General features: G+C 41.0%; 1 protein-coding gene and 1 long non-coding RNA gene across 2 annotated transcripts; one reads left to right on the top strand and one right to left on the bottom strand.

Moving 5' to 3' along the window:
* Positions 1-25262: 25262 nt before the first annotated feature.
* On the bottom strand, positions 25263-102678 carry LOC110532391 (adherens junction-associated protein 1). The gene is made up of 6 exons (XM_021616263.2): positions 101839-102678; positions 50218-50969; positions 31165-31252; positions 30765-31007; positions 29581-29712; positions 25263-28749 (listed from the first exon to the last, which is right to left on the bottom strand). Exons 2-5 carry the CDS (start codon positions 50963-50965, stop codon positions 29640-29642), a joined length of 1152 nt encoding a protein of 383 aa, XP_021471938.1. The 5' UTR covers positions 50966-50969; positions 101839-102678; the 3' UTR covers positions 25263-28749; positions 29581-29639.
* Positions 102679-131615: 28937 nt separating this feature from the next.
* LOC118966187 lies at positions 131616-140565 on the top strand. Its single transcript, XR_005053454.1, has 2 exons — positions 131616-131677; positions 140095-140565. It is a non-coding gene; the product is annotated as an uncharacterized LOC118966187 (long non-coding RNA).
* The last annotated feature ends 3614 nt before the right edge of the window (positions 140566-144179 follow it).

Raw genomic sequence — 144179 nt, 5'->3', positions numbered from 1 at the left:
ATTCATAATCAAGATGCACAGTAGCTGCCCTGTGATGAAGACAACTGCTAAACTGAATAATAACAACTCCAAAAGTACTCCAAAAATGATATCCATAAACCCCCAAATATTACAGCAGAGACCGGAGGTAAAAACAAAAGATGGAACATGTAAAGGAGAGAGAAATCGAGAAAAAGGATAATCGGAGGAGATTTTTGTGATTCATGGAAAGATTTCTGCCACCTGGAGTTTGCATCGGAGGACCACTTGTGGTGACGTGTTGTAAGAGTGTCAGGAAAGTGATGTATTGCCTTTCCAGGTTATTAGATGGGGACCCTGATAGGCAGTAAAATTAGTCTTTAGTGAGATGAAAGCAGACTTTAGCCACATTGTGTATTGGAACCCGGAGCTCTCTTGTGGCGTTGACTTACCAGGCTTGCTTTTTAGCGAGGTGGTAATAATCCACAGCTTTCAATTTCCCACTTAAATCAGCAGAAACCAAAGGCGGGCCGGCACAAAATGGAGGACGTGAGTCTTGTTGACACGATGAAGCCCAGCGGGGCCACAGCATTAATCTCATCACCTATCCATAAAAACCTCCATGAGCATCATTAATGTAGTGATATGGCTCCGGTGGGAATAGAGTCAGACACAGAAAAGTTTACTAGGCCTCAAGTATTTATTCATAAGGGCTCTGGGGAGAGTAAAGGACCAAGAAAGAATAAACATCATTACAAGTGTATTTGTTAACTCAATAGAGACCTACATGAAAATATACAGTGCATTCAAAAAGTATTCAGACTTATTCTAAAATGTATTAAATCTTTTTTTCCCTCATCAATCTACACACATTGTCCCATAATGACACAGTAAAAACAGGTTTTTAGAAATGTTTGTCTTCAATACTTTGTTGTACGTCTCCATAGCCTTGGTTTCCAGACCCAACAGAGAGTACAGTTGTCCCGGGGCAGAATCTCTTTGGCAGAGATTACAGCCTCATGTCTTCTTGGGTATGACGCTACAAGCTTGGCACACCTGTATTTGGGGAGTTTCTCCCATTCTTCTAAGAATATCAGGCTTTTTCAAGTTGGTTAGGGAGGATAGCTGCACAGCTATTTTTCAGGTCTCTCCAGAGATGTTCGATCTGGTTCAAGTCCGGTCTCTCGCTGGGTCACTCAAGGACTTGTCCCGAAGTCACTCCTGCGTTGTCTTGGCTGTGTGCTCAGGGTCGTTGTCCTGTTGGAAGGTGAACCTTTGCCCTAGTCTGAGGTCGGGAGCGCTCTGGAGCAGGACCGTGGTGCGGACAGCGTCAGACACGGACATCCTGTTATCTGGACACCCCCAGAACCTTGGGAGAGGTGAGTGCAGACAGGTGGAATCCAGTGTGCTGTAGCCCCGGGTATAGCTGTGATAAAAGTTGGTGAAACCCAGGAACCACTGCAGCTGTACTCTGGACATAGGCTGGGGCCAATCCACCACTGCTCTCAGCTTGGAGAACACGGTAGCCTCCTGGAGCGGTTCGAAGGCCAAGGAGATGAGAGGTAGTGGGTAGCGGTTCTTTGCCATGATGTCGTTGAGACCTCGGTAGTCGATGCACAGGAACAGGGTTTTGGCCTTCTTCTCCACAAAGAAGAACCCTGCACCGGCAGGGGAGGCAGAAGGACAGATGAGCAGCTAGGGAGTCCTCAATGTACGTCTCCATAGCCTTGGTTTCCAGACCCAACAGAGAGTACAGTTGTCCCGGGGCAGAGTGGTGCCTGGGAGAAGATCAATCCCGCAGTCATATGGTCGGTGCGGTGGCAGTGAAGTGACCCGGGCCTTACTGAACACCACCCGGAGGTCCTGGTACTCCTTGGGAATGTCGGGGAAGTCTGGAGCAACTCCCGAGGCCCCAGGAAGACATGCCAGGATAGGCTGACTTCAGGCAATGGGCGTGGCAGAACGGGTTCCAGACCATGATGGCACCAGCAGACTGTTTAATGAGGGGATTGTGTCACTGGAGCCAGGAGAATCCCAATACCACGGGAACCTGAGGAGACTTAACGAGCAGGAACTGGATGGTTCCCTGAGACATGTAGTTTGATGGGGGTGGAATTGTGGGGGACCCGGCCTATAGAGTGCCCGTCCAGTGCTCTAACGTCCATGGGAATGGAGAGTGAGGATATCGAGCTCGGAAGCCAGGCTAGTGTCCATCAAGCTTTCATTGTCACAGAGTCAATGAGGACCCAAAATGAGTTTGACTGGTTTCCCCACAGCAACATGGCATGAAAAGGGATGCGAGTACGGGGAGAGGAAAAGTTCTCCGTATGGCCCACCAGAGTACTCGCTCCTACCGGTGAGCCTAGTCTTTTAGTGGTCAGGTGGAGATAAAATGGCCAGTATTCCCGCACTACAGGCAGCTCTTAGTGTGACGCCTGTTCAGCTGGAGATGGCCTAGTAGCAATGTCTCGGTAAGAGGTGAATCCTCGTGCCTTCCAGTGGTGGCTCCTTGGGAGGAGAGGATGTTGAGGAGCTGGTCCGAGCAAGGGAACAAACGCTGGTAGGTTTCACAAACAAAATGAACTGGCAACAGACAAACAGAGGACAAAGGTATAAATACACAGGGGATAATGGGGAAGATGGGCGACACCTGGAGGGGGGGTAGAGACAATCACAAGACAGGTGAAACAGATAAGGTATTTCTGTTTTTTATGTTGTATAAATTTGCAAAGATTTGCAAAAACCTGTTTTTGCTTTGTCATTATGGTGTGTAGTTTGTTGAGGAAACCAATGCATGGTTTGTGAATTATTAAAATGTATTTACAAGATTCGATAAATTCAAAAACAAACCCGTCTGTCATATAAAAGTCTTAAAAGCGCCATAGTCATACAACTGACAGAGGGGTTTTCTTTCTCTGTAGAGATGACTGAAACAGTCACAGAAATTGATATAGTGATTAGGATGAAGATAATGAATTCAGACTGCGGTTCTCAATCCCCTTCAGGTACTTCAGTATGTTGATCATAAACGGGAAAGTCCCCTGAAAACAGCCAAAAGGTCAACCCAGCAGGGAAATGTCTGGAAAATCTTCAATCTGTGATTACAATCACAATGCTGCCTGTGGCCAATTATTAGCTGTGGATGTAGGAAGGCCTATGTGAGGAAAGGTTTAACTTCATTACAAAACATGATCCAAGGTTGAAATTCAATGCATTTTGCAATGTTTATTGCAGAAATGTTTGAGTTGTTGCATGTGGTTAAATATGTAGTAAGATTTGTGATGGCAGGAAATGACTTACACTTATTCTATTAGCATAGTGTGTTATTTTGGTTTGGTGGTTTGTTTTGAATCTCAAAAATCCCCATCATATGCTAATACATGTCTTTATGTATAGATTACCAAAAAACTATAATACTAATATTTGGCAATCGTCATCACTCTTGTCTATATCACTGTGTGTTTTCTGCAGTGAATATACCCACCAACACTTAAACATCACTAATACAATAATGTCAAAGATATGACCACATGAGACCAAAATAACTCCATTCCATGCATCCACCTGTGATCTGCAAACTTTCATTATTTTAACCCTACTTGACTCTTTTGTTTTGCGAAAAGCAAAAGTTACAAAGAGCAAAACTGACAGGAAAGCCTTTAGCTAATAGCAACCCGAATCTGCCATCCCTTGGTAGATAGAGGCTATGACTTAAATATTGAACTCTAAACCAGCTTTGCTCTCACTTTACCCCTCTGGTGTGATAGGGGGCGGGAAAGTGGTTTATACTGCTGGGTGACCTGAGCTGCCCTGGAAATTAAAAGTTCAAAAACAGAATTGCCATTAGCAGCACTGCTACATTTTTTGTGAGTTTTTGCTATGGCCATAAGCAGCAACTGACACGCTGCCACTGTTGGTGGATGCTGCCTGGTTGGACCAATAAAAATTATCCTCAAATCTCAACCTGAATGATGCCACCCACACTGTTGTGTTTGACTGTGCATGTCAAGATTACTTTTCCAAATTGCCTGCTCCTGAGCATTCTCACTATTTAGAAAAATGTAATATTGTAGGGCTTCCCTCATGCCCCTTTTCATGACGGTGCTAGCAGCCACGTGAATGAGTTAAGATAGCCAAGACCACCAACACAAACAATCGGAATATACAGCTACAAGTAGTGAGTGCCGTTACAAACCGGCTGTACTAAACAAGTAAAATGTCTTACCTGTGATGAAATGTTTTCCACACACATAGCTACATTTAGCCTACTTGGACACCGGGTCCCCACATTTCCCAAACTTCCATGCCAGATAGCCTGAAGCCACAGGGCTCTTCTCTTAGGATCAATTTCCCTACGTGTGAGTATTGCGAACCGTAGGTCGGGATTTTTTACCTGGTTACATGTACATTGAACAACACAGCAGCTTTTTGGGGTTTTTGGTATTTCTGCATAACAAAAAAATCAATGACGAAGTTGGCTCTTTTGCAATGGGGATTTAAATGTTATACAGATGCACCATGGAGAGCATTCTGACCGGTTGCATCACCTTCTGGAATGGCAACTTCTCGGCATCCGACAGACAGTAAGGCGCAATAGAGGGTAGTGCGTACAGCCCAGTATATCACTGGAATGTTGATGTAACTTGGTAAATCCACTTCAATCAGTGCAAATGAAGGGGAGGAGACAGGTTACAGAAGGATTTTTAAGCCTTTAATTATTGAGACATGGATTGTGTATGTGTGCCATTCAGAGGGTGAATGGGAAAGACAAAAGATTTAAGTGCCTTTGAATGGGGAATGGTAGTTAGTGCCAGGTACACTGATTTTTGTCAAGAACTGCAATGCTGCTGGGTTTTTAATGTTCAACAGTTTCGTGTGTGTATTAAGAATGGTCCACCACACAAAGGACATCCATTTATCTTGACACAGCTGTGTGTGTATACACAGCTAACTCAGTGTGTGTGTGAGATGTATATATATATGCACACACTCTCTATCCCCTTGCCCATTCTCTCGCTCTATCACTATTTTTCATTGTGAAATAAGGATACCCTACGGGGCTTCCTTCCTGGTTTACTGCAGCTCACTGATAACTCTTTTAATATACATTGACCGTCTACAGGGGAGAAATCAATACTTTGAGGAGGCTTTTTCCCAGCTGAAATGAGTTGCCTTACCTCTAACCATGCAAGAAATGTGGACAAACGTTTGACAGTCAGTGTACATTTCAACAATCAATGACATCAAATTTGATTAGGAGAAAGGCGGGATAGGTTCTGAGGGGGTGGAATGCCTTGGTCGCCCGTGCAAATATGGTGTGATAAAACTGTAGTGATAAAAACAATGTATCACTAGACGAGTTAGGAGTTTTATTTCTGCATCCATTCTGCAACTGTGCATGTTCTCCTATATACCCTTGGAAGCCCCATTTGCTGAAGATGGAATCAGTCTTTTGGCACTTGAAGAGGACTTAACTGCTTAGGGCAGAAAATGCAGTGAATCATGTACTTCCAGATGTACTTGCAGATATACTGTATATCTTATCATGTTATACTGAAGTATGAGATTCTGCCATGATAGTAAATTATTCATAAATGTTTGAACAACATTGTGTGAGCACGGTCATAACAATATGTTATTCCTGGCGTCTAGGTTGGAGATGATGTGGGCGTCAGATCAGAGTCAAGAGAGAGAGAAAGAAAGAAAAGAGAGAAAAACACACAGTACCAATGAACACACAATCAGACAAGCTACCACCCTATACCAAGTAATGTAATGGCGCTGTCTATGGCACCAAAGCTAAACAGCAGTAGTTAATTCACAGTGTTGCCAATGGTGCTTAGTGAAGTCATGTACATACATTTTTCCCCATTTCTCCCCATTAAGCAGCGAGTCGGAGTCTGAGGCCGAGCCTTCTCTTGTCTGTACTCCTCCTGTTACGGGGTCTGAGACGCCGAAGCTTCCCACCATTAGCTCTGATAAATTGAAATCCCTAGTCATTGGCGACTCCATTGCCTGCAGTATTAGACTTAAACCTAATCATCCAGTGATCATACACTGTTTACCAGGGGGCAGGGCTACCGACATTAAGGCTAATCTGAAGATGGTGCTGGCTAAAGCTAAAACTGGCGAGTGTAGAGAGTATAGAGATATTGTTATCCACGTCGGCACCAACGATGTTAGGATGAAACAGTCAGAGGTCACCAAGCGCAACATAGCTTCAGCGTGTAAATCAGCTAGAAAGATGTGTCGGCATCGAGTAATTGTCTCTAGCCCCCTCCCAGTTAGGGGGAGTGATAAGCTCTACAGCAGTCTCACAACTCAATCGCTGGTTGAAAACTGTTTTCTGCCCCTCCCAAAAGATAGAATTTGTAGATAATTGGCCCTCTTTCTGGGACTCACCCACAAACAGGACCAAGCCTGGCCTGCTGAGGAGTGACGGACTCCATCCTAGCTGGAGGGGTGCTCTCATCTTATCTACCAACACAGACAGGGCTCTAACTCCTCTAGCTCCACAATGAAATAGGGTGCAGGCCAGCTTAGTGGAGTCTGCCACTAGCACAGTCAGTGTAGTCAGCTCAGCTATCCCCATTGAGACCGTGTCTGTGCCTCGACCTAGGTTGGGAAAAACTAAACATGGCGGTGTTCGCCTTAGCAATCACACTAGGATAAAGACCTCCTCCTCTAACTTCAAAAAGTTATATTAGAAATATTTCAAACTAAGTATATAATCAATCTTTAGGATGTTTTTATCATAAATCTTCAATAACGTTCCAACCGGAGAATTCCATTGTCAGTAGAAAAGCAGGTCGCTATCATGTGAAATGCGTGTGGCCAGGACCTGGCTCTCTGCCAGACAACTGACTCAAAGAGCTCTCATCCAGCCCCACATCACAGTAGAAGCCTTATTCAAGTTTCTAAAGACTGTTGGCATCTAGTGGAAGCCTTAGGAAGTGCAACAAAACCAATATCCCACTGTGTATTCAATAGGGGCTGGTTTGAAAATCTACAGACCTCAGATTTCCCGCTTCCTGTTTGGATTTCTTCTCAGGTTTTTGCCTACCATATGAGTTCTGTTATACTCACAGACATAAGTCAAATAGTTTTAGAAACTTCAGTGTCTTTTCTATCCAATACTAATAATAATATGCATATATTAGCAACTGGGACTGAGGAGCAGGCCGTTTAGTCTGGGCACCTCTGGGCACCTTTCATCCAAGCAACTCAATACTGCCCCTGCAGCCATACGAAGTTAATTAATGTGATGATTTATTCATTGAGTCCACCAACTATATTTAATTGTTACCTGATTTAAATTAGTCTTGTAACAATTAACTCATTAGATATTTGGGGCTCTACCGTAGAAGTTTAATGAGTTACTATCTCCCAAATTAAACTCAAGACAATATATATATATGATATATGCATAACAGTAATTTATTAATCATTACTTCAATTCTTGAATCCACAAGAACCCCAGCCTTTTCTGATCAGTCAGTTCTACACAAATTGATTTAATTATTTATTTACTAGATAACTAAATAATAACACAAACTTACTACATGAGACAAAGGTCCCTAGCAGACTGACAGAATATGGCATTTTACCCAACAACATGGAGAGAGAGAAAAAGGGACACTTATCGTGGTGGGGGCGGCAGGGTAGCCTAGTGGTTAGAGCGTTGGACTAGTAACCGGAAGGTTGTGAGTTCAAACCCCCGAGCTGACAAGGTACAAATCTGTCGTTCTGCCCCTGAACAGGCAGTTAACCCACTGTTCCCAGGCCGTCATTGAAAATAAGAATTTGTTCTTAACTGACTTGCCTGGTTAAATAAAGGTAAAATAAAAATAAAAAAAGTGGTCACATTCTATAACTATTCTCACAGTCATATAGTTTGCACACAAACTGCCGTCCATTTGGAATAAGAAATCATGAATGTATTTGTGTGGGTGTCTTTGTCCGTTGTGTAGTCCTGAATAGAGCTTATTTGAGGTGATGAGAGTAGCGTACTATGGGGATTTGAGACTCGAAGTAGGATGGAATGGTTTGAAAAGTTTGAGATATTTGACTCAGCTAATCAGCTGTCAGTCATTGTCTGAGAGGGGAGTGTGTTGATTAATCAGAGTTCAGGATTCACACCACTATGGAAATTACTTGCAGCTCTTCGTCTCTCTGGTCTAAAGGAATGTCAGTTTATTTCTTCACCTCGTGTTGAGGTTAAAAGTTTCAACCATTTTAAACATTTAGTTAATGCCTCATGTTTCCTTGTCTCAAGGTTGATTTCTCTTCCAAGCCTTTATGCACTCTTGTCATGCTGACAAGCTCTCTGACCTCACTCGGGGTGTGGCTAGTTACAATGCAATGTATTATCAAAAATAATTATCTTATAGAAGACTAAAATCACATTACTATCTTACCAGAAATACTTTCATCATTTTCATATTATATGTACAACATATTTGATGAAAACTTCACAGATAAAGGGAATATACTTCTCAAGTTACAGTATTTCCATATACAGTTTTTAATGACATCACAAAATGAAAAACAATATTACATTGTTTTCCATAGTTCCGTCTCACCATTCCTCAATTTTTTATGTTAGAAATATTGTTCCGGTATTCACGTTTTGGACATTAGAGTTTTTGGGGGGCAAAAGTCTCTGGAGACAAAGTACATTCCTTTAGCCAATACTGGAGGGTAGAGAGAGAGACTCATCTCCTGCTTCATTTATGACAGGGTTTGGAGGTGTCAAAACCCCCACAGGAGTTCCCTCCTCCCCTCTAAGGGGTGAGAGAAGGTCTGATTATTGTCAGCCATTGCCAAGCTGATCTGACCTTTTGTGATCCTCAGTCATGTCAGTCCCCCTATGGTGGGTTCCATCTTGGAATGATTCTGCAAGTTGCAACCCACCATAAAAATGACCACGGGATGTCCTGTTTTGAGGATCATCGAAGCAGTCCCCCTCTGGTGGTTTACCCTGGTAGGATTTCTTCAAGCTGCATGCCACCAACAAGAATGGCCAGGGGATGTCCTGGTTGTGGATAGTCGTTCAGGACCCGTTGTCCGGTTGTCCAGGCTGGTGGATATAGGCTGTAACTTAGGCAGACATTAACAACGCACAACACCCAGGCAATACATCATTACATTTCTTCCCCAAATGAGCGGCGCTGTCAAAAGTTATACAAAATATAGTTACCACACCTTAATCGTCTAATTGGACTATATTATGTATACATCTACGGTCTTGGCATTTTGTCTAATGGCATATCTAGGGTGATCCTATTTAGCTGTGTATTGCACAGGGCACTATCCTAAGTTGAGAACTACATGATAAGTCTACAGCTGTAAGGCACTAGCTTCAGGCAGTCTACAGGGATGACCTATGGACCTCTGGGGAGAAACTGGTGATTAATGTAGCTGTAGAATGAAAGGGGCTTCAGAGTACATTTTCAACTTTACCAAGGCTAGTATTTTTCTCAGACCCTTAAGTGATCCTGGTATAAATCTTCATTAGATGTTCAGTTGTACATGTGCGCTTATTCTTACACAAGCACACATGCCAAAGGAAAGAAAACCAAGTGTCCTGGAAGGCTGCAACCTGTTCAGAATGAGTCTGACTTCATCAGATCATTTCCGTGTCATTGACAGTGTGTCAGTAAGAATTGGTGCCAAACTTAAGCCATATGCCAAGGGAAGCTGTAGTGGTTTTTTAACAAGTTAATGTGTCTTACACCATTACAATGGTGATAGGTATGAAGGAGTCTATTTCATAGCTATGTTATCCATGGAGGAGCTAACTTCATGACAGAAGTACTCTATAAGCACTGAAACAGTCGTACGCGGTGTGATCATGGTTCATGACTTCTAATAACTTTCCTCCTGAATGGAGGGTTCTATTTATTAGCGGTATGTGTGTTCCTCCTCTTTTTTTCGATTTTCGCCTAAAATGTAATGCACAAATCTAACTGCCTGTACCTCAGAACCTGAAGATTTTGCACCGAGGTTTTTCCAATGGGTACTTTTAACCGATACTCCTTGTGGATGACTGTGTTTGAAGCCAGCGTTAGGAGAATACAGAGTGGTAAGTGGGATGACACGGTTACCTGTGACCACAATTGGTCATTTTCCCAATTTCCCATTTTCCGTTTTTAACCAACATTTGGGTTCAAAGCCCTTTTGAGATCATTGAACAATGTTTGAGAGATGAGCGATATTGTCAAGCCTGAATCAAGTAGTGCATCACAGGACTGTTTTAAGGTATGGCCTCTTTAAGTTGCATTTTGTGGTCATATTCCCCACAAAGTGGAGTGATTGTTCGCAACGACATGATATGTAATTTATGTTCATGGTTAACACAGATCGACTCATCAAAGTTTGAGTGGAAAAAGGAACGCCTATGTGAGAATGCTATTTATTGACTGTAGCTCAGCGTTCAACACCATAGTGCCCTCAAAGTTCATCACTAAGCTAAGGACTCTGGGACTAAACACTTCCATCTGCAACTGGATCCTGGACTTCCTGACGGGCCGCCACCCATGTGGTAAGGGTAGGTAACAACAACAACTGATCCTCAACACGGGGGCCCCTCAGGGGTGCATGCTCAGCCCTCTCCTGTAATCCCTGTTCACTTATGACTGCACGGCCAGGCACGACTTCAACACCATCATTAAGTTTGCTGATGACACAACAGTGCTAAGCCTGATCACGACAATGATGAGACAGCCTATAGGGAGGAGGTCAGAGACCTGACCATCTGGTGCAAGGACAACAACCTCTCCCTCAACGTGATCAAGACAAAGGAGATGATTGTGGACTACAGGAAAAGGAGGACCGAGCATGCCCACATTATCATCGACGGTGCTGTAGTGGAGCAGGTTGAGAGCTTCAAGTAACTTGGCATCCACATCACCAACAAAATAACATGGTCCAAGCACACCAAGACAGTTGTGAAGAGGGCACGACAAAACCTATTCCCCCTCAGGAGACTGAAAAGACTTGGCATGGGTCCTCAGATCCTCAAAAGGTTTTACACCTGCCCCATCGAGAGCATCCTGGTGGATTGCATCACTGCCTGGTATGGCAACTGTTCGGCCTCTGACTGCAAGCTACTCCAGAGGATAGTGCGTACGGCCCAGTACATCACTGGGGCCAAGCTTCCTGCCACCCAGGACCTCTATACCAGGTGGTGTCAGAGGAAGGCCCTAAAAATTGTCAAAGACTCCAGCCACCCTAGTCATAGACTGTTCTCTCTGTGCCAAGTCTTGGTCCAAGAGGCTTCTAAACAGCTTATACCCCTAAGCCATAAGAAACCTGGACAGCGTATCAAATGGCTACCCAGACTATTTGCAACCCCCCCCCAAACCTACTGCTACTCTCTGCTATTATCTACGCATAGCCACTTTAATAACTCTACCTGCATGTACATAATTACCTCAATTACCTCGACACCGGTGACCCTGCACTTTGACACATTGACTCTGAACCGGTACGCCCTGTATATAGCCCCACTATTGTTATTTACGGCTGCTCCTTAATTATTTAATTTATCTTAAATCTTACTTTTGTGGGGGGGGTATTTTATTAAAATTGCAATGTTGGTTATGGGTTTGTAAGTAAGTATTACACTGTAAGGCCTTTTGTATTCGGCGCATGTGACAAATAAAATTTGATTTGATTTGATGTCAACGTTGTGAATAGAGTGCCCCATGATGGCTGTGGGGTTATGGTATGGGCAGGCATACACTACGGACAATGAACACAATTGCATTTTATTGATGTCAGTTTGAATGCACAGATACCGTGAAGAGATCCTGAAGCCCATTGTCATGCCATTCATCCGCTGTACACAATTCCTGGAAGTTGAAAATGTCCCAGTTCTTCCATGGCCTGCATACTCGCCAGACATGTGTTAGGGATGAATCAGAATTAGTTGGGTAATATAGATGAGATGTTTTATTTTTATAATATGCTTGTGAGATACTTGTCATTAGAATGTATCTCTTGGGACTACTGGGTTGGCAGTTTGCAGTTATGCCTTCTCAGCTAGGGCTCAGTTACTTGGGGCCCAGAGAGGGGAGTGGTCAGGCTTGTCTTATCTGTGAATGTGTCTGTAACTATTCCTAAACCATGTGAAGGGATGGCGTGATTAATGGGGAACCGGTTAGTTGGCTCCACAATGTCTGTACACCAGTCACTCCCTTCTTTTCCCATTTGGGGGAAGAGTATGGCAGTGTCTGGAACCATTGTATGTCCCCTCTGATGTTGCCCTTCTCTTCAAAACAAATCAAATCAAATGCATTTATATAGCCCTTCGTACATCAGCTGATATCTCAAAGTGCTGTACAGAAACCCAGCCTAAAACCCCAAACAGCAAGCAATGCAGGTGTAGAAGCACGGTGGCTAGAAAAAACTCCCTAGAAAGGCCAAACCTAGGAAGGAACCTAGAGAGAAAGAAACCTAGAGAGGAACCAGGCTAGGAACCAGGTGGCCAGTCCTCTTCTGACTGTGCCGGGTGGAGATTATAACAGAACATGGCCAAGATGTTCAAATGTTCATAAATGACCAGCATGGTCCAATAATCTTGACCTAGTATAAGACCTAGAGGCTCACTCTCCTCCATGAGCTTGTCCAGGAGGGGGAGTATTTGAGATGGGACGTCTAGAATTGACAATTGATATATGCCATTGGATGAGGTAATGTTTTGGTAATAGGTAGTACCAAGAACAAGAACTAGAACCTCGTCTTAGAGAGCAAACTGAACGAGATTTTATAGCTAATGCTGTCTGGCTATGGGATACTCCTCTCTCAAGTAAAAGTCTTTCTATGTGAACAGTTCCTAAGATCTGTGGTTTGTCATGTCGACTAGGGGTTGGATCTTTGCTATAAAAGATCTCAGTTGCCATTATTTTGACACTCAGAATTCATTTATAGACACTGAAAAACTGAGTTTAAATGTATTTGGCTATGGTGCATGTAAACTTCTGACTTCAACTATATCTCCAATATATTTTTATGATTTATTTCCCTGAGCCTCCTTGGGCCACTGAAATGCTCACTGTGATCGTGTGGGCGTTAGGAAACCAAATGTAATTTGAAATTAGATGTTAACATACACATTCTTTCCCCTTTCAGGGGAGGCTTCCATTATAGAACACCCTCTGTGTTTGTTAGACAGGTAACTCTTCATACACAATATAGCAGGGGGTGTAAAGACATAACACGTACTTTTTTCCAGCAGCAGATTATGATCGATAATGTCAAAAGCCGCACTAAAGTCTAACAAAACAGCCCCCACAATATTTTTATCATCAATTTCTCTCAGCCAAACATCAGTCATTTGTGTAAGTGCTGTGCTTGCTTCCCTTTAAGCATGCTGAAAGTCTGTTGTCAATTTGTTTACTGTAAACTAGCATTGTATCTGGTCATACACAATTCTTTCCAAAAGTTTACTAAGGTTTGGTTGATTGGTCGGCTAGTCGAGCCAGGAAAGGGGGCATTACTATTCTTAGGTAGCGGAATGACTTTTGCTTCCCTCCAAGCCTGGGAGCAGACACATAGTAGTAGTCTTAAATTGAAAATATGGCAAATAGGAGTGGCAATATCGTCTGCTATTATCCTCCGTAATTTTCCATCCAATTTGTCAGACCCCAGAGGCTTGTCATTGTTAATAGACAACAATACATTTTTCACCTCTTCCACACTCACTTTATGGAATTCAAAATTACAATGCTTGTCTTTCATAATTTGGTCAGATATACTTGGATGTGTAGTGTCAATGTTTGTTGCTGGCATGTCATGCCTAAGTTTGCTAATCTTGCCAATGAAAAAATAATTTAAACAGTTGGCAATATCAATTGGTTTTTTGATGAATGAGCCATCTGATTCAATGAATGATGGAGCTGAGTTGGCCTTTTTTTCCAAAATGTCATTTAAGATGCTCCAAAGCTTTTTACTATCATTCTTTATTTAATGTATCTTTGTTTCATTGTGTAGTTTATTCTTATTATTCAGTTTAGTCACATGATTCCTCAATTTGCAATACGTTTGCAATACGTTTGCCAATCGGTTGTGCAGCTAGACTTATTTGCCATTCCTTTTGCCCCATCCCTCTCAAACATACAATTTTTCAATTCCTCATCAATCCACAGGGATTTACCAGTTTTTACAGTCATGTTCTTAACTGGTGCATGCTTATTAGTAAGTGTAATAAGCAATTTCAGAAATGTGTCAAGTGCAGTGTCTGTTTGCACCCCATTACAGTCTATGCACCAACAAATATTATTTACATTAACAACATAGGACTCACTACAAAACGTATTGTATAACCTCTTATAAATTATATTAGGCCCAGCCATTGTAACTTTGGTTTTCCAAAGTATGGCTGTTATATTGTGATCACTACATCTGATGGATCTAGATACTGCTTTCAAGCTCATTTCTGCAGCATTAGTAAATATGGGATCATACATGTTGATGATTTTATTCCTGTGCTGTTTGTAACTACTCTGGAAGGTTGACTGATAACCTGAACCAAGTTGCAGGCACTGGTTACTGTTTAATGCTTTTTCTTGACTGGGCAGCTTGATGAAAGCCAGTCAATATTTAAACTACCGTTCAAAAGTTTGGGGACACCTAAAAATGTCCTTGTTTTTGAAAGAAAACATCAAATTGATCAGGAATAGAGTGTAGACATTGTTAAGGTTGTAAATGACTATTGTAGCTGGAAACAGATATTTTTTTACTGTAACTGGAAATGGCTGTTTTTTTAATGGAATATCTACATAGGCGTACCGAGGCCCATTATCAGCAACCATCACGCCTGTGTTCCAATGACACGTTGTGTTAACTAATCCAAGTTTATAATTTTAAAAGGCTAATTGATCATTAGAAAGCCCTTTGCAATTATGTTAGCACAGCTGACAACTTTTGTCCTGATTAAAGAAGCAATAAAACTGGCCTTCTTTAGACTAGTTGAGTATCTGGAGCATCAACATTTGTGGGTTTGATTACAGGCTCAAAATGGCCAGAAACAAAGACCTTTCTTCAGGAAATTGTCAGTCTATTCTTGTTCTGAGAAATGAGGCAATTCTATGCGAGAAATTTCCAAGAAATGTAAGATCTCGTACAACGCTGTGTACTACTCCCTTCACAGAACAGAGCAAACTAGCCCTAACCAGAATATAAAGAGGAGTGGGAGGCCACGGTGTACAACTGAGCAAGAGAACAAGTACATTAGAGTGTCTAGTTTGAGAAACAGACGCATCACAAGTCCTCAACTGGCAGCTTCATTAAATAGTAGCCGCAAAACACCAGTCTGTGTACAGTTGATGTCGGATGTTTACATACACCTAAGCCAAATACAGTTTTTCACCATTTCTGACATTTAATACTAGTAAAAAGTCGCTGTCTTAGGTCAGTTAGGATAACCACTTTATTTTAAGAATGTGAAATGTAAGAATAATAAGAGAGTGATTTATTTCACCTTTTATTTCTTTCATCACATTCCCAGTGGGGCCTGAAATTTAGATACACTCAATTAGTATTTGGTAGCATTGCCTATAACTTGTTTAACTTGGGTCAAACATTTCAGGTAGCCTTCCACAAGCTTCCCACAATGAGTTGGGTGAATGTTGACCCATTCTTCCTGACAAAGCGGGTGTAACTGAGTCAGGTTGGTAGGCCTCCTTGCTTGCATATGCTTTTTCAGTCATGCCCACAAATGTTCTATAGCTTTGTGATGGCCACTCCAGTACCCTGACTTTGTTGTCCTTAAGCCATTTTGCCACAACTTTGTAAGTATTCTTGGGGTTATTGTCCACTCGGAAGTCCCAATTGCGACCAAGCTTTAACTTCCTGACGAATGTCTTGAGATTTTGCTTCAATATATCCACATAATTCCCCTCCTCATGATGCCATCTATTTTGTTAAGTGCACCAGTCCTTCCTGCAGGAAAGCACCCCCACAACATGATGCTGCCGCCCCTGTGCTTCCCGGCTGGGATTGTGTTCTTCGGCTTGCAAGCCTCTCCCTTTTTCCTTCCTCTGAGCGCCTTTCGGGTTATGTCGATATAGGACTGGTTTTACTGTGGATATAGATAATTTTCTACCTGTTTATTCCATCATCTTCACAAGGTCATTTGCTGTTGTTCTGGGATTGATTTGCACTTTTCTCACCAAGGTATGTTCATCTCTAGGAGACAGAATGCGTCCCCTTCCTGAGCGGCATGGCGGCTGCTTGGTCCAGTGGTGTTTAAACTTGTGTACTATTGTTTGTACAGATGAACATGGTACCTTCAGACGTTTGGAAATTACTCCCAAGGATGAACCAGACTTGTGGGGGTCTACAATTTCAATAGGCCTTGAAATACATCCACAGGTACACCTCCAACTGACTCAAATGATGCTAATTAGCCTATCAGAAGCATCTAAAGCCATGACATAATCTTCTGGAATTTTCCAAGCTGGTTAAAGACACAGTCAACTTGCCTTTAGCCAATATGTTAACTTCTGACCCACTGGAATTGTGATACAGTGAATTAATTATAAGTGAAATAATATGTCTGTAAACAATTGTTGGAAAAATGACTTGTGTCATGCAGAAAGTAGATGCTCTAACCGACTTGCCAAAACTATTTTTTGTTAACAAGAAATGTGTGGAGTGGTTGAACCTAAACTTCCGACTTCCATAGCTCAGTGTTTATTATTTACTTTTACTGTATTTTTTGCTCATCTTTATCAAGGTTGACAATAATTTTGGAAATGACTGTATGTATGTATGTAAATATTGTCATTTGTTCACTTCTGAATGTTGTAATCCTCAACATTGAATCATAAAGATAAGGTGTGAAAGGGTAATGTACAATGTACATATTTGTTTACTTTTGTTCAGAGTTATCCTCAGATGTACCCGGTGGTTCCAGCAGCAATGAATCAGGTTTGTAATTTCAAATAATTTATTGTTTTAACCTCTTGAAACTCTTGGGGCAGTATTTCATTTTTGGATGAAAAACGTTCCCGTTTTAAACAAGATATTTTGTCACGAAAAGATGCTCGACTATGCATATAATTGACAGCTTTGGAAAGAAAACATTCTGACGTTTCCAAATCTGCAAAGATATTATCTGTGAGTGCCGCAGAACTGATGCTACAGGCGAAACCAAGATGACATTTCAAACAGGAAGTACCCCAGATTTTGGAGGCGCTGTGTTCCAATGTCTCCTTATATGGCTGTGAATGCGCAAGGAATGAGCCTACACTTTCTGTGTTTCCCCAAGGTGTTTGCAGCATTGTGACGTATTTGTAGGCATATCATTGGAAAATTGACCATAAGAGACTACATTTACCAGGTGTCCGCCTGGTGTCCTCCGTCGAAACTATTGCGTAATCTCCAGGTGCGTGCATGTTTCCATTTTGAAGAGAGGAGAAACTAAACTGCCACGAGTGACTTATCATTGAATAGATATGTGAAAAGCACCTTGAGGATTGATTCTAAACAACGTTTGCCATGTTTATGTCGATATTATGGAGTTAATTTGGAAAAAAGTTTTAATGACTGAATTTTCGGGGGGGGTTTTCTCAGCCAAACGTGATGAACAAAACGGAGGGATTTCTCCTACACAAATAATATTTTTGGAAAAACTGAACATTTGCTATCTAACTGAGAGTCTCCTCATTGAAAACATCCAAAGTTCTTCGAAGGTAAATGATTTTATTTGAATGCTTTTCTTGTTTTTGTGAAAATGTTGCCTGCTGAATGCTAGGCTTAATGCTATGCTAGCTATCAATACTCTTACACAAATGCTTGTTTTGCTATGGTTGAAAAGCATATTTTGAAAATCTGAGATGACAGTGTTGTTAACAAAAGGCTAAGCTTGAGAGCCAATATATTTATTTCATTTCATTTGCGATTTTCATGAATAGGTTGCGTTATGCTAATGAGCTTGAGGCTATACTTAAGATCCCGGATACGGGATTGCTCGTCGCAACACGTTAAGGGATACTTCAGGATTTTGGAAATGAAGCCGTCTATCTATTTCCCCAGAGTCAGATGAACCCATGGATACCATTTTTATTCATCTAGTATGATGGACGTTAGATGTAATTTCACGAGCATATGCTATTTAGCTTTAGCGCAATGACTGGAGTGTTTGGTTTCTACTAGAATGCTAGCACCTCGTCATCTCCCTCGTTCCCCTCGGACTCTCCCCGGTGACAGACATCCGTTAGTTGATCGCTCCAAAATGTTTGGTCACTTGCAGATTGGACTGTAAATATTTGAAGACCGCAATCTATCTTAATGCATCAGACTTGACTGAAATGACTTGATAGAAACAATAAACAATATTCACTTGTGCCAGTCCTTTGTGGATTGGCTGTTTGGGGCTGTTTGATCGAGAGATGTGGTCCTATATTAGAAACAAAGTGGCTCTGCACTCACTCACGTGCAAATGTCAGGCTAAGAAATATATGAATTGTAGTTAAGACTCTGGTTTCTATTCAATCTAAACTGTTTCCTCTGCTTTGAATTTAGTCTTACTTCGTTCGACACTTTAAATGTTATTTAGCATATTTACATTTTATTCTTGACTTATCCCAGAAACCAATTTTTTTTAACCCAGCCTTACCTTTATTCATGTCCAAGACCACATACTCTTCAATATTCACAGACTAAGCCTAAGCCAGTCACAGTCATCCCTACACATTTTCCCGTCTGGGGTATCAGCATTGTGCAACACTGGCTTCTCGCCATGCACTACATCATAGCCGCCAGTCAAAAGTGCAAAGTGTCTACACCGAGACAGCCACAAGCTAATCAACTCTGACTGGAGTGTCTGAGCTGGCAATGGAACCTCCTTTGATGGGCACAGGTTGCAGTGGGTACTTTTTCTCACCACACGAAAGTGTCTCTCTGGCAGCAGTTGGCATGTGCTGTCGACCTCATTGATCCAGGCGTCTGTGTAGGGCTGCATAATTCTGTTTAATGTATGAGGACTGAGGGGCTCAGAGACTGTCAGAGGGAGTAGAGACTGATCTTCCCTGTCTCATACTAATGGCGCCTGGCAGCCCTTCCCGAGGGGACCAGAGGGAGAGGATACCAGGGCAGGCAGCAGGAGGACTCACTCTGCCCATGCACATTCATCAAAGAGTGTCTGGAGAGGAGGCTTACGCCCTGGTGGTGGTAGACCATGTCTCCATGTGATACCCAATTTACAAAGGCCTTTTAAAAAACGAAAATAGAGTCAGACCATTGTATCAGGTGGTAGTTGAAGTGGTAGACCGTTGTTCAAACCATTATCCAGCATAACTTTTTGTTAAAATAATGACTGAAATGGAAATGTAGTTTGAACAAGCAGGAATACACCTAACTTTCTCTCGTGGAAAATATAGGAAATTCAGGTACAAGGTGATGACCGTACAAGTTACAGAATATGTTGGCAAAGTTGGCCACACGAGGCAGGTAAAAAAAACTGTAGTGGCTTTTCTCTTAAGGACATCATCTAGTGACAAATGTTGAAATCCCATCGACGGACAGTTTTCTATAATAAATTAATATTGAAAAAAATAATATAAAAAACATTGATAGAACCTGCCAAGCAATAATTAACTGTATTATTAACAGCTTGACTGATTTAGCTATCAAAAAACAAAGGTAGACATTATAGAAAAAGTTCATTACATTTGCATGCCTCACATGCTGTCTCCCTTACAGCCCTCTTAAACTTCTCAAGGATGGGGGCAGGATTGAGTAGGTTGGATGATTAAGGTGCCCAGCGTACACTGCCTGCTCCTCAGTCCCAGTTGCTAATATATGCATATTATTAGTATATTTGGATAGAAAACACTCTGAAGTTTCTAAAACTGTTTGAATGATGTCTGAGTATAACAGAACTCATATGGCAGGCAAAAACCTGAGAAAAAAACCAACCAGGAAGTGGGAAATCTAAGGTTGGTCGATTTTCAACTCAGCCCCTATTGAAGGTACTGTGGGATATTGGTCATCTTGCACTTCCTAAGGCTTCCACTAGATGTCAACCGTCTTTAGAAACTTGTTTGAGGCTTCTACTGTGAAGTGGGGCCGAATGAGAGGGGAATGAGTCAGAGCTCTGCCAGCAGTCAGGAGCTGGTCACGCGCATTCACATGAGAGGGAGCTTTTCTGAAGACAAAGGAATTCTCCGGTTGGAATATTATTGAAGTTTTACATTAAAAACATCCTAAAGATTGATTCTATACATTGTTTGACATGTTTCTACGGACTGTAACGGAACTTTTTGACATTTCGTCTGCAACTAGTGAACGTGCTTCGTGAGTTTTGATTTGTTTACCAAACTCGCTAACAAAAGAAGCTATTTGGACATAAATGATGGACATTATCGAACAAATCAAACATTTATTGTGGAACTGGGATTCCTGGGAGTGCATTCTGATGAAGATCATCAAAGGTAGGTTAATATTTATAATGCTATTTCTGACTTCTGTTGTCTGCACAATATGGCGGATATCTTTTTGGCTTGTTGGTTCTCTGAGCGCCATGCTCAGATTATTGCATGGTTTGCTTTTTCCGTAAAGCTTTTTTGAAATCGGTTGCATTAAGGAGAAGTTTATCTATATTTCCATGTATAACACTTGTATTTTCATCGACATTTATAATGAGTATTTCTGTAAATTGATGTGGCTCTCTGCAAAATCACTGGATGTTTTTGGAACTACTGAACATAACGCACCAATGTATACTGAGATTTTTTTATATAAATATGAACTTTATCAAACAAAACATACCTGTATTGTGAAACATGAAGTCCTATGAGTGTCATCTGATGAAGATCATCAAAGGTTAGTGATTAATTCTATTGTTGATTTTTGTGACTCCACTCTTTGGCTGGAAAAATGGCAGTGTTTTTCTGTGATATGCCTCTGACCTACCATAATCGTTTGTGGTGTTTTCGCTGTAAAGCAACCAGACACTGTGGTTGGATTAACGAGAATTTTAAATTTAAAATGGTGTAAAATACTTGTATGCTTGAGGAATTTTAATTATGAGATTTTTGTTGTTTTGAATTTGGCGCCCTGCACTTTCACTGGCTGTTGGCGGGGTGGGACATCCCACATATTCCAGAGAGGTTAAGTACTGAAGTGCATCTCCTCCTCATGGATAGCACCAGATTTGCCAGATCTTTGCTGTGAGATGTTACCCATCTCTGCCACCAAGGCACCTGCAAGTTCCCGGACGTTTCTGGGGGGAATGGCCCTAGCCCTCACCCTCCATTCCAACAGGTCCCAGACGTGCTCAATGGGATTGAGATCCGAGCTCTGCTGGCCATGGCAGGACACTGACATTCCTGTCTTGCAGGAAATCATGCACAGAACAAGCAGTATGGCTGGTGGCATTGTCATGCTGGAGGGTCATGTCAGGATGAGCCTGCAGGAAGGGTACCACATGAGGGAGGAGGATGTATTCCCTGTAATGCACAGCATTGAGATTGCCTGCAATGACAACAAGCTCAGTCCGATGATGCTGTGACACACCGCCCCAGACCATGATGGACCCTCCAACTCCAAATCGATCCCGCACCAGAGTACAGGCCTCGGTGTAACGCGCAGTCCTTCGACGATCAACACGAATCCAACCATCACCCGTGGTGAGACAAAACTGCATCTCGTCAGTGAAGAGCACCTTTTGCCATTCTTGTCTGGTCTGGTGACGGCGGGTTTGTGCCCATAGGGGATGTTGTTGCCGGTGATGTCTGGTGAGGACCTGCCTTACAACAGGCCTACAAGCCCTTTGTCCACTGATGGAGGGATTGTGCGTTCCTGGTGTAACTTGGGCAGTTGTTGTTGCCATCCTGTACCTGTCCCGCAGGTGTGATGTTTGGATGTACCGATCCAGTGCAGGTGTTGTTACACGTGGTCTGCCATTGCTAGGACGATCAGCTGTCCGTCCTGTCCCCCTGTAGCGCTGTCTTAGGCATCTCACAATACGGACATTACAATTTATTGCCCTGGCCACATCTGCAGTCCTCATACCTCCTTGCAGCATGCCTAAGGCATGTTCACGCAGATGAGCAGGGACCCTGGGCATCTTTCTTTTGGTGTTTTTCAGAGTCAGTCGAAAGGCCTTTTGGTGTCCTAAGTTTACAGGTGCATGTTCATTAATTGTTTATGGTTCATTGAGCAAGCATGGGAAACAGTGTTTAAACCCTTTACAATGAAGATCTGTGAAGTTATTTGGATTTTTACGAATTATCTTTGAAAGACAGGGTCATTTATTTTTTTGCTGCGTTTATTAATAATGAGTTATATAAATAATTAGATGAGTTATATGTACGTGTGATTTTTTTACATTCTCTTATTTTTTTGTTGCCTTTTACTGTGAATCAGGCAGTCAGTCAAGTAGTCAGGCATGCAGGCACAGCAAACTTCAGGGTAATTAGGGGGAGAGATAACCACCCCCTGGGTGCTTTGCTTAGACATTTTGTTTGAGAATGATATGGGAGGAAAGGAGCTCAAATGTATGTGGGTACTCCTCATATTCAAATAGTTTATTTGTGTTATTCGACAAACTCCCCAGCATGAATTTAGACAGACAGTCTGTTGTTTTACATTTTATTTATAGGAACATCAGAGTACTAAATGTACAGAGGACGAATCCGATGAGAATCGCATTTACAGTGCTTGCAAATACAGAGCTTAGAAGTACAATAGTAACCAAATCAAAATCACCTGTAAATTTAAACATTACCAATACCTACAAAAAGAGATGTGATCCATAAGACACAAAATAAAATGATACAACATTTAGCTGACACAGATATGGACTGTTTATACAGTCCTTCTGTGTGTGTTTGTGTGTACTACAGTCATAGATAGATCATATATAAAAGTAACAGATTTACTCATTGATATATTTAACACAAATATAAAAAGTTTAAGAGTCACAAAGTACAAATGTTTCATTTCTATGGCAACAACAAGACTTCAGTCAGGTTCTGTGTAGTAGTAGTAGTATGGATTATTGTGATTGTGTTGCTGAACAAACTGGTGTGTGCACCTGTGTGAAACACCAGAAAGAAAAAGATGTCATCTCAGTCAGACATATTTGTTTGTCTACCATTTAGCTTTGCAAATTATTTCAATACCTGAACAAACATCTTACCAATATCTCTCAGACATATATCGGTTTGGCTTCATCTGCTCTGAGAGAGTGACAAGGCAATGCTGAGGCAATGTCTCACTGTCCCGGCTGACTCTGTTCCAATCTGACGACCTGTCCAGTGATAACCATATATCGATTGAGCTGTGCTATCTCAAATATCAATGTTAAACCAGTCCAGATCAATATAGACTCCATGTTCAAGGCATCAAACTGAGTGTCAGTCTGAGGCCCTATTTTGTGCTGTGGCATATAGCTATGCTCATAGGCAAATGTGTTTAATGCAACCAGACTCTGCTTGACCCAAAATGGCCATATAGGAAATGGTGACGTCATTAAATCATAGTTCAAGTCATTAACACTGTTGACAAACACTGGTGATTATATCAGTACAATAGCTCTTTTGAATAGAAAAATAAAAACATGATCCGCAAGGAGAATTGGAGTCCTCCTCTTTAGACACAGTTTAAGCGCACAATATGTAAAGTCATAAAAACATGATGAGGAAAGCAGTTTGAGAATGAACGACCCTGTGTAAAGCAAAAATATGCACCCAAAAACAATCCAAACATCACGCATTTATCCCCTTTCTCTTAAGTATTTCAGAACAACAAGGAGTATCAGTATCCCCCTGTACCGTAATTAGCCTCTGGCCAGATTAATTCTAGTGCTATCAATCAGTCGTTGCTAGGCTACTCACAATGTTTATTATAATAATATGTTCCCTAACAATATAGTGCCATATTGAAATACCTTGAGCCTGAACCCCCTGGCCTGTGATTAGACTAAGACTCAAAACAGATTGATCATTCAAGTTCTGGATCCTATCTCATAGATTAAAAAAAGATTGGGCCAGTAAGATGTCAGGCAAACATGGAATTGACGTTCTGAATATGTCAAAAGGTCGGAATCAATATGACTGATTATTAACATGAAGCAAAATACAGCACAATATGTGTGACACCTTTCCTCTTGCTGGCACCGACTGCGTCCTTTCATTACTTGACAGTTTGTTTGTCTCATAGGTGACACATTGGGGACATGCTGTACTATAAGTGTCAAGGATCACTGAAGAGACAGCTAGAGGACATACAGTCTGTCTCTTATGTAGATATTTGTTTGCTCACAAAAGTTGTTCAGTCTCATATTTCTCTGATCTTACTGCAACTCCATTAGTCCTCTTCAACAGTCAATTGAACTGCCTCAACCACTATGGGCTAACTGAAAAATCAGCAGATATAATAAAGAATAGCTCTGTTACGTCCACATTACCTACAGAGAAGCATGGGTGCTGTTGTTGGCACTGATATTTCACACTGAGGGATGAACTGAACTGAGGGAACTGTGAGTTGCTTATGTCAAGTTACATTTACTTTACCATTTACTTTGCCATTCCTTCAAATTAGTGGTTTCAGCTATTTCAGCCACACTCGTTGTTGACAAAAATTATAAAAATCATCTGTCCTCGGTTGTAACACTCACTACGGAGTTCCAAAGTGCCTCTAGAAGCAACATCAGCACAATAACTGTTTGTCGGGAGCTTCATGAACTGGGTTTCCATGGCCGAGCAGCCGCACACAAGCCTAAGATCACCATGCGCAATGCCAAGCGTCGGCTGGAGTGGTGTAAAGCTCACCGCCATTGGACTGTGCAGCAGTAGAAATTCATTCTCTGGGGTGGTGAATCACGCTTCACCATCTGGCAGTCCGACAGACAAATCTTGATTTGGCGGATGCCAGGAGATTGCTACCTACGCCAAAGCATAGTGCCAACTGTAAAGTTTGGTGGATGAGGAATAATGCTACAGTATACAATGACATTCTAGACGATTCTGTGCTTACAACTTTGTGGCAACAGTTTGGGGAAGGCCCTTTCCTGTTTCAGCATGACAATGCCCCCATTCACAAAGCGAGGTCCATACGGAAATAGTTTGTCAAGATCGGTGTGGAATAACTTGACTGGCCTGCACAGAGCCCTGACCTCAACCCCATCGACCACCTTTGGGATGAATTGGAATGCCTACTGTGAGCCAGGCCTAATCGCCCAACCACAGTGCCTGACCTCACTAATGCTCTTGTGGCTGAATGGAAGGAAGTCCCCGCAGCAATGTTACAATATCTAGTGGAAACCATTCCCAGAAGAGTGGAGGCTGTTATAGCAGCAAAGGGGGGACCAACTCAATATTAATGCCAATGATTTTGGAATGAGATGTTCAATGAGCAGGTGTCCACATGCTTTTGGCCATGTAGTGTATTTCAAGACAACACTTTCATATGTAACAATTTGAAAGTATATTAGAAATTTAAGAAATGCGCATTGGGGACAATGCTTGGGAGGATATTCGAACATCTGAGGCTTGTAGACAGCACTCGAGGAAACCTTTCACATTAAAGAAATTGTGCCCCCTATATTCCTATGATGTTCCAAACTTCCTTTAAAATATTGAGGTAATAATGGTGTAGTATGCAGCTGGCTTTAAACAATCAGCGCTATCTAAAAATCTGATCATGAAGATGTTCATGAAAGTGGAGAATTTTGTAGCAAAACATTGGTGGTGTTTGTCATCATCATATGAAAGAAAGACATAATAAGTACATACCCGATACATTTCAGTACCAGCATAACCAAAACATAAAAATCCTTGTTCATGTACTTGTTCTCTGCAAATGCAAAGGGGAGTGAAATATTTACCCTAAAAACCCTGAACCCTTATTCTTTGTTCTCTTTACTACTGTACTTCTTTCTGATCATTTATCTGTGGTTTCAACTCATGCTAAATAGTACAAGGTCATTGGCCTAATAGTTTTCCCTGCCTTTAAAGAGAAAACTGACACATATGTCTTGGTCTCTAGAGTGGTTACATGTAGTTTTAAATATTACAGCAAAAATTAACCAAAAATTAACTCAGTCTAACTTTCTCTCATAACAATTATTCTTGGGTTTACATTACTTCCCCTTTTCACCATGACTAATCATATTTCCAGAAGCAAATAGATTTCATATGAAAATGGTTTGTCAGCATTTGATAATTGCGCATCTTCTACCAACCAAACCCCAAGCATCAGCACGCCGATCTCATCATAGTATACAATCAAAAGACCTTCTCTCCCTAGCTTTGTTACTTCTAACAACTTTTTCAGTATGTGAAATATTGCAGTGTCTATTTAAGTATTGTATTGATTAGCCAAATATATAATACAGGTACAGCTTGAAAGTGCAGGTAGGAAGCTTGGCACAAGGTTATTTTGTGTTGTGAAAGAAATACGGTAGTTCACATGTAAACAAAGACACTATCCCGACCTAGCCAAACCTTTCCCAAAAAGAGACAGGTCTTTAAAAATAGAACATACCTGTACACAAATAGAAGTAAATATATAGAAAATACATTTACACATGTATAATATACAGTTTAGTAACCCTCTGACTATCAAGATAACACTTTTTGTTCAAAAAATATATGTTGACGCAACTTGGTCTCAGCATACATGTTTGGATGAATTGGCATGGTCGTTCATGGTGTTTTGCTGTGAGAGTGGTGTACTTGGAGTCACAGTTGCACCACAGCCACAGATCCAAGGTCAGTTCTTTACCCCTCCAGTTACATAAGCTTGTGATTTAGGATCTGTACTATGGGTCCACCTCTACCTTGAGCTCTGGAAACAGAATAGCTGAAGGCTGAATCTTGTCCATCTCATTGAGTAAGTGCAGATATCAGCCCACATCCGGACAAGAATCCAGTCCATCTTTAAATATGTACATATTGCTGTCGACACCGAATAATTGCAATCTTTTTTGTGCTTTCTACCTACCCACTAGCGTAATGAAATGTTTTGTGTTATGTTCAAGTGTCCTGACTCACTAACAGTGGAATTGTATGAACTAATCAATTAATTAATGTATAACATGTGGCCCAGTCTTCTAGACTCTGATTGGCTGCTCCTAATCCCCCTAGTTCCACATCTCATTGATGATGCTGGAGGTTAAAACGAGGCTGATGTTCAACAAAACCGCATCTATGAGCAACCCTCAGGAACCAGGAAAGAACATGGTTGTTTTTCACTGTACTGCACTTGACATGAAAGAGAGATAGTGTATTCCTTCATATAAGTGAGCTTTAGGGAGGAACATTATTAAAAATAGTTGTGTCTGCATTCACAGCCCAAGATATACAGCTAATTTGGACCTAATTTGGAGGAATACTTTACCATTTTTATTCAGATGTCCTGTTCATTTCCATTTCTGAGATTATGGTATTGAAAATACTACTCCTGAATGTAAATACCTCTCGAACAGGGCACAATTTGTAAAGGTGTTTAATGATAATATTATAATTATAATTCCAATTAGGATGTGCTTGATAAATGCAACACAAAAAGGTATTGTGATTCCCCCAATAATACACACAAATCACACTTATTAGTGGCCTTAGGAGCATTGTTTGATAAATCTGACCCTTGGTTGTTTTAAGACTAATAAGACAAATATTTGCAATTAGACACTGGGAAACAGTGGTAAACACTGACTATTCATATAGTTCAGAGGAGATATTCAATATTTCTCACTTACTGTAATTGTTGAGTTAGAATAATTCTATTCTTACAAGTTAATTCTAAATTCCACCCTTGTGCGGTACCGCTCATATCCTACCACCACTCAAAATAACTCATCATGTCTTATCCCTTGTGAATAATGCTTGGGATGGAAAATGGAATGAAGACTTGTGTATTGGACACTGACCTGAGTCAGTACATAAGTAAACATACTGCTAATCCTCTCTGTTTGCTTTAGCTATTCAAATTCAGATAGAACTGAACACAACAGGACATAGGGTATGCAATGTTCCACAGCCATAGAGCCCTTTTTTTTATGTAGTTAGCACAATCCAAAACCTCTGACAAAAAGGACATAGCGAAAGGGAAAATAATCTGGGCTTGGATTCGATCACTGATTGGACTGTTAATGGCGTTCCGCTGTCCAAACATCATGTGGCATGGAATTCTACTGTTTGGTTTCTGACTGACTGACCTCTTTGCGTATATAAAAATAGACAGACTACTCTGGTTTTAAAATGGGACATAGTAACAATGCATTAAATGTAGGTGTTGACTAAAGCATTTACCGTTTTCTTTTCTTTCCCCCCTCAATGATTAGTGCTTCATATAATATATATTTTTTCGACTATTTCAGAAAACATATTCAAATACTTTAAACATATTTTTTTCTTCATTTTTCTTTAAAAAGAATATGTTTGATACAAGGTTAATATAGCACTGTCTTTAGTTGTCCATTAATTGTTGTTCTGTACAGATTATGGCACATAGTGGCGTAATTGGCACATTGTTCAGTAATACAGCTCAGCTTTTTCCACTGAGAGCAGATCCTCCAAGTCTCCTAGCTCTCCAAGAAACCTAGTCCCCTTCAAGGTGACGCTGACGTAGATGGTCTTCTCTGGCACATCCAGTAATGTAGTTATATATTAACTCTAACTAGATATCTAAATTAACACAGGTCTCTGGAAAATAGTATAGAGTGGCAGCGGTATGGCTGCTTGGTTTGTCATCATCTATAGAAAAATAAATATCTTCATCTGTGTCGTTTTTAGTCGCTTCTTTATCTTGGTTGGAAAAGTTTACCAAAGGATCCTGTGGAGAAAAATCTTGACATTAATAAATAAAATTGTCAGAAGAGCTGTAGAAAACCAATAGCAGTAGTTAAAGCAAAATAAGCATGTGTCAAACTCAACATTGAACACAGTAAATAACCTACAGTATGTTGCGTAACTGCCAGTTGTAAGTACCATGTCACAATGTGCATCTACATTGCAATAACATTGTTTATGCCCATCTAACTACAACGGCTCTCCATGGTCTTTAAGTCTGCAGTGCTGGGGCGTTTTAGTTCTTTCTCTGACCGAGACCAATGTCTGTACAGACAATGGTCTTGGACCTCTTCCTCCTGCTACTGTTCCTGCAGTCGTTCTATTCCTTTTCAAAGCTGGGTCAATAACAGAGGTGTGGCCCCCTGGGCTTTTAGCCACACACTAGCACAGTGCATGTGTTTAACTTTCACGCTTGGAATTTCAAATGGAGGCAGTCCAGCTTATCGGTGATGCATAAAAAATACAGGAAAGTCAAGGGAAAGTTCTCCTTTCCCATAACAAAACATTGAAACAATATTACACTGGCCGCCTGAATGAGGGCCGCAACCCCATAAATGCATAATATTTTTCATAAAGGCTAGGTTGTTGAAGGGCATGAATCAAACATAATTGGATTATAATTGCTAATGAATGACCTTTGTTGATCTTGCCATTAAATACAATTTTCCAGGGCAGTTTATGAAAAATCCATGCCGAAATAACAACCATATACCATTTCCCTTCTATTCCCAAACTGGGACACTAACACCACAGTGATCAAGGTTGGGGAGGCTCAGGAAAGGATTTGCGGAGGGGAAAGTGACATAGTTCTCACCAGAGCATAAATTCAGGAAGTTTGTTCCATCGACGTGATGTAAAAAAGGCTTCAGATAGTCAGCAGGAGATCTCGAACCACTTCTCTGACACAAAGGCCACAGGAATCAGCTGCCTTTCAGTGGGAGAAGGTCTGTAGGACAAAGGATTGAGACACAAAGATAATGAGAATCTGAGTCCAGGAGACACTGTATAGAGGTACTTTGCAAGGAAAACAATACCACTTACAAAAAGAGGATTTACACCATTTAGGGCAAGGACTTTTTCAGAAATATGTGATTATACCAGGTGAAACTCCTGTCCCGACTCATAATCAGTGTTGGGGGTAATGCGTTACATTAATACTATTACTTTTTGCGGTAACGAGTAATATAACGTAGTACTGTACCAATTTGAGAAACAATATTACAGTTATTGATCAAAGATACAGTAGGTATCCTATTCCTATTATAGTTATTATATGTGATGATTATTCTGTCGTCCTCTCACCAAGTTCCTGTTCACGCACGCATGCCCTACTACAGTACTGACCGTTTTAGTTGAAAAGTGGCATTTAAAACATTGTATCTCAGCATGGAAGTACTCCCATTATTTTGATTTGGTAGGATGACAAAATGACAAGAATATAACTGTAAAATGTAAACTGTGCCCAGGAGAGAAACACTTTTCCACTGCTAGAAACGCAACCTCCAATCTCTTGAAGCACCTTCAAAAGCAACACGCCAAGACGAAATTCATAGCGAAAGAAGCCCAAGGCCTGACCACTCCTGCTGAAGATGACTGTAGGCCTACCTCATCCAAACAATCAAGGCTTGTTTTGAGGAGGACAGGCTGTGAGAGCTAAATAAGCTTGTAGCTGGGTATGTAGCAGAAATACTGCCCTATACCCCTCTTTTTTGGGTTGCTCATTATTAGGCTACTTGTGTTGGTGTTTAGGGCCTACATTGTGTGAGGATGCGCAACATGTTGGGGGTAAGTTTTTACTTTTCCCAGGGAGTAATAAGTAAAGTAATTTGTTATTGTTGAAAGAAGTAACGAGTTACAGGTAATATATTTGCTTTTTTGAGTAACGACCCCAGCACTGCTCATAATAACCAACCCAAATGTGAGAAGGAAGCACTTACACAAACAGTGATCAAACTGACCCAGAAACATAGCACTGAGAGCGATTTAAAGCCGGTGTACCTATTTCCGTTATAGGTGGTCTTGTATATAGGGGTCTGCTGGATCATCTCGTCTGTGTAGACGGGCACGGCGGTGCGCACACACTCGTGCGAGCACTGCAGGCTGTCGTTGTAGGCGGTGAAGATGTCCACTTTGTTGGGCACGCGGGCAGGGGTGAAGTCGGTCAGGTTCTGACAGCTCTCCTCCTGCTGGTGGATCTTCCGCTGATGGCTACTGTGACGGCCATTCCCCGACTGTACACAACTACAAAAACACGTACCAAAGACAAGAAACAAACATAAAATCATACCTTGTACCACTGTGGATGAGTGGCTCTGGTAAAAGCTTAATTGAAACTTTCAAAAGCGATGTGTTGTGTGTGTGTCAGGAAGTAATTGCAAAGTAAAGGAATCTTTCCTACCAGTTTTTAAGGACAAGTGTAGTTATCAAGGCTGCAATGACCATAATGAGAGACACAGTGATTGTAATAATCTGGTGAACTGCCAGACCTGCAAAGAAAGAAGGACACAAAACACAAAGAAGAGTTTAGTCACGAATGGAACGGTTTTAAAGGCTGGTAGTAATTTGCCATGTTACAGAAAACTAGTAACATTTTAAGGATGATAACCATATGTGCTCCACATAACACCAAGGGCAATCTACTCAAGGTCAGAGGAAGATATCTGTGGAGGTATTGATCATTCTCTCTTCATTATTTAACAGATCTATAAAGTATTTAATCAAAGCCAACCACCTGCATATTAGATTAGTTATCTATTTTTGTACAACATTTTTACAACTTCTCCTGAACTGGTGGGAACCTTAAACCTCACTGAGTTTCTTAACTCTTCCCTGATTCAAAGTGAATTCAAAGCACTAATACTTTTCACTTGTCAAAACTTAATCTCAAAGTCTTTACCTCAAAATAACCAATAGTTCAGTTCAAATACAAATGTACATGTTATCCATGCCTAAGCTGTTTTTGATGAACCCAGACAGTTTTTAAGTTCATATTTTGGGTTAGCTATGTTCCAACTCAAAATTGGGGTCATCAACTTTCAAAGCAGCATTACTTTCCCGTTACTTTCTTCAATTAAATAAGTTTTTGTAAAAAATATAATAAGCCTAGGATCCTGTAACATATTTAGAATTTTGAAAAAACATCCGCCACAATATTAATTCATGTGTATCAAGGCGCTAATAAGAACAAACAAAAACATTTGCACATTTCTACAGGGCATATAACATGGTTCACAGTGGTGCCCCCTCTCTGCTTATTGTGCCACAAACCTCCAACCATGAGTCTCCATCCACCAATCGCAGCCTTGCTTTTGCACAACGCCGAAAAACAAATGCGGACTTCCAGATGTTTCGCTGGTTCGAATAATTCCGTATGACTGAACTACAAAACACTGTATTGTTTTACTTAAACCCTGGAGAACCCTGCAAGGTGCTGATCCCTCAGTTTTGGAGGACTAAGGTAATCTACAGTCACAGACACAGTACATATCAGCACCACAGATTTCTCTCTATGGCCGACATACAGTATGATGAGGTGTTGTGTGGTTGGGAAGGGGGGGGGGGGGGGGGACAATTCACCAGCAATGAGTGGGAAACATGCAGCAGAACGCCAGGTTGTTCATGATGAAAACGTCCTTGCGGGCCCATACATCCATACCCTCATCAGCCAGGTGATTGTCTGCTGATTCAATCTAGTTAGTCTTCGGGATAGCTCAAAAGGAGCGGCCACTCAGTCATTGTAAAATGCTAGCTCCCTCATTGTGCATATACATTCCCTTGGATAACAAACTTCTGTGGGCAGGGCACAAAGCAGCCAGGTCAACCTTGGATTAATGATTTCTGTGGCTGTCTCAGGAATGCCTCCCTTCCTTCGCCGTAATCAGTCCCTCTGCAGCAAAGACACATTAACTTATCTGGCAGTCATTTGCATCTTTCTCTCTTGCTCACTCCCATGCCTCCCTTCCTGGCTGACATCAAGGCTTAAGTTGAAAGTGTGGAGTAATAAATGAACACCTGTCCAAGTTCATGGATAATAGATCATGGATCGATAGTCCACGTCTCCATGGAGAATTGTTTCGTTTTACATTCATGTCGGCATGAAAGGCTTCTCTGGCAGAGATTTCCAGCTTATACCAAATTCATATCAGGCTGAAGCCCTGGCCATACAAATACAGTCTTAGGTCTCATTATAACCTACTTTTAGGGCAGTGCATTAACAAGACAAGATAATGTCAGATAATGATTCCACTGTCACAACCGGGAGACAGTCCAGATGATTCTCTATTCCTGTCCAGAACTGAAAAAATTGGTCCTGCTAGCTCAAACTCATTGTGCTCTAGCAGTAAGGCTGAAAAATCACCTTTAGCAGTCACCTTGCTTTAGAGGTGCTGGGTTAGGTTTTGTTTGGAAGAATCAGTGCCAGACAAAGAGAGGGGGTGTGAGAATGGGAAAGAGAGAGAATAGGAGATGGACAGCAAGAGCTACTGACCCCTGTGTCAGCAGAGTTTGGGGCACACCAAGGCTCCCGGAGAGAAATAAATTAGGTTTTCACCTTCATGGTCTTGACAGTTTGATGAACATGCCATTGACAAGCATGGCGTTTTAAGAAAATCTCACTCTCTGCCTTTATTAAAGACTACCTAGCCCAGCCCAGTAGGGGAACAATAGAATATAATATCAGCAACAGATGTAAATAGTTTATCAAACACATTGACCTTAACATACATATATACTGTACAGTACCTATGTGTATGCACATCCAGTTAATTAAACAGTAGTGGATAAAAGCCTGTGGTAAAACTCCACAGCCAGTTGATAAAAATCTAGCAGCACTATAGCTCTTAATTGACAACAACAACAAAAAACATACTGCCAACCTTGAAAACGAGATGGAACACTGACGTCAAGCTGAAAATGGTACCAGAAGCAAACAGTGCATCTAGTAATGAAGCCATCCACTTTTGAACCAGAAACTGTGTTCTCCCCTATAAATGGACATTGGCTTAGCTTCCCATCCCAGGGGACCCTTGACCCTTGCTCAATTTCATAGCCTGGCTATTTGAATTGCTTGTGGGCATTGATTTTAAACTGTTATCAGACCATTTGTGCGGGAACTGCTTTTGAGCGGGTTTGTCCTCCCAAAATGGCCTCAATAACAAAAGCATTGCAGAGCAAAGGAAAAATATGTGGAACTCAGTTTCTAAGCAAGGAGTTATTTGAAGCTATAAGGCAATCATTCTAAATGGCCATTGAGCATTAAGGCCCAATGCCTCCGTACAGCCCACATCCGCTAGCAGCAATAAAGCTCATGAAAAATGTGGGAATAGCCCTCATTTGTGAATGGATATGTTGTCGAGAGCAAGCCAGCCCTCCCTTCCTCCCACCCATTGCAAATGTACGGAATCTGTCCCTCATTTATAATGCATTAAACTTCCTGGAGAGTGTGAGGGTTGACATGCAGTGAGACTTAACCCCCCTATCCCCTCCGCTCTTCCCCGTGGCCCCTCGCCAATCCATCCTCCCAAACGTGGTACCTGAGCGGGGAGGAATGGGAGAGATGGGGCAGGGGAAACCTTCTGTCGAAGCCTGCTGATGGCTCACAATTGCCAATTAACGCTGGTGTCAAAGTGTCAATCTGACCTGATTTCCACTGAGTCACCGAGCAATCTAAAACACTTACAGAAGAAGAGAGGGTACTTCTGAAGAGAGAGAGACAGAGAGAGCGCAAGATCAGAGCCAATTATTCCACACACCTTTTCTCCCAATGTCAAAGGCAGCATTGCATAATTCAATCACTCTAGATAGCAAACTTTGATAGTCGAGGAGATTTGGTCAGACTCTTGCTCAAGTTCCGCTGATTTTGTTACTTACCAGTAAATGCAGTTGTCATTTATGCCTGTACTTCATTTGGGGACAGTTGGCTATGAAATACTTATTCTAGTGTTAAAGAGCCACTGAACACAACGATTGGCACGTGTGTCTTTCAGTTGCTCATTAGAAAAACAAGATTTCAGTCTTGGAGGTGTGTTTCCTGACCGATTCTACGCAGAATTAATATAAGATAACTCAAGAAATCTGTGGTTTGTTTTTATGGTTTTGCCAAGGATGTTTTAGTTGCGCAATTTGACATCTAATTAAGGTTTTGGTGCAGTATTTCTCAAGTAAAATAATTTTCAATGTTTTGTCTTATCTAAACAAAGTCGGAGCTGCTGGGCAGGTCTGTCTCACTCTCTATGCTATTGGATAGAGAGCAATCACTGCAGCTGTTCACCCCATGTTAGTTGGCAAATGAACATCGTCAAATTAACACCTAAACTTAATTTACATGTTGTGATGCACGGGTGCTTCAAACTTTAAGATGTGGCTGACTTTATGACCAAAATTATCCTACTTACACTTTGTGGTCAATTTTGACAGAACTATTTCTTCATTGAATCAATGCTTTGTATTGGCAGTCACTTTTTAAGTACAGAAAGGGGATTGCCACCAACAAGTGGGACTACATAACAGAGAGAAAGTTTTATGAGTGTGATGTATTCAACCGTAATCCCTGGCATATCCTCCCCACTCAATTATCTGACTTGATATTGATGTCTGAATTTGTGTAAAACAAACAAATGACGTTAGAGATTGCATTCTAAAATAGGTACACCAACACCTCATATTTCTAGTTGACATTGGGTAAAGGAACAATGTGCTATCTCCTGACCTGTTTGGATGAATAAGGTGTTGGAGTCTAGCTAGCCAATACAGAAACAACAAAAGGTTTTTAAAATGGTCGCTTGCCAATAGTGCACCTTTTCCTCTCAGAGGAGATGTCAGCCATGAAAGAGCTGTGCATTGGAAACATGAAGTAAAACAGCATCTGTTCATTCTGGCTACTCTTCATCTCTTCTTGGCCGAGTTTCTATAAATCAGAAGGCTCGACTCTGCATGGCTGTCACCGGGCATCAGCATTTAAGTCCAGATTTAACGCTCGGGAAGAAAATTCATTTTTACCCAGCTTATCGAGAGTAAATATAGAGTAATGGTGAGATTATTAGATTGCCATGGTAACCAGTGGGGAAAGTTTCTCTCTTTCTGCCTGAAGAGCCTCTCACTCTATTGTAGCCTACACCTCTACAAGGCTCTCAGAGGTCACAATGTAGCATTGGTGGCATGGCTTTTGCCAAATTTGCACACCTCTTTAAATATAGATACCTAACTGCAGCACTCGAGTACTGTACTTAACGTACATTTTATATGTGCTTCAGGGGGATTCTGGACTTGCTTATTTAACTGACTGTTCGTTTCACCTCACCTCTTCAGAGTGTGATAACAAGACCTGAATTAGCAGCTGCAGCAGGTTCTATACATTTTCAATGCATTCATCACATTTTTGGTGGGATTTCATTTTTACTTATTGACTCCACTGCCTCGTTTTACCTCTCGACTTCAGAACGCGATAAGGAGACTTGAGCGATCAGCCAGGAGGATGGACGGCAGTTTTAATCATCTCACTCATATCCATAATGAAGCTGACAGTTCCATCTGCGCGGCTTTGAGAGAGCTGAGCGGAGCTAGCACAACATCACCGGGAACAATCAGCCAGCATCTGGAGGCTTAAATCTACTTCACACAGTGGGCCACAGGATCACTAAAGAATAATGATCAGAAAAAGGCAAATACACAAATATTGTCAGAGCTTGTTGCTGGGCACCTAGGTGCTTCACTGATATTACATTTAATCTATTTAAATTATAATGGTTACGTACACTTACAGTTGAAGTAGGAAGTTTACATACACTTAGGTTGGAGTCATTTTGGCAAGTCGGTTAGGACATCTACTTTGTGCATGACACAAGTAACTTTTCCAACAATTGTTGACAGACAGATTATTTCACTTATAATTCACTGTATCACAACTCCAGTGGGTCAGAAGTTTACATCCACTAAGTTGACCGTGCCTTTAAACAGCTTGGAAATGTCCAGAAAATGATGTCATGGATTTAGAAGCTTCTGATAGGCTAATTGACATCATTTCAAGTCAATTGGAGGTGTACCTGTGGATGTTGTTCCAGACCTACCTTCAAGCAGTGCCTCTTTGCTTGACATCATGGGAAAATTGAAAGAAATCAGCTAAGACCTCAGAAAAACAATTGTAGACCTCCACAAGTCTGGTTCATCCTTGGGAGCAAATTCCAAACGCCTGAAGGTACCACGTTCATCTGTACAAACAATAGTACGCAAGTATAAACACCATGGAACCACGCAGCCGTCATACCGCTCAGGTAGGAGACGCGTTCTATCTCCTAGAGATGAACGTACTTTGGTGTGAAATGTGCAAATCAATCCCAGAACAACAGCAAATGACCTTGTGAAGATTCTGGAGGAAACAGGTACAAAAGTATCTATATCCACAGTAAAATGAGTCCTATATCGATATAACCTGAAAGGCCGCTCAGCAAGGAAGAAGCCAATGCTCCAAAACCGCCATAAAAAACAGACTACGGTTTGCAACTGCACATGGGGACAAAGATCGTACTTTTTGGAGTAATGTCCTCTGGTCTGATGAAACAAAATTATAACACTTTGTCCATAATGACAATCGTTATGTTTGGATGAAAAAAGGGGAGGCTTGCAAGCCGAAGAACATCATCCCAACCGTGAAGCACAGGGGGTGGCAGCATCATGTTGTGGGGGTGCTTTGCTGCAGGGGGGACTGGTGCACTTCACAAAATAGATGGCATCATGAGGACGGAAAATTATGTGCATATATTGAATCAATATCTCAAGACATCAGTCAGGAAGTTAAAGCTTGGTCGCAAATGGGTCTTCCAAATAGACAATGACCCCAAGCACACTTCCAAAGTTGTGGAAAAATGGCTTAAGGACAAAAAAGTCAAGGTATTGGAGTGGCCATCACAAAGCCCTGACCTCAATCCTATAGAAAATTTGTGGGCAGAACTGAAAAAGCGTGTGTGAGTAAGGAGGCCTACAAACCTGACTCCGTCACACCAGCTCTGTCAGGAGGAATGGGTCAAAATTCTTCCAACTTATTGTGGGAAGCTTGTGGAAGGCTACCTGAATTGTTTGACCCAAGTTTAACAATTTAAAGGCAATGCTACCAAATAGTAATTGAGTGTGTGTAAATTCTGACCCGCTGGGAATGCGATGAAATAAATTAAAGCTGAAATAAATCATTCTCTCTACTATTATTCTGACATTTCACATTCTTAAAATAAAGTGGTGATTCTAACTGATCTCAGACAGGGAATTCTAACTAGGATTAAATGTCAGGAATTGTGAAAAACTGAGTTTAAATGTATTTGGCCAAGGTGTTTGTAAACTCCCGACTTCAATGTTTTTGCGGGTGTAGCAAAATGCTTATTTTCCTAGCCCCATCAATGCAGTAATACCTAATAATACAAAACAATACATGCAAATCCCCAAAATAATGCGAAATATATAACTATTAGAATGAGCATTGTCAGAGCCTGGAATGTAAATATATACAGTGCATGTATATGATTGTGTGTATAGATATGGACAGTATATGAGCAGTAAAGGTGACTACAGGAGTAGTTACAGAGCCAGAATACAGTATATACATATGAAGTGGGAAAAACAATATGTAAACATTATTAAAGTGACCAGTGCCAATGACCTAAGGACTGGCTGATTTCCAACTTTTCACTGTGTAAAGCAGGGAGACGCACCCTTACCCGCTTTATTTCCACAACATGTTAATGATTTAGCCCTACAAATCAAACATGCTAAACTTGATGTTGAAGTTGCGGAAATATTCCATCTTGTTGTATGCTGCTGACATAGTTCTCCTTGCAGAGACCGAAGATGACCTCCAGAATATGTTGAATATTGTTAATTGATGGTGTAATAAATGGAGACTAGCGTTAAATCAAGAGAAGACCCAGATTGATCATTTCATAAAGAAAGGAGTTCAGAGAAGTGCACACAACTATTGTTTTGGCACAACCCCATTATTCTACATAGTGCTCTATAAATACCTTGGTTTCACTCTGGATAAACACATCTTGGAAGATGGCATTAGATCACTAGTAGATTCTGCAGGTAGAGCCTGCAGAATCTACCTATGTAAGGATCTTGGTTAATGTGCTTATTCTCAGCTGTATAAATCCTGTGTGTGTCCGGTGATGGACTACGCTGCTGGGAATGAGGATCTAAAGTGCGTTCTAATTGTAACAATGTTTGAAACCGAGCAATCTGCTGCCTTACTGGTGTGCACAAACTGACTCCAAACCTGGCCATCTGTGGAGATATGGGTTGGGAACCATGTGAGATTAGTCAAAAATGTGGAACATGCTGATAAATATAACAGAATCACAAAAAAAGGGACCTTAGTCGTAGCTATTCATGAGCCAGAAAATTGTTAGACATTTTTTGTGAAACTGATTTGCAGTATATATTCAGGAACAAATTACAGTGGATGCTCCACAAAAAGTTTTAAGATTATGCTGCGGGACTTGTGGTTTAGTACGGTACCCTGCGTCACTACTTCATTGCTCCAGACCAGCGCAAGGGGGAGATGGCGCTACTGGTCCCATGGCACTACTGTGTCTCTAACTGACAATGAATGGGTGACATATACCAAAATAGAAACGGATAATTGTGCACGACTTCAGTATTACTTACTAAAACTGTTTTTACACACGACTTCAGTATTACTTACTAAACTGTTGTTACACTAAGGTTTTTATTCTAAGAGAAACTTAGACTACAATTAGGGTGTGGAAATGTTAGGATTATTTTTGCTCTTACTGTAGTTCTGTAGCCTACTCCTGACCAGTCACGTTGTACAGTGCCTGAGTGCCGGTCTAAGACACTGCATCGCAGTGCAAGCTATGTTGCTACAGATGCTGGTTCAATATCTGTGCTGGCCTTGACTGGGAGACCCATGAGATGACTGTAGGTTTTTGGTTTCTCTCCCTCTAAAAACAAACTGTCTTTATTTAGAAATTAGTAGCAATGTCTCACCACATGTTCAAGAATGTCCTTTTTTCTTGCTAATGTTACGTTATTTGAAAACAAAATCATATCTAAAATATTGTTATTTGTTAAACAAAGCGATTATTATTATTGATTTAGAATTATAAACTCATCAAAAAAAGAAACGTCCCTTTTTCAGGACCCTGACTTTCAAAGATAATTCGTAAAAATTCAAATAACTTCACAGATTATCATTTTAAAGTGTTTAAACTTGGTTTCCTATGCGTGTTCAATGAACCAGAAACAATTAATTAACATGCAATGCTTGTTATGACACTAAAAGCTTACAGACGGTAGGCAATTAAGGGCACAGTTATGAAAACTTAGGGGACTAAAGAGGCCTTTCTACTGACTCTGAAAAACACCAAAAGAAAGATGCCCAGGGTCCCTGCTCATCTGCGTGGACATGCCTTAGGCATGCTGCAAGGAGGCATGAGGACTGCAGATGTGGCCAGGGAAATAAATTGTAATGTCTGTACTGTGAGAGCCTAAGACAGCGCTACAGGGAGACAAGACGGACAGCTGATCGTCCCCGCAGTGGCAGACCACATGTAACAACACCTGCACAGGATCAGTACAGCCGAACATCACACCTGCGGGACAGGTACAGGATGGCAACAACAACTGCCCAAGTTACACCAGGAACGCACAATCCCTCCATCGGTGCTCAGACTGTCTGCAATAGGCTGAGAGAAGCTTGATTGAGGGCTTGTAGGCCTGTTGTAAGGCAGGTCCTCACCAGACATCACCGGCAACAACGTTGCCTATGGGCACAAACCCACTGTCGCTAGACCAGACAGGACTGGGAAAAAGTGCTCTTCACTGACGAGTCGCGTTTTTGTCTCACCAGGGGTGATGGTTGGATTTGCATTTATCGTTGAAGGCATGAGCATTACACTGAGGCCTGTACTCTGGAGCGGGATCGATTTGGAGGTGGAGGGTTCGTCATGGTCTTGGGCGGTGTGTCACAGCATCATTGGACTGACAATGTTGTCATTGCAGGCAATCTCAACGCTGTGCGTTACAAGGAAGACATCCTCCTCCCTCACGTGGTACCCTTCCTGCAGGCTCATCCTTACATGACCCTCCAGCTTGACAATTCCACCAGCCATACTGCTCGTTCTGTGCGTGATTTCCTGCACGACAGGAATGTCAGTGTTCTGCCATGGCCAGCAAAAGAGCCCGGATCTCAATCCCATTGAGCACGTCTGGGACCTGTTGGATTGGAGGGTGAGTGCTAGGACCATTCCCTCCAGAAATGTCTGGGAACTTGCAGGTGCCTTGGTGGAAGAGTGGGGTAACATCTCACAGCTAGACCTGGCACATCTGGTGCAGTCCATGAGGAGGAGATGCACTGCAGTACTTAATGCTGCTGGTGGCCACACCAGATACTGACTTTTACTTTTGATTTTGACCCCCCTCCCCCTTTGCTCAGGGACACATAATTCCATTTCTGTTAGTCACATGTCTGTGGAACTTGTTTAGTTTTTGTCTCAGTTGTTGAATCTTGTTATGTTCATACAAATATTTACACATGTTAATTTTGCTGAAAATAAACTCATTTGACAGTGAGAGGACGTTTCTTTTTTTAATTTCACAACCGGCCGTGAATGGTTGCAATTTCAGTATAATCCACAGAAAAGACAAAACAAATAATACAACAAAAAGTATTATTATTATTATGTATCACATCCAACCGTGATTGGGAGTCCCATAGGGCGGTGCACAATTGGCCCAGCGTTTCTCTCTCTCTAAAAACAGAAATAAATGTTTTGGCCTTTACAAATATGATAATGTCCTTTATTCAGATTACAATCTCTCACTTTTGTTTTTTTGAAAACAAAATAACCTATGAAATATCGTTATATATTATCAAGTTGATGGCACAGTCATATAGCCCGGCACCTACATAAAGCTGAGTAACTCACTCATTCATGGCTTGGATCAAAATAAATAACTACCAACATTCTTTATGATATACTTTAATAAAGACATGTTTTGGTTATCTTGACCTGGACACCATGTACAGTATTATAATAGCCCTCCTGATTGGCGCAACGATCTAAGACACTGCATCGCAGTGCAAGATGCGTTGCTACAGATGTGATACCCGTGCCGGCCGCCACGGCGAGACCCATATGTAATTATTGGCGGTCACGTCATTGAACAAAAAATACTCTGATATACTGTAGGCCTACCGTAGGCGACATGAGTCTCACTAGAGTTCAGTAATGTGCTGTTAAAAGTGGTGTAGGTCTTATTTATTTAAAGAGCATATTGAAGTAATAGGATTTGAAGCAATTGCCTACTCACTGTGGTCAACTATTTTAGCACCTTTTCACGCTGCTCTGAGACAAGCATGGGGACTGGTCTTGATAAATCAATGCGATTTTTTATTTTCACTGAATCTCCGTTTGGGTATTGGTTAGACTACAATTAGGGTGTGGAAATGTTATGCTCTTAGTATTGTAGCCTCATCCTGTCATCCTAACGGAAACCCTGGGGGTTTTTCATTTTTCTTGGAATAGAAACAACAATATTAATCATATTAATTAAGCACAATTTCTTAAAATCAGTCCCATATACTATGTTCTTACAAAAAAAGCTCCTAAATTCTCTAGCACAGCCACTAATGAAGGCAATTAAATGCTTCTCAAAGATCCCCTCTGGTGGTCAAACTAGCTCTAACTAGCTTTAGTGGTTACAATAGCTGATTCTTAAATAACGTGCCATATAATTCTGCGGCACCATGCAAGCTGTGCTGCAGTAAGCTGCAACTTGTAAAGGACGAACCACAGTACTATGTGGTGTTAACCAAATCAAGGACACACTTTTTCTGATCCACCAGGAAAAATGGACAGTTGTTATTTGTTTTAAATCTAAACTTAGAACATACACTCTTCAATTATAAGGTACTTTTTTGAGCTCTCCTAGATTTGCCATTGAGTAACATAAGCATGCTGGTAGTCTTTTGTTTCGAACACAGCCCTGCATCCCCACCAACACACAATTACTGTTGTTGTTTACGTAATCCAAAAACATACCATTATAAATTGTAATATGGGTCAGGTGTGCATCATTTGAAAGCTTATTCTATTGCCTACATGGCTAGCTAAGTTATAAAATATGATCTTACAGTGTTAGACTTTCAAAAGGCACTTCAGAGAAACAGATTGTAACTTTGGTGCACATAGAATGGAGTCATGAGTGTGTGTTCTGCACAGTCTGAGAAAATCCAGCTGAGTAGGTCTGGATGGGGCTGGGTTCATATGAATTGAAACATCTGTACCACTGGGTCAAAGCTAAAAGTTAAGATATAGTCTACTGTAGAAGTATGGCAGTTTCCCATTTCACTATGCCATATAGTAGCCTTCAGAAAGTATTCACACCAATTAACGTTTTCAACATTTTGTTGTGTAACAGCCTGAATGTAAAATGGATTAAATTGAAATTGTGTGTTACTGGCCATAATGTCGAAGTGGAATTGTCTTTTGAGATGTTTTTGTTGTTGTTAAAAATGAAAAGCTAAAATGTCTTGAGTCAATAAGTATTCAACCCTTATGATATGGCACGCCTAGATAAGTTAATGAGTTTAAATGTGCATAATAAGTCACATACACTATTTATTTGCATGGACTCCCTCTTTATTTTTGAATGATTACCTCATCTCTGTACCCCACACATTCAATTATCTGTAAGGTCCCTCAGTGGAGCAGTGCATTTCAAACACAGATTCAACCACAAAGACCAGGGAGGTTTTCCAATGCCTGCAAGGAAATAACAAAAGCATACATTGAATATGTAATTACACTTTGGATGGAGTACCAGGATGCCAATGGTGACTTTAAAACAGTTAGAGTTTAATGGCTGTGATAGGAAAACACCAAGTGTTTAATAACCTAAATGACAGAGAGAAAAGAAGTAAGCCTGTACTGAATGAAAATATTCCAAAACATGCATCCTCTTTGCAATAAGGCACTAAATCAAAACTGCAAAAAATGTGGCAAACAAATTAACTTAATGTCCTGAATACAAAGCATTATGTTTGGGGCAAATCCAACACAACACATCACTAATTACCACTCTTCATATTTTTAAGCATGGTGGTGGCTGCATCATGTTATTGGTATGCTTGTCATCAGCAAGGATTAGGGAGTTTTTTAGGATATGTTAGCAGTTGAAGTCCAAAGCAAATCAGGGAGAGAAAAATAGATTTATCTGAGAAGGACAAATCATAGCTGTTATGCTGGGAGGTAGATGTTCAGCCTCCCCTGTCCTCAGCTTTTCTCCACAGAACAAAGGAACAGGATGCCATTTATAACCCCCCACCCTAGCCTTGGGTTGACCAATCAGAAGTCCTTGCAGTGCACCTGGGCCAATGGCCAAATAACATTAATAAGTATCCTGCTCCAGACTCAATGTACAGACCAATGAACACGTGGCACATGTAGTTCTGAGTCCAGGACTGACATTCCACAGATTCTAAACAGGTGTTAAACTGAAGACCAAGTATTTACATTGACAATTCCCTATTGACCATTAGTACTCTCGTCCTCTGCGTTGTGTATTTATCTTCAAAATATTCTTATAGATAAAACTAAACAGAATAGAGCTAAGCACAGGCAAAATCCTAGAGGAAAACATGGTTCACTCTGCATTCCAACAGACACTGGGAGACAAATTAATCTTTCAGCAGGACAATAATCTAAAACACAAAGCCAAATATACACTGGAGTTTCTTACCAAGATGACGTTGAATGTTCTTGAGTGGCCGAGTAACAGTTTTGACTTCAATCAGCTTGAAAATCGATAGCAAGACTTGAAAATGGATGTCTGGCAATAATCAACAACCAACTTGACAGAGCTTGAAGGATTTGAAACATAATAATGTGCAAATATTGTACAATCCAGGTGGTCAAAGCTCTTAGAGACTTACCCGGAAACACTCACAGCTGTAATTGCTGCCAAAGGTGATTCTAACATGTATTGACTCAGGGGTGTGAATACATATGTAAATTAGATGTGTATTTCCTTTTCAATAAATGTGCAAAAAATTCTAAAAACGTGTTCACTTTGTGATTATGGGGTATTCTGTGTAGATTGGTGAGAATTCAGAATTCATTCTGAATTCAGTCTGTAACACAACAAAATGTGGAACAAGTCAAGGGGTATGAATACTTTCTGAAGGCACTGTATGTTCAATGACATCATCCTACTGCATAGTTGTGTATTGGCATTTACCACATCTGGCCAAATGTCCATAGTCTACAATGTCTTGAGATGTTTTAACACTTGTACAGTTTAGTGGTCAATATATTTCAGCGGACCCTTTGGTTGCCCTCTGCAGTGGGAACGTGATTGTATGACATTCATGTAAATTTACCCAATGGGAAAAGTCAGTTAACATAGTGCTAGGTCATACATCATTAAACCTCACTCTGGTTTTACTGCCACCTGCATAGTCCATTAAAGAAGCAGAGCCTCTTCGTTGATTTCATTAAATGGTCAATCTAATGTGCATAGCCAGTCCACTTCATGTGTTCGCGGCATGGAGAGACTTGGAGAGACCATAAAATCACATATTACTTTGTACATCAAATGGACAGTAATCGGTAACAACATTTAATATGGGATCAATATCACGTCAAATGAATTCGCAAATGTAAATCACCAATCCACAAATATAAATTACTTTCCACAAATGTAAATCACTATCCACAAATGCAATTCACTATTAACAAACAAACACCATTTGATTTGTATATGTAAATCGAGGGCCTTAAGTAAAATGACTGGCATAAAGATTTGCACATAGGAGAGATATGCACAAACATGACAGATATGGCAAACCTCCAACTCCATATTTGGAAGCGCTTAGGTACCTGACCTTTGGCTGTGATTTTACGACTACAAATCGCTTTCTATCGTAATAACTTTTTTTCTTTGTGGGTAAACTTCTTGTCTTTTTCTTGTCGTCAAATCCCTGCCAAAAGTCAGGTGTAATGAGTTGCAGGTTTGCCATATCTGTCATGTTTGTGCATATCTCTCCTATTGTGCAAATCTTTATGGCATTAATTTTACTTAAGGCCCTCGGTTTTTCTTATTTTTTAAATATTTTCTACACTGTAGAAAAATAATGAAAACATCAAAACTATGAAATAACACATATGGAATCATGTAGTAACCATAAAAGTGTTAATCAAAACAAAATATTATTCAAAGTAGCCACCCTTTGCCTTGATGACAGTTTTGGCACACTCTTGGCATTCTATCAACCAGCTTCATGAGGTGAGAATGAATTTCAATTAACAGGTATGCCTTGTTCAAAGTTAATTTGTGGAATTTCTTTCTTTCTTAATGCGTTTGAGACAATTAGTTGTGTTGTGACATCTCAACATCAACTGTTCATAGGAAACCACGTGAATCAGGCCTTCATGGTCGCAATTGCTGCAAAGAAACCACCAGTAAAGGACACCAAAAATAAGAAGAGACTTGCTTGGGCCAAGAAACACAACAATGGGCATTAGACCGGTGGAAATCTGTCCTTTGGTCGGATGAGTCCAAATTTGAGATTTTTGGTTCCAACCGCCGTGTCTTTGTGAGGCGCAGAGTAGGTGAACAGATGATCTCTGTATGTGTGGTTCCCACCGTGAAACACGGAGATGGTGTGGGGTTGCTTTGCTGTGGACACTGTCAGTGATTTATTTAGAATTCAAGGCACCGTTAACAGCATGGCTATCACAGCATTCTGCCGCAATACACCATCCCATCTGGTTTGCGCTTAGTGGGACTATCATTTATTTTTCAACAGGACAATGACCCAACACACCTCCAGGCTGTGTAAGGGCTATTTAACCAAGAAGGAGAGTGATGTAGTGCTGTATCAGATGATCTGGCATCCACAATCACCCGATCTCAACCCAATTGAGATGGTTTGGGATGAGTTGGACCACAGAGTGAAGGAAAAGCAGCCAACAAGTGCTCAGCATATGTGGGAACTTCTTCAAGACTGTTGGAAAAGCATTCCTCATGAAGCTGGTTGAGAGAATGATAAGAGTGTGCAAAGCTGTCATCAAGGCAAAAAGTGGCTACTTTGAAGAATATAAAATATATTTTCATTTGTTTAACACTTACTACATGATTCCATATGTCTTATATCATAGTTTGATGTCTTCCCTATTATTCTACAACATAGAAAATAGTAAAAGTAAAGAAAAATCCTTGACTGGTACTGTATATTTAGTTATACCATGGTACCACAAGCATGTGGTAAGAACAATTTAACAATGCTCTATCTGCAAATCACAATATATTTAACACTTTCAAAACAGTAATACAATGCCCGTATAAACGAATAGACCTATAGTGCCTATCATAAGAAATCACCCCCCTTGGATTTCTTTCACATTTTGTTGCGTTACAAAGTGGGATTGAAATGGATTTAATTGTGATTAATTGTCACTGATCTACACAAAATACTCCATAATGTCAAAGTGAAATGGACATTCTATGAAAATACAAAATTAACAATAAATAAATAAATACAATGTATTGGTTTTTCTGTATCAGTATTCACCCCCATTGTTATGGCAAGGCTAGATAAGTTTGGGAGTAGAAATTTGCTTAACAAATCACATAATAAGTTGCATGGACTAATATAATATGAGTTACCCTTTTTTGGGTTAGGGGGCAGCATTTCACTTTTGGATGAATAGCGTGCCCAGAGTGAACTGCCTCCTACTCTGTCCCAGATGCTAATATATGCATATTATTATTAGTATTATATATAAAACACTCTGAAGTTTCTAAAACTATTTGAATGATGTCTGTGAGTATAACAGAACTCATATGGCAGGCAAAAACTTGAGAAGAAATCCAAACAGGAAGTGAGAAATCTGAGGTTGGTCGATTTTCAACCTAGTCCCTATTGAATTCACAGTGAGATATGGATGAAGTTGCACTTCCTAGGGCTTCCACTAGATGTCAACCGTCTTTAGAAAATGGTTTGAGGATTCTACTATAAAGGAGGGGCTCATGAGAGCTCTTTGAGTCAGTGGTTTGGCAGGGTGTCTCAGGCTTGTGACGCGCGCCCCCGACAGAGTTTGCTCTCGTTCTAGTGCTTTTCTTCAGACAATGAAATTCTCCGGTTGGAACCTTATTGATGATTTATCCTAAAGATTGATTCCATACATCGTTTGGCTTATACTGGGCTGAACATGCTAACAACAAGCGGCTAAATGATGGACTTTATGGAACAAATCAGTCATTTATTGTCGAACTGGGATTCCTGGGAGTGCCTTCTGATGAAGATCATCAAAGGTAAGTGAATATTTATAGTGTTTTTTCTTACGTCTGTTGACTCCAAAATGGTGGCTATTTCTTTGCTGGATTGGTCTCTGAGCACTGTTCTCAGATTATGCTTTTTCCGTAAAGTTTTTTTTAAATCTGACACAGCGGTTGCATTAAGGAGAAGTCTGTCTTTAATTCTGTGAATAACAGTTGAATCTTTTATCAATGTTTATTATGAGTATTTCTGCAAAATCACCAGATATTTTGGAATCAAAACATTACTGCACATTTGTGTAACATGATGTCCTATGAGTGTCATCTGATGAAGATCATCAAAGGTTAGTGATTAATTGTATCTATATTTCTGCTTTTTGTGACTCCTATCTTTGGCTGGAAAAATGGCTGTGTTTTTTTGACTTGGCTATGACCTAATGTTGTGCTTTCGCTGTAAAGCATTTTTGAAATCGGACACGATGGGTAGATTAACAAGATGTTTATCTTTCATTTGCTGTATTGGACTTGTTAATGTGTGAAAGTTACATAATTACATTTTTTTTAAATGAATTTTGCGCGCTGCCTTTTCACCAGAATGTTGTTGAGGGGTTGAACACCTGCCCTAGTAAGGTTAACATTATTTTTAATGTCCATCTCTGTACCCCACACATACACATACTGTAATTGTAAAGTCCCTCAGTCAAGTAGTGGATTGGATTTCAGGCACAGATTCAACCACAAAGACCAGGGAGGTTTTCCAGTGCCTCAAAAAGAAGGGCACCAATTGGTAGATTGGTAAAAAAAAAAAGAAAAAGCTGAATATCCCTTTGTGCATGGTGAAGTTATTAATTTGGCTTTGGGGGGTGTATCAATACACCCAGTCACTACAAAGATACTGGCATCCTTCCAAACTGAGTTGCATGAGGTCAATGGTGATTTTTAAAAAGTATGAGTTTAATGACTGTGATAGGATCAACAATATTGTAGTTACTCTACAATACTAATCTAATCCTGCACAGAATAAAAGTAGTTCTTAACATGCATCCTGTTTGCAACAAGACACTTAAGTTATACTGCAAAAAATGTGGCAAAGGAATTAACCTTTTGTCCTGAATACAAATTGTTATGTTTGGGGCAAATCCAACACCACATCACTCAGTACAATTCTCCATATTTTCAAGCATGGGGGTGGCTGCATCCTGTTATGGGTATGCTTGTCGTCATCAAGGACTGAGCAGTTTTTCAGGCAAAACTGTAAAGGAAATCCTGCTTCAGTCTGCTTTCCACCAGAGACTGGGAGATGATCTTATGACAAGACTTGAAAATGGCTGTCTACCAACCATCAACAACCAAGTTGACAAAGCTTGAAGAATTAAAAAAAAAATAACGTGCAAATATTGCACAATCCAGGTGTGCAAAGCTCAGAGACTTAACCAAATAGACTCACAGCTGAAATCGCTGCCAAAGTGTTTCTAGCATGTGTTGACTAATGGGTGTGAATACTCAAGATATATTTGTTTTTTATTTTTCATTTATTTTTTTTCCATTTAGAATTGTTCTAGCACTTTGACATTAAAGTATTTTGTGTAGATCGTTGACAAGAAAAGACAATTAAATCCATTTTAATCCCACAATAAAATGTTAAGAAATCTAAGGGGGTGAATACTTACGATAGGCAATGTAACTACAGAGGTATAAACATGGCATATGCCTATTCTGAAAACAAAAACTGCTGAATAAAACAAAACAGTTTGCTCTGAGTCACAGCTCCTTTAAATTCAGGGGAAAGATTAAGTGTCCTAAAATATTAATTGGCCGATGGTTAGGGAAGATGTGCTTTGAATAGTTGAACAATTTTGAGGGGTCCATTACTCTCAATACCCTAGATATGTCAAAATAAGAACACTTACATCACTGAATGATATTTCACTTATTTTACACAAATATTCAACACATTCTTTACTTATCTGTCCCAGACAACTGCAATTCATGCCAAAATCTTGCTTCAAACAGTTAGCAATGGGTGTATAATAACGTGATGCACTCCTGCTGTCTTCCTGACTAGCCTTGACATGCCAAATCCAGCTGCACTTAAAACAGGATAGAAATACAGATGAATGACTTTCGAAATTGCATGATAGAAAAAATAGGAAAGAAGTTTTACCTGGTGTGTCTCCATATGGCTTTGGTGGTTTGACAGTCTCCCCTAAACTGACGCTGGCCTTGGTGGTGCTCAGCATCCTAGGGTGTGGTGTGGTCACCACTGCGAACGTCCTCTGTGGACTCTTGGTGGTGGTAGTGGTGGTGGTGGCCACAGTAGTGGTCAAGGCCTTGGTGGACAGTGTGGAGTTGGCTGCCGTTTTCCCCTCACCATCGTCAAAGTTGTCCTCCGTCCCTGTGGGTCCCCAGTCGATATATCCGGCCACAGTCGTGGTCCTGCCATCTTGAGATTTGTCGTCGGCGTCCCATTTCAGCTGTCTCCGAGCCCTCCGTAACAACCTCACCACGTCTGTTTTGCTCCCCCTGGGAAGACCTACCGCTGCTGCCGAATCCCCCACCTCGGTGGATGTGTATTTCAACCGGCACTCCTTACATGGCTGTCCTTTGTGTGCCAGTCTCCTGTACTTTTGACCCCTGACCTTTGGCACTGGCCCTCCCCTGCTGTCTGGCAGTGGAACGGGGTTGAGGAGCCGGTGAGCCAGAGTGCTCACAGTCCTCCAATGGAGAATGTTGGGAGTTTCCCAGAGGGGCGCCGAGTGGGGCCGGGGGCGAGGCACAGGTTTGGGGATGAGCTTGATCCCCAGGCCCTGACTGAGGGGGCTACACAGGGAGAAATCCAGGGTGAGGTGGGTCATGGCCAGGAGGATCCACACCTGACGCCCTAGACAGCTCCCCGGCCGTAGAGCAGACATCGGACTGGGGAGAAAAGGAGAGGCCATTTTAGATATGGCGTCGGTGCACATTTTAAACCAAAAGGGATAGTAGTAGTTTTGAAGGGTTGGTTTCCCAGACATGCAATAAGCATAATCATAGACTAAAAAGCACTTTAGGCCTAATCTAGGACTAAAATCCAGACAGACCTGAATTTTCCTCTCAGGCAAAATTCTGCTCTCTGACTAACTAAACTCTGGCAAATTGAGCACCTGAAATGGCAAAGGTCCGACACTAAAAAAATAGTGTAATACATTTTCAAAGATTAAGGCTTTAAAATAATGCTCTGTGCTGTCAAATGCAGCAAGGATTTATCCTTGATTTTACAGGTTTAGTTCTTCAATCCAGTCATGATTAACTGTAAAAAAAAAAAAAGAAAAAAAATCAGGCCTAGTTTAGCTGATCATAATATTCAGCATAGAATGTCATCTTGATTCCCAAGGGGCAATTAGATTATTCTGCGAAATAGCACTGAAGGGTGTCATATAATATAAACTCAGAATTAGACATGGCTTGATGTGAGTATGATTTTGAATATGAAAACTTAAAGGTAGACTCAGAGACACGACATCAGCATGCACAGCGGGGCCACTTCCTGTTTATAAAATATCAACAACAACAGACTTCAAATCTGTCAAACCTGCCACCATTGGCATGTCTCAAAAGAGGGCTCAGTGTAGTATTGGCAGATTAAATGTTTTTGCTGTTATTGATATCTATAAACAGGACATCGCCCCAATACTACATTTAACATTGGAAGGAATACATTCTTTATCACTTTAGTCATCATTAACATCATCATTAAAACTCTCAAACAAACATTTAAACATGTTACCCAGTTTCCAAATCCTCCACTGATTGATATCTATAAACAGGACCCTGTCCCATAAGCACTAACATGTGAAGTTCATAAGAGTACATCAAATTTGGTGTCAAATGAAAGCTAAGCGTCTATACTTATAAGAAAAGGCATATATACATTTTTCAACCATTTTCCATCCTAAACAATTTAATAATTTAATTCTGATCAAACAGATGGAAAAGGGGTCTTAAAGTTTTAAAAGGTATTACAAATACATCAAAACACAATCATGTTGAAGTAAAGACCCCTGCCAACTAATATCAAGACTTATATTTCGTTTGGCAGTTATTATTCGATTTTGATTTGATTTATTAGGATCAAATCAAATTTCATTGGTCACATACACTTGCTTAGCAGATGCTATTGTGGGTGTAGCGAAATGCTTGTAAATCCCCATTAGCCCACGCCAATGGCAACAGCTATTCTTACCGAGGTCCGACACATAACGAAAAAGACATTACAGACAAAATAGTTTATAATTTACATATATTTAACAACATTAACATGTATTTAATGTGTGTGTGCATCTATCAGTTACACATACATGTCAGTACATACAACAAGTAGGTCACATGGGGGAGAGGCGTTGTGCCGTGAGGTGTTGCTTTATTTGTTTTTTTAAACCAGATTTGCTGTTCACTTGCGCTTTATAAAATGGAAGGGATTCATGCACTTGTGGCTCTGTATAATACTGTAGGTTTCCTTGAATTGGTTCTGGACCTGGGGACTGTGAAAAGACCCTTGGTGGCATGTCTGATGGTGCTATGTGTAAATTGACTATGCAAACAATTTGGAATTTCTAACACATTCATGTATCTTATAAAAACAAGGAGTGGCACAGTCAGTCTTTCCTCAACTAAAACCAAAAGAGAGACTGGCATGCATATTATTAATATTAGCCCACTGATTACAATGAAGAGCAAGACGTGTCGCTCTGTTCTGGGCCAGCAGCAGCTTTCTTTGCAGCACTTGACCATATGACTGTACAATATACAGTGCCTTGCGAAAGTATTCGGCCCCCTTGAACTTTGCGACCTTTTGCCACATTTCAGGCTTCAAACATAAAGATATAAAACTGTATTTTTTTGTGAAGAATCAACAACAAGTGGGACACAATCATGAAGTGGAACGACATTTATTGGATATTTCAAACTTTTTTAACAAATCAAAAACTGAAAAATTGGGCATGCAAAATTATTCAGCCCCCTTAAGTTAATACTTTGTAGCGCCACCTTTTGCTGCGATTACAGCTGTAAGTCGCTTGGGGTATGTCTCTATCAGTTTTGCACATCGAGAGACTGATTTTTTTTCCCATTCCTCCTTGCAAAACAGCTTGAGCTCAGTGAGGTTGGATGGAGAGCATTTGTGAACAGCCGTTTTCAGTTCTTTCCACAGATTCTTGATTGGATTCAGGTCTGGACTTTGACTTGGCCATTCTAACACCTGGATCTGTTTATTTTTGAACCATTCCATTGTAGATTTTGCTTTATGTTTTGGATCATTGTCTTGTTGGAAGACAAATCTCCGTCCCAGTCTCAGGTCTTTTGCAGACTCCATCAGGTTTTCTTCCAGAATGGTCCTGTATTTGGCTCCATCCATCTTCCAATCAATTTTAACCATCTTCCCTGTCCCTGCTGAAGAAAAGCAGGCCCAAACCATGATGCTGCCACCACCATGTTTGACAGTGGGGATGGTGTGTTCAGCTGTGTTGCTTTTACGCCAAACATAACGTTTTGCATTGTTGCCAAAAAGTTCAATTTTGGTTTCATCTGACCAGAGCACCTTCTTCCACATGTTTGGTGTGTCTCCCAGGTGGCTTGTGGCAAACTTTAAACAACACTTTTTATGGATATCTTTAAGAAATGGCTTTCTTCTTGCCACTCTTCCATAAAGGCCAGATTTGTGCAATATATGACTGATTGTTGTCCTATGGACAGAGTCTCCCACCTCAGCTGTAGCTCTCTGCAGTTCATCCAGAGTGATCATGGGCCTCTTGGCTGCATCTCTGATCAGTCTTCTCCTTGTATGAGCTGAAAGTTTAGAGGGACGGCCAGGTCTTGGTAGATTTGCAGTGGTCTGATACTCCTTCCATTTCAATATTATCGCTTGCACAGTGCTCCTTGGGATGTTTAAAGCTTGGGAAATCTTTTTGTATCCAAATCCGGCTTTAAACTTCTTCACAACAGTATCTCGGACCTGCCTGGTGTGTTCCTTGTTCTTCATGATGCTCTCTGCGCTTTTAACGGACCTCTGAGACTATCACAGTGCAGGTGCATTTATACGGAGACTTGATTACACACAGGTGGATTGTATTTATCATCATTAGTCATTTAGGTCAACATTGGATCATTCAGAGATCCTCACTGAACTTCTGGAGAGAGTTTGCTGCACTGAAAGTAAAGGGGCTGAATAATTTTGCACGCCCAATTTTTCAGTTTTTGATTTGTTAAAAAAGTTTGAAATATCCAATAAATGTCGTTCCACTTCATGATTGTGTCCCACTTGTTGTTGATTCTTCACAAAAAAATACAGTTTTATATCTTTATGTTTGAAGCCTGAAATGTGGCAAAAGGTCGCAAAGTTCAAGGGGGCCGAATACTTTCGCAAGGCACTGTATCAGATAAGATAAAACTAGAGCCTTCAGGACTTGCTTTGTGTAGTGTGCTGTCAAAAAAGCAGAGCATCTATTATTACGGACAGACCTCTCCCCATCTTTACAACCATTGAATCCATATGTTTTTACCATGACAATTTACAAACTAAGGTAACACCAAGTAATTTAGTCTCCTCGATATGTTCAACAGCCACACCAATCATTACCAGATTCAGGTCTAGAACATAGGGAATAATGTGTACCTAATACAATGCTCTTAGTTTTAGAGATGTTCAGGACCAGTGTATTACTGGCCACCCAATCCAAAACAGACTGCAACTTTTTGTTAAGGGTTTCAATGACTTCATTAGCTGTGGTTGCTGATGTGTATATGGTTGAATCATCAGCATACATGGACACACATGCTTGGTTAATGCCAGTGGTAGGACATTGGTAAACATAGAAAAGAGTAGCGGACCTAGAGATCTGTCGTGCGGTACACCACACTTTACAAGCCTTCTGTAAGTTTAGGAAATATGTGACTCATTTCAGGAAACTAGGCGTATTTCGCACGTCACGTCGCACGTCACTACTTCACAGGAGCAGCATTTGAACGTATACATTTATTTTTGAAGAAAATTGTTTTGGGCAGAAATGCCTTCTGGAACATGTGAATTTTCATGTGCTTTAATAACAAACTTGTATTCCATGAATACAATTGTTAAATTATGAGCCTAGTTGGTTTAGCCATGGAAAAAGCCAGCAACCTTCCCACTAGCCATGATTGGCTGAACTAATGTATGAGCTGGACATGCCAGGAGATGAGTTTGGATTGGTCTGCCATGTAGCACGCTTCTGTCTTTAACATGAGCTGTTCAGTATGTGTTGACAGTCCTGTCTACTGTGCGGTTTTTGAAAAGATATAATGATAGCCATCAAGAACTACAAAAGTTTTGCTACTTTCCTCAACAACATTAATACCCTGAATTTAGCGGGCGCTATTGTCAGATCAGTAGGAAAAAGTGATGGGCTACTTTCTGCACACACCACGGTCAGTGTGAACCGAAGTGACTTGACACAAAGCTGGCCAAACAAGATGTAGCTACAAACAAAATGGAGTTCAATGTTTCCAGTCTGCCATGAAGCGTTCATCCATGTAAAAGTCTAGCAAAATTTTCCAGATACGTTTTTAATTTTGTCAGAAAGTTTAGTTAGCTGTTAGTTAGCTACTGTTAGTTAGCTAGCAAACTTTAGCTTTCTGGCTTGCTAGCTAAGGTTACGTATATGATCTGTGTAGCAATATTATTCAAATCAGAAATCCATTTGGACTCGTAACCGAAAGGTTGCAAGTTCGAATCCCCGAGCTGACAAGGTACAAATCTGTCGTTCTGCCCCTGAACAGGCAGTTAACCCACTGTTCCCAGGCCGTCATTGAAAATAAGAATTTGTTCTTAACTGATTTGCCTAGTAAAATAAAGGTAAAATAAAAAAATATATATAAAAAAAAATTGCCATTGCTAGTTATAGCCTAATGTTAGCTAGTTAACATTGAACCGAGTTTCTTAGATTTCGCTACCTGCAGATTCATACTACAGCTATGACAATGTTTGTATTTGTAGTAGTATGAGTTCGGGTTATGCCAGTTCATTGTTTAGCTAGCTAGCTACCTAGCTATCTATGTGTCCAAACAAAAGACTCCACTTCGGGCGTAATATTACATAACCCATCAAAGGAACAGGTGTGTCTGGGGGTGGTTACGCCATTTGATTGTATTTCATGAGCATGTGTACATGTCTAGACAATAGTGACCCATCCACTTAGCTAGATGTGGGTGGAGTGGTTATAGCATTTCCTTCACATGACCCATCAATTTAGACAAGTGTGTCGGGTAAGCGTCATCTAATAATGATAAAATAATGATAAAATATTTTTATCTGGACACTTTCTATTTTTGATATTGCTACTATGCAAGTACTATCACTGTACCGTTTATGCCTTCTGTATCCTGTGCATGTGACAAATAAACTTAGACTTGTTTTACTAAAATAGACTTGTTTTACTAAAGCGTGTGTTTGCCACATGGCCTCATATGTGAATTCTTAAAGAGATGGGTGGGACTAAGGCTTAAGTGGGTGTGAACAGTGCTGAATGGATGTAGACAAAGAAGATCTCTCCAGTACAGTGGCTTGCGAAAGTATTCACACCCCATTGGCATTTTTCCTATTTTGTTGCCTTACAACCTGGAATTAAAGTATATTTTTGGGTGGGGGTTTGTATAATTTGATTTACACAACATGCCTACTACTTTGAAGATGCAAAATATTTTACATTGTGAAAAACAAGAAATAAGACAAAAACAGAAAACTTGAGAGTGCATAACTATTCACCCCCCAAAGTCAATACTTTGTAAAGCCACATTTTGCAGCAATTACAGCTGCAAGTATCTTGGGGTATGTCTCTATAAGCTTGGCTCATCTAGCCACTGGGGTTTTTGCCCATTCTTCAAGGCAAAACTGCTCCAGTTCCTTCAAGTTGGATGGGTTCTGCTGGTGTACAGCAATCTTTAAGTCATACCACAGATTCTCAATTGGATTGAGGTTAGGCCATTCCAAGACATTTAAATGTTTCCCCTTAAAGCACTCAAGTGTTGCTTTAGCAGTATGCTTAGGGTCATTGTCTTGTTAGAAGGTGAACCTCCATCCCAGTCTCAAATCTCTGGAAGACTGAAACAGGTTTCCCTCAAGAATTTCCCTGTATTTAGCGCCATCCATCATTCCTTCAGTTCTGACCAGTTTCCCAGTCCCTGCCGATGAAAAACAGCATGATGCTGCCACCACCATTCTTCACTGTGGGCATGGTGTCCTCGGGGTGATGAGAGGTGTTGGGTTTGCGCCAGACATTGCATTTTCCTTGATGGCCAAAAAGCTCAATTTTAGTCTCATCTGACAAGAGTACCTTCTTCAAAATGTTTGGGGAGTCTGTCACATGCCTTTTGGCGAACACCAAACATGTTTGCTTATTTTTTCCTGGACACTCTTCTGTAAAGCCCAGCTCTGTGGAGTGTACAGCTTAAAGTGGTCCTATGGACAGATACTCCAATCTCCGCTGTGGAGCTTTGCAGCTCCTTCGGGGTTGTCCATTACATAAAATCCATATAAAAATCAATTTAAATTACAGGTTGTAATGCAACAAAATAGGAAAAACGCAAAGGGGGATGAATACTTTTGCAAGGCACTGTAGGAGTATCAAAACATTCAAGTGCCATTTTCTCAAAAGTGGGTTTACTTTCAAAGCAGAATTACTTTCCCATTGTTCCTCAACTGCAGTGTATGATATACCATTTTCTAGCTCTGAATCTCTACTTTTATCCAATGTAAAAAACACTATTTCAAATTTTGCTACATAAGACAAATGAGGCAGTCAGTCACATAGTTTTATATTTAACTTGGCAAGTCAGATAAGAACCAATTCTTATTTACAATGACGGCCTAGGAACAGTGTGTTAACTGCCTTGTTCAAGGGCAGAACGACGGATTTTTACCTTGTCAGCTTGGGGATGCGATCTTGCAACCTTTCGGTTACTGGCCCAACAATCTAAACACTAGGCTACCTGCCACCCCATACTACCTAGTTGTTATTGCCAAAAACTCATATCTTTAATTAAGACACTTTATATTTTATAATACATGAGGGAGAATGATGATTGTTCAAATCAAAATCAAAGGTTATTGGTTGCGTACACAGTTTAAGCAGATGTTATAGCGGGTTAAGCGAAATGTTTATATTACTAGGGCCTAAGTGCAGTAAAATATCAAACAAGTACACAATAATCAAAAACGAATAAAAAATGAAATAAAGAAATGTCAGAACTAATCCAATTAACAAACCAAATAAGACTGTATCAGTAATCTAAATGCAATCTATGCATATAAACACTGAAAATATATACTAAAAATGATAGGTATGTTCAGCAGTAGGCATATTTTCTATGACAAGCATCCAGTATATAAATATGCGGTGTGTATAAACAGCGTCTTAAAATGTGATGTACAGTAGTAGATATATTAGAATGAGCTATGTCGAGAATACAGTATATAAATAAAGTGTGAATAACAGTATAAAAGAAACAGGAAGTGTTCAGTGTTTCATGTCTCTATATACTGTACATGGGACAGCAGCATTGGCTGTGTGTGTGTATGTGTGTGTGTGTGTGTGTGTGTTTGTGAGTATGGGTGTATGCACGTGTGTGAGTGTATACGTGAGTGCAAGAGTCTGCGTGTTTATGTTTTGTGTGAGTGTGTGGGAGTATGTGTGCACAAAAGTCTCTAAGCTGCAGGACTGAGTACCGGGCAGGAAGATGGCTAGTGATAGCTGTTCAATGGTCTGATGGCCTAGTGATGAAAGCTGTTTCCAAGCCTCTTGGTCAATGCTCCGTTGAACCTGTACCATCTGCCAGACGGTAGCAGAGTGAACAGTCTGTGGCCCGGGTGGCTTAGGTCCTTAATGATCTTCTTCTTAGCCTTCCTTCGACACCAAATGCTGTAAATGACCTGGAGGGCAGGCAGCGTGCCACTGATGGTGTGTTGGGCTGACCACACCACCCTCTGAAAAGCCATGCGGTTGAGGACGGTGTAGTTGCCGTGATGCAGCCCGACAGAATGCGCTCAATGGTGTAGCTGTAGAAGTTCATGAGGTTCTTAGGGGCCATGCTGAATTTCTTCAGCCGACTGATGTTAAAGAGGCGCTGTAGTGCCTTCTTCACCGCATTTTCGATGTGATGGGACCATTTCAGGTCCTCAGTGATTGGACACCGAGGGACTTGAAGCTTTTGACCGTCCTGACTATGGCCCAGTCGATGTGGATGGGAGCTTGCACTATGATCAGTCTCTTGTAGTCCACGATCAGCTCTTTGGTTTTGTTGACGTTGAGGGAGAGGTTATTGTCCTGACACCACTCCACCAGAGCTCTAACCTCCTCCATTTAGGCTGTCTCATCATTGTTGCTGATCAGGCCTACCACTGTTGTGTCGTCAGCAAACTTGATGATTGAGTGGGAGTCGTGCGTGGCCGTGCAGTCATGGGTGAATAGGGAGTACTGGAGGGGCTAAGCACACGTCCCTTGGGGGCCCCGGTGTTGACGGTCAGCATGGCAGAGGTGTTGTTACCAACCCTCACCATCTGGGGTCGGCCTGTCAGGAAGTCCAGGACCCAGTTGCACAGGGAGGAGTTCAGCAAGTTCATAGAGGTAGACCTACCAATTAGTTATAGGGTTTTTACTCTACTGATAACAGTTTGGTTTAAACATTTAAACATGTCATTCTGTTACCAAATTGTTAACAGAATGACCAAAAAATCTGTATCAGAATGACTGCAACTGAATTGGTTAATATTTACAATGGGAGTTCATAGTAGTCACAAACCACAGTTGGCTCAATGTTTTCTCTGTCTTTCTGTCGCATGGTGGTCAAAGCAAGAATGTTAAAACAATATGGACAACCTCTCTCTCTAATGTAATCTCTCCCGGCTCTTACGGACACCTACCCATGAGCCCCCTCTCTTTATATTTACTGTAACCAGCCCTCTCACGCACTGAGCACACACCAAAACCAGACGTACATGGATGTTGAAAAGTACTTCAAATTTGGTCATTACAAATCTGAACCCATCTGTTTCACAAGTTTGGACAGCACAGTACAGTACAGTAGAACACAGTACAGTGCAGTAAAGAAAAATAGAGTATAGTAGAGAAAATGTCAGTACAATACAGTACACTAGAGTAGAGTACACTAGAGTAGAGTATAATTTACTGTACTGTAAGATACTGTAACGTACTGTGCTGTGCTGTACTCTACTCTACTGAGCTCTATTGTGCTCTACTGTGATGTCCAAACTTGCATAAACTATGATTGGTAAAGATGTGGTCCTCATTAGAATAATAGCCAGTGTGTAGAATAATACCCAAACATGCAAACAAGGATATAACATTTTTCTCCATTTGTGTACCTATTCAGGATACATCACCATAATGAGAATGCCATTCATAATTACGCATTTCTGTATAGTACAGATCTGGGACCGATGATGTCGTTCTATTACCATCATTCTGTTCCCGGGTGTTTAATCCACTTCACTTTCAAACTCAAGGTGTCATATCATAGAGTTTTTGGAAAAAATGGTAACATAAAAAACTGAGGGAGATTGTACTGTCATTCTGTTACCCAACTTTACATCTGCAATGTTCTTCGAGTAAATGTGTTTTTGTCAAACAAAATCTGTGGAAATTATTAAAAGTAGTCCTTGTGCATAGGTATGGTTTGTTTAACTTTGCGATCAATGGTTTTTGCTTTGTCATACTTTTAAAGTGAACAATCGGAGTCTCAGCGTCATTTTGTTACCGTGGAATTGACCTTTCACGATCCTGACTAGAATATAGAGAAGACTTGATCTGCCGAGTGCAACCTTCTATGGCAACTATGTGACAAAGCAAAACGATTGATTTCAGAGGGAACAACCTCATCATGGGGTGTCACGCCTTGATCTGTTTCACCTGTTCCTGTGATTGTCTCCACCCCCTCCAGGTGTCACTTATTTTCCCCAGTGTATTTATCCCTGTGTTTCCGGTCTCTCTGTGCCAGTTTGTCTTGTATGTTAGTCAAGTCTACCAGCGGTTTTTTTCCTGTACTCCTTTTGTTATTCTCTTTTTGATAGTCTTCCTGGTTTTGACCCCTGCCTGACTCTGGACTACTTTCCGCCTGCCTGATCATCCTGTCTACCCTGACCTTGATTCTGCCTGCCCTTCAGTACCTTTTGGACTCTGAACTGGTTTTGACCTTTTTGCCTGTCCACGACCATTCTCTTGCCTTACCGTATTGGATTAATAAATATTGTAAGACTCCAACCATCTGCCTCCTGTGTCTGCATCTGGGTCTCACCTTGTGTCATGAAATGGGGTGTCTCTAATCTTTATTGTCCTTGGTCAATTTAAGCCAGCAAGTCATCTGGAGGAGTTGCTGAAAAAAAATAGCTATTGGAGTGAACAGTTATGCTGTCGTAAGAGGACATTGCATATTAAATCAAATCAAGCTTTTTTTAAACAGCACATTTCAGACATGGAATGCAACACAATGTGCTTTACAAGGGGAAAAATGAAATATTTTCTACACAACAAACATAAGAGGATAAACTAAAGAATAACAACTGAATGACTAAAAAGCACCCTAAGAAAAAGCAAAGCTAAAAAGGTATTTTAAGATTGTCAACAGTTTTGCCCGCATTCAGGTTATATGGCAGGCTATTTGAGAGGCTGGGGACAATAACTAAAGCAGGGTTCCCCAACTGGCGGTTTTATTCCCCCCCCCCAAAGGTTTCTGAGCAAAAAAACATGTTGTTTATGTGGAACTTTCATTGTTAAACAGACTGTAAAAACACCACAATCAGCTCCAAGTGATTTTAATTTAAGAAATCTGTTCCCAAGTATTCCCACACACAATAGAGAGACAAATTGTACACAAATCTAAGCAAGGTTCGAAATGATTGTTTTGGTCAAAAATATCTGTTTCGCTTCTTGCGGTCAAGTTGCAGTTGACGAATTATTTGTATTTGTGTTCCGGCCCCCCGACCATCGGCTCCAGAAAAAAAAATCGGCCAACGCCTGAATCTAGTTGATGATCCCTGAACTAAAGGCTGTCTCTCCATTCCTCTTGGTCCTAGGCTTTGGGATAGTTAAAAGGCCTGTGCCAGAGGACCTGAGGGACCTACTGGGTACATAACTTAAAACCTCTACAGGATCGGTGGGTCCCCCTAAGGATTGAGCTAACATAGGCTAATGTGATTAGCATGAGGTTGTAAGTAACAAGACAATTTCCCAGGACATAGATGTATCTGATATTGGCAGAAAGCTTAAATTCTTGTTAATCTAACTGCACTGTCCAATTTACAGTAGCTATTACAGTGAAGTAATACCATGATATTGTTTGAGGAGAGTGCACAATTATGAACTTCAAAATGTATTAATAAACATTTGGGACATGTGGGCAGTCTTGATACAAAATGTTGAACCCAAATGCAATGATTCATTGGATCAGTCTAAGACATTTCAAATACACTGCTGTCATCTAGTGAACAAATTTAAATTGCACCTGGGCTGGAATAATAAATGATGGCCCTTCTCTTGCATTTCAAAAATGATGGTAAAAAAAAGAATACAACAAAAACCTCATGTTTTTTTCTTTGTATTATCTTTTACCAGATCTAATGTTTTATATTGTCTTACATTAATTTCCCATTTCCACAACCGTCAAAGAGTTTCCTTTCAAATGGTATCAAGAACATGCATATCCTTGCTTCAGGTCCTGAGCTACAGGCATTAAGATTTGGCTATTTAATTTTAGGTGAAAATTTAAAAAAAGGGGCGGAACCTTAATTAAATCAATCCACAATTGTGCACCCCAATACATGTCAGACATGCTTCTAAAAATAGATTTTGGTCACATTCCTAATGTGTAATTCGAAATTTAGTTCGGAATATAAAATAACACCTACGTTTTTTACCTGTTATTTTATCTTCTTTGCCCGTGAATTAAAATGTGCGGCCAGATTCTCTTTCTGTGCTTTGGCTCCAACAGTACAGTAAGTACCTCAGTCTTGTCTTGATTTACAGTGCCTTGCGAAAGTATTCGGCCCCCTTGAACTTTGCGACCTTTTGCCACATTTCAGGCTTCAAACATAAAGATATAAAACTGTATTTTTTGTGAAGAATCAACAACAAGTGGGACACAATCATGAAGTGGAACGACATTTATTGGATATTTCAAACTTTTTTAACAAATCAAAATTGGGCGTGCAAAATTATTCAGCCACCTTAAGTTAATACTTTGTAGCGCCACCTTTTGCTGCAATTACAGCTGTAAGTCGCTTGGGGTATGTCTCTATCAGTTTTGCACATCGAGTGACTGAATTTTTTTCCCATTCCTCCTTGCAAAACAGCTCGAGCTCAGTGAGGTTGGATGGAGAGCATTTGTGAACAGCAGTTTTCAGTTCTTTCCACAGATTCTCTATTGGATTCAGGTCTGGATTTTGACTTGGCCATTCTAACACTTGGATATGTTTATTTTTGAACCATTCCATTGTAGATTTTGCTTTATGTTTTGGATCATTGTCTTGTTGGAAGACAAATCTCCGTCCCAGTCTCAGGTCTTTTGCAGACTACATCAGGTTTTCTTCCAGAATGGTCCTGTATTTGGCTCCATCCATCTTCCCATCAATTTTAACCATCTTTCCTGTCCCTGCTGAAGAAAAGCAGGCCCAAACCATGATGCTGCCACCACCATGTTTGACAGTGGGGATGGTGTGTTCAGGGTGATGGGCTGTGTTGCTTTTACGCCAAACATAACGTTTTGCATTGTTGCCAAAAAGTTCAATTTTGGTTTCATCTGACCAGAGCACCTTCTTCCACATGTTTGGTGTGTCTCCCAGGTGGCTTGTGGCAAACTTTAAACGACACTTTCTATGGATATCTTTAAGAAATGGCTTTCTTCTTGCCACTCTTCCATAAAGGCCAGATTTGTGCAATATATGACTGATTGTTGTCCTATGGACAGAGTCTCCCACCTCAGCTGTAGATCTCTGCAGTTCATCCAGAGTGATCATGGGCCTCTTGGCTGCATCTCTGATCAGTCTTCTCCTTGTATGAGCTGAAAGTTTAGAGGGACGGCCAGGTCTTGGTAGATTTGCAGTGGTCTGATACTCCTTCCATTTCAATATTATCGCTTGCACAGTGCTCCTTGGGATGTTTAAAGCTTGGGAAATCTTTTTGTATCCAAATCCTGCTTTAAACTTCTTCACAACAGTATCTCGGACCTGCCTGGTGTGTTCCTTGTTCTTCATGATGCTCTCTGCGCTTTTAACGGACCTGTGAGACTATCACAGGGCAGGTGCATTTATACGGAGACTTGACTACACACAGGTGGATTGTATTTATCATCATTAGTCATTTAGGTCAACATTGGATCATTCAGAGATCCTCTGGAGGATCAAATCAAAGTTGCCTCCCTCCCTCAGTTCCTCAGATCGCCTAAAACGAAGGCCGTTAAAACCTACGTGAGTGATGATGGTGTCAATACTGTAGTGATGGAATCCGATGAGGAAACGACCTGCTGAACTGTGGTGGCCATGGGGGAGTGTGCCACTGGGCAGCCGCCGGCTGTTGGTATGCACCCAGAATCCTTGCTCACTCCCGGGACTCGTAAATCTGTCTCAAGCAGGGCAAAGCTGTTTGATAGCCGGATTGGATCTTCTCAGATAAATGGTGGTCCAGACTGCCTCCCCGATCTCCTGTGCCTTGTGAGGGTCCAGTCTCCCATGGGTCGCAGAGTTGAGCTTAACATCTGTCCGTTAGATTGGGAAAGATTAACGCTACCCGACTCATCAACAGCTTTGCTATATGAGGCATTCAAAACTGAGATTCGGGTTTGCCTGGGTTACAGCAAGGTTGTTGTACTTAGAAAGCAGGTTTTCCTCTTCTCGCAGCCGAGATAACAGCCAGATCTCTTCCCTAAGATGCTTGATGGTGGTGCATTTAGGGCAGACTGTCCACCTTATCCTCTTGATCCTCTTGAGCACCTGGAAATGCAAATGCGCTACGCTAAATGCTAAATGTACTCGTTAAAACTCAAACGTATATTAAAATACACATGCAGGGTATTGAATTAAAGCTACACTCGTTGTGAATCTAGCCAACAAGTCAGATTTTTAAAATGCTTTTCGGCGAAAGCATGAGAAGCTATTATCTGATAGCATGCAACACCCCAAAATGCCTGAAGGGGACGTAAACAAAAGAATTAGCGTAGCCGGCGCTACACAAAAATGCAGAAATAAAATATAAAACATTCATTACCTTTGATATTCTTTGTTGGCACTCCTATATGTCCCATAAACATCAGAAATTGTTCTTTTTTTTTTTTTTTTTTGTAACCCAACTTTAGGTATTTGTAAACGTTAATAAGCGATCAAATTGATCACTGGGCGATCTGTATTCAATAGTAGCTACTCAAGAAAACAATGTCCATTTTTCAATCTTCCAAAATCGATTGTTGTAGGCTGGATGGAATGACGGATCTATTGGTAATGTCTCAAAGGATTTTTGTCAATGAAAATGACGTTTTTGGCGACATCGTGTGGAAGCTGTAGGAATTACTTCCGTGTCCATATTAAATTTGGTGTCCTTTAAACAATACATGAAAGGGGCGCATGGATACTTATTTCAGCTTTCAGTGACCAGTTTTTCTTGCGCTTTTCGATGAAACACACGCTCTGTTATAGTCACAGCCGTGGTTTAGAAACTTCAGAGTGTTTTCTATCCACACATACTAATCATATGCATATACTATATTCCTGGCATGAGTAGCAGGACGCTGAAATGTTGCGCGATTTTTAACAGAATGTTCGAAAAAGGAGGGGGTAGGATGAAGAGGTTATCTGCATCTTGTGATTGTGTGGAAATCATCTCACACCTGAAGCATTTGTGTCCAGCCGTGCTCCATTTTCATGATGGCTAGCAGCTAACTACTATTTAACAGGAATCCGGGACACAAACTTGCGGTCCCACCCTTAAACTCTTACCGCGTCGCAAAATCAGTAGCAATACCAACTTTAGCTTTGAAAAACGACTGAATGAAAACAATTTCATTAAAACAATCACATTTTATTGGTCGCGTCCCTCGATTATGTTTTTGCGGGTGCAGCAAAATGCTTGAGTTTCTAGCTCCAACAGAGCAGTAATACCTAGCAGAAAACAAACAAAAAAATACACACCTAAAACATTTCAAGACAAGTTACCAGCTCATGTCGACTGTGACTTTTTAAAAGATATAGCAGTCTCAGTCAGTCTCAGTCAGTTTAATTTAAATTGCTTGAATTTTTTCAGTGAGCAAGTTAACAATTGAATAGCAAAACTCAACAAGGACTTAAACAATTTTGTTTAAACTACTGTATCCACTAAATGATTGAATTGAATTTGGACAATGGAAAGGTTTTCGGGGTCGGTAAACATAGTAAAAGTAGGATGGGACTGTGCATACTAAACATCAGTTGTTTTCCATGCATGGGAATCACAGTCATCATAAAACATCAAAAGGGCAAAAACTTGCACACTGCTGAGGGGCATGAAAAACCCACAAAGAAGGAGAAAGTCAACTGCCATATTATAAAAAATGCTGGTGTTCAAAAGCACAGTGCAGGAACAAAATTAACTTTAATACATTTAATACAATTATTAGTTATTTCAGTGTTTACTTTTTTGGTGGGTTGTTGATGTGTGCAAGGTTCTGGGAAAATACACCAAACGGTTCTCACATTTTTGACAGAGGGTGAAAGTTCACATGACTATAGCTTAAAAGATAAAATATGTTCTACTGTATTTTGTTACGTCTAGTGACTTGGATTGGTCCTGCTCTCAAACCAAGCTGTGTACTTTCTAAAAAGCACCATTTTAAAGTGACTACATTGTCACCTAAGATTGCTATATCTGAGGGTTCTGAAATTAATGTAGTCTCTGATAAGGGGAGTGGTTGTTACCCGTCCTGAATAATATTGATTCTAGTAGGTGATGGGGGATAACACCTCTGCCCTGTCAAGAAGTGCCAGGGGATGTTTAATGACCACCTTGGTTCAGCATCTATCCGACTGCTCTACTGGGTTCCATTACAGCCACATAGAAGACTGTCAGAGTGCCATACTGTTCTGTTGCAGCCCTATGTGAGTGTGAATTATCATGGGTAAAGAAAATAAAGTGTTGTTGTAGGTCTAATGGTTGCCAGATCCCATGGTACAGTGGTTCATATATGCCACCTACGATGCCGTAATCATGAACGTGTTGCTCTGTGAAAGCAGTAAGGTCCATTGTATGAGGGGATCGTAAACGTGATGACACATGTAGCATGATATATATCTCTGCATCACAAGCATTAGTGTCTGATTCGCTGCTGGCAAGGAAAGGGAGAAAGGCTATTGGCAGAAAGAACTGGAGTGGGAGTGGAAAATATTTTTGGTACCTCTGATTCTTCTGGCAATTTCCCCCCACTACTACCCCCATAATAAATATTACCATAATACATTCTGATGGTACTGTGCGATCATGGGAGGGGGAGTCATCATGGTTGGTGCAGCTTCATTGATCTTCATGCCCAGTAAAACAGGAGGAAGGACACAATTACTCAGAGAGGGAGCCCACATATCCACATGCATATGCACGTCTTAGTGCTGAGAGACTGGCAAAGGATACGTTGATTGTAAACAATATGCATCTTTCAGGCTCTCTTTAGACATCCGGCAGGCTCAGCTATCTGTGCCTGGATCTCAATATGCCAGGTCCATTCTGCAGCTGAAGTCATACAGGGAAGGGAATTACTTTGTGAAGCTGTAGAGCGCCCCATTAATTAGTGTGTCAGTTCGCCTGGAGACATGGGCTTGAAGGTCAGGTAAAGACTTCCCTGAATGGAGAAAACAGGCAACTAGAGAGAGAGCACGCACACACAGGCTCACATACAAGTGCAGGTACACACACACACCTTGTCGAAATATAACGTATGCATTCAGTGTATGTTTACTCAGTGAATGTTCTCTCTCCTTGTACCTATTGATCTTCCAAGTATGATGCTCAGAGCAGAGATGCAGCATGGGATCATGTTTCTGTTATGAGTCATTAGTCACTGTGGGGGCTCCCAGAACAGGGAGTGGCTTAAGGCATGATTTCAATCAAACCCACACTGCAGATTTCTCCACTCTGGAAGAATCCCATTCTTCATCCATGGAAAAATCTAAATTTTCATCAACAACAAAACCCATAAATATTGCCTAATAATAGTTAATTAACGGGTTGAATTTCAAATATGCTTTTGTTTGAGGCAGTAACAATATTATTTCTGTGGGTGTAAGAGAATAAAAACACAGCAGAGTTGAATGGCAGTGAGAAGCAGCAGTGTGTTAGCGATTATCTGCTGGGTGGAGACAAACAGTCGCGATTCAACATCTAGAATTGTCTGGAAACTAACTGAAATTGGCAACCAATATTTTGGTCAGCGATGATAGGATGGCCACCCTATCCACTGACATCCGTTGCTCTGGTGTGTTTCCTATTCTAAAGCAGTGAGGTTTTCATTGAATTCCATGTCACGTTGGTATGAATGATTTGGGAGATAGGTGCAGGAATGCGTAATAGGGTTTTTTATTACCCCAAATTACAGCGTACCATGCAAAGGCATGGGGACGAAGACCAAACAAACATGTATACAACACACAGGGTTGAAACCCAAACAAAAGAGCGAGGAGTACCTTGAATAAATTACACTAGCACACAATGATTATCACATGGGATGAGCCCCGTAATCATCTACACACTCCACAATGGCATGAAAGCCAAAACAACAAAGCACAGGTACTCACACGACCAATGGACATTGTAACAATAATCAACAGGACAATGGTAAACCAAGGGCACACTTACACAATTACTAATCACTGGGAATAGGGGCCAGATGCGCGTAATGAAAGTGCCGGAGGGATAAGGGACATTCCAGCTTTTGAACCCAGCTTTTGAATTCATAGGTTTTCACTTTAATAAAAATATCATTGGCATATGACTCAAGAGTTGATTTACACAGTTAAATTGCATTTTAGGGTAAGTCATTAAAAAATGATATTCTGTGATTATGTTTAAAGCAGGCCCATGGCCTAAAAAGCACTTTCCTAAAAGAGCATTCTTTCTCGTGAATTGACTCTTGAAAATCAGGCTGTGTGTACAAACTGGCACAGTAGAGATTTCACAAATGAGATTAAAGTATACTCTGAAAATGCATTCCGCAAAAAAATATATAATAAATTGTGTGAACTTTCAGTAACAGATAAAGCCTAAAGGTATAATAATACATTATGATGCAGTTATAATACATTCTAAAACATGTTATGGGCAAGAATGACCACCTTATAATATATTATAATCATCTCCTAATGATCCTGCCTAAATAAGACATTTCAAGTCAGTTGAAATGTTAATACTTAGAGAAACTGCATTTTATAAGCCTGATTGTAAGACATTATATTAAGGCTTGTGCAGCATTATACTTGCAAGCTTCATGTAAAGTGTTAACAAACTTTCAATACGAACATAGAGAAAACAAGAAACTGTGATCCATTAAAAAAAGGAAATGCATATTCATCAGAAATCCATTCTGCACAACTACTTAATGCCATTACTTGCAACAAAAAGCCATCCAAAAGCTAAATGAGCATATAATAGAATTACCTTCTTTTGATGTCAGTTCAACAAAGGATTTGGGAAATCATCCTGATTCGAATGTTAGGAGGAAATAAAAAAATATTTCATTCAATGTATTTATGGAATTACAGCTCGGATCTTGCTGTGGATAGAGGATGTGGCCTATATGCCTTTTCAGCTCATTGACATAGTGATGTAGTGAACTGTGCTGCATGTTTGCTGTGCTTTAAGTCTATAGCACTGGGCTCTCTGTGATCTATGCATTCTGAGAGAGGGCAACAACGGTTCGATGGTCCTCACGCTCAATGACAGGATGACTAAGACACTTGTAACAGAGAACCAGTGACATTTGACTCTACCCTGCCCACTGTTGGCAGTTCACAGACTGTCCCAGTCTCAGACACAGCCTTCAGGTCTCTACTCAGGGGCCACTGACGAACGCACAATGGGCCACTTGAGTTCAGAGTCTGCCCTGGGGGCTTTTGTCATCGAACATGGTTGGCCTGAAAGGTCGAGAGGCACACACCTGGAAGACCGGGAGAGATATCCATCTCTGTAATCAGAGAGTAATTGAATGGATGGTTAAGTTGTAACTCCCTGTTTGGGAACGGATTTATGAGCGCTTGTGCCTGGTGTTCAGATCTCAGGTGTGTAATGAGGCCAGGCTGGATAACATTCAGTGGTTATGAGAAAACAAAGGGCAAGGAGGACAGAGTGCAAAGCCTCATCTCACGCAGGAGGGTAGTGTCACTATGCAGTTGTGGTTACACTGGCAGCGATAGAGACTAACGATACCATCCAGGACAAGGCACACAGGGATGTGCAGTTTCATGCAGTTTCAGCACAGCTGCGAAGTATTCGTTTCAAGGACAATAACACCATGTACAAGTAACTGCCAAAATAATGGAAACACTTCAGAAATTAGTATATTGAATGCAGTTGCTTACACACAGGTGTTGTTCCTGGGTTAATTAAGTAATTAGCATTCCATCATGCTTAGGGCCACCATCAACAGGGCACGAGTGGTCACTGAATGTTTGGATGAGCATGAAAAATATATAAACCATATGTCATGGCTGTCTCAGTCACCAGATCTAACCCCAATTGAACACTTATGGGAGATTGTGGAGCGGCACCTTGGACAGAGTTGTCCACCACCATCAACAAAACACCAAATGATGGAATTTATTGTGGAAGAATGGTGTTGCACTAGAATCTATGCCAAGGTGCTTTGAAGCTGTTCTGGCTCGTGGTTGCCCAACACCCTATTAGACACTTTGTCGGTGCTTCTTTTGTTTTGGCAGATACCTGAAACTGGTAATGCACACCACTCCAACGAGAAAGGTTTAGGGAAAACACAATTTAAGTCATGCAAGTTACAGACAACACAAAGGATAAATGGCTGTTCCTTGCAATATGCACGTTGCTGTATACAAGGTCTGACCATAGTGCTCTCCTGTCAGTTTGTATTGATTGATTGAATGTGGACTAGAAAATAATAATGCAGTACTGTAGGTTTGTTCTATAGTCATTGTATCTCCAGCATACTCTAAATGCAGTCACGTACCCAGTAACATAGAAAAATATGCAGTCGGCAGTCATGTACCCAGTGACCATAAAAACACACAAAATACACAATATGCCTACAGTATAAACACAATATTTTTTTAAAGTGCTAAAGAAAAACATTGCCTATGTAACGAATCAGTTATTATCTCTTTAATGTTTGTCTTCTGGCTTGGCTAGCAAAGATCTGCCATGGTCACAGTATAGTAATCCTGTGTTTAATGTAGGTTGTAATTAGAACTCTTCCTGGGAGTCAGTTAGCAGCAGAAACAAGGCCTTTGGCAGATCCAGGTCCTTCACCAGAGGGAGGTGAGAAAGGCAGGCCTTTATATAATCTAGTTCACCCCCTGGCCCCTCCACTCAGCTCCCCTCTTTTTTATGTGATTTATAGCCCCCGAGACAGGTCTCGTGGTTTAAGCTTATGTTAAAATTTTCGGAGGCTTTACAGTAAGTGACGCTTTCTGTTGGGAAGTGTCTAGCAATTGATGGTGTGTTTATGCCAGCTATTGTTGTATCCCGCTCTCTCCCACACAAAGTATATAAAAATGGCCCTGAGGTCAAATCAATGGTGAAAAATTTGCAAGCTTCAGATAGCATGTGATTCATTTCTACAGTAGGTGGTACAGTTTGGATGGTCCATGTATACATCTGAGGGTTTAAATTAGCATTTTCAGGGGATGAAACTATCCTTGAAATCAGTTTTCCAGTTATTTTCAACAGCAATGCATTCCTTTTGCAGTCCTTAATCTCACCTTTGTTTCCATGTAACAAGAGTAGAGGCATTGGGGCAACTCATTGTTAATTGGGATAGGGGGCAGCATTTTCACTTTTGGATGAATAGCTTGCCCAGAGTGAACTGCCTCCTACTCTGTCCCAGATGCTAATATATGCATATTATTATTAGTATTGGATAGAAAACACTCTGAAATTTCTAAAACTGTTTGAATTATATCTGTGAGTATAACAGAACTCATATGGCAGGTGAAAACCAGAGAAAAATCAAACCAGGAAGTGGGAAATCTGAGGTTTTTCAACTCAACCCCCATTGAAGATACAGGGTGATATTAGTTATCTTTCACTTCCCAAGGCTTCCACTAGATGTCAACAGTATTTAGAACCTGTTTTGAGGATTCTACTCTGAAGGAGGGACTCATAAGTGTTCTTTGAGTGAGTGGTCTGGCAGAGTGCCTCGGTCTGGCGCGCTCATGTAAAAGGTAGCTACGTTCCACTTCATTTGTACAGACAAAGGAATTGTCCAGTTGGAACATTAACCTCTCCAGGGTAGGGGGCAGCATTCGGAATTTTGGATGAAAAGCATGCCCAAATTAAACGGGCTGCTACTTGGGCCCAGAAGATATGATATGCATATAACTGGTAGATTTGGATGGAAAACACTAAAGTTTCCAAAACTGTTAAAATAGTTTCTGTGAGTATAACAGAACTGATTTTGCAGGCGAAAACCTGAGAAAAAAATCCATTCAGGAAGTGGGTTTTGTAGTTTTCTATTCAATGCCTTTACAGTATCCATTGACTTAGGACTCCATTTGCAGTTCCTATGCCTTGTTTTCTTATAAATGAGGGAGTAAGACCAGTCTGAACGAGTGGACCCTAACGTGATGCAGAGTTTTTTCAGGCTTACCTTTTTATATTGACAACGTTATTTTCCGGTTGAAATATTATAGATCATTTAGGCTAAAAAACAATCTGAGGATTGAAAATAAACATCGTTTGACGTGTTCTATGAACTTTACGGATAGAATTTGGAATTTTTTGCCTGATTGTTTTGACTGAGTTTGAGCCTAAGGATTACGTTTTTTGGATATAAAAGAGACTTCATCGAACAAAAGGAACATTTATTGAGTAAATGAATGTCTTCTGATTGCCACCATATGAAGATCATCAAAGGTAAGGGATTAATTCTATCTCTATTTCTGAGTTTTGTAAAGCTTCTGCTTGGCTGGTTACTGTTTGTAATAATTTTTCTGGGCTAGGTATGCTTTCGCCGAAAAGCATTTTATAAATATGACACTGTGGTTGGTTTAACAAGAACTTAATCTTTAAACCTATGTAAAATATGTTTTGTTTTCAGAACTTTTATAATGAGCATTTCTGTAATTGAATTTGGCGCTTTGCAACCTCACTGTATGTTGGCCAGATGGGACGCTAGCGTCCCACAAACCCTAGAGAGGTTAATGAAGTGTAATGTTAAAACAATCCTAAAAATTGATTCCATACTTAGGTTGGCATGTTTCTACGGGCTGTAATGGAACTTTTCGCCCGACATTCGGTGCGACCTGAACACGCTTTTGGATTTGTTTACCAAACGCCCTAACAAAAGAAGATATTTGGACATAACTGATGGACATTATCGAACAAATCAAAACATTTATTGTGGAACTGGGATTCTTGGGAGTGCATTCTGATGAAGATCATCAAAGTAAGTGAGTATTTAAAAATGCTATTTCTGAGTGATGTTGACTACCCAATATGGCGGGTATCTTTTTGGCTGCTTTGTTGTCTAAAGGCTGTACTCAGATTATCGCATGGTTTGCTTTCTCCGTAAAGTTTTGTTGAAATCTGACACAGCGGTTGCATTAACTGTTTGTGACTAGGGGGCAGTATTTTCATTTTTGGATAAAAAACGTTCCCGTTTTAAACGGGATATTTTGTCACGACAAGATGCTCGACTATGCATATAATTGACAGCTTTGGATAGAAAACTGCAAAGTTATTGTCTGTGAGTACAACAGAACTGATGTTATAGGCGAAACCCAGATAAAAATCCAACCAGGAAGTGCCCCATATTTTGAAAGCCCTGCATGCCAATGACTCCTTATATGGCTGTGAATGGGCTACGAATGAGCTTACGCTTTCTACGTATTCCCCAAGGTGTCTACAGAATTGTGACGTCTTTTTACGCATTTATGTTGAAGAATAGCCGTAAAGGACCACATTGAGCAAGTGGTCACATGATGGCTCCCGCAGAAAATCTTGCGTAAAGTACTGAGGTAGCCATTATTCCAATCGCTTCTAATGAGAAACCAATTGTCCCGACGGATATATTATCGAATAGATATGTGAAAAACACCTTGAGGATTGATTCTAAACAACGTTTGCCATGTTTCTGTCGATATTATGGAGCTAATTTGGAAAAAAGTTTGCCGTTGTAGTGACCGCATTTTCCGGTCGATTTCTCAGCCAAACGTGAAGAACAAACGGGAGCTATTTCGCCTACAAAAATAATCTTTTTGGAAAAAAGGAACATTTGCTATCTAACTGGGAGTCTCCTGAGTGAAAACATCCGAAGTTCTTCAAAGGTAAATGATTTAATTTGATTGCTTTTCTTATTTTCGTGAAAATGTTGCCTGCTGCTAGCAGAGCCTAGAATAGCATTATGCCATGATAAACTTACACAAATGCTTGTCTAGCGATGGCTGTAAAGCATATTTTGAAAATCTGAGATGACAGTGTGATTAACAAAAGTCTAAGCTGTGTCTCAATATTTTTAATTTGTGATTTTCATGAATAGGAAGATTTATGTCCGCTGCGTTATGCTAATTAGTTTGAGGCGATGATTACGCTCCCGGATCCGGGTTTGAGAGTTGCAAGAAGTTTATCTAAAGTGCCATGTATAATAGTCATATCTTTATCAATGTTTATTATGAGTATTTCTGTAACCTGATGTGGCTCTCTGCAATATCACCGCATGTTTTAGAACTACTGAACGTAACGCACCAATGTAAACTCAGATTTTTTTTATATAAATATGACCTTTATCAAACAAAACACACATGTATTGTGTAACATGAAGTCCTATGAGTGTCATCTGATGAAGATCATCAAAGGTTAGTGATTCATTTTATCTCTATTTGTGCTTTTTGTGACTCCTCTCTTTGGCTGGAAAAAATGGCTGTGTTTTTCTGTGGCTTGGTGGTGACCTAACAATCTTTTGTGGTGCTTTCACTGTAAATCATTTTTGAAATCAGACACTCTGGCTGGATTAACAAGAATGTATCTTTAAAATGGTGTAAAATACTTGTAAGTATGAGATTTTTGTTGTTTTGAATTTGGCGCCCTGCACTTTCACTGGCTGTTGGGAGTGGAACCCCAGTCCTAGACAGGTTAATAATATTTCAATTATCGTGAGATTGGTTTACAAGACCAAAGGACTTTCATCTTTCATGTAGTCCTTCAGGGCAGCTGCCAAACATTCCAGCGCTTCATCTGTACTACAACTGTGGATATTGCTTGCCCGCTAACTCTAGCAGGCTTGTAACTGCGTGTGCATGTCGCACATGGCTAGTTGACCGCGGAACTCTTCATTGAGACAATGCCGAAACATTAATCTATGGGCGAGTCAGTGCCACATTTTCATTTGTGCTGATATCAAAATGAAAGAAAAGTTATCAAGAAAATTCAGCAGGCTATGGTGTGAAATAGTATAACGGTTTTCTTTAGGTGAAGGAGAGGCGGACCAAAATGCGGTGTGGTTATTCTGATACATGTTTAATAAAGAAGAAACACGAACAGTACAAAAACAACAAACGTAACAGGAACACCTATACAGCCTATCTGGTGCAAACTAACACAGAGACAGGAACAATCACCCACGAAACACTCAAAGAATATGGCTGCCTAAATATGGTTCCCAATCAAAGACAACGATAAACACCTGCCTCTGATTGAGAACCACTCCAGACAGCCATAGACTTTGCTAGAGAACCCCACTAAACCACAATCCCAATACCTACGAAAACCCCAAGACAAAACACACCACATAAATAAACCCATGTCACACCCTGGCCTGACCAAAATAATAAAGAAAACACAAAATACTAAGACCAGGGCGTGACAAATAGGCTTTTAGAAATGCAGTCTTTATTTTATTACTTATCGTTAATGTCATCTTTGGAGTGCTTTGGTGTGCTTATCAATGCACAAACTTTTATCCCAATTGAATCAATAAAATAATTGTATTAAATCATCAAATGAATTCTGTCATTACTAAATGTTTATTCTGATAGGTATTTTAACATTGCTATTTTTTAACACACAAATAAAAAGGTGTTAATAAAAGATTTAATCAATCTTTGTCAGAGGGAGGAATCTGATTTCATTGGTCCTGAACTCGCGGCTCAGACATTTAATTCAGGATAAATGGAGTTAACCTGTCTGGAGCAGGTTACTTCTGATTGATGTGTTGCTATAGAAATGTACCTGGCTAAAATGTGTTGCCCAAAGATACTCCTCAAACTTGATTCGTATTATAGAACTCTGGAGACTTTTGGGTATGTTGTGGTGGACTGTCATTACAATTACTTCATGGGAAACCTGGTAAAAGTAAGTTTGTATTGTTGCTAGCCACTGGATGGCTCTGAATTTTCTGTCAGCATGCAGTAAAGCTACTAACCACTTTTGGAGTTACTAGGGCTCTCAAATTGTATCTTGATGTCTACAGCACATGAGTTACAGTATATTCATAATATAGCTAACTTAGCTACAGTAGCAAACATATATTTGGAAAAAACATGTTTTATTAACTGGCTAGCTAGCATGCTACTGTTAGCAACATCTTCAATGACAGCTAGCAAACAATGTAACAATATCATTTTGGATTTGAAAGTCAGTACCACTGGTGCACTATTCAATTATTTAGCCATTTAGACTATTTATTTTTGATAAACTCTGTTTTTGCCATTGCCCTTATTGGCTTGCATGCATTTGAAACTTAAGCTTGCCTGAGGAATCAGAGTCAAGCTGGTTAACTGCTATTCACCGGCTTGCTGCGATTGGTTGCTCAACATTCTGCAGCGGGGCTTAGCAAAGGGTAAATTTCCAATACACATCCCTAACTGGCCATTAGCTAGCTATAAGATAGGAAAACATCCACAGTAAAAATACTGTTCTAAGCAGCTACAGTAGGCCTACTCCAAAATGGATGTGCAAAGTCAGCACAACATTTAACTGGTGACATGTTTAGTGGAGACCTTACACTTGCAGTGTTAACAAGGTTAACCTTAGGTGTGCTGGTAAACTGTTCACCATCTTCAGATATGCCTTATTGGTAACACTTTACTGCAGTCCTCCTGATGCATTTATAAAGCCTTTATAACAACAGTCATATACTGGATTAGAGGTCGGACGATTAATTAGGGCCGATTTAAAGTTTTCATAACAATCGGAAATAGATTTATTTATTTAAAAATGTTTTTTTTTACATATTTATTTAACTAGGCAAGTCAGTTAAGAACACATTCTTATTTTCAATGACGGCCTAGAAACCTAGGACAGATTTTTACCTTGTCAGCTCGGGGGATCCAGTCTTGCAACCTTACAGTTAACTAGTCCAACGCTCTAACCACCTGATTACGTTGCACTCCATGAGGAGCCTGCCTGTTACTCGAATGCAGTAGAAACCAAGGTAAGTCGCTAGCTAGCATTAAACTTATCTTATAAAAAACAATAAATCAACGACTATCGTTGCTCCAATGTGTACTTAACCATAAACATCGATGCCTTTCTTAAAATCAATACACAAGTATATATTTTTAAACCTGCATATTTAGCTAAAAGATATCCAGGTTAGCAGGCAATATTAACCAGGTGAAATTATGTCACCTCTTGCGTTCATTGCACGCAAAGTCAGGGTATATGCAACAGTTTGGGCCGCCTGGCTCTTTGCGAACTAATTTGCCAGAATTTTACATAATTATGACATAACATTGAAGGTTGTGCAATGTAACAGGAATATTTAGACTCATGGATGCCACCCGTTAGATAAAATACGGAACGGAATAAACGTTTTGTTTTCGAGGTGATAGTTTCCGGATTTGACCTAAGTCTATGATTTGATATTTGATAGAGCAGTCTGACTGAGGAGTGATAGGCAGCAGCAGGCTTGTAATAGTAAAATGTATATGGTTTAGAGAGAAATAGTCGACGCGTTATAATTCCTGTAATAACTTGCGGTTGAACTTGAAAGGGGTTCTTTCACTATTTTACCGTTCATGTCTTCCATAGAGAATGTCTTGATCTACTTCAAATAAGGTCTGTGTTTCGTGCAGGCTTAAACCGCCTCGGCGTTTTGATACCCGTGTAAATCTCACTAGGATAAGGTAACATTTGTCAACAAATTGTCACGACTTCCGCCGAAGTTGGCTCCCCTGCCTGTTCGGGCGGTGCTCGGCGGTCGTCGTCACCGGCCTACTAGCCGACACCGATCCCTTTTTAGTTGTCTGTTTGTTTTGTCTTATTAGTTTCACCTGTGTCCTGTTGTATGTGCTTGATGGGCTTTATTTAAAGTACGTGTACCCGCCCTTGTACCCGTGTGTGCTCTAGGTAGAGGTGTTCGTGTTCTGGACCTGGCACCCTGTGTTTTGGGTGGTCCACATTATTATCCGTGCCCTGTGTTATGGGCTTGTTATTTTGTGCCGCATTAAAGTGCACCTTTTCCCTGTGGAACTCTCTGCGACTGATTCCTTCCTCACCCACCTAGTCCTGCGTGACACATATTTTCATAAATCCACTCTACAAAAAAATGTATCTTCACTTATATTTATCAAATATTGATCAGAGTTACCTTGTCCTGTGGATATCTACACAGTTATAAAATTGGCAAAGTGAATCTAAAAATATCCTATGGAATAAATGAATGGAACCGCTTTTCAGATTTTGCTAGAAGGTGTCATGGGAATTATGACTCGCACTTTGGTAGTCAATTCTTACCATGCCCATTATTAAAATAGGATTTCCTGCATATAGAATTTGTTTTTGTTTTCAACATTCATCACAGGTAACTTAAACTCTATTTTTATTCAAACAGTTGTAAGGGATCTCGTCCTCCTCTTCTGAGGAGGAGTAGCGAGAAGGATCGGAGGACCAATTTGCAGCGTAGTAAGTGTTCATGATGATTTTTAATTCAAACTCAGAACACTAAACAATAAAGGACAATGTGAATTTACAAAACCGAAACAGTACCGTGTGGCCCAAACATTCACACGGAAACAAACATCCACAAAACAAAAGTGAAACCCAGGCTACCTAAGTATGATTCTCAATCAGGGACAACAATTGACAGCTGCATCTGATTGAGAACCATACTAGGCCGAACTCAAAAACCAACATAGAAAAACAAGCAGACTTCCCACCCCAACTCATGCCCTGACCATACTAAAACACAGACAAAAACAAAGGAACTAAGGTCTAAACGTGACAACAGTTGAGAGTATTTGTCTCCTAAGCAGACAGCATCATTGTCACTTCAGAGCTGTGTGTGTGTTCTAAAACTTCTTAACTGGGAATAATGAAGACCCATGAAAGCTGGTGGTTTGTTTTAACATATGTTCTCATGTTATTTGAGACTAAATTGATTTTATTTATGTATTATATTAAGTTAAAATAAAAGTGTTCATTGTTCATTCAGTATTGTTGCAATTGTCATTATTATATTGTGTGTATATATATATATATATATATATATATGTATTTAAATAAATACAAATTTAAAATCGTCCGATTAATCTGCTTTTTTGTCCTAATCATAATCGGTCGACCTCTTCTCTGGATAAGAGCATCTGCTATTAAAATGACCTAAATGTAAATGTCACATTATGAACAATGGTGTAATGTATTACAAAGCTTGTCATAATGGGTGCCTTAATTAATAAATAATTACATATTTCACAACTCTGGAGAAGAGTATGGTGATTTACATAACAGGATCCATTTCCAGTTGGCTGAAAGGGAATGGGAATTATATGACCTCTTTCATTTTATGCCTGTGTGTATTCTGACATAAGACTTATTTTTAGGCAAGTTGTCTAAAAAGGCTGCTATTTATTCTTTATTTCTCACTGCAAAGACACAGCATTGTCAAGGCTTTCCAACACCTTGAGGGGACGTGGGAGTGGGGTACGACATACTTAAACCACACAGTTTGAGTCATGACACTAAGAACCAGGTCTATCTCTGCATGAAGAGCATTGAAAGTTATCTGACACTTTAGCTGAATATCAGCAGGAGCTCATACAATGTGAATCCATTCATTCTACCTCCCCTCTCCTGAAACTGGCAGCCCAGAGCACCTGCCCCTTAGGGGTAATGATATAAGAGTGGGGGGGGATGCATTACCTTGAGAGGAGCTCTTGAACAGTTGCACAGTGGTGTGGTAGTCCTGCCCCACTGGGGGGAAACTATGTGATTGTATACAGGCCATGGAACAAGGACCCATCCCTTTCATCTGACTCACAGGGGCAGTACAGACAGAGTCAGAGATTGGGAGATCACTGTCAGCAGGGCAAATTTGACCGCTTCATTAAACTACAACAATGGTCCCATGAATGCAGTTAAGAGGAAAGCGGAGAAGAGCTGAGGCCCATGGTTTAATGAATAGCTTCAAGCATGCAGGGAGAAGGATGAGGGGACCGGGGCTCTGCTATTGTTTTTGGTGCAGCAGCTGAATGTGGTATTACAGGCGGACTTCATTTTGGTGCATAACCCAAACAACAATGTGTCAGTGGACTTCAACAGTGATTCTGGATGGGAAAAAGCATGCTGGTCTTGTTCCAATGAATGCTGCTATAGCTATGTCATAAAAGGTTTCATCGACAGAAACTAATGAACATGCTTCCATGCAACCATTCATTGTTGTTTCAGAACAATGAAGTTCAACTTGATGGGAATAGGAAAACATGTTTTTCATATTGAAAGACTATGTTGAGCATTTCATATTAGCATCACGATTAACATCAGAAGGAGAGGAAAAGTAAATCCCCCCCCGAAGTCTAGATTGGCGCACAAAACACACACAAGCACCATAGGATGGCCATTACCCCATAATTAATTACATTAGAAGTGTAAAATTACCAAAATAGTAAGTGGTTGTGTCTCGATGATTCATATGCAGCATATATTTATTTTTTTACATTTATTTATTTTGCTTTCTATATTGCTTTAGACATCACTGGGAGATTAGTTTGACCCTAAGTAGATAAGGAAGAAAGCGGGTCATGCGGTTTCTTTGTACCTCTATTTAAGGGTATGGCAAAGTAAGGGCATAAGAACAGTGTTTCACTGCGCTTCCCACTTCCAGTAATACGAACGTTGCAGCTTTAAGGGAGACTGACCCAGAATAATCACTGTTTTCAAGTCGAGGTCAGTGGAAATGGACTTTAAACCCTAGATAGCTAAGCAGCCTTGCTTCAAACGACTGAACTGAACGACTGGACTGGCCCCTATCAATATTATTTTTTAAACGAGGATATTACGGAGAGATTTCAAAAAGCCCAATTTCTGTCCCCCTTATGACAACTTTTCACATTGCACAGACATGAATGAGCTGTGTTAAATCAGCCTTGGAGACAGACTCCCTTTAGCTCTACATAAGAACCTTGAAACAGCCAAGATATTAAAACAAATAAGCCTGTGGTTTCATACAGTTTTTTCTTTTTTTGAAGGGCTGGTGGGTTTGCTTGCTCAAAAAGCACTTTTATGGCTAGGTAGGTTTGAGAGTTGAAATAGGGGGGCAGATGATGTGGTCCTTCCTTGCCAATTAGGTGAAGCACTCACGTCAACAGAGGAGATACAATCTCCACAGCATTCTTTCCCAATACCTCCATCACCAGTCTCACATTACAATTCAGATATCATTAGGAAAAGGAGAGATATATTACAGTACTGACTGGCACTTTTAAATGGTTGGGCTGGAATTATTAGAGATGTACTTATGAAGATTTACAACACTGATCTCTCTTAATGACTTTATTCTCAATCACCCTAGTCAGGAATGGTTAACATAGCTATCAAGGGAAATTCTGATTCTGCAGATGGATGAATCACTGACCAATTGTTATTCTACAGATAGTTTGAGTGAGACTAACACTTAGTCCACTGCAGAGAAAGGGGAGAACGTTCATTGACAATGGCATCCTCTTTCTCTGAATTAAGCTTAATGCACTGTAATGCAAGTGTCTCTCAAGAGCTAACGTCTGAAATTATGTTCATCTCTAACGTACAATTGAGCTAATCAATCCGTGATGTCGGGAAAACACCAGCTATCATTTGCTGGAGGTATGTAGACATTTACAATGGCCGGACTTCACCGAAAATTGTCTTATTCAACTGAAAAATATGGCAGCCCTGCTTTCCAGTCCAATAAACTCAATGAATTACTAACGATAAGGTAAATTGAATACGTCCGAATGTATACAAAATACTGAGAGGGATTCGGAGGGACGGATGAATGCAGCCGCATTAGAAATGTATGAATGATGAGGATACATGGCTGCTTCCATTATTACATTTTAATTTTAATTTTACGTATCCAGCTCCAGCCCGGCAGTCCTCCAGACTTTGGGAAAAACCAAATATCTGACATGAGTAGAAGAGAAAAAGTGTAATCTATTTTCAAGTTCGTTATTCTTTCATACAGTCAAGTCATCATGGAAAAAAAGCTAGGCCTATTCTATCTCACTTTAAGACATGCACAGTCACAGACAATAAGTAAATGCGGTGCGGTCAGGATACAGAATTAGGAAATACAAGATATAAAGTGCCTCATTCCATATTACTGTAGCTTGCATTCTATCCAAAACTACCGTTGGCACTGAATCTGCTTCCTTATTATCAAAGCCTGGAAAATATGAAGTGTTTATTTGAGACATCAATGCATTAGTTATGTCACATAATCCCCTGAGTAAATGTCACATTGTGGCAGTGCTTCAAACTAGGGCCATTAGCAATTTTGTCTATAGTTCTTTTAATCCTTTATTACCCATGTTTTTTCCCTTTTTCCAATAAAGGTCTTAATATGCTCTGTCGTTTCATTAAGTTAATTGAAGATAGAAAGGGCTAAGTCTTGGCCTCCTAAAGAGTATCAGTGTTGTGGAGGGGGCATACAGGGGGAAAGGTGGGTGACTAGGGACAGTCTGGAGAAGAGATAAGCATCGTACTCTGGCAGGCTTTGGATAACAGTGGCTAAATGGTTGGGATAATCAGCCCACATAGGCTAATTGTTGACATGATTTTTGGAAGTGGGGATAGAATTGATTTAATTTGATAATTGGCACCTCCAGGACACCTACACCACCAGATGTCACAGGAAGGCCATAAAGATGATCAAGGACAACACCATCCGAGCCACTGCCTGTTCACCCAGCTATCATCCGGAAGGCGAGGTCAGTACAGGTGCATCAAAGCAGGGACCGAGAGACTGAAAAACAGCTTCTATCTCAAGGCCATTAAACAGCCACCACTAACATTGAGTGGCTGCTGCTAACACACTGACTCAACTCCAGCCACTTTAATAATATAAATTGATATAAATTAAAATTAATGAAAACTGTATCACTAGCCACTTTAAAGAATGCCACTTCATATAATGTTTACATACCCTACATTACTCATCTCATATGTATATACTGTACTCGATACCATCTACTGCATCTTGCCATAATACATGTATCACTAGCCACTTTAAACAATGCCACTTTTCTATGTTTACATACCCTACATTACTGTACTCGATACCATCTACTGCATCTTGCATATGCCGTTCTGTACCATCACTCATTCATATATTTTCATAAACATATTCTTCATTCCTTTACACTTGTGTATAAAGTAATTGTTGTGAAATTGTTAGGTTAGATTACTCGTTGGTTATTACTGCATTGTTGGAACTAGAAGCACAAGCATTTCGCTACACTCGCATTAACATCTGCTAACCATGTGTATGTGACAAATATTTTTTGGGATTTGATTATATTCCCTAAGCTTCTATTTTGACATTTAAGAGTTCATATGCAAAACCTAAACCCTATATTTATGGAGACTATATTGAGCATACTGGTGATATTGTCAATTTAAGTCTGCAAAAGGTAGTAATGCTTTCGTACAACTGTAAGGTCTGGTGGCTTGTGCTTGCTCAAGAGATCCCATTTTGTGAATATTGTTAGTTGTCTGTGTGGTTTCGGTAAGTCAGTTTAAAGTCACAAGTCTTAGGAAAGTTTAAAAGTCTGAGAGCCCATTGAGCCTCCATTTGGAGCCTGTTGAATTTACGAGGTTGCCTTTGTTGGGGTGGGAGAGGCCTGTGTGCTTAAGCTCTTAGATTAAGCGATAGGACAAACACAGCCCAGCATGTCCTCACACATACTGTAGCTCTGTGGAAACGCCACCTGCCAGGAGATAGGAGGCACAGAGGATACACATACTACACTCCTGGTTTACAAGGACTATCTCATCCAAGTATCCATACAGTATTTTCTAGCTTTTCCAGAGGCAGGAATTATGAAAGTGGGAAATGTTTAAGAGGACAGTAATATAAGCATTAACTTCATGTTTCTCTCTTGGTAAATGCTCTATTTTTTTGACACCACAATCCAAAACGTTCTGCAGGCTGTAGTTTTGTCTTGATTATTGTCCAGTCGTGATGTCGAGTGCTGCAAGGAAAGACCTATTTAAGCTGCAGCTGGCCCATAACAGAGCGGAACGTCTTGCTCTTCCTTGTATATCAGAGCTGATACAAATACTATGCATGCCATTCTCTCTTGGCTAGGAGTTGAGGAGAGACTGACTGCGTCACTTCTTATTTTTATAAGAAACATTCATGTGTTGAAAATCCCAAATGGTTTGTATAGTCAACTTACACACAGCTCTGACACACACACTTACCCCACCAGACATGCCACCAGTGGTCTTTTCACAGTCCCCAAATCTAGAACAAATTCAAGAAAGTCTACAGTATTATATAGAGCCATTATTGCATAGAACTCCATTCCATCTCATATTGCTCAAATAAACAGCAAACCTGGTTTCAAAAAACAGATAAAGCAACACCTCGCGGCACAACACCTCTCCCCTATTTGACCTAGACGGTTTGTGTGTATGTATTGATATGTAGTCTACGTGTCCCTTTACATTTTTTTATGTAGTTCTGTCCTTGAGCTGTTCTTGTCTATTCATTTTATGTATTGGGTCATGTTTCATGTTTTGTGTGGACCCCAGGAAGAGTAGCTGCTACATTCGCAACAGCTAATGGGGATCCTAATAATGATTATATCTCCCCTTCAACCTTTTACCTTAGGGACAAGGAGGTGCACCACAATATGAAGTACCTCCATGTATCTCCTAGTGTTTCACAAGAGAATCATATCTCCAGACATTTTCAAATAATAAATCAAACAGTGTTATTTTCAATATTTGTACAGACTGGAACATTACTTGGAGTGTGCAGTTTCCAGTTTCTGGTCAGTGCGTGGTTGAATGGCTTTGAAAAGCAGACTGAGATGTAGCAGTTATTGAGGGAACTAGCACAGCCTCATGGTTTCTCAGCAGAAATCCACTATTTCAGAGTAAATTACCACAGCCAGCTCTAGCGAAGGTTCTGCAGCTTTATGGATTGCCTCAGTACAGGCCTCTGGGTGGTAAATATTGTACTTAATCTTTCAAGTGTTTCAATAACGTGCTTAAGGTGCTCACATGAAAAGCTGTAAAAAGTCAACCATATCACACACAAACACCATGCCTGTAAGGCCGAGCAGGCAGCAGCTGCTACTACGGGTGGATGAAGCAATGTTGTGTCACCACTAGCTGAGGGAATCTACGCCTGGCAAAACAAAAAGTGTGGAAGATCCAAGATGCAACAGCCAAGAGCGCTGTAGCGTTCAACTAATTAATCCCTCAGCACAACGCCTTCCACTACTGTGTACATGGCCCACATGCTGAAAAAGAGGCTGCAAGCTTCCTGATAGGACTAACAGGACAATGTTCGATTCAACTCAGCCCTCATAGTCAAGGTTTTCGCCTCCCATCCTGCCATCTCTATAACAGTCTAAGTGGATGGAATGGGAAAAAGGGAAACTATTCCCATAAAATCCCTGTTGTTCATTTATGAAGTGTTTTCGGAATAGCGGGCCACTGAGAGGTGACCTCCATGCCTGGAGCAGGCTAGTTAGTGGAGGGGCCGTGACGGATAAATCTGATCCTTTGTAGAGGCTCTATTGATCCGACAAAAGCTCACTACATGAATCAAGTATGAGGTCAGCCGCTCCCTCTCCCAGGCTCGGCTCAGTGCGATGGATGTGCTTCAGTGAAATAATAGCACATATCCTCCGACACGTGCTCACACACTTGCAACTGTGGCAAGGCTCGGTTCCAGCAGTGGTCATTAAAACCACTCAATCAAGCTGTTCTCTACAGTTGGAATATAATGTTTCAATTGCATGAATGGTGTGGAATGGTGCTATATTTTGGATGGGATTGAGAATATTTGAAATTGACATCCCAAATGCATGCATGGTATTGAGTCTGAAAGATTCATTTTGATTCAAACCCTTTTTAGTAGAACTTTGTCATGTACATAACATGTACAATTTCTGCAGATATTAGGCATATTTGACCATAACACAAGAATATGTCTGAATAATATCTCCAGGCTAGTTATTTTGTGATGGGTCCGCACATACTGTACAGTGTCTTCAGAAAGTATCCATACCCCTTGACTTATTCCACAGCCTGTATTCAAAATGGATGAAATAAAAACAATGTTTACCCATCTACACACAATACCCCATAAGTGAAAATGAACTACAGAAAAATGTAATTTGCTTAAGTATTCAAACCCCTGAGTAAATACATGTTAGAAGCACATTTAGCAGCGATTACAACTGTGAGTATTTCTGTGTAAGTCTCTAAGAGCTTTGCACACCTGTAATGTACATTATTTGCACATTTTTATTAATAAAGATTTCAAGCTCTGTTAAATTGGTTAGACGGCAAGTCTTGACATAATGTTCAATGTCAAGACTAGGCCACTCGGGAACATTTAATTTCGTCTTGGTAAGAAACTCCATTGTATATTTGGCCTTGTGTTTTAGGTTACTGTCCTGCAGAAAGGTGAATTTGTCTCCCAGTGTCTGTTGGAAAGCAGACTGAACCAGGTTTTCCTCTAGGATTTTGCCTGTGCTTAGCTCTATTCCGTTTATTTTTATCCCCCCAAAATGTCATAGTCCTTGCTGATGACAAGCATACCCATAACATGATGCAACCACCACCATGCTAGGAAATATGAAGAGTGGTACGCAGTAATGTGTTGCGTTGGATTTTCCCTAAACATAACACTTTGTATTCAGGACATAAAGTTACTTTAGTGCCTTATTGCAAACAGGATGTATGTTTTGGAATATTTTTTATTCTGTATAGGCTTCCTTCTTTTCACTCAGTCATTCAACAATCATGTTAAACACTCTTATTGCACACAGAGTGAGTCCATGCAACTTATTATGTAACTTGATAAGCACATTTGTGAGTTACCACCTGGATTTCTTTCTTATGTAGCAAAATTTGAAATGGTGTATTTTTTACTTTCAATATAAGTAGAGACAGAGCTACACAATGGTATATCATACACTGCATTTGTGGAACAATGGGAAAGTAATTCTGCTTTGAAAGTTGATCAACTTTGAGAATATGGCCTTTGAATGTTTTGGTATCTAGTGAAGAGCTCCACCCATTCACCATTGATCACACCCTCTTAAGCATTAGCCCCACCCATCTCGTTTCGCTCTCGGAGCGCACACTTGATGCTCTGGTCGAGGATTTGTTAACCTATGGATAACATGAAAACAGCCTATCCAGCTCTGCTGGCAACAATTTCATTACGCTTTTTTGCAGACGTTTACTGACACAGGCCATATTCAACGGGTGTTGAAAGACGTTTAAGATCACACACGTCACGTAATGTTAGCGTAATGTTAGCTAGTTAAACAACAATGAACACAACACCATCATGTCGTTGCTACCCTGCATGAATACAGCTCTGGGATACAAATAATAACGTCACCTAGGGAGCCAGCCAGCTAACGTTAGCTACCTAGCACACTTTAGCTTGAAATGAAACCACTGTCAAATTAGAAACTTGTCATATCTGTCACGCCCTGACCATAGAGAGCATTTTTATTCTCTATTTTGGTTAGGTCGGGGTGTGACTAGGGTGGGTGATCTAATGTGTTTATTTCTATGTTGGCCTGGTATGGTTCCCAATCAGAGGCAGCTGTTTATCGTTGTCTCTGATTGGGGATCATATTTAGGCAGCCATTTCCCTACTGTGTTTTGTGGCATCTTGTTTTTGTGTTGCCTATGAGCACTCCAGTGTTTCATTGAATAAACATGTGGAACCCATATCGCGCTGCACTTTGGTCCGAGTATGCTTACGACGATCGTGACAATATCTGAAAATGTAGCTAGCTATCTTTCCTGTCTCCCTGTCAGGAATGCCATACCACAATTGTCCTTAGTTTGAATATGTCATCCGGAGACAGGTGTTTTCTCCATGTCTTCAGCTATCATTCTCTAATTCAGTCGTTCCCAAACTTTTTTACAGTCCAGTACCTCTTCAAACAGTCAACCTCCAGCTGCATACCCCCTCTAGCACCAGGGTCAGCGCACTCTCAAATGTTGTTTTTTGCCATCATTGTAAGCCTGCCACACACACACACTATACAAAACATTTATTAAACATAAGAATGAGTGTGAGTTTTTGTCACAACCTGGCTCGTGGGAAGTGACAAAGATCTCTTATAAGACCAGGGCACAAATAATAATATAAATATATTACAAATAAAACCTTATTTGTTCATCAAAAATTGTGAATAACTCACCACAGGTGAATGAGAAGGGTGTGCTTGAAAGGATGCACATAACTCTGCGATGTTGGGTTGTATTGGAGAGAATCTCAGTCTTAAATCATTTTCCACACACAGTCTGCGCCTGTATATAGTTTTCATGCTGGTGAGGGCCGAGAATCCACTCTCACATAGGTATGTGGTTGCAAAGGGCATCAGTGTCTTAACAGCACGACTTGCCATGGCAGGATACTCTGAGTGCAGCCCTATCCGATTTGGCAGTGGCTTCTAATTAAATTACATTTTCACAGAACCGCTTGTTGCAATTTTGATGAGGCACTCTTGTTCAGATATCGGTAACTGGACTAGAGGGATAATGATTCCAGTTGTTTGTGTCGTCCGTTTCAGGAAAATAGCTGCGTAATTGCACACCCAGCTCACTTAGGTGCTCGCTATATCACATTTGACATTGTCTGTAAGCTTGAGTTCATTTGCACACAAAAAAATCATACAATGATGGAAAGATCTGTGTGCTGTCCATGTTAATGCAGACAGAGAAGAGCTCCAACTTCTTAATCATAGCCTCAATTTTGTCCAGCACATTAAATATAGTTGAGAAGAGTCCTTGTAATCCTAGATTCAGATAATTCAGACGAGAAAAAACATCACCCAGATAGGTTTCTCACACAACTGGCCTATCATCACGCAAGTGGTCAGACAAGTGAAAATGATGGTCAGTAAAGAAAACTTTAAGCTCGTCTCTCAATTAAAAAAAAAATGTCAATACTTTGCCCCTTGACAACCAGCCAACTTCTGAATGTTGTGAAAGCGTTACATGATCGCTGCCCATATCATTGCATAATGCAGAAAATACACGAGTGTTCAGGGGACTTACTTTAACAAAGTTAACCATTTTCACTGTAATGTCCAAAACGTCTTCAACCTGTCAGGCATTCCCTTGGCAGCAAGAGCCTCTTAGTGGATGCTGCAGTGTCCCCAAGTAGCGTCGGGAGCAACTGCTTGCACGCACGTTACCACTTTGTGTCATCAGTACAGATACCAACACATCTTGACTACCAAAGTCCATTTGATGTCACAGAGATGTCCAGTACTTTAAAAATATCCTCTCCTGTTGTCCTAGTTTCTAGTTGTTCACAGAACAGAATGTCTTCCTTAATTGACTCAGTATAAATGTAACAAGCTGTGCCATCCAGTGACTCATCCAGCTGTAACGCATAGAATTCACTGGCTTGTATGCGAAGCAGTAATTGTTTCAAAACATATCCTGCCATGTCAATGATGCGTCGTGAAACAGTGTTGTTTGATGAAGGCATTTTCTGTATATTTTTTTTAGCTTTTCCCCCCAGCATTATCCACGGCAGCAGGAAGAATGAAGTCCTCTACAATAGTATGGGGCTTGACTGTCCTAGCCACTCGGTAGCTCACCATATAAGACGCTGCTAGACCCTTCTTATTAATGGTATCTATTGCTTTTATCAATGTCTTACTACTCAAAAGTCATCAGAATTCTCACAAAAAAAAACTCCCGTGGCTTATTTTTCAAGTTAATGTGATTGGATGTTAATTATTTGACTAGGCTACCTGTATTTGACATTGTGTTATTTCACTGAACACTAGATGGTTTCATTTTAGCTTTGGCAGTGAAACGAGGCTACTGAGGCGAGAAAAAAACATCACCCAAATGTATTGCCAAGTTGAAAAATCGAAATGGACTGTTTGAAACTGTGAATCACATTTTTATTTGGCATACCCCCGACGGCATTGCACGTACCCCAGTTTGGGAATAGCTGCTCTAATTCCACTGAGTTCGAAACTTGATCTTCCAGAAAGTGGAGAGCAACACTTATGCATCGCCACTACACAATACATTTTAAAGCCACGTTCGACAGTATTACCAACACAGACTGACAAGCTCAAATAGATAGAAGCCGCCGAACTCATCTCTCAGCATGTCCAGCCCACTCATTAACTCAGCCAATCATGGCTAGTGGGAAGGTTGATGTTTTTTTCTGTGGCTTAACGAACAAGGCTCACAATTAAACAATTTTATTTGTATTTACAGATGGCATACAAGTTTGTTATTAAGGCACATGTGTCATGGGATTCTTCTGTTGAAGGAGAGGCGGACCAAAACGCAGCGTGGTTATTTAGATACATCTTTAATAAAGATGAAAATAAAACAATATACAAAAACAAGAAACGTGAAAAACCGAAAACAGCCCTATCTGGTGTAACAAACACAAAGACAGGAACAATCACCCACAAAACCCAACACAAAACAGGCTACCTAAATATGGCTCCGAATCAGAGACAATGACTAACACCTGCCTCTGATTGAGAACCATATCAGGCCAAAACACAGAAACAGACAAACAAGACATCCAACATAGAATGCCCACTCAGATCACACCCTGACCAAACAAAACATAGAACATACAAAGCAAACTATGGTCAGGGTGTGACAACATGAAAGTTCACATATTTGAGAAGGCATTTCTTAAAAAAACAAAAAAAATTGCATTCAAATGACTCCTGTGAAGTCATGACTTGCCACATGCGCCTAGTTTCTTGAATCGGGTCACATTTTTACTCCTGAACTTATTTAGGCTTGCCATAACAAAGAGGTTGAATACTTACAGACTCAAGATTTCAGCTTTTCATTTTTAATTCTATAAATATCAAAAAACATAATTCCACTTTGACATTATGGGGTATTGTGTGTAGGCCAGTGACACAAAAACGAAATTTAATACATTTTACATTCAGGCTGTTAAACAACAAAATGTAGAAAAAGTTGAGAGGTGTGAATTCCTTCTGAAGGCACTGTATTTGGTACCTCAATTCATACACAGCGATGCAAAATCCTGCTTATAAATATCAACAAAATTAAAATCTGCCAATACTGCCGCTATTGGCTCTTCCCAACATGGGCATGCCTCAAGGGAGGTCGCAAATTAGTATCAGTCTTGAATCCTGCTGTTGCTGTTTCTGTAAGCAGGAAGTCACCCCCTGTGTATGCTGATGTAATAATGCTGAGTCTTCCTTTAACACCGTTCAGTGAATCACAATTCTGACCAGTGGAGGCTCCTCAGAGGAGGGAGAGGACCATCCTCTCAGTGCATTTAATTAAAATTAAAATAGTAAAACATTAAAGTTATCATTTTAAGATAAAACTAAATATAATCATGTCACCAAATAATTGATTAAAACACACTATTTGGCAATGAAGGTCTACAGTAGTCTCAACAGCACTCTGTATGGTAGCACCATGGTGTAGTCAGTGGGCAGCTTACGTCCTCCTCTGGGAACATTGACTTCAATAGACAACCTAGGAGGCTCATGGTTCTTACCTCCTTCCATAGACTTACTTACTTACACAATAATTATGACAACTTCCGGAGGACTTCCTCCAACCTATCAGAGCTCTTGCAGCATGAACTGATTGTTGTTCACCCAATGAAAGGATCAGAGAATGAATCTAGTACTGAAAGCATAAGCTTTCGCTTGCTAGCACTACAGTGCATACAATGTGGTGAGTAGTTGACTCAAAGAGAGAGAAAGACAATAGTTGAACAGTTTTGAACAAATTAATTTCTTCTAAAATTAATCAGATGCAAGAGAGAGAGAGAGATGTTTTAATTTTTTCCACTTTCAGTTTCACTTACTTGGCTAGCAAATGCAGCTAGCGAGTTTAGCCTACTCAAACACCCTGCTCAAACAGACGGATGCTATGTTAGCTAGTTGGCTATGACTATTCAATACAACACTGGAACTCTTCCAAGGTAAGCTTTCTCTTTACAAATGTATTGCCACCGGGGCCCGCCACTGTAAGTGTTAAACTGCATGATTGTAGCAGGTTTACTAACTCGTTAGTTCTATTATCTATGCTGACTATGACGTTACTTTAGCTAATATGGTGACAACGATGTAGGCTGTGTGTAGCAGTTATGGTTTGGCGTGTACATTTTTTCCCCCCTGGTCACATACACCTGTTGTGTTGTGCATTGAAGTCCACAAGTGAAGGTAAAAGGTGAGAGGAGGAGATGCATAGATGCAAGAAGGAATACCGTGGCTGCTATGAAAGTTAGTTGTGTTTACGCGTGATCAGGGTTGTATTCATTCTGCCGATTCTGTTGAAAAAACATTTTTAAACAGAAGCAAACGGAACAAAATGGTAATAAATACCAGAATTTGTCCAATCGAAACTCCCTTTTGCAACAGTTGGACTAATGATTACACAGGCAGGAGTGTGCAAGGCGGTATTGAATGTATCACTCACTGTTTGTCTGTGTCACTGTTACCTCAAATTTTCTCTCGACCAGTGTGCACCAACGTTGTAAACTTTCATTCATAGGCTAGGTTGTAGCAACCTCATGATGGGTATAGGGAAAATGTGAGTATCATGTAGTAACCTAAATGTATCGCTGTTACATTGAACTGGGTGATTGGAATATGAATAGCAGTCATCCAATATGCTGTAATATAAATAAAATAAATAAAAATTAACAGCACTGACCGCCACTGATTCTGACTGACATTAACAGACAGTGCTGTTCTACAGTACAAGGTCTGATCACCTCCAACACATACTGTGGCCATTCTATAACTCGCTAATCAAATTTAGAAGATCAGGTTGTGCAGCTTGGAGAAACTGAGATGTATTCAAAAGGGGACCATTGCGCTCTCCCAGAAGCTTGGCTGGCGCGTAACACCCGTGATTCAGACGTACCAAAGGTGTGATGGGTCAGTACTCAAAAATATATTTAATAAAGATTTCCTAATTTTGTGTTTTTTATTATTTGTTATTGCATCAGGGATAGTGTACATAGACATTTTGGCTTTGCAGCCTTCTTCAGTGTGTAGGTACAAATATTTTGAATTCAAAACAGCATTTGTAGGAAACACAGGTGAGCAAGTTGTAATGGCATCAAGTCTATTGCCAAACACTGGCATATAGTATCATCTGACTCCTCTATAAATTCTGCCTTCCAGAATCCACCTTTATTCACCTATAAATGATCAAGAAATCTATCAAACATATTGGTTAAATCAGATGTGGTCAGAGAGAGAAAAGAGGCATTCATAAAAGGATGTAGATCATATACCTCATGTAGCAAACAAAATAAGGAAATGTTAACTTTGTATGCCCTCAGACCTCTAGAACCTATGAGATAAAGCAATGTATAACTTGCACTACGAAATAACTTATTTCTATGTTAGTGTTCTTACAATAAGATTTATTTGGAAAAACATCCCGCGGCTTGAATGTGCCTATGAGAACATAAATCCACTTTCCGACATGAAGATATGACCTCGCCAGCTGCGAGACACTTTAGAGAACAAAATAATTATATTAATGAATTGCGTTTTGCCAGGATCGAAAAAGTTCATCCACCCCGCCGAGAGGAGATGATTACGACAACAAATTACTCCAAAGAGAAGTAGTGTGGATTTTTTTATTTTTTTATTTAACTAGGCAAGTCAGTTAAGAACAAATTCTTATTTACAATGACAGCCAAGGAACAGTGGGTTAACTTCCTTGTTCAGGTGCAGAACGACAGATTTTTACCTTGTGGATTTGATCTTAGCAACCTTTTGGTTACTGGCCCATCGCTCTAACCACTAGGCTGCCTGCTGCCCAAGGATACAGTGCCTTCAGAAAGTATTCAGACCCCTTGACTTTTTCCACATTTTGTTATGCTACAGCCTTATTCTAAAATGTTTCCTCGTCAATCTACACACAATACCACATAAAGCAAAAACGGGTTTTTAGATTTTTTTGCTAATTTACACTACCATTCAAAAGTTTGGGTCACTTAGAAATGTCCTTGTTTTTGATAGAAAAGCACATTTTTGTCCATTAAAAAAACATCAAATTGATTTGATTTGACATTTGCAAACACTTCTAAAAACTAGTTTTCACTTTGTCATTATGGGGTATTGTGTGCAGATTTGCTGAGAAAAAAAGTATCAATTTTATGCTGTAACGTAACAAAATGTGGAAAAAGTCAAGGGGTCTGACTAATTTCTAAAGAACTAAAGAACTGTATATAAATGTAATTCTGTATCCCCACACGGATTAAACAAATAACTATATTTCACCTCATTCCTTTTGGCCAAATTCAGACTGTTAGACGAGAACACTGTCCATATAAAATGTTGCATATCGTTTATGAGTTAGCCCTACATATTTATGAACGTCTGAGTCTAATGTCCTTTGTGGTAAGCTATCTCATGAATTGATATAATGTATCCAAGTGAGCAGACAACTACTGTAAGGCAACTGATTCATGAATGGTTCACTCCTGATGCCCTCAATTTCCCTTCGTGCTCACCTGTGTTCCCTACAAATGCTGTTTTTAATTAAAAAGATTTGTACCTACACACTGAAGAAGACTGCAGAACCTAAATGTCTGTGCACGCCATCCCTGATGCAGTGAAAATAATTGAAATCATTTTTAAAATGAAGTAAGCTTTTTGAAACATATTTTTGAGTGCAGACCCATCACACCTTTTGTCAAACTAAGATGTATACTGTTATGTCAGGTGTTAATAGTGTGGTCCGAGCTGGTGGTGCCAGTCAGTGTGTGATGAAAAGTAAGCATTTCACTGTTAGTCTACACCTGTTGTTTACAAAGCATGCGACAAATAACATTTGATTTGGATTTGATTTACTGTCACTGCTGTGTGTCACATGGACCAGTTCTGCTCCCCCCTCCTCATGGGTTTATCAGACTGCTGAGTGCAGGGTGTTAGTAATCACACACATATACACACACACACACACACACACACACACATAATCCTCCACAGAAGGGAAGCTCAGAGATGCAACACAGCCTTTTTCACAGCAAATGAGGTTAATCACGCTCCAGAGGCTCCAGTTAATAACCCCCATAAAGGCTATTAAGAATCTGAATATCAGATTGAGGTTTACTTCATAATGCACTACAGTAGTTGACACACAAGTAAAGGGAGGTAGGCTACTTGGTAAAATCACACATAGTAAGTAAATAGCCTTGTTTGAGCTAGAACGCCCCATAGGCCAGAAGCCCATCTCCTGTTTCTGTAGCGTAAGGCAGCTTGGTGTGCACCCTCTGGACATGACGCTAGTCTAGACTGCAGTTTTTTTATTTTTTTTATCTTACCTATATATCTCCTACCATTAGAATGCATTGACTTGATGTCTTACCAAGGTACATTTTCTTAGTGCGCTGGTAGATACTTTTGCTTATTTTAACCCCCCAAAAAGCTTGATACAAGTGGGGTAAGATAAATGACCTCATTTCAAGTTATTTGATCTTAATAAGACATCTTACCAAGACAAATTGTCTTAGTGCACTGGCAGATAATTGTTCTTACTTTAACCTAAAAAAGGCTTGAAACAAAACTTTTCTTGGTGAGCGGGATCAACTCACAAGTAATTTTAACTGAATTATCTCAATATAATAACATTTACATTCTTTGCAATGTATCATGAGGCCTAACCCTAATAATATGTTGTTTCATCATTTTCATTGAGGGCATATTGAAAAATAAGATTGCTTATGAACCATATATTGATATATTGCATAAGCCATGACATATGTAAAACTATGTGCACTGGGCTATTTTGCACACTCAAAAATAAGAGATGTCAGGAAATGGTTAGGAAAAAATATTTAAATTCAGGTCCATAGAAACCATCCATCATTAAAACAACCAGTTACATCCCTTGGCTCATAGAAAGTTGACAAAATCATAGCCATACATTTTCAATCTGTAGGATCCATTGATAATCTTTTTTGAAGACACACTAAAAAAAACACCAACCCTTCACCCCCTCCCAAAGGATCCGGGCAGCCCTGCCAAGTCCTCCCCTCCAGCGTCAGTAGCTGTCTGATCTACCTGACCACTGCCAGGGCTCACCGTAGGGAACGTCACATGTGTGACTAGGTTTGCAAAGATTCCGTTAATTTACTAAAGTTACCGGAATCTTCAGTAATTTTGATAATTAACAAAAAATCTATGGCAATCTATCGTAACTTAGGTTATTTATAGTTGAATAACTTCATATCTACTATTAATTTATTATATCTGTGTTCAAAACAGCATTTGTAGGGAACTATTATACTAGTATACTAATATGGTTCAAGAGAAAATAGCCAAATGAATGAAAAAAACATCTCATCAACAAGGGCATTATTTTTAATTAACTTTGCAACTCTTCCAACTATTAATTTTTTTCACAACTGCCACAAGTTTGATGGCAAAACATTGACAAAAAATATACACTATAAAGACAAAAGTATGTGGACACTCCTTCGAATTAGTGGATTCGGCCACACCCGTGGCTGACAGGTATATAAAATCGAGCTCACCCCCATGCAATCTCCATAGACAAACATTGGCAGTAGAATGGCCTTACTGAAAAGCTCATTGACTTTCAACTTGGCACCGTCATAGGATGCCTCCTTTCCAACAAGTCAGTTCGTCAAATTTCTGCCCTGCTAGAGGTGCCCTTGTTTACTGTAAGTGCTGTTATTGTGAAGTGGAAACGTCTAGGAGAAACAACAGCTCAGCCATGAAGTGGTAGACTACACAAGCTCACAGAACAAGACTGCCGAGTGCTGAAGCACGTAGCGTGTAAAAATAATCTGTCCTCGGTTGCAACACTCACTACTGAGTTCCAAACTAAGATCTAAGTCTGAGATCACAATGTGCAATGTCAAGTGTTGGCTGGAGTGATGTAAAGCTCGCCGCCATTGGACTCTGGAGCAGGGGAAACGCGTTCTTCGAAGTGATGAATCACACTTCACCATCTGGGAGTCCGACGGACTAATCTGGGTTTGGCGGATGCCTGGAGAACGCTACATAGTGCCAACTGTAAAGTTTGGTGTGGGAGGAATAATGGTCTGGGGCTATTTTTCATGGTTCGGGCTAAGCCCCTTAGTTCCAGTGAAGAAAAATCTTAACGCTACAGCATACAATGACATTCTAGATAATTCTGTGCTTTCAACTTTGTGTTAACAGTTTGGGGAATGCCATTTTCTGTTTCAGCATGACAATGCCCCCATGCACAAAGAAAGGTACATACAGAAATGGTTTGTCAAGATCGGTGTGGAAGAACTTGACTGGCCTGCACAGAGCCCTGACCTCAACCCCATCGACCACCTTTGGGATGAATTGGAACGCCGACTGCGAGCCAGGTCTAATCACCCAACATCAGTGCCCGACCTCACTAATGTTCTTGTGGCTGAATGGGAGAAAGTCCCCACAGTAATGCTCAAACATCTAGTGGAAAGCCTTCCCAGAAAAGTGGAGGCTATTATAGCAGCAAAGGGGTGACCAACTCCATATTAATGCCCATGATTTGGATTGAGTTGTTCGATGAGCAGGTGTCCACATACCTTTGTCGTGTAGTGTATATATTAAGATTATTTCATGTGGAAGACCTTATATTAAACACCATTGATGCCAAGAAGGAAGAGAGTGGGAGGAATCCCTATTGGTTAAGATGAGCCAAGCACACATACTTACTCTATTATCCTATACCATCACAGTGAGGAGAAATATAAGGAGGAGTATCTTTAAATAGAACAAACCATTTAGGGCCACTTTTAAGACTATAAAATCACCTGGGAGCATGAAGAGCAGTGTGCAGCGTTTTTGTTTTTCATTTTTAAAACTATCAATACCTTGGGGCACTCCCACATACTATGCTTTTAGATACCAGGAGAGAACCCTGGGGGTGATGGGATTCAAGGGAACAATGTCTACATCATTTGAAACTGTTCACAAAGAGTTAATAGCCTATTCCGTAGATAAATCATTTTCATTCAACTTTAGTAGTAGTAACTTTGGTCATATAAAAAGGCACAAATAGGTGACATGCTTTCCTACCACATTCTTGCTGTATAGACAACATGTAGGCACATCTCCCTGTAGGCAACATATTAGATTAGCATAATGAGCAATGCTTTCGTGCTTGGTTAGTCAATACTGTGTTGAGCGCTCAGGCGTTTCTAGCCAGCCATATTTCCAGCCCAATGGAGGAACTTCTGCAGCAGAAGGTGTAGGAATTTGCTGTTACATTTGTAAACACAGAAAGTCCTATTCAATAAAATCCTGTGCCTCTTTATTATTTAAAGCAAAACAAATATTCATTTAATCAGTGTCACTGTGTAAAGCTAAAAGAAAACTTTCAGCTGACGTTTGAAAAGGTCCAAAATGGCTCATTTCCAGTCTACAAACAACATAGATGAGCAGATTACTGTAGATACTACACTATTTATGTTTCCTGTTGCATTTAACATATAGCAACACATGGTGGTATTATTACACCTTCAGATGTTCAAATCAACTGCACCTCATGCACAATATACTCTCCTAAACACAGACACACATACACACACTGTAACACGCATAGTGATACAATCCAACATTAGAATTAGGAAGGCTAGTATCACGTTTCAAAACATAACCAGATTGAAAACACTGAATCTCAATATGGAACGCTGCATCTCAGAATTGTTTCAATGATATTTCAGCCTGATTAAACCAGTTTTTATATAAAGATAATGAATGGCATTTTAAAGCGGGGGCAGAGAACTGTTGTGGGTTGTGGGACTCGATCTCTAGCTCTCTACAGTAACTGTGATATCATTGACTTGACCAATCATTCTAAAGGCTTCTAATTTCTGCATCTTCAAAAGCAATGCTCTGTTCAAACGTATTATCATTCAACTGTGAAGTCAACCCTCAACATTATCCTTAATACCTAATTAACATTGTTTGTGGGAAATAAATAAATGTTTAGTGATTAGAGGCACAATTCAGCATGAAATGGTGTTCTAATTAGTAGGATCCCTCCCACTCTGTGTTCATTGAATCACCTGAAAGGCTGATTCACTCCCATACTATTATTTTTCTAATTAAAGATCCTTCTGAATAAAAATGAATAAAACGCACCTCTTCTGCCTCTCACAGAGGGGGACCTGTCTCAACTAAACAACCAGCCTCATTCTATCTGAACACTGCAGAATTCAGTATGAATCACTGGCTGTGAGGCTTTAATGAAGTGATGTTCAGTTGATGTTGAGTTTGTGAGAGGGAGTAGCTAGTTCGTTAGAGGCATTTAACCAGCTGTGTGCTCTGAGTAACAAGGTGGGGCACTGTGCCACGGTGGATGTCACTTGGCTTTTGATACTTTCCGCTGCTCTTGTAACCGCTGTCGTAAACATTAACAGTAAACATTAACATACTTGGCAAGATGGATGTGCTTACATTAGCTCTGCTCTAATGTGGCCAGCCACAGGAACAAACTTCAAAGAATCTAGTGGTGATGAATGGTGCTATCTCATAAAGACATATTAGCCAATTCATAAGACCAAGCATGTACTGTAGGCCTATGGCCACATAATGGTCATATACAAGTAAAATCGCCCATTGCAAGGGTTATTATAGCATTGTCTCTTTGAAACAGGGTTGACAGTTCTGGTACAACTAATGGCTTGTAATTCATACATCTTTTTCTTGTGTTAGGCAATGAGAAAGTGTGTGTGGGTGTGTCAGTGGCATAGCCAGAAATTCATGGTGGGTGGGTAGGCCTGCAGAAATTTGGGTTGGCCAAAAACAGCTGATAACTTTCGCCAATTTTCCACATGTTGCCATTGGAGCAAAGAGAACATTTAGCAATTGTATAGCTAATCTCATGCTATTCTACACTTTGTGCCATGAAACTGATGGAAAATGTTGCTGTTTTAAGGCAAATTTCCTGCAATTCTACACATTTTTCTATGGGGTAGAGAGGAAGATGTGCAGTTTTATAGCTCATCTCATGCTATTCCACACATTTTGCCATGAGGCTGAGAGAAAATATAGCATTTATAAAGCTAATTAAAGCTAAAATACAGATGTGTTTAGTTCGCTAAATTAACACATTAAATAGGCAGTGGCATGGAGAGAGCTTTGGACTATAAGGTTCTATCTGCATTTGTGTAAAAGAAAATTGGGGGATACAGTACTATATAGTCCTCTAAATAACCCAATTCATGTTGCAAGATAAAAATTTCCGACACCATTCAAACCAATAAGGGTTCAGAACATTTAAAGCCAATTACCTCAGAATCATCTTTTGCAGATCGAACGTTATAAGTCCCAAGCTCTCATTTTGGTGCATATAGGGATAGAAGCACAGTGACATATGCCTCAATGCGGTCATATTTGTGGCTTATTACGGGTGTGGCTTTCAGTTAGTTATTTTTTACATTCCAGCCCATCTGTTCTGTTATATTCAATCAAATCTGACTAACCCAGTGCACTGCTTGCATGTTTTGGTAAAAAGACAAATAACACCCCTTTTGGAACAATGACATGTAAAAGAGCTTATTTTTTCTCAATTTGATTGGGTAGTCCTGGCTTCCCAGTGGGTGTGCTTGGGCCCACCCGTGCTTACGCCGCCCCGGTCCCACCTGTGATTACGCCCCTGGTGTGTGTCAACCTATTTGCCAACAAGGGCTTGCAGTCATGTAGAGCAGCAGCATGTACCTTTGGCGACCCCCAGCGTACGGTAAGTGAAAGTTTTTCTCAATTTCTCATCATAAAGCTGGAAACAGTCTTCTGTTGAAGCTCACAAAATGAACTCACACATTCAACATATTGAATGCACAATGTAAAAAACATTGTGCCAATAAACACACTATAGACACAATATTTATGTTTCCTGTGAACCCTACAATCGATACAGTAGGCTAATATTCAATTCCAGAAGACGCTCATAACACTTGAAATGGCATAGATTATGAAGAGAGAGCGTTCGATATGGGCGTATGCAAATATGAAACAATAAAATTTTTAGATTAAATAACACCCAGAGACATGTTCCACTTACAGTGAAACTTATATAAAGCTAATTACATAAGGTAGAGACTAAATTCTTCTTACCTGCGTGCAATAGACCGTTTTATCCAAATTTTCTCAACAACAAGTCAGTTTTCCAGGTTTCCTCACATTTAGATGGTTTCCACAAAAGTCTATAGTGTCTAATACACTCAAGTGATGTACCTTACTCCAAATGTCATTAATGCAAACATTCTAAGGCTATATCCTTCAATATTGCGCACATAAAATTACTCCAGATATGATGTAAATCCTGCTATTACACCACCAAAGGCGAGACGATGCAAATATATTGGACTTTGCAATTATCTTTCCTTCAATTTGATAAGGACGCACCGAGCCCGTGGACAGGTGGTCCGTCCACTGTCCGATTACCAAAAGGTGCCCGCTGACCACTTGTGACGGTCAAACTTTGTCTTTATATAAATCATCGAATTTACTCCACTGGACAGTCAAAGGGCTGTGAAAAATTACACCGGAAAGGCAAGGTGATTCGTCGGCGGCATCTGTGGATTCGGCGCTGAAAATGACCACGCACTTTTCTAAATTGCTGAGAGGCAGAGCATCGCAAAACATCGGGATAGATAGCCTACCCAGTTTGGACGGTTATAACAGTCAACCCCGAAAAGATGCACCGATGAATTTCGACATGCAGACAGGTCACCTTTGGCTAAAATTGCACATTTCGTACATCTTTGAACAAATTAATGTAAGTAATAGGTTAAAAAAGAAAAAAGAAACAGGAGACCAAGTGAGAAGACGAGTTATTTTGGAAGAGTGAGTCTATGAGCGCGAGATGCTGCGCGCGGTATAGGGGAAAATAAGCACTTGTCATTTGAAGAGAGAGTGCAGTGTTATCACCCGGTGCTATATCTCCCTGCCTCTCCGTGCCTTTCACAGACTGACAATCTGCCAGTCCTGCTTCGGCTGACACCCCTCTGACGTCATTTTAAAGTAAAATATGTGATATTAGAGCCCACACTGCAAACTCAACCCGTTGCTCTGGTCTTGCCCTCGGCTATCTGCACACCTGTATTGCAAGATGTTGGAGGTAGGTAACCTCCCATCACATTAGACTCAACATACTGAGTATGACCACAGCCAGATAAGTGAAAACATTACATATGACAAGCTCAGCTCTTGCGTGACACAGAGAGAATGAGTGTGGTGGGCTTATTTTGCACCTTGGGGTGAATGTGTCAAACAGGTGCAGTCAGCTGTTGAAATCACACCTGCTATAGCCTACATGTATGTGATTTGGACACAGCAAACAATTTGTATTGTTTGAAGGTAAGCTATGAGTCATACTTGTATCATGAGTCTGAACATTTGCAGGCATGAATATAAATTCATGCAGATTTTCAAGAGTGAGAGAGCAGTTCAAATACCAATGGCTGTCTAGAAAGCCAAGTTCAGTGCATTAGAAGTTGCTCTCTCTCTCTCTGTGGACTATCATTGGCAGAAAACCAAACCTCTCTCTAATCAACAGTGCATCAAATGTATTGCAGATGTAATTTTAAAGTTGCAAGATGAGGACACCAGCATCACTTTTAATTGTATAAAATAGACTTGGTACAATACCCTTATTATTACGTTAGCGGGTACAGATGCACTGAACGGTGGATTTGTCTGAGTCAACGCCAGTGGCTCCCTAGCAGATGGTTGTCATTTCTCTCTCTCTCTCTCTCTCTCTCTCTCTCTCTCTCTCTCTCTTCTCTCTGTCTCACTCTACAAATGCTGGGTTAAAAGCAACCGAATTTGGGTTATAGCACAGAAATCATGCTGGGTTATTATAAATAAATACCGCTGTGAATAACCCAATGTGTTGGGTTACTGGGATTACCCCCCAAAATCTTATTTTGATCCATCAGTGGGTTGCTTTACTTTCTTGCTAGATTATTGTTCATACATCTTTTGACCCAGCAGTGGGTTATTTCTAGCTAGATTATTGTTCATACATCTTTTGACCCAGCAGTGGGTTATTTCTTGCTAGATTATTGTTCATACATCTTTTGACCCAGCAGTGGGTTATTTCTTGCTTGTTCGAGCTCTGAGTCGTAACTCTAATCCTATGAGTGACTGGGCTATCACTCCATCACATTTCTGCCGTTATTTCTCTCTCTTTATCTCTGGGATTTTATTTATTTTGATTTCTCTCTCCCCTCTCTTTCTCTCTAGTCCTCTCTAACACATACATGTATTACACACACACAGTGAGTATGTTTGAGTGTGTGTGTATGTCAGAAAGAGAAGGTGTTTGACAGAGAGAGAGAGAGTGGGAGAATGAGAAGAACGCTGTTGTTTTACCTCAGAGATAGTCACTGGTTGCTGTGCATCAGTCTGACTGTGGGTGGTTATGGTTCACATGGAAGAATCATAAACCCAAACGCTCCTGGTGAAACAGCTGTTGTGTAAGTCATTAACGCCCCGCAACGAGGACTAGAATTAAAGGGAGAGGGATTTTGGCAATGCAGCCTGTCTGCATAGCTCTTCAGTGCCTCAGAATGGAATTTCTGTGTTCCGTTTGTGCTTAATAAAAGTTGCTATCATTGGCCATGTCCCTGGAAGAGAATGGTATTTCATGAAATACAGAATATCGACTCTGAATTGCAACACCTGAGCAATATGATATTCCATCATTGCCTTTGGAGCTAGGGGATTTAGTTGTAAAACTTTATGCATTGTGTTAAATGTTCCATAACTTCTCTGGGGCACCTGTGCCAAGTAATAACCTTAGACCAGTGTGGATGAAAATGGATTTCCTTACTGTATGCTGCGATGTAAAACTAAAACTCAGAGTAAATTCCTTTAAAAATGAATAAATCTAAGAGTAGTTATTCAGTGGGAGTTTTTTTCCTCATTCACAATGATGACCTTTTTGATGTATCTACTCATGTATGCTTTTTTCTTTTCTATGGGACATTTTCCTGAATAATGACCACGTATGCATTGGTGTTATATTTCACAGCTTTCTCATTAGAAGGGGAAGACAGAGAGAGGAGCAACTTTACCCTGCTATGATGAATGGTTTAAATTGCACTTGTTTATACTGTGGGGAAATCCACTCTGCACAACTGCAAACAATGACATCAGAAACCTTGTATGTTTTTTGTGTGATAATTGCTGGGAATCTGGAATACAATGCATCTCCATTCACTCTTGGCACAGCTTGCCAAGTTTGTGCTTATAGCAACAAACGATGTTCAGCTAAGATTGTGTGTTCATCGGATTGAGGTCAGGGCTTTGTGATGGCCACTCCAATACCTTGACTTTGTTGTCCTTAAGCCATTTTGCCACAACTTTGGAAGTATACTTGGAGTCATTGTCCATTTGGAAGACCCATTTGCGACCAAGCTTTAACTTCCTGACTGATGTCTTGAGATGTTGCTTCAATATATCCACATAATTTTGTGATGCCATCTATTTTGTGAAGGGCACCAGTCCCTCCTGCAGCAAAGCACCCCCACAACATGATGCTGCCACCCCCGTGCTTCAAGGATGGGATGGTGTGCTTCACGGTTGGGATGGTGTTCTTCGGCTTGCAAGCCTCCCCCTTTTTCATCCAAACATAACGATGGTTATTATGGTCAAACAGTTCTATTTTTGTTTCATCAGACCAGAGGACATTTCTCTGAAAAGTACAATCTTTGTCCCCCATGTGCAGTTGCAAACCGTAGTCTTCCTTGCTGAGCACCTTTCAGGTTATGTCGATATAGGACTCGTTTTACTGTGTATATAGATACTTTTGTACCTGTTTCCTCCAGCATATTCACAAGGTCCTTTGCTGTTTTTTCTGGGATTGATTTGCACTTTTTGTACCAAAGTATGTTCGTTTCCTTCCTGAGCGGTATGGCGGCTGCGTGGTCCCATGGTGTATATACTTGCTTACTATTGTTTGTACAGATGAACGTGTGTCAAGTTCGTCGTATAGAGGAGACCAAGGCGCAGCGTGATATGAATCATTCTTCTTTTAATAAAAAAAGAACACTTAACAAACTAACGTGACGCTATATAGACCGAGTGCTGACATGCAACTACACATAGAGAATAAACCACAAAACCAAAATGGAAAATGGCAACCTAAATAGGATCCCCAATCAGAGACAACGATAAACAGCCACCTCTGATTGGGAACGAATTCAGGTCACCACAAAAACCCCATGGATATACAAAAACCCTAGACAGGACAAAAACACACATACCCACCCTCGTCACACCATGACCTGACCAAAATAATACATAAAACATAGATAACTAAGGTCAGGGCGTGACAACGTGGTACCTTCAGGCATTTGGAAATTGCTCCCAAGGATGAACCAGACTTGTGGAGGTCCTCAATTTTTTTTCTGGGGTATTGGCTGATTTTTTCATGATGTCAAGCAAAGAGGCACTGAGTTTGAAGGTAGGCCTTGAAATACATCCACAGGTAAACCTCCAGTCTTTCAAATGACGTCAATTAGCCTATCAGAAGCTTCTAAAGCCATGACATAATTTTCTGTAATTTTCCAAGCTTTTTAAAGGCACAGTCAACTTAGTGAATGTAAACTTCTGACCCACTGGAATTGCGATACAATTAATTATAAGTGAAATAATCTGTCTGTAAACAATTGTTCGATTCATTACTTTGGTCATACACAAAGTAGATGTCCTAACCGACTTGCCAAAACTATAGTTTATTAATTAACAAGAAATGTGTGGAGTGGTTGAAAAATGGGTTTTAATGGCTCCAACCTAAGTGTATGTAAACTTCCGACTTCAACTGTACATGATTTTTGTTAACTAGTAAATAGTAGCCTACAGCAAAGTTGGTTTAAATAATTTCTCTCTTGTTAACAATTTCTGCTAGTTAGTTTTTGCTGCCATGTGGGTTTTAGATTGCTTGAGCGTGCTAACTGAGGAGTGTTAATTCACCTGTTCCATTTAAACATGCATGTATATATCTTACAAAGGAGTTGTTTAATCTAACTGCTTAACTATTTATCTGTGCATGGAATTTTTCATTTTTTTTTACTCATTTTTCTAATCTTTACAGGAAAATGCCATGAGCACTATCTGATGCGTGGAAACATTTCACTGCAGCTAATGTAGAAGGAAAAGCTTTGTACATTTGCATATACTGTGCCAAATCATATGTGTAGAATGCAACAAAGTTTCAGAAACATCTGGCCAAGTGCATAAAGTTCCCTCGGCGCTCACAACAAGCAACCTCTGATAAAAGTCCCCCTACCTGTATTCGAGGTGAAAATGATGAATCGATAGCAACAGCTCATGGTCCTCCTGGAATCAGACGTTTTTTTGACTCAATGGAGGAACGTAGTCAGAGAAATGGTGATGAACGTCTTGCTCGAGCTGTGTATGCAACTGGTTCACCTCCGATGCTCACAGGCAATGTTTATTGGAAGAGATCTCGGAATGTTCTCCGCCCAGCATACACCCATCCAACCAGACATGCTTTAATTACTAATTTGCTGGATGCGAAGTTCAACAGAGTTCAAGTGAAGGTCAAGCAAATCATATAGAAAGCAGACTCTATTGCAATCATCTCTGATGGGTGGTTGAATCTGTTCCTCAAGGACATCATGACATTGAAAACAAGGGATACACTCTACAAGAGAGCCAAGGAAATTGTTCAGTATGTGAAGGGTCATAAAGTTATAGCAGCAATCTACCTCACCAAGCAAAGAGAAGAATAAGAGCACCACATTGAAGCTGCCCAGCAACACCCTTCGGGGTGGCGTTGTCATCATGTTTGACAGTCTCCTGGAGGGGAAGGAGTTTCACCAACATATGGCCATATCAGTCTGCCGATATGGACAGCCCTATCTAGAGGTTCCTCCTGGATGATGTATTTTGGCAGAGAGTGGTAAGCAGCCTGAAACTCCTGAAACCTATAGCAGTAGCCATTGCATGGATTGAGGGAGACGATGCCATCCTGTCTGATGTTCAGACTCTGCTTGCAGATGTAAGAGAAGAAATCCGTACTGCCCTTCACACTTCCATGTTGCTCCAAGCAGAGGAAACTGCAGTTCTGAAATACATCAAAAAGTGTAAAGACTTCTGCCTGAAGCCCATACACACCACAGCGTACATGTTGGACCCCAAGTATGCTGGCAAAAGCATCCTGTTTGGTGCAGAGATCAACAAGGCATATTGTGTCATCAACCGTGTCTCGCCACCTTGGCCTGGATGAGGGCAAGGTTCTTGGCAATCTGGAGAAGTACACTTCCACGCAAGGGCTTTGGGATGGAGATGCAATATGGCAGTCGTGCCAACATATCAGCCACCACCTGGTGGAAGGGACATTGTGGATCTAAGGCTCTGTCCCTTGTTGCCTCCATGATCCTCCAAATCCCACCACATCAGCCGCCTCAGAGCACCACTGGTCCTTGTTTGGGAACCTACACACTAAAGCACACAACAGGCTGACCAATACAAGGGTTGAAAACATTGTTGGCCATCCGGGCAAATTTGAGGCTTTTTGAGCCTGACAACGAGCCATCCTCAACAAGGTTGGAAAGTGACAGTGAAGATGAGGCCTCAGAGTCTGATGTTCAAGAGGTGGACCTTAAGGAGGTCCAGGGAGATGACATGGAAGCCTGAGAGGAAGACTACCAACGCTTTAGTCTGGAAACTATCATTTTACAGATGTTTGTTGAAAAGGTTTTTAGGAGATGCAATGGATCATTATTTTGTTGTTCAGTGAAATCATCCCATGTGAACTCATTTAATTAAAGTTCAATTCGTAACTAAATTATTATTTTTATTTCTATTAGAAGAATTTAATAATTTTCAATTCTGTCTACTTATGATAAGGTAAAAGGTTTATGTTTCTATCGCCATATGATATGGTAAATATATCCAATGCAAACATCTACATTTAAATGGTATTAATATTGATTTGCATATATTTTTGTTAAATCCCACGGAAAGTTTCCACCTTTGAATATTCCCCAAAATGTGCAACCCTGCCTATTCAACATTTTGTTGTGTTACAGCCTCAATTTAAAATAGATTAAATATATGTGCTTTCTCAGCCATCTACACACAACAATCCATAATGACAAATTGAAAACGTGTTAGAAATATTTGCACATTAATTGAAAAATATATACAGAAATATCTCGCTGTGTTGTAATGGATTTGTCCCGAACATGACCCTCTATGGTCCCACTTTAAATTATGTTCAGCTTATAAAGGCTTCATAATACCTTCATAAGCGCTACATAAATGTCTTACAAAGTATCTATAACCTTATGTCATGTTTTATAAAGTGTTCATAACTGTGTGACATAATCAACACTGTCAAATGTGGCATAACCAACTATGTCGAATATTATATAAACATATGCTTTAAAAAGGGTTGTGCTGAAGGATGGGATACGCTCTAAAGTGATGTCATGTTAGTCACATTACACCTAATCTCGTTCCCAGACACTTCCACCCAAATGCACTGAATGTTTGGTGGACCAACGCATCAAACTTGGCCTTCGTTAGTTATTAGGTTTAAAATCACATTTTAAGAAGATAAATTGTGAAAATCAGCAGGATTTAGCCATAGTTATGTCTTTGTGGATTTTTTAACTAGTTGACAACCAGGGGGGATGTTTTTGTTAGCAAAGGACATAGCCCGATGATAAATACTCTACTCAGGAAGGGCTCTCCCTTAGAATTCTATGGTCACTGCAACTAAGGCCAACTTTGAATAGTTGATATCCCAGGCTTATTTGTGCTGGGTGCGCAATAGCCTGGGCACGACTTTACACCAAGAAACACTTCCCTTGATGAAAGCCTCCAACATAAGAACATTGAAAGTGTCTTTCTTCTGGAACCAAGTTACAGTACATGTTCCTCAGTACACAAACACGCACACAACAATATAACAAGCAATATCGTGCGGTGCTGGGCCCAGTCAGGTCTTTGACACATTCATCCACTCCCTCGCTGAAAGATCAGCCACAAAATGTTGCCACCATTGTAACGGGTTCTATTTAAGCCCTGGTCTCCAGCAGTAGTCTCATGTTGGACTACTCCAAATCATCTTGGCTCTGACACACACGCACACAAATGCAAGCTTTGCAGGTTCCTCAAACTATTTAAATACCTCTCACACCCTACAATAACTTGTGAGAGAGAGAATCTTCATAAATCAGCAGTAATACTTAGTTTGAAGTGAAACACCTTCGGTCACTCATGACACATCCATAAAGATTCTGTATCGCATCATGCTATACTTACTTTAAAGTCAGACCCCTTTGGTCATTTATAACACATACTGTAAATGCCTTATATCATATGATGCTGTACTTACAATAAAGTCAGACACCTTTGGTCGTTCATAACACATACTAATGGCTTAATTATGTAAACACAATGTATTATCACTTAGGGAATTATCACTAACAGCTAAAACAAATGAACATTAAAGACATGTTTAAACCATACATTTCCTTTTATTTTTACATTTGAAAACAAGACAAATACCGTTTCAAAAAGTCCAGCACAGTGTAGCTTGTTTCTGAGCTAGTGGATGAATGGTTCTTGCCTTTCTACCTGCTGGAGGCACAGTTGGTTCCAACCGTAAAAGTAACAACAAATAAAGTTAGCAGGTCTGTTAGGAAATGCCTTTATCTCACCAACTGGATAAGGACATTTCTGTCCTGCGCCAGAAATACTCTAATTGGGGAGATGGGAAACTCCATTCAATTCGTATTATTATATTCCTCTTTCATATACAAACCTCATGACGTGACTATGAGACGTGGCTGTATCTACGGGGATTTTTATTTAGCTTGAGCCTACTACATTAGTTTGCTGAATCTCGACTAGCTAGCAATTGCTGTGAAGTTACCAAAATGATTTGAAATAATGATTGAGGTAGCTACTGTATGTAATCTAACTCAACACTTAACTACTACAAACAAATTTAAATTACAATAAATAAAGGTTAACTTGATCTTTTTTTGATTTGCAAACCTGTCAAATGTGCATTTATTGCACTACAGAAACAGAAACACAGCTAACCAAACAACAGTGCAGGGCATGTGCACTGAATTAGAGGGCCAATAGTTTCTTAGATTTTTCCCAGACCTGAAAAGTCATCCGTAATGTGGTTTAAGCACTGTTGTGAACAACGAAAATCCAATTTTGTTGCTTTTCTATAAAACAAATGGGGTACATTCATAACCTGGAAAAACAAAAAACAAAAAATTGACTTTCTCATTTTTTCCTAATTCTTGGGGGAGGTTTCAAACGAATTTTACAAGGCCCTGACAATGTTTTTTGCTGTGCATAACTGCACTTTAGGGTGTGTCATCCTGCAGCACAGCATTTTGGGGAAAGTTGACGTCAGGTCCAATATTGACTATGCATCCAAGAGGGAAAGAAGTTGGGTCATTCTAAAAATGTTTTAGAGTAAAATAATATATACAATTTTGCAGAAGCTTTTGTCCAAAGCGACTTACATTCATGCGTGAATATATCTTTATGTATGGGTGGTCCCGGGAATCGAACCCACTATCCTGGCATTTCAATGTTCTACAAAGATGCATAAACAGGGTTATAAATGCTTTGTGAAGCCTCACTTTAATATGATTTATAAAGACTTTATTAAGTGGTGCTTATGCCACCCTTTATAAAGCACAGATTTATCTCATATTTGACATAGTGGGTTATATCACATTTGACATTGGTGGTTACGTCTCACAGTTATGCCACATTTATGAACTCTTTATAAAGCATGACATACAGTTATAGATGATTTGTAATTAATGTATGTAGTGTTTATGGAGGCTTTATGAAGTCTTTATGAAGCCTTTATATGCTGCACATCATTTAAAGTGGGACCCACTTGGTCCTCAGGACAAAAAGTTAATTGTTGTGCTACATTTTTTGCGGTATTGCTTTAGTGCCTTTTTGCAGGATGCATGTTTTGGAATATTTTTTATTCTGTACCGGCTTACTTCTTTTCACTCTGTCAATTAGGTTAGTATTGTGGAGTAACTACAATGTTGTTGATCCATCCTCAATTTTCTCCTATCACAGCCAGTAAACTCTAACTGTTGTAAAGTCATCATTGGCATCATGGTGAAATCCCTGAGCGTTGTATTGATACACCATCCAAAGTGTAATTAATAACTTCACCATGCTCAAAGGGATATTCAATGTCTGCTTTCTTTACCCATTTACCAATAGGTGCTCTTCTTTGTCAGGCGTTGTAAAACCTCCCTGGTCATTGTGGATGAATCTGTGTTTGAAATTCACTGCTCGACTGAGGGACCTTACAGATAATTGTACAGTATGTGTGGGGTACAGAAATGAGGTAGTCATTCTAAAATCATGTTAAACACTATTATGTGACTTGTTAAGCACATTTTTACTCTTGAACTTAAGGCTTGCCATAACAAATGGGATGAATACTTACTCAAGACATTTCAGCTTTTAATTTTGTATTAATTGGTAAGCATTTCGAAAACCATAATTCCACTTTGACATTATGGGGTACTGGGTGTAGGTCTTTTTTTTCTGGCTGTAAGACAATGGTTATGAACACTTTCTGATGGCACTGTATCTGTGTGTAGCCCTCCATTGTTTCGGTAAAATGCTGAGGGATGGGGCTGGAAAAACTAAATCACTCTCAAATTCATAGACAGAGCTATGAATGCAAGGACTGACCATCCATGATATCAAAATTAGAAATGGCATTGACAAACTTATTGGCACCTCATATCCATTACTTATTTTCGCAGCTTTTGACCAAGATAACTGCCTGCCATCAATGAGATTGCTTCACCTTTCTACTGGCCATTTGGCCCACTCTTCAGCTGCAAACTGCTCAAATTCTTCAGTGTTTGACGGGGTGCCTTCCACCAACTGCTGTTGTCAGATCTCACCATATGTTTTCCATGTGATTCAGATCTGTCCCGTGTGTGTATCCAAATCCCAATCCCCACCCCTTACCCTAAACCGGGTTTGTGTCCAACCCTCCTCTCCCCATACACTGATACATCACTATTTCCCTTCTTTGAGCCCACCCCTCTCTTTATTCATGTTTTGTTAAGTCTGATGTATTGTTTTCTTTTTCTTTTTCATTTCTATAATTGTAAAGCAACTTTGGGTCCTTGAAAAGCGCTATATAAGTCCCATGTATTATTATTTTTACTATTATTATTATTATTATCCTATGACTAATCATCTCGGCTCACTTTGACACTACTGAGCCATCACACAGCTGCTAGTCAGTAACCGTGGCTGTATAAAGGCACTATATAAAATGCTACTTCTCCAGCATGTGTGTGTGTGTGCCTGGGCAGGGGGTCTTTTAAAGATTGTGAGGATGAACCGCCCCCATTGATCTCCTGCCATCCTAATCTGTACATCTCTGTGATACTAGACACTCCCGACTGAGGGCCTGGCAAATAGCTACATCTACTGTACCAACTCTCTTTCTCTCTCTCTTTCCCATGAGAGGTATATTCTTGAACTCCCACCCTCTCTCACATCCGCACTCACACAAACACACACTATCCTTGTGGGGACAAAACAATTGATTCACATTCAAAATCCTATTTTCCTTAACCCTAACCCTAAACCCAACCCCTAAACCTAACATAGCCTTTTTCCTTGTGTGGACCGATGAAATGTCTCTACAAGGATAGTAAAACCAACTACAGCGAGAGAGCCAACCTGTCAGCACATACTGGACCTGCGCCCACTGTGGCTCAACTATACTGAACAAAAATAGAAATGCAACAATTTTACTGAGTTATAGTTCATATACTAAGGAAATCTGTCAATTGAAAATAAATTCATTAGGCCCTAATCTATGGATTTCACATTTCGGGGTAGGGTCACAGCTAAGGGTCGGCCTGGGAGGGCATAGGCTCACCCACTTGGGAGACTGGCCCATCCACTGGGAAGCAAGGCCCAGCCATTCAGAATGAATGAAGGGCTTTATTACAGACAGAAATACTCCTCAGTTTCATCAGCTGTCCGGGTGGCTGGTCTCAAACGATCCCACTGGTGAAGAAGCTGGATGGGGAGATCCTGGGCTGGCGTGGTTACACTGTGGTTGTAAGGCCGGTTGAACGTACTGCGAAATTCTCTAAAACGATGTTGGAGGCAGCTTATGGTATAGAAATTAACATTCAATTATCTGGCAACAGCTCTGGTGGACATTCCTGCAGTCGGGATGACAAGGTGCACCTGTGTAATGGTCATGCTGGTTAATAAGCTTTGTAATACGCTACATCTGTAAGGTGGATGGATTACCTTGGCAAAGAAGAAATGTTCACTAACGGGAATGTGAACAAATTTGTGCATACAGTATGAAACATTTCAGGGATCTTTTATTTCAGCTCATGGGACAAACACTTTACTTATTGCGGTTATATTTTTGTTCAGTATATTTTCAGTTAAATGTCATATATTGTCAATACAGAGACAAACACTATACTTTTTCCAATAAAATTTCAACTTGAAAATATTTGGCCTAGAGGGAAAACAGGATGACATTGTTATTGTGCTGTGCCTGCAGCTGGTGCAGACTACACGATAGAGACTGCCTGTAAAACATAGATACAGTTGGGTATGTTATGCCAGAAAGAGAGGAAGTGATTGCCATAAAAGCTTTAGTATCGCTTCAGGTGAAAGAGTTGACTTAGAATGTATTTTTCTAGAATGGGTACTATTGTATGACCTTGATGGTCGTATAAACTGGGATTCTCCTGGCTCCAACTACACAATCCCATCATTAACTGGTCTACTGGTGTCATCATGGTCTGGAGCCCGTTCTGCGACACTCATTGCCTGAAGTCAGCACAACCTGTCCAGGGACATCTTCCTGGGGGCTCGGACGGTGCCCCGGACCTCTCTGCTATTCCCACGGGGTACCAAATCAAATTTCAAATCAAATTTATTTATATAGCCCTTCGTACATCAGCTGATATCTCAAAGTGCTGTACAGAAACCCAGCCTAAAACCCCAAACAGCAAGCAATGCAGGTGTAGAAGCAGGATCTCCGGGAGGTGTTCAGCAAGGTCCGGGTCATGTTGTGTCCACAGCACCGATCCTATGACTGCGGGATTGACCTTCTCCCTAGCACCATGCAGCCCGGGGATGTCTGTAGACCAATGCTATGGATACCTACATTGGGGACTCCCTGGCTGCTGAATTTATCCATCCCTTTTCCGCCAGCGCAGGCTTCTTCTTCGTGGAGAAAAAGGACAAGACCCTGCACCCGTGCATTGACTACCGGTGACTAACAACATTACGGTTAAGAACCAATACCTGCTACCACTTATCTCCTCGGCCTTCGAGCTGCTCCAAGGGGCCACTGTGTTTTCCAAGCTGGATCTATGGAACGCTTACCACCTGGCACGGATACGAGAGGGGGGTGAGTGGAAGACCACCTTCAACAAGACCAGTGTCCACTACGAGTATCTGGTCATGTACTTTGGCCTCACCAACGCCCCTGCTGTGTTCCAGGCTCTGGTGAATGATGTTCTCTGAGACATGTTGAACCAGTTCGTCTTCGCCTACATTGATGACATCCTCGTCTTCCCCCACTCCTCTCAAGAACACTTGCTCCACGTCTGACAGGTCCTTCAACGCCTTCTGGAGAATCAGCTGTTTGTGAAGGTGGAGAAGTGCGAGTTCCATTGCTCCACAATCCCCTTTCTGGGTTACATCAACTCTGCTTGGAGTTTCCAGATGGATCCTGGGAATGTGAGAGCTGTGATGGATTGGCCTCAGCCTAAGTCCAGGGTGCAGCTGCAACGTTTCCTGGGGTTCACCAATTTCTGTCGCAGCTTTATCTGGGGTTACAGCACTCTGGCTTCCCCCCTGTCAGCACTCGCCTCGCCCAAGGTCTCGTTCACGTGGTCCCGGGCGTTCTGGGATCTCAAACATCGCTTCACCAAATCTCCAATCCTGGTTCATCCGGACCCATCTCGTCAGTTCGTTGTGGAAGCCGATGCTTCAGCTTTTGGTGGCATACCATGGTCCTAGACATATCCGCATTTGTCACAGCTTTCACAGTTTGTGCACAGAACAAGACTCCTCGGCAGGCTTCGGTTGGTCTCCTCCAACCTCTGCCTGTCCCCCACCATCCCTGGTCCCACATGTTCCTGGACTTTGTCACGGTTCTTCCCCGTCTGATGGCAACACAGCCATCCTGACAGTGGTGGATCGGTTCTCCAATGCCGCCCACTTAATTTCTCTCCCCAAACTATCCATAGACTGCCCGTGGACATGGTCTCCGACCAGGGTCCTCAGTTCTCATCCCATCTAACAATTCACAACAATACACACACATCTAAAAGTAAAAGAATGGAATTAAAAAATATATCAATATTAGGACAAGCAATGTTGGAGTGGCATTGACTAAAATACAGTAGAATAGAATACAGTGTATACATGTGAAAACAGGAAAGCAGTATGTAAACTACAGGTCGACCGATTAAGGGCCGATTTCAAGTTTTCATAACAATCGGTAATTAGCATTTTTGGACACTGATCATGGCCGATTACATTGCACTCCACGAGGAGACTGCGTGGCAGGCTGACTACCTGTTATGCGAGTGCAGCAAGAAGCCAAGGTAAGGTGCTAGCTAGCATTAAACGTATCTTGTAAAAAACAATCAATCATAACATAATCACTAGTTAACTACACAGGCTCCCGCAGCGCGCCAACACCGGCCTCGAGGACGACCCGGGGGGCGAGGTGCACAGCGATCCGGAACGAGGCGATGGAACTCCCTCAGCATAGATGGATCCAATATGTCCCCCACCTGGACCCAGCACCTCTCCTCCGGCCCATACCCCTCCCAGTCCACAAGGTACTGCAGGCCCCTCACCCCTCAATGTCCAGAGGGGGCGGAGGGACCTCCGGAAACTCACCTTCCTGCAGGGGACCAGCTACCACCGGCCTGAGGAGAGACACATGAAATGAGGGGTTAATACAATAATACGAAGGAAGTAGTAATCGATAACACACCTCGTTTATTCTCCTCAGGACTTTGAATGGCCCCACACATGGCGGACCCAGCTTCCGGCATGGCAGGCAAAGGGGCAGGTTTCGGGTCGAGAGCCAGACCCTGTCCCCCGGTACGAAAACAGGGGCCTCACTGCGGTGACGGTCAGCGCTCCTCTTCTGCCATCCACTCGCCTGACGTAGTGATTCCTGGACGGCCCTCCAGGTCTCCTTAGAGCGCTGCTCCCACTACTCCACCGCAGGAGCCTCGGTCTGGCTCTGATGCCATCGTGCCAGGACCGGCTGGTACCCCAATATGCACTGAAACGGTGACATGTTGGTAGAAGAGTGCTGTAGTGAGATCTGGGCCATTTCAGCCCAGGGGACGTATCTCGCCCACTCCTCCGGCCGGTCTTGGCAATACGACCGCAGAAACCTACATTCACTCTCTCCACCTGCCCGTTACTCTCCGGGTGATACCCCAAGGTCAGGCTGACCGAGACCCCCAGACGTTCCATAAATGCCTTCCACACTCGGGATGTGAACTGGGGACCCCGATCAGAAACAATGTCCTCGGGCACCCCGTAGTGCCGGGATAAGATGGCAGGACTTAGAGAACCGATCCACAACGCCCAGGATCGTTGTATTCCCCTGAGACGGGGGAAGATCAGTGAGAAAGTCCACCGATAGATGGGACCACGTCCGTTGTGGAACGGGGAAGGGTTGTAACTTCCCTCGTGGCAAGTGCCTAGGAGCCTTGCTCTGGGCGCACACTGAACAGGAGGAGACATATAATCGCACATCCTTGACTAAGGTGGGCCACCAGTACTTCCTCCTAAGACCCCGCACTGTCCTCGAAATCCCCGGGTGACCCGATGAGGGTAGACTAAGACTATGACCACCGAATCAACAGATCACGAACAGCGAGCGGCACGTACCTACGACCCTCCGGGCACCTTAGCGCCCGCTCGATGTCCGCGTCCACCTCCCATACTACCGGTGCTACCAGCCCAGCCGCCGGAATGATGGGAGTAGGATCGATGGGCCGCTCCTCGGTGTCGTAGAGACGGGACAGCGCGTCGGCCTTATTGTTGAGGGAACCTGGTCTATACGAAATCGTGAATCTAAATCTGGTGAAATACATGGCCCACCTTGCCTGACGAGGATTCAGTCTCTCCTGCTCGGATATACTCCAGGTTCTGGTGGTCAGTCCAGATGAGGAAAGGGTGCTTAGCCCCCTCGAGCCAGTGTCTTCACGCCTTCAGGGCCTTAACCTCAGCCAACAACTCCCTGTCCCCCACATCATAGTTTTGCTCCGCCGGCCCGAGCTTCTTTGAAAAAAATGCACAGGGGCAGAGCTTCGGTGGCGTACCCGAGCGCTGTGAGAGCACGGCTCCATTCCCAGCCTCAGATGCGTCCAAAGCCAAAGAGGGGTACAGATGTGCCAACACTGGCGCGTCGGTGAACAGAGCCTTCAAACGACGGAAAGCTCCATCTGCCTCTGCCAACCACTGCAAACGCACAGCCCCCCCCCTTCAGCAGTGAGGTAATGGGAGCCGCCACCTGACCAAAACCCCGGATAAACCTCCGGTAGTAATTGGCAAACCCTAAGAACCGCTGCACCTCCTTTACCGTGGTCAGAGTCGGCCAATTACGCACGGCCTTAACGCGGTCACACTCCATCACCACCCCCGAGGTGGAAATGCTATAACCCAGGAAGGAAACGGCTCGTTTGGAAAACTGACATTTCTCTGCCTTCACGTCATGCTCCAGCAGTCGCCCAAGAACCTTGCGTGCCAGAGACAAATGCGCGGCGGAGTAGATCAAGATATTGTCAATATACACCACCACACCCTGTCCGTGCAGGTCCCTGAGAATCTCGTCAACGAAGGATTGAAAGATGGCTGGAGCATTCTTTAACCCGTACGGCATGACGAGGTACTCATAATGGCCAGATGTGGTACTAAACGCGGTTTTCCACTCATCTCACTCCCGAATACGCACAAGATTATACACACTCCTGAGGTCCAGTTTAGTGAAGAACCGCGCCCCGAGAAATGATTTCACCGCCATAGCGATGAGAGGTAGTGGCTAACTAAAACCCACCGTGATGGAATTGAGACCTCGATAATCAATGCACGGACGCAAAGCACCCTCCCTTTTCTTCACAAAAAAGAAACTCGAGGAGACGGGTGACACGGAGGGCCGAATGTACCCCTGTCCCAGAGCTTCCGTGACATATGTCTCCATAGCCAACGTCTCCTCCTGGGACAAAGGATACACGTGACTCCTGGGCAGTGCAGCATTTACCTAGAGGTTTATCATGCGATCCCCCTGTCGATGGGGTGGTAATTGGGTCGCCTTCTTTTTACTGAAGGCGATAGTCAAATTGGCATACTCAGTGGAAATGCGCATGGTGGAAACCTGGTCTGGACCACCCCTGGAGAGCTTCCGGTCTCCACGAAATCCTAGGATTGTGAATAGCCAGCCAGGGGATCCCTAGCACCACTGTGAATCGATAAGTAACAGACTAATCTGCTCCTTATGATCCCCCCGCGTAATCATTTCCAGAGGAATCGTGGCCTCCCTGACCAGCCCTGACGCTAACGGTCGACTATCTAAGGAGTGCATGGGGAAGTGGGGGTCTACCTGTACTAACGGAATCCTCAACCTCTAGGCGAGTCCGCGATCTATAAAGTTCCCAGCTGTGCCTGAATCCATTAGCGCCTTACGCTGGAGAGAAGGAGAAAACTTAAGAAAACAAATTAATATAAACATGTGACCAACAGGAAGCTCTGGGTGAGTGTGGTGCTGACTCACCTGGGTTGACCTGAGCTGCCACAGGACCCACCAGACTGGGGAGACCTACAGGAGGCCTGGTGCGTGGAGGAGGCACCGGATGGACCGGGCTGTGAGGGAGCACTGGAGCTCTGGTGCGCAGCCTTGGCACCACCCCTCCAGGCTGGATGACCACTTTAGCCCGGACCCTCCAGAGTGCAGGCACAGGTTGAACCAGGCTGTGGGTGAGCACTGGAGATCTGGTCTCCCTTAGGCTCAATGCCCAGATACGCCCAGCACGGGCGGAGCGCAGGCATAGGGTGCATTGCACCCTCCCAGCGCCCCGGAGACACAGCACGCAGAGCTGGCGCAGGATACCCTGGGCCGAAAAGGCGTACCGGAGGCCAAACACGCTGAGCCGGCACAATACGCCCAGGCTGGAAGCCCACTCTCGCATGGCACTTGCTTGGGGCTGGCCTATAGCGCTCCGGGCTATGAGTGCGTACTGGCGACACTGTGCGCTTGACCGCATAACACGGTGCCTGACCAGGACTACGCTTCTTCCGGTAAGCACCGGAAGTTGGCTCAGGTCTCCCCGTGTGTGCCTCCCCCAAAAAATGTTTGGGGCTGCCTCTCGTGCCTGTTGCGCTGCCTTACCTCATATTGCCGCCTCTCAGCTTTAGCTGCCTCCAGTTCTTCTTTGGGGTGGCGATATTCCCCAGCCTGTGCCCAGGGTCCCTTGCCGTCCAATATCTCCTCCCATGTCCATTTCTCCAGATCGCGCTGCTCCTCCTTACCACGCTGCTTGGTCCTTTTTTGGTGGGTAGTTCTGTAACGATTGTCGTCGGGAGAAGGAGAAGAGGACCAAGGTGCAGTGTGGTAAGTATTCATAATACTTTTAATAAATATGAATACTTGAGCAAAAAACAACAACACAACAAACGAACAGTTCTGCAAGGTGCAATACACACAAAACAGAAAACGTCTACCCACAAACACAGGTGGGAACAGGCTACCTAAGTATGGTTCTCAATCAGAGACAACGATAGACAGCTGCCTCTGATTGGGAACCATACCAGGCCAATCACAGAAATACAAAACATAGAACAAAAACATAGAATGCCCTCCCCAACTCACGCCCTGACCAAACCAAATATAGAGACATAAAAAAGGAACTAAGGTCAGAACGTGACAATGGTTGTGTCGTCTGCAAAATGTATTATTGAGTTGGAGGTGTGTGTGGCTCAGTCATGGGTGAACAGGGAGTACAGGAGGGGGCTGAGTAAGCACCCTTTTGGGGCCCCTGTGTTGAGGAACAGTGACGTGGAGGTGTTGTTTCCTACCTTCACCACCTAGGGGCAGCCCGTCAGGAAGTCCAGGACCCAGATGCACAGGGCCGGATTCAGACACAGGGCCCTGAGCTTGATTATGAGCTTGGAGGGTACTATGGTGTTGAAGGCTGAGCTATAGTCAATGAACAGCATTCTTACATAGGTATACCTCTTGACCAGGTGGGATGGGGCAGTGTGCAGTGCAACGCCGATTCCATCGTCTGTGGATCTATTGAGGCGGTAAGCCTATTGAAGTGGATCTAGGGTGTTAGGTGGTAATATGATCCTTAACTCACTTAAACGTCTTACTCACGTTGGCCACGGAGAAGGAGAGCCCACAGTCCTTGGGAGCGGGCCGCGTCAATGGCACTGTGATATCCTCAAAGCAGGTGTTTAGCTTGTCTGGGAGCAAGACTTTAGTGACTGCGACGTGGCTGGTTTTCCCTTTGTAATCCGTGAATGTCTGTAGACCCTGCCACATACATCGTGTGTCTGAGCCATTGAATTGTGAATCCACTTTGTCTATGTACTGACGTTTTGCCTGTTTGATTGCCTTACGGAGGGAATATCTACGCTGTTTGTATTCAACCACATTCCCAGACATCTTGCCATGGTTAAATGGTTTGTGCTTTCGGTTTAGCGTGAATGCTACCATCTATCCACGGTTTCTGGTTTGGATGTAATGAAGATGCTGTGAGTCGAAGCAGGTGAAATGTCTAATAAAACAACAAACATGGAACGAGACAACATAACAGTAGCATATTTGCATAAACACAGGATAAATACTGACTGGGGCTGGAACCTAAGGAAGTGCCAGATATAGGGGAGATAATATTTGTGGTAATAGAGGCCAGGTGTGCCTCATGATGACATACAGGTGTGTGGGTATTGATTGATGCCAAGTGTGCGTAATGATGGATCCCAGGTCCAATGGTTAGTATACCGGCGACATCGAACGCCGGAGGGGAGGAACGGGAGTAGGTTTTAATAGTCACAGTTGGAACAAAATCTCCTATACACTTCCTGATGAACTCAGTCACTGTGTATACTGTACAATAATGTTATTATCCGAGGCTAACTGGAAAATATCCCAGTTTGCGTGATCAAAACAATCTTTAAGCATCGATTCCGATTGGTCAGACCAGTGTTGAATAGACCTTAGCACGGTTTCTTCCTGTTTGAGTTTCTGCCTATAGAAAGGGAGGAGCAAAATGGAGTCATGATCTGATTTACCAAAGGGAGGGTAGGGGAGGGGCTTGTAGGCATCCTAGAAGAGAGAATAGCAGGGTCATGTGTTTTCCCAGCACGCGTACTACAGTCAATGTGTTGATAGAGCCTCAGTAGCATTTTCCTCACATTTGCTTTGTTAAAATCCCCAGCTACATTAAATGCGGCCTCGGGATATGTGGTTTCCAGTTTGCATAAAGTCAAGTGTAGTTCCTTGAGGGCCGTCATGATATCGGCTTGAGGGCGAATATACATGGATGTGACTATAACCGAAGAGAATTCTATTGGGAGGTAATACGGTCTGCATTTGATTTTGAGGTATTCTAGGTCAGATGAACAAAAGGACTTGAGTTTCTTTAAGTTTTCACAATCCCACCATGAAAGGTTAATCATGAAGCATAAACCACCACCCCCCAAAATTCTGGGCTAATAGTGTAAGAAATAACACACAAATAAACTAAATACTGTAAAGTTGCTAAGGAGCTTGAAGCAGAGCTGCCATGTCTGTTGGCGTCATCTTGCAGGCTAAGAATTAGTAGGCTAAGCTTTATGAATCACGGCATCAGTGGGAATCAATGCCTAGTGTGGGAAGATAACTCCTACTCTTTCTGAAAACAACCAGAATTGGCTTCACTTCTCAGGAACAAGCAACAAAAACCAGCAATAAAAACTGAAACAAATAAGACAGAAGAAGCCCTTAAACTGAGATGAAGTGGTGTTATTACATCCATCATGTACTGTCTGTTGTTAAAATGAAGACGTCTTGTTCATGTGGCTTTTTACTGTTACTATAACTAGGTGCTAACATGTGCATCACAAAATCTCCCTACCCATCTACCCCGCAAGTTAATCTTTGTATTTTTGGGGAATCTCACAAATGTGGTGAGATAATTCACTTACTGTTTGCGCAACATTAGCAGAACTGGTCAAAGCAGGATGCAGCTTGTGTGAGGTATGAGGGAACCAACCTTGGAAAAACCTATTGAATTTCCATTTTGGAAAACTTTACTTCAGAAGATGTGTGCCTAAGAATGCTACATCACTATTCTGTCATTTTTAGACTTATAACATAGAATGCTGACCCTCGGTCAAAGCAAATAAATGTTTGTTCTATCTATTGTCTGAGAATCTTCTGCAAATGCTCACACAAGAGTACTTACTAACACATTTTGAAATGTTTTCTGCACTCTGCAATTAATATGACAAGGCCAGGAGTAAACATTCTGTTATTAAAACATTTCAAAGAACGTCTGCTAATAGCGCCTTGGACCCCCTCAAGGGCATACCACTTATGTATATGGAAATGTCTCACCATACACTCTAGTCTAATGCTCAGAGATCCACCAGTTTATGAAGTCAGCCTGTGAGTGCCTACCTAGGAGGAGAGTAAGCGTGGGAGCACAGAAAAAGTCATTGCTATGGAAACAAGGGTAACGTTCGAGGAAAAAGGCATACATAGGCCACAACTTAAAATAGAAACTGTGCTGAGGAATACATTGTACCAAATAGGTTATTCGATGAAATTGAACAAAGTCTATGAATGGCGTAAACTATTTTACTTGGTCATACATCGATAGACAGATACAGCAAGAATAACATTCTGTTCCTCCTCACACTCGCACACACATGAAATCGAATACATACAATCGCTTTGTAACTAATGGCAACAGCAGTATACCGACAATGAAAAAGCCCCTGGAGTTCCTCTGTAATCTTTATTCCCACTACTTGTTCACAAATCCATTCCACATATGATCAGTGCAGTTATTTTATGGATACCATTAAATAGCCTGGGATTATGTGAATGTCTGGGAATAATGTACATTGTAGCAACCTATTTAAACTATAACAGGAACTTGAGTACAACCCTGACCAAGGCTTGAACTGTTTTTTTCTCTCAATTTCATACATGATTTTTATAGTATACACTATAAACTGTGGAACCTGTATGATCCTAAATTCAGAGAGTAGACCCGTCTCTTTCCACCCTTGGTCTCCTCAACATTTCTCCCCAATACTCATCCACAGGGCCAGTGGTTGTCAATCAAGACAGCTGCCACATGAGAAGGAGTTGTCATTGGGTTATAATGTAGCTTTAGCTCCTTCCACATATTCACATCAACTGGGCTATTACTAGTAGACCTAGCTAGAGTCTTCATTTCCATCCAGTTCTAGCAGAGAGATGTCTGCCTGCCTGTCACCTGGACACTGTGCTTCTCTAACTGGGAAATTGGAGCAATGAAATGTCAGAACAACCATAATTCCACTACTACTAGCTGAGGAACAAAATATAGCTTGAGTGCAGTGGGTGGACGGAGTAACCAGCAAGCTAGGGTGGACAATATCACACATGGTTGGGTAGGTAGGGGATTAAGCACCATGGGATATTTACAGAGGAAGATGGCAGGAGTGGACAGGATGGGGATCATCCAAAGACAACTATAGAAGTTAGCACCCTAAGGAGAAAAAATATTATAATTAGTTATAGGTTAGGCTACTGTGGCGAAAGCGGTAGCCACTATAGAAAAATGTATTATTTATGTTTAAAGATATATGTTTAAAGATGTTGGCTTCTGTATGTAAGATGTTCCACAAATGAGGACTTGGATATGCAGTCATTAACATAACCATATGAATTGAAGAGACGGTGGCCAATATTGTGTTATTAGGGAAATGTTGTAGTGATGGGAGCTGTAGCCCCTGTTGTACATTGGATTAAACTCTAATCTGGTTTTAGCCTGTGAAGAATCAGATTGAGTTTATGACCCTCATTTTACTACCTTGGCATCCCCTCACTGGGTGCAGAGGAGGAGCGGAAAAAAGGGGGGTACATATTTGGCTAAAGAGGGAGCGAAAAAGTATCACCAACCTCAATGGGGATTGTAAGTGCATTTATATCAATATTGCACATATACCCAAGAGACAGTGAAAAAAAAAGTGTGTGTTGTAGTAGCTGTGGTGTAAATTATACAATACATTCGTAGAGTCCTTTCAATAGCAGATAAAATAATTTTAAAACTATGAATACCTCATAATATATGCTATCCTTTAACTGGAACAGACGAATGGAAGTATGGCCCAAAAGATACAAAGAAAAGATGATTACGAGCATTCCTTGAAGGGGCTTCGTTATTTCTAAATGTCAACCTTGTGATGCTTGTGAAGAGAAAAGAAAAGTTCATATCCGGAGCGTCTTAAATTTGCTCGTTGAGATTTTTTATTGCTCGGCGCCGGAGTGATTTAAACCATCCCAGTGGCACAGCCCATGGAGTAATACCGTAAATTTGCACTAATTCAGTTTCAGTGACAAACCCCAAGCACTGGGAGCACCCAACCGCAAATCGACTCGCCCAGAAGTGTCCAGCAGAAAGAGAATGGAGTTGAGCTGAGAGAACAGAAATGTTCCAAGTTGGTATTAATCAGAAATGTCGCACATGTAAGTCCATAGCGGTCGTAAACTTAATGCTCTGTGTGTACATCTCACAGACTTTTTATGAAGTTGAAGTTCATTAACTGCATTTCTACACAATTTAAAAACTCTACAATGCTATTTGGAGAACAGCAAAAACAAGGTAAATTGACTCCATCCATTATTACCTTAGCTACTATAGCTTAATTCACATCAAACAGCAATTAGCTGCTATGCCCTAGCTCAGCACAGGGATTAAACACTCAAGTTTAGTTTGATGTCAAGTCAAACAGCAGTTACCTAGCGTCCTAGCCATCTCTGAGGGGCCCAGGTTTTTAAGTCCTAAAACATGCTCTCTACTACCGTTAAACAGCCTGCCGTCCTGGTTGCCTTCATACATTTGCCTTTTAATTGACACTGGAATGATTTTATTAGCCTACTTTACATTTTTGTTGTTGATCTAGGGTATGGCGACTGCCATACCCAATTGACGCCCCTTTCCTAATTGCATGTAGGAGACCAGGACATTATGAGTACTTTGTGTCCACTGGTTCTTCAGAGATACTTGATAAATATCCTTGCTTGTTTGTTTTGTACAGTTTGCACATCTCTAGGTGTGAATGAAATGAGGCCTATTGTCTGTATGGTAGTTTCCATTTAATAGGACCCAACCTGAGAGGTTCAAAGGACTAGAAATTAACCCCATAGAGTCAATGTCCGCACCCTCGCATAAATCTACTTAGCATAATATAAAAATCCCCATAACAATCTGTCAGTTTAAGCAAGGGCTTAGACTGTTAAGGGATTTTTCAGTACATAAATACATCAAAACACAATAATGTTGAAGACCCTTTCCAACTAATATCAACACTTATATTTCATTTTGGAGAAATTTTTCTGCCTTCTGTAAGTTTAAGAAACATTGCCTTGTGCCTTGAAATTCCTTTACCAAAAACCTACATATCTTTAAGATACTTTCTAATTTCTCTCCCTCATGAGAAGGGAGGATAATGAAAGTTCACAGAAGTAACAAGTAAAGGTAGACCTATCAATTTCTTATAGTGTTTTTACTGATATACATCGTGCGCAGCATTTCCCAGGACATAGACATATCTGATTTGGGCAGAAAGCTTCAATTCTTGTTAATCTAACTGCACTGTCCAATTTACAGTACCTATTACAGTGAAATAATACCCTGCTATTGTTTGAGGAGACTGCACAGTTATGAACTTGAACATGTTAACCAGTTAGGCATATTTGGGCAGACTTGATACAACACTTTTACCAGATTTAATGTGTTATATTCTCCTACATTAATTTCACATTTAGACAAACTTCAAAGTGTTTCCTTTCAAATGGTATCAAGAATATGCATATCCTTGCTTCAGGTCCTGAGCTACAGGCAGTTGAATTTGGGTATGTCATTTTAGGCGAAAATTGAAAAAAAGGGTCTGAATCCTAAGCAGTTTTAATGGAATTTCTGCAATTAATATAATGAAAAATCACAGTAGTCACAAACAACAGTTGGGTTCACAAGTTTGGACAGCAGAGTACAGTACCGCACAGCACAGTAAAGAAAACTATAGTACAGTACGGTAGAGTAGAGTTCAGTACAGTAACAAAAATCCACATTTGGTTGGTCTAAATCGGAACAAATCTGAAACAATCATAGACGTCTATGCTTCACAAGAGCTCAGTAGAGTACAGTATAGCACAGCAACGTGGAATGAACCATATACTGTTATTTCACACAGTATACACTGAAACTCTTATCTCCTTGTGATTTGCTGACGATAGACCACAAACTTGCCTCTTCGACAAATTCGGGACAGTAGATAGGCTCCTTCTTTGGCTTTTACACCTCCCTTGTTTCCCCTAATGCAGCACTTTCTCAGGCAGCATAGTAATTCACAGAGATATTTTTCTAATCACCTTCTAATCCCACCACAGTTAGTTCCCCTGCGGTCCTCCTCTCCCTCTCCACTGCATTTCATTAATTCTTGATGCATCGATTTGGGATCAGATTGCAGGCCAGCCTTAATGACACTCTCAACATTATGTCATATGTTTGAGAGCCCTGTAAAGTTCTCTTAGACCCACTTTTTCCCTCTCTGCGATACTTTCCCTCTAGGACAGGTGATTTGAATGATTTATCCCCTCCTTATACATTGGTTTAGTTTCCTTGTTAAAGTCAAATGTGGCGGTGTGTTCCGTCACTTTGCTCACTTCTGCAGAATACCTTGCTTCATTGGGATATTGTGGAAGAGTGTACTTTGTAGTTTAACATTTGCTAATTACAAACCAAGTATCTCCTCGAACTTGAGAGGTACTGTGACTGGGCTGCGGTGCTTTTGCAGGATGGTGAAATGTTATGTTTGTTTAACACACTTTGATATGAACAATTTAATAGTTTGAATCTCAATATTATGAAATTATATTTATCTCGCATGTCATGACACTTAGAAGACAACCATGGCTTACAGGCAGCATTAGCTGTGTCCTTCTTCTTCTCGCATCCTATAGTCCACATCTGAATGACCTAGGAGGGTTGTTTGTATTTGTTTCACATAGGGTACACTTGTTTGGAGGGCAGTGAACATGTGGTAGTGATGCTCAGACAGGGTTTGGTAAGTTGTCAGACAGCTGCTACACTAAGCAGATGGACTGATGTACCCTCAACTGAGCTGAATGTCATTCACTAGCATTTTCTTCGGGTCTCAGGGAAAGACAGCTGAGAAATGGCCTGGGAAAGCAGATCTCTCGAAAGCCAAGAGAAAAGCAGGTCAGATTGTGATCAGGTTTTCAAAGAGCAATTGTGTCGATTCTTATAGGTTACATCAGACATTAGTGGTATTTGCATCTCTCTTGTTCCGAACAAAGCCAATATTTTCCAATATGTCCGAAAATAAACCGTTCTCATTTCACATCTGGTCCAAATAGTTGACTCAAGAAAGTATTCATACCCCTTGACTAAAAGGCTTTCTTAATGAATGACTTAGAGGTCCCCTTAGATATCCACATGTAGTTTCCCCATGTAGTTTTAAATAAAACATCAACATCTAAGAAACATGTCAGATATAAACCTTGTTTTTCTGCTCCTAGTATTGTATTATTTTAACATTGCTTCTTACCCCACATTTTGCTGTGTTTGTCTCACCCATCTAAACACAATACCCAATAATTACAAAGTGAAAGCATGTTTTTAACAAATGTGTTGAAAATTAAATACAGAAATATCTAATTTACATAAGTATTCACACCACTGGATCAATACTTTGTAGAAGCACCTTTGGCAGCAATTACAACTGTGAGTCTTTCTGGCTAAGTGTGTAAGAGCTTTACACACCTGGATTGTGCAACATTTTCCCGTTATTATTTAAAAAATTCTCCAAGCTCTGTCAAATTGGGTGTTGATCATTGCTAGACAACCATTTTCAAGTCTTGCCATAGATTTTCTTGTAGATTTAAGTCAAAATTTAACTCGGAACATTCATGCTGACTTCTGACCTCTGAGACTATCACAGTGCAGGTGCATTTATACGGAGACTTGATTACACACAGGTGGATTGTATTTATCATCATTAGTCATTTAGGTCAACATTGGATCATTCAGAGATCCTCACTGAACTTCTGGAGAGAGTTTGCTGCACTGAAAGTAAAGGGGCTGAATAATTTTGCACGCCCAATTTTTCAGTTTTTGATTTGTTAAAAAAGTTTGAAATATCCAATAAATGTCGTTCCACTTCATGATTGTGTCCCACTTGTTGTTGATTCTTCACAAAAAAATACAGTTTTATATCTTTATGTTTGAAGCCTGAAATGTGGCAAAAGGTCGCAAAGTTCAAGGGGGCCGAATACTTTCGCAAGGCACTGTATAACGTTTTAATAAATGTCCAATTCAGGCTGTAAAACAACAAAATGTGGAAAAAGTAAAAGTGTGTGAATACTTTCTGAAGGCACTGTACATACGTTTATGTTATGCTTATCGTCTTTGAAAGTTATCAAATCTTTCGGAGAATTATTGTACAGTAGTACATTTTCCTCATTATGTAATGTAGGCCCTACTGAATATGTTGGGGAGGTAATTCCCTGTCATATTTTCTATGTGTCATGTCTCTTCAAAGAGTGCAAGCTGTCTCCACAGCATTTATTCGTCTTGTGATGACATGGCGATTAGATTTTTTGTGATATCCTCCAGCCCCTTATTCTTGACCAACCAGGACTTATTATTATCCAGGTTCTTGCATTCTTGAAGTCATGCTTTTGATGAGCTATTGTTGTAATTTCGATTAGGCACATCATTCCAAGTCATTCCATAACTCGCTGTTCCAAAATCCGACTTTAAATTGTTGGACCCATTCCCAATTGTCAGACCAACCACACCACATTGTCTTTCCATATTAAAAACCGACGACCCTGCATCGTATCCAAGACAACAACTTTGTTTTTATGAAGAGTAAATTGTTTGTAGCAATGAGTTCCGTCAAAGTAGAGATGGGAATAGGAGGAACGTTAAGATTTAAGTGTTATCTCCTGCCCCTCCTTTAATTTGCAGACGGCCGTCGGCGGAAGCAATAACTGTAGATTAGCAATAGGGGATTTCTCATGGGAGAGGGGCTACAAGGAGAAAGCCTTCCAGGCTCGATACCTTGGCAAATGTTTTTCTTTCCAAAGTCCAGTTTTCTCTGCTTCATTGTCCCTCACAGCCCCTGTAATTTCCCCTTTTACTGCTCTTCTGAGGGACAATTTGTGTGTTGGCTCTAGTTTTATTTGTTGGTGCTCGGTGGAGGGTGGGAGAGGACATCAAATGAAAGCCATTAATCACCTCACAGGCTGTAAGAGATAATTGTAAAGGGAGAGAGAGAGAGAAAGTGGGAGAGGAAGAGAGGTAAGGGAGAAGAGCCCAGGGAGGTAAAACTAAATAAATCAGGAAGTGTGGTGTTGGGACTCTTACAAGTGCCATATAACAACCATGCCTTCAATTTCCTCCTGACACATGTCGCCATGAGTATGAGAGAGGTGTGATGGAGTGCTGGGAAAAGTGAAATATATGCAAAATAGATCCCTTCTCAGGGCACATGTTTTTTTACGGATCTTTTGGGGAATTTTGTGGTGCACACTCAGAAAGTCAGAAACCCACAATACAATATATTTTTTCTTTTTTTCTCCAGGCAAGTCAGTTAAGAACAAATTCTTATTTTCAATGACTGCCTGTTCAGGGGCAGAACGACAGATTTTAGCTCGGGGATATGAACTTGCAACCTTTCGGTTACTAGTCCAACGCTCTAACCACTAGGCTACCCTTCTGTCCCAATTGGATATGGGATTAGTCTGTGACAGACACACGCATCTCACATTTCATGACATTACATGATTATATATTGCTTCTAAAATAAATTTAAAAAATCACAAATAATATTTTATATTATTAATTTAAAAAAAGGGCATTAGCATGATAAGAACTTACCAGTCCAAAACGATGTCCTCTCCCGTTCAAAAAATATTCCTCCACAATCGCTAAATGAATCGTCTTACAACAATTTATTCTAAAATTGTGTGTACATCTGTATATCTAGACTTAGATTTAGCTTTCCCTGACTTAGTCACCGTAATGATTGATATATAAACAGCTGAATATACGAAACAACGCTGTGCGTAATATGTGTTTCTCCTTCCGGTATGAGACTTCAATAGCAAATTTCTCTCTTTACGCCGGAGCTTACAACACATAAACATGACCTATTGCCGTTTACATCAGCTCATTGGCTATCTACCCAGCTATATTTCAAGATGATCAGTGGTCATTGGGTTAAAACACAGTCAATCAACGAAACAGCGGGCAAATCATTGGTGCACAATGATGTCATGACTTGTTGTCTTCAAATCGGTTTCTTTCAGTCAATACGTCCTGCGAAATGACCCATCAGGTTTGATTGTGTTACAAACAAACCAGTTGATTGCAGTGAAACCAAACATGACTGGAAAAGTCACGTTCTGTGTGGGTTATTTACCTGGAATGTGTCGTCGAAAATGGAATGAGACGGAATTCACGACACAAGCGGTTCACAAAATGTTTCGTGTTAGGCTATAATAACGGATTTTATCGAACAAAAGATCATTCATTGTGTAACAATGTGCATTGGAATTGCAAACAGACGAAGATCGTCAAAGGTAAACAATTTATTTTAATGCAGTTTGTGATTGTTACGCCTGCGCTGGTTGAAATAGTTGTTTTTTATGGGGCTCTATACTCAGATAATCGCATTGTATTCTTTCGCAGTAACTCCTTTTTTAAATCTGACAATGCAGTTGGATTAGCAAGATTCTAGGCTTTTGATACATGTGAGACACTTGTATTTTCATGAATGTTTGTGGAATGTTTGTGGAATTTCAGCCTGCTACCGGGTTCCGTGCTCAGAGAGGTTAAGGAATGGGGCCTTATTTAGCTCATTTAATGGTCCTCCTTTATTTTTCTAAGCAATTATATAAATGAAGCCATAATGACATTTTGACTTAACCTTTCTGATCTCCCCATCCCGGATCCGGGTTCGTGAATACAGACTCAAGCTCATTACCATAACGCAACGTTAACTATTCATGAAAATCGCAAATGAAATGAAATAAATATGCTAGCTCTCAAGCTTAGCCTTTTGTTAACAACACTGTCATCTCAGATTTTCAAAATATGCTTCTCAACCATTGCAAAACAATCATTTGTGTAACAGTATTGATGGCTAACGTAGCATTTAGCATTAGCATTCAGCTGGCAACATTTACACAAAAAAACAGAAAAGCATTCAAAAAAATCATTTACCTTTGAAGAACTTCAGATGTTTTCATTGAGGAGACTCTCAGATAGCACATGTTCAGTTTTTCCTGAAAGATTATTTGTTTAGGACAAATCGCTCCGTTTTCTGCGTCACGTTTAGCTATGAAAAAACCCCTGTATCCAGGATTGTGTAAATCTATCAGCAAGCTCATTAGCATAACACAACGTTAACTATTTATGAAAATCGCAAATGAAATGAAATAAATATGCCATCTCTCAAGCTTAGCCTTTTGTAAACAACACTGTCATCTCAGATTTTCAAAATATGCTTCTCAACCATAGGAAAACAATCATTTGTGTAAAAGTAGCTAGCTAGAGTTAGCATTTCGCGTTAGCATTTAGCGTTAGCATTAGCGTTAGCATCCAGCACGCAACATTAACAAAAACATAAAAGCCTTCAAATAAAATCATTTACCTTTGAAGAATTTCTGATGTTTTCAATGAGGATACTCTCAGTTAGATAGCAGATGCTCAGTTTTTCCAAAAAGATTCCTTGTGTATTAGAAATAGCTCCGTTTTATACATCACATTTGGCTACCAAAAAAAATCCATAAATTCAGTCCTCAAAACGCAAACTTTTTTCCAAATTAACTCCATAATATCGACTGAAAACATGGCAAACGTTGTTTAGAATCAATCCTCAAGGTGTTTTTCACATATCTCTTCATTGATACATCGTTCTTGGAAACATGCTTTCTCTCCTGAATCCCAGGAGAAAATGCCTGCACCTGAAGATTACGCACAAATTTAGACAAAGGACACCGGGCGGACCTCTGGAAAATGTAGTCTCTTATGGCCAATCTTCCAATGATATGCCTACAAATACGTCACAATGCTGCTAAGACCTTGGGCGAACGACAGAAAGTGTAGGCTCATTCCTTGCGCAATCACAGCCATATAAGGAGAGAATGGAAAACAGAGCTTCAGAAATTCTGCTAATTCCTGGGTGATGCATCATCTTGGTTTCGCCTGTAGAATGAGTTCTGGGGCACTTACAGACAAAATCTTTGCAGATTCTGAAACTTCAGAGTGTTTTCTTTCCAAAACTGTCAAGAATATGCATAGTCGAGCATCTTTTCGTGACAAAATATCGCGCTTAAAACGGGAACGTTTTTTATCCAAAAATGAAATAGCGCCCCTAGAGCTCTAACTGGTTAATGCACATCTTCCAATTTCGGAGGAACCACAATAATCTCTTACAGGATTAGTTGAATCCTAACCATGGTATGGGCATGTATTTTCAACTTTTTGTGTGCTTCAAAATTATATGTGCTGTAATTGCATTCCTGCATGTGGTTAACACAAAAATTATATTAGCTAATTACAAATCTAAATGTAATTTATTTTATATCAGTTAGAGAGATCAGTCACCTTACTATAAAGTTGCCAGAAATCCAAACCGGACATAGAGCAAACTTTTATTAGAGTCTTAGCAGTGATAACTGGAATTTCAGATGGAATACATTTGAATACTTTTTATTGGTTATCAGATACTTCAATAATTCATAAAATATTCTGTAATTAATGTGAGATATGCATTGACCATAAATACTTAATTGAGCGTTCAGTGACAAATTCAGGCCAAATAAATCTTAACAAAATTCTCATAACACATGGTTAAACAGGTTATTTTTAAGGAAGTTGTTGGTTCCTCAGTCTTGATGGCCTCCGTTTAGTGTTTATTGAACCTTGGCTTTGAATTTTATAAAATATCACCCCTCCAGATATGCAAAACTGCTATTCATTTGCAAGGCTTTTGATGGAATTACCAATTAGACAAAAAGCATTCAAGCTGTTAATTCATAACTCTACATGTCAATGAGGCATTTACTTCTGAGACCATATGACATTTGCTTATATTATCATTGACTGTAATTGGGTATGGGGGAGTTGTGTAAGTTTTGGCTTTACATGTATAACACTGTCAATACCCAAGAAACAGAATTTAAGATGTCACATAGCAGTTTAGTGGTTGCATTGCAATTGCATAGTAATTCAGGTGTTTTAAGTGTGTTTTATTTTATGCAAGTGGAATACTCATATTAATATGAGGTTAATAGTAATTACAGATCAGCTTTATAGAGCAACTTCATGTAAAGTGCTAGCAAATGCAACTTTCCCTAGCTCTCAAGGGGACGAATAGGCTACTTAAAAATAATATGTACATGACCAGTCAAAGATTTGGACACACCTACTCATTCAATGGTTTTTCTTTATTTAGACTATTTTCTACATTGTAGAATATTAGTGAAGACTTTAAAACCATGAGATAACACATATGGAATCATGTAGTAACCAAAAGAGTGTTAAACAAATCAAAATATATTTTATATTTGAGATTCTTCAAAGTAGTGTAAGAATATTCGAAGATAAATACACAATGCAGAGGACTAAAGGTCAAGAGGGAATTAATGATCAATGGAAATAGTGTATTTTCTGTAATAGGGAATTCATGATTAATGGGTCCTAGGCACGGGAGGAATTTCAGTCCGGGACACATAGATACATGTGGCAAGTTCTCATTGAGCCTGAAACAGGATACTTGGTATTTGGCCATTGGCCCAGTTTTATTGCAAGGAATTCTAATTGGTCAACCACAGGCTAGAGCTAGGTTATAAATTACATCCAGTCACTTTGTTCTGAGGAGAAGACATTGCGAACAGAGAAGAATGTCCATCTACTTTCCAGCAAAACAACTATGATTTGTTCTCTTTGAATAAACCCATTTTTCTCCCCCTGATTTGCTTTGGGGTCTGTGTCATTGAGGAATAACATCAACTAATAACATCAACTGCTAACAGTAGCCACGCTTTGCCTTGATGACAGCTATGCACACTATTGGCATTCTCTCAACCAGCTTCATGAGGAATGATTTTCCAACAGTCTTGAAGGAGTTCCTACATATGCTGAGCACTCGGTGGCTGCTTTTCCTTCACTCTGCGGTCCAACTCATCCCAAACCATCTCAATGGGGTTGAGCTCGGGGGATTGTGGAGGCCAGGTCATCTGATGCAGCACTCCATCACTCTCCTTCTTGGTAAAATAGCCCTTACACAGCCTAGAGGTGTGTTTTGGGTCATTGTCCTTTTGAAAAACAAATGATAGTCCTACTAAGCGCAAACCAGATGGGATGGCGTATCACTGCAGAATGCTGTGGTAGCCATGCTGGTTAAGTGTGCCTTGAATTCTAAATAAATCAGACCCACACCATCACACCTCCTCCTCCATGTTTCACGGTGGGAACCACACATGCAGAGATCATCCATTCAACTACTCTGCGTCTCACAAAGACAGGGTGGTTGGTGCCAAAAATCTCAAATTCGAACTCATCAGACCAAAGGACAGATTTCTACCGGTTTAATGTCCATTGCTTGTGTTTCTTGGCCCAAGCAAGTCTCTTCTTATTATTGGTGTCCTTTAGTAGTGGTTTCTTTGCAGCAATTCAACCATGAAGGCCTGATTCATGGAGTCTCCGCTGAACAGTTGATGTTGAGATGTGTCAGTTACTTGAACACTGTCAAGCATTTATTTGGGCTGCAATTGCTGAGGATGATAACTCTAATGGACTTATCCTCTGCAGCAGAGGTAACTCTGGGTCTTCCTTTCCTGTGGCGGCCCTCATGAGTGCCAGTTTCATCAAAACGCTTGATGGTTTTTGCGACTCCAATTGAAGAAACTTTCAAAGTTCTTGAAATTTTCCGGATTGACTGACTTTCAAGTCTTAAAGTAATGACGCACTGTCATTTCTCTTTGGTATTTGGTAGCATTGCCTTTAAATTGTTTAACTTGGTTCAAACGTTTCGGGTAGCCTTCCACAAGCTTCCCACAATAATTTGGGTAAATTTTGGCCCATTCCTCCTGACAGAGCTGGTGTAACTAAATCAGGTTTGTTGGCCTCCTTGCTTTCAGACGCTTTTCAGTTCTGCCCACAAATTCTCTATTGGATTGAGGTCAGGGCTTTGTGATGGCTACTCCAATACCTTGACTTTGTTGTCCTTAAGCCATTTTGCCCAACACAACAAGTATGCTTGGGGTCATTGTCCATTTGGAAGACCCATTTGCGACCAAGCTTTAACTTCCTGACTGGTTGCTTCAATATATCCACATAATTTCCCCTCCTGATGATAGCATCTATTTTGTGAAGTGCACCAGTCCCTCCTGCAGCAAAGCACCCCCACAACATGATGCTGCCACCTCCGTGCTTCACGGTTGGAATGGTGTTCTTCAGCTTGCAAGCATCCCCCTTTTTCCTCCAAACATAATGATGGTCATTATGGCCAAACAGTTCTATTTTTGTTTCATCAGACCAGACAACATTTCTCCAAAAAGTACGATCTTTGTCCCCATGTGCAGTTGCAAACCGTAGTCTGGCTTTTTTATGGCGGTTGTGGAGCAGTGGCTTCTTCCTTGCTGAGCGGCCTTTCAGGTCATGTCGATATAGGACTGGTTTTACAGTGGATATAGATACTTTTGTACCTGTTTCCTCCAGCATCTTCACAAGGTCCTTTGCTGTTGTTCTGGGATTGATTTGCACTTTTCGCACCGAAGTACCAATGTCTCCTTCCTGAGTGGTATGACGGCTGCGTGGTTCGATGGTGTTTATATTTTCTTACTATTGTTTGTACAGATGAACATGGTACCTTCAGGCATTTGGAAAGACTTGTGGAGGTCTACAATTTTTTTTTCTAACGTCTTGGCTGATATCTTTTGATTTTCCCATGATGTCAAGCAAAGAGGCACTGAGTTTGAAGGTAGACCTGGAAAAACATCCACAGGTACACCTCCAATTGACTCAAATGATGTAAATTAGCTTATCAGAAGCTTCTTCAGCCATGACATAATTTTCTGGATTTTTCCAAGCTGGTTAAAGGCACAGTCAACTTAGCGTATGTAAACTTCTGACCCACTGGAATTGTGATACAGTGAATTATAAGTGAAATAATCTGTCTGTAAACAGTTGTTGGAAAAATGACTTGTGTCATGCACAAAGTAGACCGACTTACCAAAACTATAGTTTGCCAACAAGAAATTTGTGGAGTGGTTTCAATGAGTTTAATTGACTCCAACCTAAGTGTATGTAAACTTCTAACTTCAAACGTATATACTGTACATTAACAGTAAACATGGCTCACTCGAGACACGCTATCGAAGTTGGTAGAGCCAGCTGGTTTCTTCACGCATCGCGCAGACAGAAACAAACATCTTTCTGGTAAGAAGAGGGGCGGGGGGGTATGCCTTATTATTAACGAGACGTGGTGTGATCATAACAACATACAGGAACTCAAGTCCTTCTGTTCACCTGACTTAGAATTCCTCACAATCAAATGTCGACGGCATTATCTACCAAGAGAATTCTCTTCGATTATAATAATTATAATCACAGCCGCATATAATTATGATCACAGCCGCATATATTCCCCCCCAAGCAGACACATCGATGGCCCTGAACTAACTTTATTTGACTCTATATAAACTGGAAAGCACATATCCTGAGGCTGCATTCATTGTAGCTGGGTATTTTAAGGCTAATCTGAAAACAAGACTCCCTAAATTCTATCAGCATATCGATTGTGCTACCAGGGCAGGTAAAACCCTGGATCATTGTTATTCTAACTTCCGCGACACATACAGTATAAGGCCCTCCCTCGCGCTCCTTTTGGAAAAGCTGACCACGACTCCATTTTGTTGCTTCCAGCCTATAGACAGATACTAAAACAGGAAGCTCCCACTCTAAGGTCTGTTCAATGCTGGTCCGACCAATCTGAGTCCATGCTTCAAGATTGCTTCGATCACATGGATTGGGATATGGTGCGCAAGGCATCAAACAACAACATTGACGAATAAGCTGATTCAGTGAGCGAGTTCATTAGCAAGTGCATTGGCGATGTCGTACCCACAGCAACTATTAAGACATTCCCAAACCATAAACCGTGGATTGAAGGCAGCATTCGCGCGAAACTGAAATCGCGAACCACTGCTTTTAACCAGGGCAAGGTAAGCGGAAACATGACCGAATACAAACAGTGTAGCTATTCCCTCCACAAGGCAATCAAACAAGCTTAGCGTCAGTATAGTGACAAAGTAGAGTCACATTTCAATGGCTCAGACACAAGAGGTATGTGGCAGGGTCTACAGTCAATTACGGATTACAAAAATAAAACCAGCCCCATTGCGGACCAGGATGTCTTGCTCCCAGACAGACTAAACAACTTCTTTGCTCGCTTTGAGGACAGTACAGTGCCACTGACATGGCCCTCTACCAAAACCTGTGGACTCTCCTTCACTGCAGCTGACGTGAATAAAACATTTAAACTTGTCAACCCTCACAAGGCTGCAGGCCCAGACGGCATCCCCAGCCGTGTCCTCAGAGCATGCGCAGACCAGCTGGCTGGTGTGTTTATGGACATATTCAATCAATTCTTATCCCAGTCTGCCTCTCCCACATGCTTCAAGAGGGCCACCATTGTTCCTGTTCCCAAGAAAGCTAAGGTAACTGAGCTAAATGACTACCGCCCCGTAGCACTCACTTCAGTCATCATGAAGTGCTTTGAGAGACTCGACAAGGACCATATCACCTCTACCCTACCTGACATCCTAGACCCACTTCAATTTGCTTACCGCCCCAATAGGTCCACAGACGACGCAATCGCAACCACACTGCACACGGCCCTAACCCATCTGAACAAGAGGAATAGAATGCTGTTCATCGACTACAGCTCAGCATTTAACACCATAGTACCCTCCAAACTCGTCATCAAGCTTGAGACCCTGGGTCTCGACCCCGCCCTGTGCAACTGGGGACTGGACTTCCTGACGGGCAGCCCCCAGGTGCTGAGGCTAGGTAACACCATCTCCACCCAGCTGATCCTCAACATTGGGGCCCCACAAGGGTGCGTTCTGAGCCCTCTCCTGTACTCCCTGTTCACCCACGACTGAGTGGCCTTGCATGCCTCCAACTCAATCATCAAGTTTGCGGACGACACTACAGTGGTAGGCTTGATTACCATCAACGACAAGACGGCCTACAGGGAGGAGGTGAGGGCCCTCGGAGTGTGGTGTCAGGAAAATAACCTCCTACGTCAACAAAACAAAGGAGATGACCATGGACTTCAGGAAACAGCAGAGGGAGCACCCCCCTATCCACATCGACGGGACAGCAGGGGAGAGGGTAGAAAGTTTTAAGTTCCTCGGCGTACACATCAGGGACAAACTGAATTGGTCCACCCACACAGACAGTGTGGTGAAGAAGGCGCAGCAGCGCCTCTTCAACCTCAGGAGGCTGAAGAAATTCTGCTTGTCACCAAAAGCACTCACAAACTTTTACAGATGCACAACCGAGAGCATCCTGTCGGGCTGTATCACCGCCTGGTACGGCAGCTGCTCCGCCCACAACTGTAAGGCTCTCCAGAGGGTAGTGAGGTCTGCTTGTGCTTCTAGTTCCGACAATGCCGTAATAACCAACGAGTAATCTAACCTAACAATTTCACAACAACTACCTTATACACACAAGTGTAAAGGGATGAAGAACATGTACATAAAAATATATGAATGGGTGATGGTACAGAACGGCATAGGCAAGATGCAGTAGATGGTATAGAGTACAGTATATATTTTTACCTGTATAAATAAAGGTAAAAATAAATAAATACATGTCTTGTTTAACATAATAATGGCTTAATTATTCTTATTCGTATTATTGATGACAGCATTTCCAGGGCCAATAACATGGTTGCTAATCTGATTCTACCTCTGTTCTGCAGAACTGCTAGGATGCTGTCCTGCAAAACTTGGCGAAGACCAACAACGGCGTGGAGGCCTGTCATCCAACATTTTTGGTGAATCTTGGCGCTACCCACCCCACCATTTGGAAGTTCATCGAGGCATTGCAATGACAGCGTCAAAGAGGTGAAATGAGAATGGAGCTGCAACTCCAAAATCTAAATGAGAAAAATGAGCACCTAGCCTACTTAGACACTTCTTCATGACACATCAATTTCAACCCTTTCAATGACTCCAAAATCCTTATGAGACCAGAACATTAAGCACATTCTTGGTAGATTTGTTCCTGAACATGTTTTTAACATGCTGCATTGATATGTAGCCTACTCATAATTTGTGTATGTATTTTATTGTTATTTGAAGTAGATGTTTTAGTCCTACTTATTTTTGGCCCATCATTTTTTGTAGTTTGCTAAGCTTTTTTGTTTATAAATAAAAGGTTTTATAGTGAATGGTTGGTGTAAAAACTAGATACATTTTCTATACCTTCTATAAAAAGAAAATGCATTGTAGAAACTAGATATTGACTGTTTTTAACCTTCAGCCTTTATATAACCATATGAATGAATTGATATACAACATTCATCCCATATGATCAAATTTAGATAAGCCTAGGCTACAATTTTCTGCCCATATGAAGGAATGTATATACAATATTTGTAGCCATATATGATTTAATGAAAAGCCGATAACATACACATTTAATTACAGACTCATTAACAAAATCAGGCAATAGTTAACCTACAAAACATTGTTTCACATTCTTTAATAACTGACTCATAAACACAATCATGCAATAGGCTACATCTGGCTTCACAGCTTCCCGGGGAAACTCAATTTATTGTAGCCTCACGCGGAGGTAAGCGTAGAGGAGGAAGGAGTTCGCTTCTGCTGCATTGTCCACTGTAAAACATTACGTCTTGTGACGGTGCTTCGGTGTTATCTTGTGGTTGTATGAAAAGCAGTATCATGACCCTGGGGCATACCCCCCCCCAAAAAAATTCAGATGCAGGCCAGCAAAGCCACTCCACAACACTAAACAATACATTAATTGCACTATAACGGTGACAAACATTGCCCACAAACTGTAAGATGTATGTTAGGGCCTACATAAAGCTGTCCCGACAGCAGAGCTTTCTTTTCAGCACCATGGAGTGAATCCTCACCACCGCTACACCTGGCTATCAACAGAGACTTGTTTGGCAGCGAAAAAACTTTATTAAAACTAATTTACTGCCTTTTTAAAAAACATAGCTGATATGGCTAACTTGCTTAAACAAATGTGGTTTCTACTGACAATTGAGATGTACAAACTATGGCATAAGGGAAGGATGAGCAGATAAGAGGCAATCCATCATTTCAATTAAGACATTAACAAGCGAGCTAAGACGGACATAGTCAATACTATTTGTTGAGCACTTTTGAAATGTACAGGAATAGAATTCAGAACATGGGCCGTTCTTACAGTATTCTCCCTGTACACCAAGACAGGACCCTAGGATAAATAAAGGGGGCACCCCTAAAAACAAAAAACATTTGTCATAAGAAACTAGCTCCCTGGTATACAGGAAATACCCGAGCCCTGAAGCAAGCTTCCAGAAAATTGGAATGGACGTGGTGCTCCACCAAACTGGAAGTCTTCCGACTAGCTTGGAAAGACAGTACTGTGCAATATCAAAGAGCCCTCACTGCTGCTCAATTTTTCCAACTTAATTGAGGAGAATAAGAACAATCCAACATTTATTATTGATACTGTCGCAAAGCTAACTAAAAAGCATTCCCAAGAGAGGATGGCTTTCACTTCAGCAGTGATAAATTCATGAACTTCTTTGAGGAAAAGATCATGATCATTAGAAAGCAAATTACGGACTCCTCTTTAAATCTGCATATTTCTCCAAAGCTCAGTTGTCCTGAGTCTGCACAACACTGCCATGCCCTGGCTCAAGGGAGACACTCAAGTTGTTTAATCCTATATCTCTTGACACATTTAAGAAAATAGTAATGGCCTCTAAACCTTCAAGCTGCCTACTGGCCCCTATTCCAACTAAACTACTGAAAGATCCACTTCCTGTATTTGGCCCTCCTATGTTGAACATAATAAATGGTTCCCTATCCATCAGATGTGTACCAAACTCATTAAAAGTGGCGGTAATAAAACCTTGACCCAGAAAATATAAAAACCTATCGGCCTATATCGAATCTCCCATTCCTCTCAAAAATGTTTGAAAAAGCTGTTGCACAGCAACTCAATGCCTTCCTGAAGACAAACAATGTATATGAAACGCTTCATTCTGGTTTTAGACCCCATCATAGCACTCGTGAAGGTGGTAAATTACCTTTTAATGGTGTCAGACCAAGGCTCTGCATCTGTCCTCGTGCTCCTAGACCTTAGTGCTGCTTTTGACACCATCGATCACCACATTCTGTTGGAGAGATTGGAAACCCAAATTGGTCTACACAGACAAGTTCTGGCCTAGTCTTATCTCTCAGAAAGACATCAGTTTGTCTCTGTGGATGGTTTGTCCTCTGACAAATCAACTGTAAGTTTCGGTGTTCCTAAAGGTTCCGTTTTAGGACCACTATTGTTTTCACTATATTTTACCTCTTGGTGATGTCATTCGGAAACATAATGGTAACTTTCACTGCTATGCAGATGATACACAGCTGTACTTTTCGATGAAACATGGTGAAGCCCCAAAATTGCCCTCCCTGGAAGCCTTTGTTTTAGACATAAGGAAGTAGATGGCGGCAAATGTTCTTCTTTTAAACTAGGACAAAACAGAGATGTTAGTTCTAGGTCCCAAGAAACAAAGATCAATTTTGTTGGATCTGACAAGTAATCCTAATGGTTGTACAGTCGTCTCAAATAAAACTGTGAAGGACCCTGATCTCTCTTTTGACGAACATATCAAGAATATTTCAAGGACAGCTTTTTTCCATCTTCGTAACATTGCAAAAATCAGAAACATTCTGTCCAAAAATGATGCAGAAAACTTAATCCATGCTTTTGTCACTTCTAGATCAGACTAATGCAATGCTCTACTTTCCGGCTACCCAGATAAAGCACTTTATAAACTTCAGTTAGTGCTAAACATGGCTGCTGGAATCTTGACTAGAAGCAAAAAAAAATATCATATTACTTCAGTGCTAGTCTCTCTACACTGGCTTTCTTTTAAGGCTAGGGCTGATTTTGAGGTTTTACTGCTAACCTACAAAGCATTACATGGACTTACTCCTACCTATCTCTCTGATTTGGTCCTGCCTTACATACCTACATGTATGCTACGGTCACAAGACGCATGCCTCCTTATTGTCCCTAGAATTTCTAAGCAAACAGCTTGAGGCAGCGCTTTTCCTGTAGAGCTCCATTTTTATGGAATGGTCTGCCTATCTATGTGAGAGACATAGACTTGGTCTCAACCTTTAAGTCTTTATTGAAGACTCATCTCTTCAGTATGTCCTATGATTGAGTGTAGTCTGGCCTAGGGATGTGAAGGTGAACGGAAAGGCACTGGAGTAAGGAACCGCCCTTGCTGTCTCTGCCTGGCTGGTTCCCCTCTCTCCACCGGGATTCTCTGCCTCTGATTCTATTACGGGGGCTGAGTCACTGGCTTACTGGTGCTCTTCCATCCCGTCCCTAGGGGTGCGTCACTTGAGTGGGTTGAGTCATTGACGTGATCTTCCTGCCTGGGTTTGGCGCCCCCCTCGGGTTTGTGCTGTGGGTGAGATCTTTGTGGGTTATAATCAGCCTTGTCTCAGGGTAGTAAGTTGGTGGTTGAAGATATCCCTTTAGTGGTGTGTGGGCTGTGCTTTGGCAAAGTGAGTGGGGTTATATCCTGCCTGGTTGGCCTTGTCCAGGGATATCTTTGGACGGGGCCACAGTGTCTCCCGACCCCTCCTGTCTCAGCCTCCAGTATTTATGCTGCAATAGTTTTTGTTGGGGTGCTAGACTCAGTCTGTTATGTCTGCAGTATTTCTCCTGTCTTTTCCAGTGTCCTGTGTGAATTTATGTATGCTCTCTCGCTCTCTCTCTCTCCTTCTCCAGACCCTTTTCCCCACATTACCC

This window comes from Oncorhynchus mykiss, chromosome 9, assembly GCF_013265735.2.
Source record: "Oncorhynchus mykiss isolate Arlee chromosome 9, USDA_OmykA_1.1, whole genome shotgun sequence".
Taxonomy (NCBI): Eukaryota; Metazoa; Chordata; class Actinopteri; order Salmoniformes; family Salmonidae; genus Oncorhynchus; species Oncorhynchus mykiss.
This window is presented reverse-complemented; position numbering and strand designations above follow the sequence as displayed.

Excerpts from the sequence above, each read along its gene's own strand:
- LOC110532391 (XM_021616263.2), bottom strand. The coding sequence starts at position 50,965 with ATGTCTGCTCTACGGCCGGGGAGCTGTCTAGGGCGTCAGGTGTGGATC. Across the intron at positions 31,253-50,217 it reads GCCATATGGAGACACACCAG|GTCTGGCAGTTCACCAGATT; the intron begins GTAAAACTTCTT and ends CTTTCTTTGCAG. Across the intron at positions 29,713-30,764 it reads ACCACCTATAACGGAAATAG|ACCTTCTCCCACTGAAAGGC; the intron begins GTACACCGGCTT and ends TTTGTCCTACAG.